At 43.3% G+C, this 121,896-nt stretch overlaps 1 protein-coding gene across 2 annotated transcripts; it reads right to left on the bottom strand.

Annotated features, from left to right (window-relative positions):
* Nucleotides 1–16,309: 16,309 nt before the first annotated feature.
* Nucleotides 16,310–102,447, bottom strand: PGPEP1 (pyroglutamyl-peptidase I). Of its 2 annotated transcripts, XM_040417614.1 has the most exons (5): nucleotides 102,314–102,447; nucleotides 69,795–69,847; nucleotides 66,400–66,516; nucleotides 38,187–38,419; nucleotides 16,310–18,775 (listed from the first exon to the last, which is right to left on the bottom strand). In XM_040417614.1, the coding sequence occupies exons 1-5, from the start codon at nucleotides 102,345–102,347 to the stop codon at nucleotides 18,589–18,591; spliced, it is 624 nt and encodes a 207-aa protein (XP_040273548.1). In that variant the 5' UTR covers nucleotides 102,348–102,447; the 3' UTR covers nucleotides 16,310–18,588. The 2 variants fall into 2 exon arrangements, with proteins under 2 accessions (XP_040273548.1, XP_040273549.1); XM_040417615.1 differs by lacking the exon at nucleotides 69,795–69,847 and having other exon boundaries at nucleotides 102,314–102,406.
* Nucleotides 102,448–121,896: the final 19,449 nt, after the last annotated feature.

Raw genomic sequence — 121,896 nt, 5'->3', positions numbered from 1 at the left:
TGTGGAGGGAGCTAAAGATCAGGGTGATGGCAAGAAGACCCTCCAACCTGAAAGATTTGGAGCTCATTGCTAAAGATGAATGGGCAAAAATATCTGTGGAGACATGCAAAAAGCTGGTCTGCAATTATAGGAAGCGTTTGATTGCTGTAATAGCCAATAAAGGCTTTTCTATTGATTATTGAGAAGGGTATGAATAATTTTCGACTGGACACTTTTTGCTTAAAGGGGTTGTCCGGGATCAAATATATATATATTTTTTAAGTGTACTCACTATTAACAGTTGATTAAAGTTCCCCCCATATGTGTTGAGGTATTTTCGCCACTTCTACATGGCTCCGATGGTCCCCCACGCATTGTTTACATATATGTTTATCTTTGCCTAACTTCCTGCCGCACTGCACTGTGGGTTCCAGCGCAGCGCGGCATCACGTGGTTACAGCCAACTATCATCTGCACCCCCTCATTAATATTCCGCCTCCATTCATTAGAAAGTGCCATGCCTGGTGACGTCACCGGACCGGAGGGGCGTGGCTTAGCGCAATGTCTTACAGCCTAGTCACCGCCCCTCCCTGCGATCTACACAATTACTGAGGCTGATGGTGACGTCACCGGGCTGGAGGGGCGTGGCTTAGCGCAATGTCTTCCAGCCTAGTTACAGCCCCTCCCTGCGACCTGAATAATTACAGAGGCTGTTGGTGACGTCACTGGGCTCCCTGGGAAGCGGAAGAAGAGGCTTCGCTCTGCAGCAAGGGACCCGGTACGTCACTGACTATGAGAAAATAGGCACTTCCGACTTAGAATTTGCTATATGAAAACGGGGCATCAGACATGTGTGGCAAAGTTAGGATAGTTATGTGTGTAATATTTGTTTTACTGTTGTACAATTAGAACAATGTCCCCAATACCGGACAACCCCTTTAAATGTAAATAAAAGCTGAGAATTTTTTTTTCCCCCCACAATAATGCCTCTTGTACATTGTCTTATTATATTTTGGGAGACACCTGTCATTTCCTGTCAAAAAATTACTTGCTGGTTGAATTAAAAGTAACTTTAAGTCAAAATTTGCCAGGGGTATGAATAATTATGGGCAGCACTGTATGTAATGACAGATCATGTGAAACTTAGATTGCACACAGGTAGACATCATTTCACTAATTACCGTATTTTTCGCCCTATAAGACGCACCAGCCCATAAGCACCTAGGTTTTTGAGGAGGAAAATAAGAAAAATATATATCCTAACCAAAAGGTGTGCTTTTGGTGGGTTTGAACTAATGGCGGTCTGTGCATGACACTATTATGGGGGATCTGTGGATGATGCACTGTTATGGGGTGGTGGATTTGTGGATGGCACTGTTATGGGGGGGAGCTGTGGATGGCATTATGATGGGGGGGGGTCTGTGGATGACATTAAGATGGTGGGGGGGGGGATCTGTGGATGGCACTGTTATGGGGTGGTGGATCTGTGGATGACAATGCTATGTGTCATCCACAGATCCTCCCCATAACAGTCCCATCCACAGATCCCCCCCCATCATAATGCCATCCACAGACCCCCCCCCCCCATCATTATCCCATCCACAGATTCCTAGGGAGGGGCTGGATAAGGCGGGGAGAGCGGCAGGCAGTGCAGGCACTGTACTCTGGCCCCACCGCTCAGTATGTACTGTATTCTACGTAGTGTTAATCATCATATCTAAACTGAGTAATGATATGCTCCCCATGTGTACCGTACTTACATGTCACGCTCCTGTAGTAAGCACTAGCAGCAGGCCGTAACTCACGGAGATCACATGCCTGCTCCGCCTGCTTCATTCATAAAGTTGGCGGAGCAGGCACGTGACCTCAGTGAGTTACGGCCGCCCGGCCTGCCTGCTAGTGCTTACTACAGGAGCGTGACATGTAAGTACGGTACACATGGGGAGCGCATCATTACTCAGTTTAGATATGATGATTAACACTACGTATAAAACAGTACATACTGAGCGGCGGGGCCAGAGCACAGGGCCTGCACTGCCCGCCGCTCTCCCCACCAACTTCAGTCCCTCCTCCCTAATATATCGCAGACTGAGATGTAAAATTGCCAGCATTCGCCCCATAAGACGCAGGGGCACTTTCCCCCCACTTTTGGGGGGAAAAAAAGTGCATCTTATGGGGGGAAAAATACGCTATGTAACTTCTGAAGGTAATTGGTTGCACTAGAGCTTTTTATGGGCTTCCTAACAAAGGGGGTGAATACATATGAACAAGACAATTTTCTGCTTTCTTTTTCTAAACAATAGTTTTATTTTTTTATATTTTATTAATTTTTTTTTTCTTTTTCTCATTTCAATTCACCAACTTAGACTATTGTGTTCTGATCCATCACATAAAATTCAGATATACAAAACATTAAAATTAAGGCTTTAATGTAACAAAATATGAAAAAAGTCAAGGGGGGGTGAATACTTTTGCAAGGCACTGTATAGAAGTTGATTTTTAGATGTTTTTTTTTTTGTATCTGCAGTAAATTTGTATACTGCAGTGTCAGCACAGATGCACCAAACGTCATCTTGCGTGCGTTCTGCAGCCCCGAGCACCAATAGAAACCATTTTTTTTACTAGTCGCTTTTGTGCGGTTTTCTTTCTTTTTTTGGGTGTAAAAAATACATTTAGTGTTAAATAGAAATCAATTTTAGGTAGTGTTAGTGTAGATTTTTGCACGCACATAATATCGGTGCGTGTGTGTCCTGCACCTGCTGAGCGCTGATCAGAAACATTCATTTTTCTGACCGGTCTGCTCATTATACTTTGCAGATTTTTTTTTCTTTCTTTGTGTAGTTAGTTATAACTATCTATCTATATATATATATAAATCTCCATATACATATATATATAGAAATCAATTTTAGTTAGGTAGCGTTAGTGTAGAATTTTGCACGAAGGCAACATCTTTGTGCGTGCATCGTGCACCTGTAATTAATTTTTTAACTTTTTTTTTCTACTCCTTTTTTCTGTATTTCAAATTTATTACAAGCCCCTTCATGTGTGAAAACCCAACATACACACCCCTCACACTAAAGGTTTACACATTTAACACCCCAATAAAAATGGCCTGTCCGTCCCAACGAGTATACTCAGCTGAAGAGGCATACTCATATCTTGCCTCTGATACGGAGTCTGCCAGTGAGGGAGAAGAGGATGCCACTTTTCTCTACCCCCTCATCATCATCATCCGCTGATGAGGGACCCTCTAAAAGGCACCCCAGAAAAACAGCTGAGGCAGCCCCCTAGAATGAGCCCATATGGACCCCACCCCCTGACGATTATCAGCCCCAAATTCCGTATTTTGAGGGCAGCACCGGAATACAGATAGACTGTGCGGGCTTCACTGAACTAGCTCTTTTCAAATTCTTCTTCTCTGAAGATTTTGTAAATTTAATGGTGGCCCAAACCAATTTTTACGCCCAACAGTTCATTGCTCAGAACCCTACATCAGCATATGCTACACCCCTAGGTTGGACCCCAGTAAGTGCAGAAGAGATGATGAGGTTTTGGGGACTCGTGCTGCATATGGGTGTTGTAAAGAAGCCAAAACGTTAGATAATATTGGAGTTCAGACATTTTCTACTAGACTCCAATTTACAGTAAGACCATAACCTGGAAGCGATTTGAGTAAATTCGGAAATTCCTACACTACAACGATAATGCACAGTGTCCACCCCAAAACGTCATTGACCACTTTAACACCAAGTTTGCTGAGGTGTACAACCCAGATATAAAAATGTCTGTGTAGATGAGTCCCTATTACTTTTCAAAGGGAGGATTAGATTCAGTCAGTATCTGCCTAGCAAACGGGCAAGGTATGGCATAAAGATTTACAATCTTTGTGAGAGTAGCTCCGGGTACACCTACAAGATTCCCAGATAGAACCCTCAGAATGCCCGCCCCCCCCCCCCCCCAATCCTAGGAGTTAGTGGGAAGATCGTGTTGGACTTTCTGCACCCACTGCTGGATAAGGGTTACCACCTCTATGTGGATAACTATTATACCAGCATACCCCTATTTATGTCCCTAACTGCCAGAGGTACTGTGGCTTGCGGCACAGTGCGCAAAAATCTAAGAGGCCTTCCTAGATCCCTGGTAGGGCAACCACTGAGAATGGGTGAAAGTAGGGCTCTTCTCCATGAGAAAGAACATGCTGGTGGTCCTTGTACAGACCACCATTCACACTAACACCAGCTCCCCTGCTGCTCTACGAGGTACCACAACCACTACCCCAAAACCAGTTCGTATCCTGGACTACTACAGGCACATGGGAGGGATGGATCTTTCAGATCAACTTCGGAAGCCCTACAGTGCCACATGAAAAACGAAAGTGTGGTACAAAAAGCTGTCCGTACACATTGCATAGATGGCAATATGCAATGCGTACATGCTATTTCAATCTGCATGCCACACAGGAACTTTCCTTCAGTTCCAAGAGGTGGTTGTTAAGGCCCTAATTTTTAAAAGCTAGGCCGGGGAGGGTCCCAGTACTTCAGGAAGTCATGATGCCTGTGTTGTACCAGGGCAATATTTTCCAGGTCAAGTCCCCTAGACAGCAAGCAAGGGAAGGACCCAAAAAATATGCAGGGTGTGTTCCAAAAGGCGGATAAGGAAAGACACCATTTACCACTGCAAAACCTGTCCTGAAAAACCTGGCCTGCGCATGCAGGAGTGTTTTAAAATCTACCACTCATCTATAAAGTATTCATTTAATTTCATCCTTGATGTACCCTGAAGTTTTACCACCTTATATCTCCGATTTAGTCCGCATAGCTTACAGATCCACTTTTCACCAACCACTACATATTAATTTCTGTGAAAAACCTGTTAGGTCAAAAGTGCCCTTTCCACCCCTTAAAATGTTTGTACAGGGGTGCACTTTCCAAAATGGGGTAACTTCTTGAGGTTTTAATTTGAGGACCTCGGGAATTTTTTTTTAAATGTGACATGGCACCTAAAATCCATGTCTGCCAATTCAGGCCAGCAAAGTCCATATTTTGCTGTTTGACTCTAGAGCCCTGCTGTGCGCCCATACATCATTTTTTGAGCACATATGGGGTGATGCCGTATTCGGGGGAAATGGGGAACAAAATGTGGGGTGCATTTTGTCCTGTTATCCCTTTGGGAAAGTGAAAAATGTGGGTGTAAAGCAATTTCTCGAAAAAAATGCAATGTTTCATTTTCACTGCCAAGTGTTTCCTAATTCTAGGAAACACCTTTAAGGTCAAAGTGCTCACTACACACCTTGAAAGATTCCTTGAGGGGTGTAGTTTCCAAAATGGGGTCACTTTTTGGGGGGTTTCCACTGTAGGGCCACCTCAGGGTGTCATCATATGCGACATAGCTCCCAATTACCATTCCAGCTAAATCGGCTCTCCTTCCACTCTGAGCACATATGGGGTGTTTCTGTAAACTCCAGAATCAGGGTAATAGATTTTGAGTTTTGTTTGGCTGTTAACCCTGTTTTCTGTGTTGCAGAGAAATGGATTAAAATTTTAAATCTGCTAAAAAAAAAAAAAAAAAAGTGAAATTTTGAAATTTAATTCCTATTTTCCTTTAACTCTAGTGGGGCATCTAAAGGGTTAACAAAGTTAGTAAAAACAGTTTTGGATAGCCTGAGGGGTGTAGGTTCTAAAAAGGGGTGGTTTCTAATATGCAAGCACCACAAAGGGACTTCATAACTGAACTGGTCCTTAAAAAATTGGGTAATGGGTAAGATTTGCTTCTAAACTTCTAACATCCCAAAAAAAATAAAATGTAATTTTCAAAACATGATCCAAACATGAAGTAGACATATGGGGAATGTAAAGTAATAACTATTTTTGGAGATATTACTATGTATTTTAAAAAGAGAGAAATTGAAATTTGCAAATTTTCCAATTAAATTTGGTATTTTTTAAAAAAATATGTGACGAGAAAACAATCTCAGAATGGCCTGGATAAGTGAAAGCATTTTAAAAAGTTATCACCACAAAGTGACACCGCTGGGACCCGCACCTACAATGGGAACTGAGCAGGGAAATGAATGCAGGGTGCACTGCGCATGCGCAGCCGCCCTCCATTCATTTCTATGGGGCCGCCGAAAATAGCCAGGCGCTGGCTTGGCTATTGCAATCTGCTCCATAGAAATGAATGAGAGCAAGGGGCGTGCATGCACGGTGCACTCCCATTCACCTCTATGGGAGCAGCGCTTGGTGGTGGTCAGACCCCAGAAAATCCGGGGTCCTCCAGCCACAGCGTTCCCTGATTCATTCTCTTTGTAAGTGCGGGTCCCAGCGGTGTCTGAGATGGGAATACCCCTTTAAGGTGAAAAATGGCAGAGCCCCGAAGGGGTTATTTAAGAACTGCTGAACATCAGAATGTGGAAAGTCATATTTCTGCTATACCTGGAAGATGGTAGTTCAGCTCACACATGCTAGGGGAGAAGGGGCATAGGGAGCACAGTTAGATGCTGCAATTAAATACTGAATGCTAGCTACCATTGTGTCTTGAATAAAAACTTTCATCTGCTTGGCATCGCTGGTTCCAGGTTTACGTGGGTCCATGGGTAATAGAATACGATAACTTTGGAGCTTCTTATGCCTCAACTTCAATATTGTTTGCAGTGTTTTGTATTTTGAGAAATACACATTGGGTATTTTAACATATCCTAAAATGCCAAGAGGTACACACATGCTGCAAATGTTGTAATTCAGGGAGCCTCAACCTGCGACCCTCCAGCTGTTGTAAAACTACAACTCCCACCATGCCGTGCTGTAGGATGTCCAGGCATGCTGGAAGTTTTGCAACAGCTGGAGGGCCGCAGGTTGAGCATCCCTGATTGAATCCTTTATTAAACACTATGAGCCTTTGTTCTAATTTTTTTTGTTTTCAGGAAGAGAGCACTGTTTCTTTTCAAAATCATGGACACCTCCATGAGTCACTCAAAAAATATTTATCATTTATCAATGCATTAGTATATTATATGATGAAACAATGAAACCCAAATTCCTTAAAATAGTTTTTAAAATAAATCAATCCTACTGAACAAATTTGGGAAAAGCCTGCAGGAAAAGGCTACAGCAAGTGTGAAAGTACACACATACAAACGGGGGGGATTTATTAGACCTGGCGCGACTGAAATTTTGCTTTAAAAAAGTTGCAAAATTAGACTTCGTGACTGTTTTAGCTTACCTGCACAAAAAGTTGGCAACATTTTGTCTTTTTAGCCCACTCACTCCAGTTTTGACAATTGAGTGCGTAAGTGGAGGTGGTTTACCCGGTCTAGCTGATTTAAGTCAGATTTATCAACTGCTACTTAAAGTCTTAATACTGTTGCAATCTTTCTTCAGTAAAAGGGTGGCATATAAAGTGGAATAACATCTTAAGGGTACTTTCACACTAGTGTTTTTCTTTTCCAGCGCTGAGTTCCGTCCTAGGGGCTCAAATCCGGAAAAGAACTGATCAGTTTTATCCTAATGCATTCTGAATGGAGAGTAATCCGTTCAGGATGCATCAGGATGTCTTCAGTTCAATCTTTTTGACTGATCAGGCTTTTCAGAAAACCGTAGCATGTTGTATTTTTCCCTCCGGCCAAAAATCCTGAACACTTTGACTGAACGCCGGATCCGGCCTTTTTCCCATTGACTTGCATTAACACCGGATCCGGCGCCGTGTGTTCCGTCAAACCGGATCCGGCTTTTGCATGTTAAACCTGAAAAATGTGAAAAAAAGATCCGTTTTTTTCCAATGCATTTTTTTCATTGTGATCAAAATCCTGATCAGGATTCAAATGTAATGCGTTTTCACACGTTTTTCCGGATCCGGCGGGCAGTTCCGGTGTCGGAATTGAACGCCGGAGTCAAACAACGCTAGTGTGAAAGTAGCCTAAGATAGAAATGTGACATCCATAAATTTGGTGCCTGTGGCAGCTGCTGCTTTGCTCAGCAGTCAATGGCTGGCCTCCTTAGGGTACTTTAAGCATCTTCTCCTATGGGAGGGTGCATGAACAATAATAGGTTCTAGTCCACTAGTGCCCTGAAAAAGTGTCCTCTTATACATTTATCAACATGCACAGCCTGTTTATTGGAATTGACCCTTCTCTGCCTGACCTCCATACTGACCCTGAGCTGCCCATCTCGACTTTGGACTGTTTATTGGATTGTACATGCTCTGACTGCCCCTGACCTCAGCCTGTTCATGACTACAGTTGGTCTTACCCTTCAATGTTCCACACTGATGTCTCTTGACCCCTGTTAATCAGTTGTCAAACAGACTACTCCAGGAGATAGTGGTCTGGTTGTTCACCAGCAGCAAAATCCAGATAAAGGGGTTAAGTAAAGGAAACCAGGGACTTCCAGGATAACATCCTTAGGGCTCTTTCACCCGAGCGGATCCAGTGTGTGGAATTCACTGCGTGAAAGAGTGCCAAGCCCCGGTCTGGACAGCAAAGGCACGGCACATTAACATAATTCATAATGCTCTTTGCCTCTCTGTGACCCTTTTACTACAAAATAACGGTGACCACTTTATCTCACTGTGATTTTGTAGTAAAAAGGTCACCGAGAGGCACGGAGCATTATCATGTTAATTATGTACCATGTGATTGGAGCATGTGATCTGACGTCACCAAAGGTCCTTTAGCCCATAGTTCATCTTTTTAAAGAACTAAAGACCGGGAGAACTACGCGAACAAGAGGACAAGGTGAGTTAATTTTTATTTTTTTTTAACCCTCAATTGATCACCTACTATGCATTCTGTATTCAGAATGCTATTATTTTCCCTTATAACCATGTTATAAGGGAAAATAATAACATCTACACAACACCGAACCCAAACCTGAACTTCAGTAAAGAAGTTCGGGTCTGGGTACCACAGTCGGTTTTTTATCACGCGCGTGCAAAACACATTGCACACGCGCGATAAAAACTGAACATCGGAACGCAATCGCAGTCAAAACTGACTGCAATTGCATTCCTACTCGCGCGGGTTTGCCGCAACACACCGGGACGCATCCGGAACTAATCCGGACACGCTCGTGTGAACGCAGCCTAAGTCAAATCAGTTTGGTGGTTCCACACCCATTGCCTGACAAGGTATACTAGAATTCTACTTAAAAATAAATCATGCACTGAGCTGTATATTAATTTTGAAAATATTTCAAGACCGATGAAGAAACTGCGGTCACACATTTTGATTGCACCTTTCAATGACAAACAAGCAAATTCAATAAATCAAGTCAAATACCTACATTAACATCCTGTGTGCATGCCATGAATCACCCAAAGTAGAAAAGCAGCTTTAGCACTTCTAGGGGCAAAATACACATGGCATCCAATGCTCCAATTTTTTTTCTGTAAAGTCCGACAGGAAAAGACTCACGGTATGACAGTGGATGTATTTATCTCTATGACAACCCTGGTGCACAAGCTCTTAAAAACTTATTAATTTCTTCTTTTTTCATTTAGAAATGAAAATTAACACAGAAACACATGGCTCATCTTGTTGAAATGACACATTTTTATTCAACTGAAAAAAGTTACCAGAATGGACACAATAAAACGACAAAGACTTGGATAACAGCCCTTAAATTATGGTAAACATTTGGCATTGCAAGGCGCTGCAACTTGAGGCTAAACTGGTTTTATCCTCATGTTTAAATGAAATAATGTATAAGATAAGAACAATACCTGAGAAGTTCATACTTTCTTGTTCATAGGAGTATAAAGATATTTTGAAAGATAATTACTGTATAATATAAAGATACATACTAAAAATGTCCATTAGAAAAATGGCTTATTGCCCATAGCACCCAAAGTTTAGCTTCTCCAGAGACCTTTAAAAGACTTAGGACTGAATCATACAAATGTAATTTACATCTGTTTGTACAACAGACATCACATAGACCCATAAAAGCGAAGGGTGCTATTTTGTCAATTTTTTTCAGATCTGTGTGGAAAAACACATGGCATGGGTGTCAGCAGGCCAGTGAGGGTGTCAGCTGGCCCATATGCCCACATAGTGTACTATGCAGACATATATAGACTTACTTGCATACTGAAAATCATCTGTGTATTGCAGTCACAAGATGGACAATTCTTAATAATCGGGCTTGAATGAAGCCTTAGAACCGGTTAGCAAGTTTTCAATATTAAAGAGGTTGGCCGGTGGGATAAATTACATTGACAATGGAGTAAAAAAAAACAAAAAAAAAAAAAAACACACACACACTACTCATCTCACCGATTCCCTGCTGTGTTCTTTCCAACACCTACTGGACCTCCGCTTTAAGGTCCAGATTTGACACACAGGAAATAAACAGGAGATGCACACACAGCCAGTTATTGGCCTCAGCAATGTCCCAACTAAGGCCTCATTTACACATACGTGGATTTTCACGGACCGTGGTCTGAGAAAACCCGGCCTGCCGCGCGCACAGCGTCATAGCAACCAATGACGCTGTGCGCGCGTGCACTTAGCAGGACAGTACAGCCTGTGTGTCAAGCCTGATCCAGAAAGAAGAGACTAGCAATAACCTGGTAAACATTGGAACAGCAGTGGGGGGAGAGGGGTGTCGGTATGGAGAGCATTTTAAACCATTTTACCCATTATCTAAACATCAACTTTAAACTATCGGCATGCTACATATGTGCTTGTAAATACCTTTGCAGAGATGACCTTGTTGAAATCACTGGTTTTAGTAGGAGGGAGAAACTAAAGTTATGAAGCAGAAAGTGTCTCTGGATCAGCAGATCACTATTGGACAGTAGTACACTGATTTTATAACTTCACTTTCTCTCAGGCCAGAGATTTCAACAGGCCATCTACAAAAGTATTTGAGCACACCATGGCAGTAGGTTAATATCAAACTCTGCTGACAGGTACCCTTTAAGCTGAGCTCTGGTTGCTATTGGCAATAAGGAAACATTGTACTTAAAAGGGATATGACATTAGAAAGTTTCTTTTCACATAAGCATTGCCATTCTTGTCAGGCTATATTGCAGAAACAGAACCTATTTCTTATCTCATACAAACCCTTTAAGATTTATCTGTCCAAAACACAGAGTAACTATGGGAGATAAAGTGTAAATCATTCAGATCTTACAAACCTAATTGTTTTAGATGAGGTTCGGCAGATGTGCCAAATACAAATGGTGGTCAAATTTAGAGAATTGTAGTATATCAAAGTTGAGTCTGAGTAATGCCGGGTTGTATGCCCTGGGAAGTCAGGTCTATTGAGCCAAGAGTTGGAGAAATTATAAAAATCTGTGTTCACAAACCAACAGTGTACCACAAAGATAAGAATTTGGCCTAACCAGGTAGAATTTTTATATTAGTCTGGAATCTCCTATAAAAAGGTATTACATTTCAGATTCAAAGATGACAGTTGGTCATACAAGGGTACTGTGTTGGATACACTACAAAAGGCACTTGTGCTATAAGAGCCCCTTTTAAATCTTTTACATGGATTCTACTGCCTCAGCAATTGTATAAAAAAGCACCCACATGAATTATTTGCAACAGCGTCTATTCTTTTCAGAGGTTTTTATCAAACCCTTTGTTATGTAATAAAAATATCTTGTGCACAAAACATGCAAAGGACTTCTGTGTAGAACTAACAAACAGCATGAAGAGTGCATTCAACATTCTTATCTAAATCATTCATACTAGCCTAAAACTGCAGGTCCTGGGAGCCAATGTGAAATTGGTATACAGTGGACATGAAGCAGAATCCAAAATGGCAAATCCGGTTGTGTGGCACATTTAAGTAAACACAGCACAAGGTCAGTAAAGTAACAAGTCAAAAAGAGAGCCCAAGCATTAGGCCTCATTTAGACGGCCGTATGCAGTCCACAAAAATGCGGATCAGTTTTTTTGCAGACTGTTCAGCATGTCCGCAAAAACGGATTGCATTCCGCATTTTTTGCAGATCCATAGACTTCAATGGGGCCATGTCCTGATTTTCACTGATAAGTACTGTATAGGACATGTTTTATTGGTTTTGCGGAGCCATAGAACGGAAATAAAGGGCCCCATAGAAGTGAATAGGTCTGAATCTAATCTGGAAAAAAATTGATCCGCATTTTTGCTAAAAAGCATACGGACATCTGAATGAGCCCTCCGTATGTAGGCTTTTACATGGGCCGATGATCAGGAATGAGCAACACTTCTGCCTGATCATTGCCTGTGTAAGCATTCCACCGATGACATGACAAATGGGTGATTGCACCAAAAATCATTATTTGTTAGCAGCACATTGACCCGTGTATTACCGATTGTTCATCCCCATATTCCCAATGACAGCCGCATGTAATTGGCCAAACAAAAGTGCCAAACACTCATTAAAGACATTATCCAAAACTAATAAAGACCTCCCAGAGGGGCCGACCCTTGATAGTGATCATACTTACTTGGTCCCCGCCACTGGGTTCAGGCTCTTCCTCTCCCTGCAGCTCTTAAATCAACATCCATTGATGAGGCTGCAGCGGTAAACTGTTCCCCTTGAGTCACGTGACCAGTTGTGACGCAAGTGGAGCAGGTCACTACTGCAGCCTATAATTAGCTGCAGCGGTCACATCCAAATCCCCACCAGTCAACTGATGTTAAGTGCTGCAGGGAGAGGAAGAGTCGGCCCAAGAGTGACAGATTGATCCCAGTGGTGGGGCCAGGTAAGTATGATCTCCACCATGGGACGTCTGTATTGAAATTGGTTGGCCCATTTTATACATTGGGGGCATATCGCTAGGATAGGTGGGCCTGCAAAGTGAAGAAGAGGGGACCGCACACACACGGTTGTCGTCCATTCATTTGTATGGGAGTGCAGAAAACAGACTGACAGGAACAGGATTTTATCCCCACCGAAACATTTCCCATATCTTTTCACTGCTTTGTTCTGAAAAGATCCCAAGCTGTTCATGGCACAAAATATACAGTTCTCATATGGAGCTCAATTATGGCCATTTGAAAACGGGCTAAGACCTCATGCATACTACCTTATTACAGCTCTGAACAACATCTACGTTTAAGCTGTGACAAAGCACCGATTCAGGTCTGTAGGCCTTCTATTTCATGTTGAAAAGAAAAAGTACCACGTTCCATCGGAGGCCTTATAACGGAGGTCTTCTGTGGAGAACAAACACGGTGCGGTACAGAGGCACCAAACAGCAGCACAAGGAGGGACTATGATTGTGAAATGAAATTAAAGCCACTACATGTGCTAACATTCAGCTTCTGACATGTGCACAAGGCCTAAGTCTTTTTTTTATTTTTTTACAGAGCACAAAGAATGTGGCACCAACAAGACAAATCAAATGAGTCATATTTTTAAGACAATTTTTATGATGCACCTTTGACGAGTATAATCACCATTGGTATATATATATATATATATATATATATATATATATATACATACACACACACACACACCAGAACCTATGATAATCAGTATATGTATCAGTGTATAGTAGGTAGGTTAATATAGCCCTGATAATTGCAGAAAAACTACAATAAGGAATGTAAGTAGTACAGAGGTAGAAGTGCATTCATGGCTATTATATCTTGCCATGTAGTTGAACCAATCAACAATTGTCTTAAGGATACAGGTCATTTTGTAAGACAAGGCATTAAGCTTTGTATACTCAATAATTTTGATACTTTTGTGCCAGAAATGTTGCAAGGTTTTATAAAGGCACCGTCCGAGAAAAGTTCAAGTACACAAGCTGCAGAGGTAGTCTGACAAATTTGTACAAAAAGTTTTCCTAATACTAGAGGCTAAGCAAACTGTCTGTTACAGAAAATATTTAAAAGTAATATTAAGGCTGTGCATGCTGAGACTGGACATGTGCTGGAAATGCATGCCCTGTTATTTCTTAGCTCAGGGATGCCCAACCTGCGGCTCTCACAATCGGTCCAAAACGGATCAGTTTTGCCCCAATGCCTTCTGAATGGAAAAGGTTCCGCTCAGAATGCATCAGTTTGCCTCCGTTCAGTCACCATTCCGCTCTGGAGGTGGACACCAAAATGCTGCCTGCACACAATGCAAGTCAATGGGGACGGATCCGTTTTCTCTGATACAATCTGGCATAACAGAAAACGGATCCGTCCCCCATTAACTTTCAATGGTGTTCAAGACGGATCCATCATGACTATAGAAGACATAATACAACCGGATCAGTTCATGACGGATACATGCAGTTGTATTATTGTAACGGAAGCGCTTTTGCAAATCCATGACGGATCCGAAAAAAACACTAGTGTGAAAGTAGCCTAAGTTAACACAGCAAAATCAGCGGTAGAAAAATCTGTAGCAGATTAGTAGCTGGTCACTCTTGGCGGCAGATTTCTCACTTGCTGGAGGTTTTTGCAGCAGTATTAGAAGAGTATTTGGTTGAGAGGTTTTTGCTTTCCCATTGACTTCTACGGAATCCACAATCAAATCTGCTTCCAAGAAGTAACATGCCACTTTTGAAGCGTTTTTCAAATCAGCTACTGAAAACCCTTCTACCAATTTACACTGCACACATGGTGGAGTTTTTAACATTAAAATAAATGGAGAAACTGTTGGCGAGTATTGCTTTCCACTGCTGAATTAGGGGCAGATTTTCGCCATGTGAACATACCCTCAGACATCTGGTCCCTAATTGCTGGCCTCATCATACTCCATCCTTGTGTAGGAAAAGGCCTATGTACAAACGTGTACATAGCTTTAATGCTTTTATTAGAAGACTTACTGGTCGTGAATTATGAGGCAGCAATAATTGTTATCATAGTCAAGAGTTATATAGAACCCACCCAGTTATGAAATGTTTAGATCCTTATTGGAGCTCTCAAAACGAGAAGTTCTTAGAGGGCTCGTCTCCTCTGGACAACCCTTTTTAGAAACCCTATTAGGACGTATGGAACTTGCAGTGGGGGATTCCCTGCTTATTTGAATGGCTGGCATTTAATAATACATTTCCCTTGCAGCAGCATTTCAGGAGAAATGAGTAGCAGATGGCAACTTCTCAGTAGTCATAGTAATAAGTGGATCATCATGGCAGCTCTAAATTTCCAAGCACCGTACAGCATCTCGTGAGAAGAACTGTCCATGTGCCAAAATGCTGGTACAATGCACATGATCGAGATTACGAGGCCAGACGACAGCAGAATTCAAATGCCTAGCTCTGTCAATCAACATGGGAAAGGAGGGGATTAATCTGCTGCACCGAGGGGAATGGACCTGCCCTGGAACTGTACGTCTAATTTGTAAATTAGAACAAAGTGCTTTTTCTAGAAAAAGCAGCAACGGATTGCCCTAAAGCCCCTTTCACATGGGCGAGTATTCCGCGCGGATGAGATGCGTGAGTTGAACGCATTGCACCCGCACTGAATACTGACCCATTCATTTCTATGGGGCTGTTCACATGAGCGGGGATTTTCACGCATCACTTGTGCGTTGCGTGAAAATCGCAGCATGCTCTATATTCTGCGTTTTTCACGCAACGCATGCCCCATAGAAGTGAATGGGGTTGCGTGAAAATCGCAAGCATCCGCAAGCAAGTGCGGATGCAGTGCGATTTTCACGCACGGTTGCTAGGAGACGATCGGGATGTAGACCCGATCATTATTATTTTCTCTTATAACATGGTTATAAGGGAAAATAATAGCATTCTGAATACAGAATGCATAGTAAAATAGCGCTGGATGGGTTAAAAAAAAAAATAAAAAATTTAACTCCCCTTAAACCACTTGCTCGCGCTGCCGGCATCTCGTCTGTCTCCTTCTTTGCTGAACAGGACCTGTGATGAGCATTCATTGCAGCAACAGGACCTGTGGTGACGTCACTCCGGTCATCACATGATCTTTTAACATGGTGATGGACCATGTGATGACCGGAGTGACATCACCACAGGTCCTGTTCCTGGAATGAATGCTCACCACAGGTCCTGTTCAGCAAAGAAGGAGACAGACGAGATGCTGGCAGCGCGAGCAAGTGGATTAAGGGGAGTTAATTTTTATTTTTATTTTTTTTAACCCCTCCAGCGCTATTTTACTATGCATTCTGTATTCAGAATGCTATTATCTTCCCTTATAACCATGTTATAAGGGAAAATAATACAATCTACACAACCCCGATCCCAAGCCCGAACTTCTGTGAAGAAGTTCGGGTTTGGGTACCAAACATGCGTGATTTTTCCCACGTACGTGCGTGCGTGCGTGCAAAACGCATTACAATGTTTTGCACTCGCGCGGAAAAATCGCGCGTGTTCCCGCGACGCACCCGCACATTTTCCCGCAACGCCCGTCTGAAAGAGGCCTAAGAAAGATACTGATTTAATTGCGTCTTCAAGCCCTAATAACTGCTATGCTTAGTTTGGTAGGCAAATACAGTGTGACAGATTCCTTTCAAGATTTTGGGTTCATTTTAGGCCTTGTTCAAACATTGCAGCTTTGGAATGCATTTAGTTTTTTCTTATTCTTTTCAAGCTGAATCAGGAGTGATTCTAAACCGTACAAAAGTACAGTCTACAATGTATGGATCACATTTCATAAAAGCCAATCATACAAATGTAACATTTTCAAACTTAGTATTTAGGTATTTTGCAGTGGGTCTTCCTGTGCATAGTTTTAGATTTTCACGCCTAATGGTGAAATCAATTTGCGTCTCGCCACCGGGATCAACATTGACCCCAAGAACAAGTAAGCAGTTACTCTTCATTATAGTCTATGGGAGATCCTGCAACAGTAAAGTTCATTGACTTGTTTCTGTATCTCCCTTACCCTATAACACAGCCATTTATCTAATGGGAATGGGTGACCAGACACCCTGTTCTAAAGATTAGGGCGGTTCTAGAAGATCAAACTTTTTAAGCACACGCCTTACATATCTTTCATGTGAAGACCTTAAAAGGGGATGTCTCACTTCAGCAAATGGCATTTATCATGTAGAGAAAGTTAATACAAGGCACTTAACTAATGTATTGTAATTAGCCATATTGCCTCCTTTGCTGGCTTGATTCATTTTTCCATCACATTATACACTGCTTGTTTCCAAGGGTTATGACCACTGCTGCACTGTAGATAAGAGGTGGCCAGAACAGGAACTGCTGTGCATGCATGACTGTTTGCTCAGACAGTCCCAACCACCAGAGAAGCCAATGTTTTTTTCCTATATAGTGTGCAAGCACGGCCACCGCTGCTGGACATAACCATGGAAGCAAGCAGTGTATAATGTAATGAAAAACTGAATCCAGCCAGCAAAGGAGGCAATATGGACAATCACAATACATTAGTAAGTACCTTGTATTAGCTTTCTCTACATGATAAAATCCATACAAAATCTGTGAATACAAACAAGACACTGTAGCCCTCGGATCGAAAAAAAAACAGCAACATACTTGCATACACTGTTTTCCTATCTACACCAAATAAAGTATATAATTGTTTTACCCTGGTTAAAGGATACTTTTGTCCAATTTGGTATATTTAGTAATGGCATATGTTCTTCGTATATCCTACTCTTACAGTTAAGACGTTCTGTAAAAAATCTCACAATCAGAAATAGCCAATGAAAGAATTAGGACATACAAAACAAAATAAATTAACACAATTCCAAGACATGGTGTGTGGAAATTATCATTCCCCCACACAACTTTTCTGGTGTAAAAAAGTCTCAAACATGATGTTTGTGACTTCTTAAACGCCACTGTGACAAAATTAGGCAGCACCGGTATATGGTAAATTCATTCTTCAAAAAAATTATAGTCATGGTAGGCTTTTATAATCTATTTTACATTCTTCCCTCCAAAAAGGATTGTCCAGGATCAGGAATACATGGTTACTTCCAAAAACAGCACCACAGCTATCCACAGGCTGTGTGTGTATTAATGTCAGCCCCATTCACTTCAACACCAGACAAACAGTGGACAGGTTTTTTTGTTTAAGGCAGCCATGCTCTTTTTAACCATGGAAACCCCTTTAAAGAGGACCTATCACCCCAAAATTCAGTGCAATTTGCAGGCAGCATGTTATAGAGCAGGAGAAGCTGAGCAGATTGATAGTGTTATGGGAACATTTTCAGTAAAACTTGTAATTTAAATTAGATCAATCTGCTCTATAACATGCTGCCTGTATACTGTACTGCATTTAATGGGGACAGGTAATACTATTTTCGGGTAATGAATTCATGTAAGTTATTCAACTGAAATATAAAGACTCTGAACGTAATTATACTGCATAACCCCATGGTAATAACTGGAAACCATATGAAATGATGATACTAACTTCCTATTCCCTCTTTTATTCCCATTAAAACTTCTAATTTATTGAATAACAATTTTTAAAAATCCGCTAGACACATTATCCTAATATAATAAAATACACTATCATTTCCACTCCTATAGTCCCTTCACTCCTCATTATATGAGCTTCAGACAACATTAATCACATTTGGCAAGGACAGTGGACATTGCGCACTCGCAAATTCACAATCATTCAGATAGGACAAAATAATCTTCGCCAGAAAAAAAAACCAAACACACGGCAGGGTTACACTCCTCATATACAGAAATGATGAGATAAACCGATAATCTGTCTCATTGTCAGTGATCGCCGTTGATCTGGTCTTCGGATTGCTCCACCATGTCCAGGATCACTTGTAGGATGGTCTGCAGTGCTCTTCCCAGCTGTGCTGCTGTGTATGGCTTCCCTAAAGGAGGCACATGGATGAACACAGATTTCCCGTGGCTTTCATACAGAGAAGTATAGTAAGTGAAGTCACACAGATACCTGTAAGATAAAAGACAATCTATTAAAATACAGTGCATCCATACATGCTTTAAAGACTGAGTACTTTTGACAAAAGGAAGCAGGATCTTGCCTTGCCCAGTTGATCAAAGAGCAGACTGTATGGTCTGTCCATTATATTTCCAGGTCAAATTTTTCTAAAGCTGCCCATACACATTAAATGTCTGTCGTCCGACAGCTATCTCTCCCAACTCCCTCATACACATACATTAGCACGTTGGCCGAACCGGTCGTTCTCGGTGGGTTTGGCTGACATAAGACTAAGGGCTCATGCACACGAACGTATTTTCTTTCCGCTTCCATTCCATTTTTTTTTGCGGACCGTATGCCGAACCATTCACTTTAATGGGTCCGCAAAAACAACGGAAGGTACTCAGTGTGCATTCCGTATTTCCGTTCAGCAAAAAAGTAGTGCATGTCCTATAGTCTGAAAATCACGGTCCAAGTCCCCATTCAAGTCAATGGGTCCGCAAAATGGGTCAGTATTTTGCGGATCCATACTGTAGAAATGCTATGCCCAGCCCATATTGCTTATGTGTTTGGTGATTAATAAGTTACTGTTTACGATCCGCAAAAAACGGATCGCATACGGAAACCATACGGATATAACGGAACGGAAGAGGACTTAGAGGAAAAAAATACCTCAGATACGGAACAAAGGATCCGTGAAAAACGGACCGCAAAACAACGGTCGTGTGCGTGAGCCCTAATGCATATGGCAAGCTTTACTCTAACATCCCTACAATGGATTTCCAAATACTATACATAGGACAGAGATATAAATTTTCCTCAACAAACTTACATAGTTAAAATTTTACAAATGCTGTTTTAGGAAGCATTCACACCACTGTATTTGGGATCTGCTTTTTTTGTGGTTTGGATACCTTTCCCATTCATTTCTATGGAATCCGCAATAAAACAGATAGCACATAGATGTGATCCGTGTGCGGTCTGCATCCGGATGTTCATTCATCAATTCATAGAACAAGTCCTATTCATGGCTGCAACGGTCATGTGAAGGCACTCCTATATAGCCAATTTTAAATTGAATTCTCCAGACCAGCAGCATGTCAAGGAGGAGGAAAACAGGAATGGCATAATGAAAAGGTCTTAAGAAAAATAATAAAAAACAATGGCTGGCTCACATGAATTTGCACACAATTACACTATTTAATATTCTAATTCACTGAAAATACACCTATATAAAAATAAACACATAATTCCACAAAACCACATAAAATACAATTCATCTCATCTTTTTCATGAACCAAGTCCCTTTGATGCAGAGCTCACGCATGTATTACAATATAAAAGTAAAAATAGGAATAAAAAATTTGATTAATATAAGACAGTTTCCTCATTAGTCGTTATGCTCCAGATGTGTGATTAATAGTTTAAGTTATTTGATAGTATAGTCACATCCACACAGTTCACTAGGTTGGATAATGCTCTGTAGTGCTTCGTATATATCAATGGTAACCTGAGCCACATACTGCCCTGCATTAAATGACTCGTTCCTCATGTAGATATAAAGCCATAATGTGAAGCTTTCAACGCACAGTTTGTTTATCCGGCATGTGGTATAACTGTTAGGGCTCATGCACACGACCGTATGCCCTCCGAGACATATGGTCTGTGAGCGGCCCATATGTCCCCGCCACCAGACGCGTTTCGGAACACGTAGTTCCTTCCTCAGTGGTAAAGAGGCAATAGATGGCTGCTGGGATCGAACAGCCAACTTAAACCATTTGTGGTACATGTTAACCACTTAAGGACCACAGGTTTATACCCCCCCTAGTGACCAGGCCCTTTTTTACAAATCGGCACTCCACAACTTTAGCGGTTTATTGCTCGGTCATGCAACTTACCACCCAAATGAATTTTACCTCCTTTTCTTCTCACTAATAGAGCTTTCATTTGGTGGTATTTCATTGCTGCTGACATTTTTACATTTTTTGTTATTAATCGAAATTTAAAGATTTTTTTGCAAAAAAATGAAATTTTTCACTTTCAGTTGTAAAATTTTGCAAAAAAATAACGACATCCATATATAAATTTTTCTCTAAATTTATTGTTCTACATGTCTTTGATAAAAAAAAAAAAATGTTTGGGTAAAAAAAGAAATAGTTTGGGTAAAAGTTATAGCGTTTACAAACTATGGTACAAAAATGTGAATTTCCGCTTTTTGAAGCAGCTCTGACTTTCTGAGCACCTGTCATGTTTCCTGAGGTCCTACAATGCCCAGACAGTACAAACGCCCCACAAATGACCCCATTTCGGAAAGTAGACACCCTAAGGTATTCGCTGATGGGCATAGTGAGTTCATAGAACTTTTTATTTTTTGTCACAAGTTAGCGGAAAATTATGATTTTTAATTTTTTTTATTTCTTACAAAGTCTCATATTCCACTAACTTGTGACAAAAAATAAAAACTTCCATGAACTCACTATGCCCATCATGAAATACCTTGGGGTATCTTCTTTCCAAAATGGGGTCACTTGTGGGGTAGTTATACTGCCCTGTCATTTTAGGGGCCCAAATGCGTGCGAAGTAGTTTGAAATCAAAATCTGTAAAAAATGGCCAGTGAAATCCGAAAGGTGCTCTTTGGAATGTGGGCCCCTTTGCCCACCTAGGCTGCAAAAAAGTGTCACACATGTGGTATCTCCGTACTCAGGAGAAGTTGGGAAATGTGTTTTGGGGTGTCATTTTACATATACCCATGCTGGGTGAGATAAATATCTTGGTCAAATGCCAACTTTGTATAAAAAAAAAAAGGGAAAAGTTGTCTTTTGCCAAGATATTTCTCTCACTCAGCATGGGTATATGTAAAAAGACACCCCGAAACACATTGCCCAACTTCTCCTGAGTACGGGGATACCAGATGTGTGACACTTTTTTGCAGCCTAGGTGGGCAAAGGGGCAAACATTCCAAAGAGCACCTTTCAGATTTCACCGGCCATTTTTTTACAGATTTTGATTTCAAACCACTTCTCACGCATTCGGCCCCCAAAATGCCAGGGCAGTATAACTACCCCACAAGTGACCCCATTTTGGAAAGAAGACACCCCCAGGTATTTCGTGATGGGCATAGTGAGTTCATGGAAGTTTTTATTTTTTGTCACAAGTTAGTGGAATATGAGACTTTGTAAGAAAAAAAAAAAATCATCATTTTCCACTAACTTGTGACAAAAAATAAAAAAATTCTAGGAACTCGCCATGCCCCTCACGGAATACCTTGGGGTGTCTTCTTTCCAAAATGGGGTCACTTGTGGGGTAGTTATACTGCCCTGGCATTCTAGGGGCCCTAATGTGTGGTAAGTAGGTAAATTACCTGTGAAATCCGAAAGGTGCTCTTTGGAATGTGCACCCCTTTGCCCACCTAGGCTGCAAAAAAGTGTCACACATCTGCTATCCCCGTACTCAGGAGAAGTTGGGCAATGTGTTTTGGGGTGTCTTTTTACATATACACATGCTGGGTGAGAGAAATATCTTGGCAAAAGACAACTTTTCCCATTTTTTTATACAAAAGTTGGCATTTGACCAAGATATTTATCTCACCCAGCATGGGTATATGTAAAATGACACCCCAAAACACATTGCCCAACTTCTCCTGAGTACGGCGATACCAGATGTGCGACACTTTTTTGCAGCCTAGATGCGCAAAAGGGGCCCACATTCCTTTTATGAGGGCATTTTTAGACATTTGGATCCCAGACTTCTTCTCACGCTTTAGGGCCCCTAAAATGCCAGGGCAGTATAAATACCCCACATGTGACCCCATTTTGGAAAGAAGACACCCCAAGGTATTCAATGAGGGGCATGGCGAGTTCATAGAAATTTTTATTTTTTGGCACAAGTTAGCGGAAATTGATTATTTTTTTTTTTTTTTCTCACAAAGTCTCCCTTTCCGCTAACTTGGGACAAAAATTTCAATCTTTCATGGACTCAATATGCCCCTCAGCGAATACCTTGGGGTGTCTTCTTTCCAAAATGGGGTCACATGTGGGGTATTTATACTGCCCTGGCATTCTAGGGGCCCTAAAGCGTGAGAAGAAGTCTGAAAATTTTTTACGCAATTGGATTCTGTGAGGGGTATGGTGAGTTCATGTGAGATTTTATTTTTTGATACAAGTTAGTGGAATATGAGACTTTGTAAGAAAAAAAAAAAAAATTCCGCTAACTTGGGCCAAAAAAATGTCTGAATGGAGCCTTACAGGGGGGTGATCAATGACAGGGGGGTGATCAGGGAGTCTATATGGGGTGATCACCCCCCTGTCATTGATCACCCCCCTATAAGGCTCCATTCAGATGTCCGTATGTGTTTTGCGGATCCGATCCATGTATCCGTGAATCCGTAAAAATCATACGGACGTCTGAATGGAGCCTTACAAGGGGGTGATCAATGACAGGGGGGTGATCAGGGAGTATATATGGGGTGATCACCCCCCTGTAAGGCTCCATTCAGACGTCTGTATGTGTTTTGCGGATCCGATCCATGTATCCGTGGATCCGTAAAAAACATACAGACATCTGAATGCAGCCTTACAGGGGGGTGATCAATGACAGGGGGGTGATCAGGGAGTCTATATGGGGTGATCAGGGGTGAATAAGGGGTTAATAAGTGACGGGGGGGGGGTGTAGTGTAGTGTGGTGCTTGGTGCTACTTATTACTGAGCTACCTGTGTCCTCTGGTGGTCGATCCAAACAAAAGGGACCACCAGAGGACCAGATAGCAGGTATATTAGACGCTGTTATCAAAACAGCGTCTAATATACCTGTTAGGGGTTAAAAAAAAAAAATCACATCTCCAGCCTGCCAGCGAACGATCGCCGCTGGCAGGCTGGAGATCCACTCGCTTACCTTCCGCTCACGCGAGATGACGCCAATCGGCGTTAGTGTAGCCTGGGAGAGCCGCCGCGATGACGCCTTTCGGCGTTAGGCGTGCGGCAAGTGGTTAATGGACTGGATCATGCTAAATCCATCTTAATTCATTTGTTAAATGTCACTGAATACTATCATTTCATGAATTGTCTACATTGATATTCATATAAAATAAGGATGGAAATAGGAAATGAAAAATAGAATAATAGTAATCATGTTAGTGTACGTTAAATAGTCAGGTCCATAAATATTGGGACATCGACAATTCTAAAATTTTTGGCTCTATACACAACCACAATGGATTTGAAACGAAACAAACAAGATGTGCTTTAACTGCAGACTGTCAGCTTTAATTTGAGGGTATTTACATCCAAATTAGGTGAACAGTGTAGTTATTACAACAGTTTGCATATGTGCCTCCCACTTGTTAAGGTACCAAAAGTAATGGGACAATTGGCTTCTCAGCTGTTCCATGGCCAGGTGTTTTATACCCTCATTATCCCAATTACAATGAGCAGATAAAAGGTCCAGAATTAATTTCAAGTGTGCTATTTGCATTTGGAATCTGTTGCCGTCAACTCTCAAGATGAGATCTAAAGAGCTGTCACTATCAGTGATGCAAGCCATCATTAGGCTGAAAAAACAAAACAAACCCATCAGAGAGATAGCAAAAACATTAAAACGTGGCCAAAACAACTGTTTGGAACATTCTTAAAAAGAAGGAACGCACCTTTGGTGTTGCTGAGGTGAGCTCAGCAACACCAAAAGACCCGGAAGACCACGGAAAACAACTGTGGTGGATGACCAAAGAATTATTTTCCTGTTGAAGAAAACACCCTTCACAACAGTTGGCCAGATCAAGAACACTCTCCAGGAGGTAGGTGTATGTGTGTCAAAGTCAACAATCAAGAGAAGACATCACCAGAGTGAATAATAGAAGGTTCACCACAAGATGTAAACGATTGGTGAGCCTCAAAAACAGGAAGGACAGATTAGAGTTTGCCAAACGGCATCTAAAAAAGCCTTCACAGTTCTGGAACAACATCCTATGGACAGATGAGACCAAGATCAACTTGTACCAGAGTGATGGGAAGAGAAGAGTATGGAGAAGGAAAGGAACTGCTCATGATCCTAAGCATACCACCTCATCAGTGAGGCATGGTGGTGGTAGTGTGATGGCGTGGGCATGTATGGCTGCCAATGGAACTGGATCTCTTGTATTTATTGATGATGTGACTACTGACAAAAGCAGCAGGATGAATTCTGAAGTGTTTCGGGCAATATTATCTGCTCATTTTCAGCCAAATGCTTCAGAACTCATTAGACGGCGCTTCACAGTGCAGATGGACAATGACCCAAAGCATACTGCAAAAGCAACCAAAGAGTTTTTTTAAGGGAAAGAAGTGGAATGTTATGCAATGGCCAAGTCAATCACCTGACCTGAATCCTATTGAGCATGCATTTCCCTTGCTGAAGACAAAACTGAAGGGGAAATGCCCCAAGAACAAGCAGGTACTGAAGACAGTTGCAGTAGAGGCCTGGCAAAGCTTTACCAGGGATGAAATCCAGCGTCTGGTGATGTCTATGGGTTCCAGACTTCAGGCTGGAATTGACTGCAAAGGGTTTGCAACCAAGTATTAAAAAGTGAAAGTTTGATTTATGATTAGTATTATGTCCCATTACTTTTGGGCCCTTAACAAGTGGGAGGCACATAGTTAAACTGTTGCAATTCCTACACCGTTCACCTGATTTGGATGTAAATACCCTCAAATTAAAGCCGATAGTCTGCAGTTAAAGCACATCTTGTTCGTTTCATTTTAAATCCATTGTGGTGGTGTATAGAGCCAAAAATGTTAGAATTGTGTTGATGTCCCAATATTTATGGACCTGACTGTAGATATCACCTCCTTTCATCATGGACATATGTAGCCATATATGACACTGTGCACAGAGGCCAATACTTCCAACATCGTCTACTAGTGTATTGTATATCTATATGGATACCTATATTGTTTCTTGGTGTATACATGTTCTTTTATAATGTCTAAAACATCTTTTCATTCATACATATCGGTACACATTATTGAATGAAATAATACGGACAATGAAATAAAAATAGTAATAAAAGTAAAAATAAAGATAAAAATGAAAAGAATAAAAATAGAAATAAATACGAAAACAAAAGTAAAACAACAGATAGGTGAAAGGGGTGACGGGAAGGCCGCAGGGTGCGTGAACGCACTGGTATGCAGCCTGGCGTCGACACATTGTGCGTCTCCCCCCCCCCCCCCCAACCCGTCTATATGAACCCGAAGACTTCCAGCTCTGTATTGAGCCCCCTCGGAAAAAAGGATCCAAATTCGTAGATTTTCTTTGATTCACATCTTGACATCCGGGAAATAAAATCAACACCTCTCCAATTTTCTCTCACAGATTCTAATGCAACATGTCATACCCATAGGTTTACACTCATGTGTCCTCAAATGGTTTGATAGTGTGCGTTTCTCATAACCCTTTTTGATATTGTTTATATGTTCACTAATCCTTGCTTTAAGGGTTTTTTTTGTTCGTCCCACATTGTTTTTGACACGGGCATTGAATTAAGTAAATAACTAATTTGCTGTTGCATGTTAGGGTTTCCTTTATATCCCACTTACACTGGTTTGTTGTTGATTGTACTGTTATTGTTTTTCCTTTGACAGTTTGCAAATTATTATTATTTTTTTTTTAATCAATAGTTTTTTATTCAAGTTTTTCAGGAAAACATTTACATACATTGACACTAGTGAAGTATCCGTGTACATTACATTGCATTTCCTTAGTCAGTTTAACAAAACTGTACATATAGATGAAGGGAAAAGGAGGGGGAGAGAGGTGAAGGTAAGAAGGAATGAGGATGTGAGGTGAAAAACAAAATTAGCACATAGGAGAACATACATGCTGTCATATATATATATATATATATATATATACAGTTAGGTACTTACATAGCCGTTTGTTATGCACAATTATTATTTGTTCGACAATAATAAGAGTTACTGTATATAGTGGAAGCTCGATGTCTCAAGACAGGTCAGGTTAGTTGGAGCTTTGTTCTATATTCTCCCCAACTGCTCCATGCTTTGTCAAACTTCATAGAGGGTGAAAAGTTATATGACAGTTTGCAATTTTGACACAAGGAACACCTGTAAAAACCCTTTAGGTTTAACAAGTTCCCCAAGGTTGTTCTCTTATTATTATTTTTGATGGTCGGTGCTATTTGTAAGCCCAAATTGGGCGCCGAGTAGGAATTATGGACCCCAAAATTTTGTCTTTTAGAATGATTTTAGTCACTTTTTTTATACTTTTTTTTATACTTCGTATTAAATAGCAGTACTATCTTACAAGAGTCTATCAGTTTTTCTTTTCCATTTGAGTCCAGTGATTTGTCAAGTAATTCTAATGGGTATAATTTTTCCAAAATTATACCCAGCTTCTTTCTCAAATTGCTGGGTTTGAGTACAGTTCCTTTTTAAATGTCGGATTTGACTTTTTGGGGCGTTTAAAAGCCATCTCGGTAGATGGCAGCTTGTGTTCTAAGTGAAACTGTTCTAAGCTACTTCCTTTTGGTATGTACTACAAACAAATTATTTGTCTTGCATTTCAATTTTTAAATCTAGAAATTCTATCATCCTAGAATTAATGTTAGGGGTGAACTTAAAATGTAATTGATTATTATTAATCCCATTTATAAATTCTGTCAATGCTTGATGTGAATCGCCCCATATGATCAAGATGTCATTTATATATCATCTTCGCCAGAGCACCGGGCTCGTCCCCAGCTTGGGATTGATGTATTCTTGCTCCCATGCTGCCATAAACAAATTGGCATAGCTGGGGGTGAACCTGGTGCCCTGTTGTCTGCAAATAATAATTGGAATAAAAATAAAAATGATAAAAAGGACAAAATTAATCCCTTCTAATATAAATTCAATCTGTTCCTGTTTTAATTTTCCTGCTTGGACCAAAATTTTAGATATGGCATCTATTCCCCGTTTGTGGCCGATGCAGGTGTATAATGAACTAATATCCAATGTCGTCAGAATCCAATGAGGTTGACAAACCATTTTTCCAACACATTAATTATAGTATCCTTCAAATGTGATGGAGTATCCCCGACATAGGACTACAATATTCGATCCAAATATTGGGACAAATTTTTAAGTAATAGACCCAAAGTCTGAGACAATCGGCCTACCCGGGGGATTCAAAGGATACTTGTGGACCTTGGGGATGCAATAAAAAACTGGAAGCCTTTTCGGGGTGCCTGAAATGAAATCAAACAATGATTTGTTCAATGTATTTCCCTTTAATACGCTTTTTCACATAATCCAACTAATTCTTTATAATAGTCTTCCATTGGATCTTTCTGTAATCTCCTATAAGTATTAGCATCTAATAATTGTTTTCTGCATTCCTCATATATTATAGTATCTAAAATCACTATGGCACCCCCCTTATTGGCCGGTATTATTGTGATATCGTAGTTCTGTTGCAATTCTTTAATCGCCTTAACTACTTCGTCAGATAAATTTCTCTTACTATTATGACCAACTCCTATCTTTCTAATGTCTTCTTCCACTGCACCTCTAAAGGCAGCTATCTCTCTGCCTATTTCCTGCCTTGGATATAGTTTTGATCTCAGCTTTACATCTACATAGTTGGATACTTTATTACTATCATTTATGGGATTTTTTTAGAAAATATTTCTTACAACATAACTTTTTAATGTACTTTTTTTATGCCGATATATGTATCGAATTTGTTTAATGGTGCACTGGGAACAAATTTTAAAACCTTAATCTCTTGTGATTTTCAGTTAATATCATAGAACTCAAATTTATTATATTGTCCCCTGTGACTTTCACAACTGTTTTGGGCCTTCGTTTTTATATAGGTGTATTTTCAATGAATTAAAATATTAACTAGTGTAATTATGTGAAAATTCATATGAGCCAGCCATTGTTGTTTATTATTTTGATTTGGTTTCGCTGAGAGGTGGTCAGCGGGCTGTGCCCCATAGATACCAGTGAGCGTCCTCAAACATTTTTGTGTTGTTCTTAAAAAAACAAAAACAAAAAAAAAAACGCTTCTCCAGCATTGCTAGTTAATGTATGGGAGATGTATCAAAATAGATACATCAGGAGACCTTGGAGGTCCTCTTTAATCCTATAATGATCATATGCCATCATTTTTACAGCAGCTATTAAGAGACTTTTCTAGAGAACTGTTAAGATGGTGCTGTAAAATGACAAAGCTGATAAATCTATCCAGACCCTGCAAAAGGTCTGATATGACCACTCCAGTTACATATAAAATATGTAGTGTAAAATTAATAAAATAAAGACCCTAATGAATCCCTCACCAACTGTGTCTGAACCCCTAGGCAATGTTCATACGGTGGCTTTTTTTGCACAGAAACTGCCTCCCATTGTTGCAAGTGGGATTTCAAGCTTATGTTTGTGCAGCTGCAGATTATTTCTGCATAGATGTCAGCACACAAATTAATACCAATGAATAGGGCTAAAACCACCAGAGGAGCTGTGGCAAGTAAAATCACTGCAGAAAGCTGAAGGTCAGCCTTAGGCCTCATGCAAATTACCGTTGTGTGCATCCGTGTCCGTTGTTCCGTTTTCCGTGATTTTCTGCGAACCCATTAACTTTCAATGGGTCCGTTGAAAACTCTGAAAATGCACCGTTGTACATCCGCGTCTGTGATCAGTGTTTCCTGTCTGTCAAAAAAATATGACCTGTCCTATTTTTTTGACGGACAACGGTTCACGGACCCATTCAAGTCAATGGGTCCGTGAAAAAACACGGATGCACACAAGATTGTCATCCGCGTCCATCATCCGTGTCCGTAGGCTACTTTCACACAGACGGATCCGCTGATCCGTCTGCATAAAAGCTTTTGAGATCTGAGTTTAAATTCATTGGTGGCCAGTGCGGCCTCCCTCCCTCCCCAGTATTATATTCCTTGGTGGCCAGTGCGGCCTCCCCTCTCCCCCCTAATTAAAATCACCTTTCCCTATCATTGGTGGCCAGTGCGGCCTCCCCTCCCCCCCTAATTAAAATCACCTTCCCCCATCATTGGTGGCCAGTGCGCTATAAGTAATGCGCCGCACAGACCTGTGACTTACCAGTAGGAGGAGCGCCCGGCCGGTCACAGACATCGCAGGTAAGTATAATGCTTCTATTGCTAAGTAACCATGGCAGCCAGGACTGCAGTAGCGTCTTGGCTGCCATGGTAACTGATCGGAGCCCCAGCGATTAAACTGGGACTCCGATCGAAACTCTCCGCTGCCACCAATGATGGGGGAAGGTGATTTTAATTAGGGGAAGGGGGGGGGGAGAGGGGAGGCCGCACTGGCCACCAATGATGGGGGAAGGTGATTTTAATTAGGGAGGGGGGGGGGGGGAAGGCTGCACTGGCCACCAAGGAATATAATACTGGGGAGGGAGGGGGACCGCACTGGCCACCAATGAACTTAAAACTGGGGAGGTGTGGCACCTGAGGGGTTAATTGTGCGGATCACAGCCCCCTGTAAGAGATCGGGTGCTGCCAGGCAGCAGGGGGCAGTTATTACACAGTTCTCAGTATAGTCTAATTTGAAGCGTCCCCATCACTATGGGAACACCTCTGTGTTAGAATATACTGTCGGATCTGAGTTTCACGATCTAACTCAAATCCGATGGTATATTCTAACATAGAGGCGTTCCCATGGTGATGGGGACGCTTCAAGTTAAAATATACCATCGGATTGGAGAAAACTCAGATCTGATGGTATATTAATAGGGACTACTGACTTTACATTGAAAGTCAATGGGGGACGGATCCGTTTGCAATTGCACCATATTGTGTCAACGTCAAACGAATCCGTCCCCATTGACTTGCATTGTAACTCAGGACGGATCTGTTTGGCTCTGCACGGCCAGGAGGACACCAAAATGACTTTTTCCTTCATGTCCGTGGATCCTCCAAAAATCAAGGAAGACCCATTGAAGAAAAAACAGTCACGGATCACGGAAAAACGGAAATCAGTTTTGCGGACCGCAAAAAAAACAAAACGGTCGTGTGCATGAGGCCTTAGGCTACTTTCACACTGGCGTTTTGGTTTCAGTTTGTGATATCCGTTCAGGGCTCCCACAAGCGGTTCAAATCAGATCAGCTTTGCCCTTAATGCATTCTGAATGGATAAGGATCTACTCAGAATGCATCAGTTTGGCTCTGTTCAGTCACCATTCCACTTTGCTTGCAGCGTTTTGGTGTCCGTCTGACGAAACTGAGCCAAACGGATCCGTCCTGACACACAATGTATGTCAATGGGGACGGATCCGTTTTCACTGACATAATATGGCACAATAGAAAATGGATCCGTCCCCCATTGACTTTCAATGGTATTCAAGATGGATCCGTTTTGGCTATGTTAAAGATAATACAAACTGATCCGTTCTGAATGGATGCAGATGGATGTATTATGTGAACGGATGAGTTTGTGCAGATCAATGACGGATCCGCACCAAAAGAGTGTGTGAAAGTAGCCTTAGATTTCTGTTGCAGTCTCAGTAGCGTATATATTTTGGTGAAAAAAATCCACCATGTGAACATACCCTTTGCCAAGCTACTGCTCCATTAACTAGGCAATATCAAATATAAAAATAAACAGTACACAATACCAAGCACAAATATAAATTATATACATTAGGGTAATTCTATGGGTTTACAAAACAAATGGCTTGAAAATTCCCTAAAAAGCATCTGGTCTTTAACTTCTTCAGTACCCTGCCATTTTTCACCTTAACCCCTTAAGGACTCAGCCCTATTTCACCTTAAGGACTTGGCCATTTTTTGCAAATCTGACCAGTGTCACTTTAAGTGGTGATAACTTTAAAACGCTTTGACTTATCCAGGCCATTCTGAGATTGTTTTTTCGTCACACATTGTACTTCATGACACTGGTAAAATGAAGTAACAAAAAATCATTTTTATTTATGAAAAAAGACAAAAAATTTACCAAAAATTTGTAAAAAATTGCAAATTTCCAAGTTTAAATTTCTCTACTTCTATAATACATAGTAATACCTCCAAAAATAGTTATTACTTTACATTCCCCATATGTCTACTTCATGTTTGGATCATTTTGGGAATGATTTTTATTTTTGGGGGACGTTACAAGGCTTAGAAGTTTAGAAGAAAATCTTGAAATTTTTCAGAAATTTTCAAAAACCCACTTTTTAGGGACCAGTTCAGGTCTGAAGTCACTTTGTGAGGCTTACATAATAGAAACCACCCAAAAATGGCCCTATTCTAGAAACTACACCCCTCAAGGTATTCAAAACTGATTTTACAAACTTTGTTAACCCTTTAGGTGTTGCACAAGAGTTATTGGCAAATGGAGATGAAATTTTCCATTTTGATCCATTTTTTCCAGTAACAAAGCAAGGGTTAACAGCCAAACAAAATGCTATATTTATTGCCCCGATTCTGTAGTTTGCAGAAACACCCCATATGTGGCCGTAAACTACTGTACGGGCACACAGTAGGGCGTAGAGAGAAAGGTGCGCCGTATGGTTTTTGGAAGGCAGATTTTGCTGGACTGTTTTTTTTGACACCATGTCCCATTTGAAGCCCCCCTGATGCACCCCTAGAGTAGAAACTCCATAAAAGTGACCCCATATAAGAAACTACACCCCTCAAGGTATTCAAAACTGATTTTACAAACTTTGTTAACCCTTTAGGTGTTGCACAAGATTTCATGGAAAATAGAGATACAATTTCAGAATTTAACTTTTTGGGCAGATTTTCCATTTTAATATTTTTTTTCCAGTTACAAAGCAAGGGTTAACAGCCAAACCAAACTCCAATATTTATGGCCCTGATTCTGTAGTTTACAGAAACACCCTATATGTGGTCATAAACTGCTGTACGGGAACACAGCAGGGGGCAGAAGGAAAGGAATGCCATACGGTTTTTGGAAGGTAGATTTTGCTGGACTGGTTTTTTTGACACCATGTCCCATTTGAAGCCCCCCTGATGCACCCCTAGAGTAGAAACTCCAAAAAAAGACACCATTTTGGAAACTATGGGATAAGGTGGCAATTTTGTTGGTACTATTTTAGGGTACATATGACTTTTGGTTGCTCTATATAACACTTTTTGTGAGGCAAGGTAACCAAAAAAAAAAAATAGATGTTTTGGCACCGTTTTTTTAGTTTTTTTTTAAATTTCAAATGTTCATCTGACAGGTTAGATCATGCGGTATTTTTATAGAGCAGGTTGTTACGGACGCGACAATATCAAATATGACTACTTGTTTGGGTTGTTTCAGTTTTACATAAGCATTTTTTTTAAAAAACGATTTTTTAGTGTCTCCATATTCTGAAAGCCATCGTTTTTTTAATTTTTGGGGTGACTATCTTATGTAGGGGCTCATTTCTTTTGGTATGAGATGACTGTTTGATTGGTACTATTTTAGGGTGCATATGACTTCGTTCGCTTGGTATTCCACTTTTTGTGATGTAGGGTGACAAAAAAAAAAAAAAGGATTTTTTACACAGTTTTAATTTTTTTTTACGGTGTTCACCTGAGAGGTTAGGTCACGTGGTATTTTTTATAGAGCAGGATGTTATGGATGCGACCTAATGTGTACTCTTATTTTTTTTTTACATTTAACACAATAAAAGCATTTTTGAAATAAATAAATAAATAAATTGCTTTAGGCCTATTGCACACGGACGTTTTTTTTTCCCGTTTACTGGACGTTTTTTGCGTTCCGTATACGGTCCGTATACGGAACCATTCATTTCAATGGGTCCACAAAAAAAACGGAATGTACTCCGTATGCATTCCGTTTCCGTATTTCCGTTTTTCCGTTCCGTTTTAACATAGAACATGTCCTATTATTGCCCGCAAATCACAGTCCGTGGCTCCATTCAAGTCAATGGGTCCACAAAAAAACGGAACACATACGGAAATGCATCCGTATGTCTTCCGTTTTCGTTCCGTTTTTTGCTGAACCATCTATTGAAAATGTTATGCCCAGCCCAATTTTATCTATGTAATTACTGTATACTGTATATGCCATACGGAAAAACGGAACGGAAAAACGGAACAGAAACGGAACCACAACGGAAACAAAAAACGGAACAACGGATCCGTGAAAAACGGATCGCAAAACACTGAAAAAGCCATACGGTCGTGTGCAATAGGCCTTAGTGTCTCCATAGTCTGAGAGCCATAGTTTTTTTTTATTTTTTGGGTAATTGTCTTAGGTAGGGGCTTATTTTTTGCATGATGAGGTGACTGTTAGATTGGTACTATTTGGGGGGGGGGGGGGGGGGGGAGGCATACGCCTTTTTCATCGCTTGGTGTTGCACTTTTAGTGATGTAAGGTGACAAAAAATGCTTTAATTTAGCAGAGTTTTTATTTAATTTTTTTGGCGGTGTTCATCTGAGGGGTTAGGTCATGTGATATTTTTATAGAGCTGGTCGATACAAATGCTGTGATACCCAATAGGTCTAGTTTTCTTTTTTTCCCTACTTTTTACAATTTTTTTTTTACTTTATTATGAGGAAAACGCTTTTTTTTTTTTTTTAACTTAAAACATTTCATTTTTTTGCAAAACTTTATTAAAAAAAAATAAATAAAAATTTGTCCCACTCTGGGACTTCAACTTTTGGGGGTCTGATCTAGGGATCGACCGATTATCGGTTTGGCCGATATTATCGGCCGATATTGAGGATTTTGAACGTTATCGGTATCGGCATCTATTTTGCCGATATTCCGATAACGTATGGGGAACACAGAACGCGCTGCTCTCAGCGCGTTCTGTGTTCCCTCCGCAGCACAGGGGAGAAGGAAGCCGTGTCTCCTCCCCCTGTGCTGCTGCCGCCAATGACAGAAGAGAAGACAAGAGGAGGGGAGGGGCTGTGGCCGCTGCGCCACCAATGAAGATAAGCCTTTCATTCATTCATATACAGGAGGCGGGAGCTGGCTGCAGAATCACATAGCCGGCTCCCGGCCTCTATGAGCGATAGCTGCGATCCACGGTAGTTAACTCCTCAGGTGCCGCGGATCGCAGCTACCGCTCAGAGGTCGGGAGCCGGCTATGTGATTCTGCAGCCAGCTCCCGCCTCCTGTATATGAATGATTGAGAGACTTATCTTCATTGGTGGCGCAGTGTCAGCAGATTTGCGTAGGAATTTTTTTTTTTTTCTCAAAAATGAAAATTCCCAGAATATCGGTATAAATTATCGGCTATCGGCCTGAAAGTTCACAAATTATCGGTATCGGCCCTAAAAAATCAATATCGGTCGATCCCTAGTCTGATCCCCTTTACAATGCATCACAATACTTCTGTACTGTGATGCATTGGCTGCAAGTGTATTACACATTGTAATACACTTCAGCCTGCTTCCTGTGAGATCCAGGGGGCTGGATCTCACAGGCTGTCATGGAAGGCAGCCACGATGCCTAAGGAAGGCATCGGGCTGCCTTTCCTGCCATCGGGTCCCAGTCACAGCAGCACAGGGACCCAATGGCCACCCGACATGATCCCGCACGTGCCGCGGTCAGCGCTGACAGCGGCAGTGCGAGGGTTAATGCGCCGGCATCGGTGTTATTTTCCATATACCATAGCTCCTAACAATGGTGCTTTAATTCTGCGAAAGCTGTCAATACAAACGGTCAGTGCTTTGTACACTGGCTGTGATGGTCTCTGATGGTACCAGAGAGAGGAGCTAATGTAGTACAGGGATTCTCAATCTTTTTCTACCGGGGCCACACCAGCCAGAACATGGTCATGTCTACCCATTGGTCGTAGTGTAAGCCAGAAGTTAGAGGTTTTCTGAGATTTTGATACTGAATACCTATCCTCAGGATAGGTCATCAGTATCGGATTGTTGGGAATGCGACACCTGGGACTCCTGGCGATCACTCTGTGAGCGCTGTGACCTTCTCACAGCTTACCAAGCACAGTGCTATACATTGCATAGCGGCTGTGTTTGGTATCGCGCTCAGCTCCATAGAAGTGAAAAGGTTTGAGCACGATACCAAGCACAGCCGCCATATAACGTATGGCGCTGTGCTTGGTAAAAACGGAGAAGGCCGCAGTGCTCACAGGAGCGCCGCTGCCTTCTCAAACAGCTGATCAGTGGGGGTCCCGGGTGTCGAACCCACACCCATCAGATACTGATGACCTATTCTGAGGATAGGTCATCAGTATCAAAATCTCAGAAAACCTCTTTAAAAGAATTCTCAATTTATCTTAAAAATGTCTCAGCAGAATAATAAAAGAAGCATAAACAGGTTTTAACATGGCTTAAAAATAAACTAAATTATAATATACTTTACCTGGTAATCCTTGGTTGTTCTACTATGCCCCTGTACCTGCCTGCCCTAGTCATCCTCATTTACCTTTCTTACATTATGAGCTGTCCACAAGATGAGATGTCAAGTAATAGCGTCAGGGAGGACCCAGGGAAAAGATGTCAGGCATAGTGGAGTGCCACATTGCTGCTACTATCATGTGACAATGTCACGGACGTCACAATACTGCATACAGACAAAGGACCGGGGAGTTGTGATTCACAACCTTTTACATAGGGCTGGGGCTAACAGCCTGCCTTTAAAATGAATTTGGAAGATCCGCTCTCTATTTTTTTTTCATCTAAAATGGGAAGAGATCCTAGTACAAAAAAGAAAATAAACTTTTCCAAACATTTCTTAATTTAGTATAAAAGAAAAGAAATTACATTTGGGAGAGGGGATTGTAACAATGCACCATCAGGAGGTGAACTGAGTGTTAAAGGGCTATTCCCATTGCTAGGATATTCACTAGAGGTAGGGGTTAGAGCTCAGTGGTAGAGAATTTGATTGCAGGATATGTCATCAATTTATGATCAGTGGTGGTCCAACTTCTGGGAAAAAGGGCATCTGCGCAGTTTCATTGTATTCAAGCGCGGAGGCCAGTTGCAGTTTCCTTCATAGCTTAGCAGCGGGGGGCATTTCTGTGCAGGGTAAAGCAGTAAATGGGCCACAGTGCCGAATCATTAGAACTCTCAGAATTGGTGAGGCTCCTAGAGTTCAGACCTACACCAACCATATATTTTTGGAGTCAATCAATTTTGCTGTTGTTAATACCAGGGCTGTGGAGTCGGAGTCGAGGAGTCGGGGGAAATTTTGGGTACCTGGAGTCTGAGTCGGAGTCGGCAAACAATGCACCGACTCAGACTCCTACTAAATTTAGATTGGAATAAAAAAAAAAAAAAAAAAAAAACAAGTTTAAATGTCCCAATTCACAAAAAGTTATAATTAATGACTTCTCTACTGTAAGAATAAAGACCAATGCATGCAGTGCCTCACGTAACCACAAAACGAACACGTTAAGTGACCGTGAAGAAGCATGCTTTTCATGTGCTTCACTATATGGCACGCAACGCACAGTTGGGAGCTGCAATACTTATACTTTCCATAGTGTTGTGTTCTGCTTTTACAGGGAACGCAGCGTCCATGTGTAACCTAGCCTCTCACTGATAAGGCATTAAATAAATATGTTTTTTGCAGGACTAGAGAGTGAGACACTTGTATAAGTGAAGGGAATGGATAGCCAATAGTTCAAGACTGAAGCTGTAAACCATTGGAAAAACTGCTGTCATTCAGCTAAGGCTATAAAAACTTGTAAACTCAGATTGTTAGCTTAAACTTTAAACATGACTATGGGATTCTCCTAGGAAAATCATGTTTTAGAATAAATGCCCCTTCCTGGATCCTCCCACTGCCCGATCTTCAGCAGAAGATCAGCACACAAAGGAGAAAAGCCTGCTGCTATCCAGCCACTTGATTGTTTTCATTGTGTTTGTCTTTTGCTTAAACTGTGCAATACAGTAGACTGTTGGCTTCCCAGCCAGTAGTCCTGTGGTAGGTAGCGTTTCTTTCCCTCAAGGAATGTATAAAATACATTTGCATATTAATACAGAGGAGTCGGAGTCGAAACATTTATCTACCGACTCCACAGCCCTGGTTAATACACTTCCATTAATAATACAATACAATAATATATAAACACATTTACATAAATAAAAAAATCCCCTATAGAAATGAAAGACAGAATTCTGTGATTAATACAACCCAAACTGCTTAACGTACAGACTCTGTTCAAACTTGGTTTCGAAGCGGAGAGGTGTGCCATGTATTTTTGGAGTCGATTTGCAGTCCATATTGCAGTTATTATAATTTTGTAGTTTTCTTGCTGGTAGGACGTAGCTGTGCTGTTTATAAGACATATCTAGGAAGGATAGGTCATATACAAAGTACAGTGTACAGTACATCCAAGTACAGTTATAAATGTGCCTCTCAGATATCAGTTTCATGGAAATAAATCTGACCACATTTGAAAAGGACTTCAGGGAAAGACTAGCTCAATAACAATCAACCACGTTTTTTTTATGTATGAAAAATAAAATGTAAGTACCTGCCCGCATCTGTAGACACTGTAAACTGAACATCTAGCCCAGCCGCTGACGCTCTCTTGCAAACAACATCCATGTCAATAGAAGACTGCAAGCATTCGGGGCCTCCTTCCACACAGCACTGTGTATCTGGGCAAAACTGGCGGTTGTCCAGACCTAGATAACCTTTGTTGTGGCCACACTTTTCCAGTGTTATAGCTGTGGCCATTCCAGAAACTCCAACATGTACTATGAGCTAAAAACAAAAATAAGTTACATCAAAATGTAGTCCACCAACAAGTCATATGCAACAAAATGCAATCAACGTTATTCCTTTTTAAAGGCTTCATTATTAACATTTTACATAGATACACAGAGGCAAAATCACTATAAGCAAGAAATATTCTGTACAATTTTACTGTCAAACTTAAAGAGGACCAGTCACTTCTCCTGACATGTCAGTTTTAGAAACCACTTGCATTCCCCATGTAATAAAATTCTGAAGCATCTTTTCATAACCGTTTGTGGTTCATCTACTAGAAGTTTCTGAATGATTGCATGCTGCTGACAATTCAAGGTCAAATTCTGTATAACCAGTTGGGGGTGTGTGTCCCTGCACACGGACACTGGCAGCACTGATTAAAGTCAAATTGTGCATGGATACGCCCCCAACTGGTAACACCCAGATGGACCCATATTGTAGACTGCTACCAATTTAGTTATATGCTTCTAGTAGGAATAATAGAAGAATGGCATAAAATAGATTTGAGGTTCAATAAGTTGTTACATGAGGAATTCTAGTAGTTACTCAAACAGACATGTCAGAAGCAGGGGCAGGTCCTATTTAGGGACACTAACAAACAAAAAAGACACACAGTACCATTACTTCACTGCCCATCTCCAATTTGCTGTACTCCTACAGATGTGCAGTGATGCAAAAGGATAGACCTACATTATTCAGTTTATTGGAGGAAATTGTTAAAGTTAAAAAGCGGACATGTTGATTCAAGGGGTTCTGCAGTTTTTTTAAACTGATGATCTAACCTCTGGATAGATCATCAGCATCTGATCGGCTGGGGGTCAGACACCGGGGACTCCTGCCGATCAGCTGTTTGAGAAGGCAGCAGTGCTGGCAGTAGCGCCGCGGCCTTCTCGCTGTTTACCGCAAGCCCAGTGACGTCGCGACTAGTATCACTGGCCTGGGCACGGCTAAGCTCCATTCAAGTAAATAGAGCTTAGCTGTGCCCAGGCAATTGATACTAGTCCTGACATCACTGGGCCTGCGGTAAACAGTGAGAAGGCCGCGGCGCTGCTGCCAGCGCCACTGCCTTCTCAAACAGCTGATCGGCAGGAGTCCCCGGTGTCGGACCCCCAGCCGATCAGATGTTGATGATCTATCCAGAGGATAGATCATCAGTTTAAAAAAACTGCAGAACCCCTTTAAGTATACTGGTGAGCACAAAATGCTACACTTGAGTACACACCAGCTTGAACTGAATTACAGAAAGTGTGGCACCTCCATAAGCCTATCAAAATCAATTTATTGCATTAAAAATTACACAAGTGTGCAAACAGGTAATATCAAAAACATTTCAAGATGCATATCAAGTGAACCATGGTCCTGACTTGTGCTTAGTTCAGAGACCACCACATGGATACAGCAGGAGCAAAACAGAGCAAAAGCCTGTACAAATAAATAGATGATTGCCAGACAAAGCAACCTTTCCCGCAACACCATGTGTGTGTGGAGACTCCATGCGTACTGCCATTGGAACGGCTTTAGCAGGGACTTGGTCAACAAACAGGTCTGCCTGCATTTAAAATGAAATCTAAACAAAAGTACAGTGTCTGCTAGTGTTGAGCGAAGCGAGCTTCAGATGCTTCATCCGAAGTCACTTTGTTCAAAACTTCTGAATAATACTGTAAGGAAATCAGTCTCCGCACAGTATTAGAATGCATGGGCTCCGATGAGCTGAAGTAAGTTAGTTATTCATGAAGTCGCACGTGACTTTGTTGAATAACTTCGGTAATTGATTTTTAAAGTGGAAAATCACTAGTACCTCGGAACCAAAGCAGAGTTCGGTGTCAAGTTTTAAAGTGGTTTCCCACTTTAAAAATCAACCACTAAAGTTATTTAAAGAAGTCACGAGCGACTTCGCAAATAACTCACTCCGGCTCATTGGAGCCCATACATTCTAATACTGTACGGAGATGGATCTCCGTACAGTATTATTCCGAAGTTTTGAACGAAGTGACTTCGGATGAAGCATCCAATGCTTGCTTCGTTCAACACTAGTGTCTGCGTCTGTTTTTAGCCATAAAATGCTGTTTTAGGCTGACTTTTATTTATCATTTAGATTTTGGACTAATTCAGAGGTTTTCTAACTTTTGCGCCTATTTTCCGACCTATTTATGTAGGAGTGCCTTATTTTGCCCCTGATTTAGTCGTAAAAACAATCTAATTGCTACTCCACTCTAGGACTAGTGTACTTTTCTGCATCTTTTGAGTGGTGAGTTGCACCACATTCTGTTTACTTTCCTAATTTTAGCTCACTTGTGCCACAATTGCATGCGCATACTAATTAGACCAGTCTGAATTTGAACCTGTCGTACTGATAAAGAACCACTAGAGGTCAGACTAATGCCAATATGTCTAGTCTCATTTATGAAGTGCTTGATAAAGAAAGCAAATACACCTGTCTAATTGTACACCTAAAAACGAGCAAGCTTGATAAATGTGCCCCAATAAGGGCTCATTCCGATGACTATGTGTTTTGCAATCCGCAAAACACGGTAACCGGGCGTGTGCGTTCCGCATTTTGTGGAACGGAATGGCCAGCCCTGTGATAGCAATGCCTATTCTTGTCCGCAATGGCAGACAAGAATAGGCATTTCTATATTTTTTTGCAGGGCCGTGTAATGGAAGTACAGATGTGGACACAACACTGTGTCCGCATCTGTACAACGCTGTCTGGCCCCATTGAAATACCAAAATTGCGGAATGAATGCAGACTCCAATATACGGTCGTGTTTAATGAAACATAGTAAAATTTGAATTCCTGCAATGCTGTCTAGAAAAGTGTCCTGATCCATCCCTGTGAATATGCAGATGCAACTGTGGAAATGCATGCAACTAAGAGTCCATTCACACGTCCGTAGTGCATTGCGGATCCGCAATATACCCGGCCGGCACCCCCATAGAAATGCCTATTCTTGTCCGCAATTGCGGACAAGAATACGACATGCTCTATTTTTTTCTGGAGCCGTGGATTGGAAGATCGGTGGCACACTCCAGAAATGCGGATGCGGACAGCACACTGTGTGCCATCAGGTAATGATCAGCCGGCACTCTGTTCAGGTGGCGTGGTGCACGCGTCCGAGATAGCAATCTCACATGTATTGAAGAAAAGACTGGCACTCACTATATCTTCTGCGAACTCAAGCTTTTAATGGTCACAATAGTATTACCTGTTTGAGAAAGGCTCGTATTGTGAGCCGAAACGTGCGTCACAGAACTGTATTCTACATGTGACCATTAAAAGCTTGAGTTCGCAGAAGATATAGTGAGTGCCGGTCTTTTCTTCCAGCACACTGTGTGCTGTCTGCATCCATTCTGTCCCCATAGAGAATGAATGGGTCCACAATTGTGCGGAACAGATGCGGACCACAATTGCGGACGTGTGAATGGAGCCTAAATGCAGGAAGAATATACCAGCACCGTGCCACACACTTACAAAAGCCAGCAGCTCTATTGTATAAACCAGCACTTGTGTTACAATAAAGAAATACCGGGGGTCAATTACTAACCCCCTAAGCCAGAAACTGGTGTAAAAAAGTTGCAAACCCCCAGTTTGCGACTTTTTAAATACCATTGTGGCTAAATGTAGGCACAACTGGCATTTCTATGCACTTTCTGAAAAGGAGAGATTGACAGGGAAAGGTTGCAAGGCCATAGGTCCCAGCAAAGGCACATTCTTTTATGCCAGTTTACTGGTATAAATAAAAATCAAATGGTAGCTGTGTGGACTGCCAGAGGGTGCACCTAATTTATGACCTGCACCTCATCATAAATTAAACACATCCTCCAGCAGCGCAAGGGGATATCAAAGACCAGCGTAAAATGCCAGTCTTTGATGAATGTCCACCACTGAAATTTCAAATGATGTAACATCCCTGCCTATTAAATCCTAAGGCCTCTTTCAGATGAGCAATACAGATTGTGTCAAGATCTGTTTAGGGAAAAACTGATAGTTCTGCACGCAAGTTCAATACATTTTTTCAGGAATTGCGTTCAGCGTGTCTTTTTTCCATCCATATCGTACCGTTTTGATGTGTGTGAAGAAAAACTGAAGAACAATCTACATCTCCTAGCAACCAACAGCGAAAAATGCATTGCATCCGGATGCCGTCCGTTTTTCACGCAAGCCCCATTCACTTCTATGAAGCCAGGGCTGTGTGAAAAACGCAGAACATGCTACGATTTTTCCTGAACGCAAAGATTATGCCTGAAAGACATGTACATAGACCCACTGATGAATGGGTGAGGATTCAGTCCGGATGCTATGTGTTTGCTACACGCATCACATCCGGATGGAAATCTCACTCGTGTGAAAGAACTAAATAAACACAAGAATGTGAAAAAAATAATACCAAAACTATAGAATAAAATATGGAACATGTAATGTACAATAAAAAGGAGGTACAGTATATCAATTTAACCAATCAGCCAATGTACAGATTGTGTCCCTAATTTGAAAAAAAAAAAAATATATATATATATATATATATATATATATATATATACACATACATACATACATACATACACACACACCTATATACACACACTGCTCAAAAAAATAAAAGGGAACACTTAAACACATTGTAACTCCAAGTCAATCACACTTCTGTGACATCAAACTGTCCACTTAGGAAGCAACACTGAGTGACAATCAATTTCACATGCTGTTGTGCAAATGGGATAGACAACAGGTGGAAATTATAGGCAATTAGCAAGACACCCCCAATAAAGGAGTGGTTCTGCAGGTGGTGACCACAGATCACTTCTCAGTTCCTATGCTTCCTGGCTGATGTTTTGGTCACTTTTGAATGCTGGCGGTGCTTTCACTCTAGTGGTAGCATGAGATGGAGTCAACAAGCCACACAAGTGGCTCAGGTAGTGCAGCTTATCCAGGATGGCACATCAATGCGAGCTGTGGCAAGAAGGTTTGCTGTGTCTGTCAGCATAGTGTCCAGAGCATGGAGGCGCTACCAGGAGAGAGGTGTCATGGTCTTACCTTCTTGCTGTTCTCCTTCGTTTGACATGTGCTGGCGGCCATCTTGGTTTCTGGGTTTCTTGTAGCCTTCCACCCTGCGGCTCCTCCTTCCCACTGGGAGGAGCTGGATGCCTAGCTCATATATATATAGGAGGTCTGTGGCTTCAGTTCCTTGCTTGGTCCCCCTGTGTTCACATGCTTCTAAGACTGCTGCTGCTTCTGGTTCCTGATCCTGGCTTCGTCTGACTACCCTGCTGGTTCCTGATCCTGGCTTCGTCTGACTACCCTGCTGGTTCCTGATCCTGGCTTCGTCTGACTACCCTGCTGGTTCCTGATCCTGGCTTCGTCTGACTACCCTTCTGGTTCCTGATCTCTGGCCTCTCAAGGACTCTGCTTCGGTTTCACCATTCGTTTGGACTTTTGCTTTACAGCTTTATTTTCAATAAAGCCTTCTTATTTTCACTTATCTCTTGTTGTACGTCTGGTTCATGGTTCCGTGACAAGAGGCCAGTACATCAGGAGACGTGGAGGAGGCCGTAGGAGGGCAACAACCCAGCAGCAGGACCGCTACCTGCGCCTTTGTGCAAGGAGGAACAGGAGGAGCACTGCCAGAGCCCTGCAAAATGACCTCCATCAGGCCACGAATGTGCATGTGTCTGCTCAAACGGTCAGAAACAGACTCCATGAGGGTGATATGAGGGCCCGACGTCCACAGGTGGGGGTTGTGCTTACAGCCCAACACCGTGCAGGACGTTTGGCATTTTCCAGAGAACACCAAGATTGGCAAATTCGCCACTGGCGCCCTGTGCTCTTCACAGATGAAAGCAGGTTCACACTGAGCACATGTGACAGACGTGACAGAGTCTTGAGACGCCGTGGAGAACGTTCTGCTGCCTGCAACATCCTCCAGCATGACCGGTTTGGCATTGGGTCAGTAATGGTGTGGGGTGGCATTTCTTTGGAGGGCCGCACAGCCCTTCATGTGCTCGCCAGAGGTAACCTGACTGCCATTAGGTACCGAGATGAGATCCTCAGACCCCTTGTGAGACCATATGCTGGTGCGGTTGGCCCTGGGTTCCTCCTAATGCAAGACAATGCTAGACCTCATGTGGCTGGAGTGTGTCAGCAGTTCCTGCAAGACGAAGGCATTGATGCTATGGACTGGCCCGCCCGTTCCCCAGACCTGAATCCAATTGAGCACATCTGGGACATCATGTCTCGCTCTATCAACCAACGTCACGTTGCACCACAGACTGTCCAGGAGTTGGCAGATGCTTTAGTCCAGGTCTGGGAAGAGATCCCTCAGGAGACCGTCCACCACCTCATCAGGAGCATGCACAGGCGTTGTAGGGAGGTCATACAGGCACGTGGAGGCCACACACACTACTGAGCCTCATTTTGACTTGTTTTAAGGACATTACATCAAAGTTGGATCAGCCTGTAGTGTGTTTTTCCACTTTAATTTTGAGGGTGACTCCAAATCCAGACCTCCATGGGTTGAAAAATTTGATTTCCAATTTTTTATTTTTGTGTGATTTTGTTGTCAGGACATTCAACTATGTAAAGAACAAAGTATTTCAAAAGAATATTTAATTAATTCAGATCTAGGATGTGTTATTTTTATGTTCCCTTTATTTTTTTGAGCAGTGTGTATATATATATATATATATATATATATATATATATATATATATATATATATATATATATATATATATATATATATATATATATATACACACTGCTCAAAAAAATAAAGGGAACACAAAAATAAGACATCCTAGATCTGAATTGATTAAATATTCTTCTGAAATACTTTGTTCTTTACATAGTTGAATGTGCTGACAACAAAATCACACAAAAATAAAAAAATGGAAATCAAATTTTTTAACCCATGGAGATCTGGATTTGGAGTAACACTCAAAATTAAAGTGGAAAAACACACTACAGGCTGATCCAACTTTGATGTAATGTCCTTAAAACAAGTCAAAATGAGGCTCAGTAGTGTGTGTGGCCTCCACGTGCCTGTATGACCTCCCTACAACGCCTGTGCATGCTCCTGATGAGGTGGCAGACGGTCTCCTGAGGGATCTCCTCCCAAACCTGGACTAAAGCATCTGCCAACTCCTGGACAGTCTGTGGTGCAACGTGGCGTTGGTGGATAGAGCGAGACATGATGTCCCAGATGTGCTCAATTGGATTCAGGTCTGGGGAACGGGCGGGCCAGTCCATAGCATCAATGCCTTCGTCTTGCAGGAACTGCTTACACACTCCAGCCACATGAGGTCTAGCATTGTCTTGCATTAGGAGGAACCCAGGGCCAACCGCACCAGCATATGGTCTCACAAGGGGTCTGAGAATCTCATCTCGGTACCTAATGGCAGTCAGGCTACCTCTGGCAAGCACATGGAGGGCTGTGCGGCCCCCCAAAGAAATGCCACCCCACACCATTACTGACCCAATGCCAAACCGGTCATGCTGGAGGATGTTGCAGGCAGCAGAACGTTCTCCACGGCGTCTCCAGACTCTGTCACATCTGCTCAGTGTGAACCTGCTTTCATCTGTGAAGAGCACAGGGAGCCAGTGGCGAATTTGCCAATCTTTGTGTTCTCTGGCAAATGCCAAACGTCCTGCACGGTGTTGGGCTGTAAGCACAACCCCCACCTGTGGACGTCGGGCCCTCATATCACCCTCATGGAGTCTGTTTCTGACCGTTTGAGCAGACACATGCACATTTGTGGCCTGCTGGAGGTCATTTTGCAGGGCTCTGGCAGTGCTCCTCCTGTTCCTCCTTGCACAAAGGCAGAGGTAGCGGTCCTGCTGCTGGGTTGTTGCCCTCCTACCGCCTCCTGATGTACTGGCCTGTCTCCTGGTAGCGCCTCCATGCTCTGGACACTACGCTGACAGACGCAGCAAACCTTCTTGCCACAGCTCGCATTGATGTGCCATCCTGGATAAGCTGCACTACCTGAGCCACTTGTGTGGGTTGTAGACTCCGTCTCATGCTACCACTAGAGTGAAAGCACCGCCAGCATTCAAAAGTGACCAAAACATCAGCCAGGAAGCATAGGAACTGAGAAGTGGTCTGTGGTTACCACCTGCAGAACCACTCCTTTATTGGGGGTGTCTTGCTAATTGCCTATAATTTCCACCTGTTGTCTGTCCCATTTTCTCAACAGCATGTGAAATTGATTGTCACTCAGTGTTGCTTCCTAAGTGGACAGTTTGATTTCACAGAAGTGTGATTGACTTGGAGTTACATTGTGTTGTTTAAGTGTTCCCTTTATTTTTTTGAGCAGTGTATATGTGTGTATATATATATATATATGAGTATTACACTCACCGGTAATCCGGTTTCCTGGAAGTCTCCATGACAGCACAAACTGAGATTGCCTTCCTCTGATAGGACAGGAAAAAGCACACAGAGAGGTTAAAACCCCACCCCCACCCCTCATCGCCAGTGTATTATAACAGGACTAGGACAAGGGGTAGAACATAAAGCTAGCCAAATAGTCTATTGACAGAGAAAAAAACAAGGGCGGGACAAAGTTGTGCTGTCATGGAGACTTCCAGGAAACCGGATTACCGGTGAGTGTAATACTCATTTCCCCAGTCGTCTCCATGACAGCACAAACTGAGAACTAACAAAGTAACTTAGGGGGGGGACTACAGCACCTAGGACTTTACGTCCAAAGGCCAAGTCCTCGTCAGCAAACACATCCACCCTATAATGCTTGGTGAAGGTGTGGGCCCTCTTCCAGGTAGCTGCCCTGCAGATCTGTTCTAACGAAGCAGAGGCTCTCTCAGCCCAAGAAGTGGAGACCGATCTAACCGAGTGGGCTCTAAGGGATGTAGGAGCCTCCTTGCCAGAAGCTCTATAGGCCTCAGAAATTGTGCATCTAATCCAGCGGGATATAGAGCTCTTAGCTGCCTTCTTACCCTTATTTGGACCTGCAAATTGGATAAATAAATTTTTATCGATACGCCATTCCTCCGTGGCGTGCAAATAATGAAGAACTGAACGCCTAACGTCTAAATTGTGGAATCTAGATTCCTGCTCGTCTTTAGGGTTAGGAAAAAAGGACGGGATAACTATATCTTGCGACCTATGAAAGGAGGAGACCACCTTAGGGAGAAAACAGGGGTCTAATTTGAAAATGAGCTTGTCGTCTAGCACCTTGAGGAAGGGTTCCTGTATGGACAGGGCCTGGAGCTCGCAAACCCTCCTTGCGGAGGATATGGCCACTAGGAAGATGGTTTTCAGAGTGAGCCACTTAATAGATAGGGAGAGCAGAGGCTCAAACGGAACATCTGACAGCCCTAAAAGGACAGTGTTGAGGTTCCATGGTGCGACCATATTCCTGACTCTGGGTTTTAGTCGATCTGCCGCTTTCAGGAATCTTGCTACCCAGGGGACCTCATAGAGGCTGGTATTATAGAGGGCCCCCAAGGCAGACACCTGAACTCGCAATGTGTTAGGAGCAAGACCCAAATCCAGCCCATCCTGGAGGAATTCCAGGATAAGCGGGATATTAGGGGTGGACTGGTTGAACCTGACTCCTCCCCAGGAGGCGAACTTCCTCCAAACCTTGAGGTACGCTTTGGAGGTGTTAGACTTCCTACTGAGTAAGAGGGTCTTAACTACTCTCTCAGAGAGCCCTAGCCCTAGCAAGAGGGATTGCTCAGAATCCAAGCGGACAGCTTGAGGAGGTTGGTATTGGGGTGCGGTATGGGACCCTGGGTTAGAAGACCCTCCTCCGGCCGGAAACGAATGGGATCTTCCGGGCTGAGGGACCTGAGGAGCCCGAACCAGCTTCTCCTGGGCCAGAATGGGACCACCAGAATCAGTCTGCACCTTTCGGACTGAAACTTTTGGAGCACTCTTGGGATTACTGGTATCGGGGGAAAAGCGTAGACAAGGCCAGTCGTCCAGCTCTGGGTAAAAGCGTCTATTGCCACACATGGGTCTCTCCGATTGAGGGAGAAGAAATTCTGAACCTTGCGATTCTTTGCTGATGCGAACAGGTCTAGGATGGGATTCCCCCAACGGTCCCGAATTTGTTGGAAAGCGATCTGGGACAAAGACCACTCGCCTGGATCCAGACTTTGCCGACTGAGGTAATCCGCCTGGAGATTCAGGGATCCCTTTAGATGTACTGCCGCAAGGGATTGTAGATTCTTTTCTGCCCAAAGGAAGATTCGGTCTGAGAGCCTCTGGAGATGACCGTGTCTTGTTCCTCCTTGGTGCTGGATAAAAGCCACCGCTGTAGAATTGTCAGAATGGACCAGAACGTGGCGATTTTTGGCCTGTATTTGGATGGACCTGAGGCCTTCCCACACCGCACGGAGCTCTCTGTAGTTGGAGGACATCTCTCTCTGGTCCTCGGACCAAATCCCCTGGAAAGTCTCTGAAGCCGTGAGGGCCCCCCAGCCCCAAGAGCTGGCGTCCGTCGTGAGGGAAAACACACTTTCCTGCCTCCATGGAACTCCCGATTCCAGGTTCTTTGCCTTGAGCCACCAGCCCAGTGAAGCCTTTACCTCCCGGGACACTGACAGCCCCTGGTCCAGGGATGATCGATACCCATTCCATTGCTTTAGAACCAGCTTCTGTAAAGGCCTCGTATGGAATTGGGCCCAGGCTACCGCGGGGATGCAGGAGGTGAGATGGCCCAGCATTTCCATGCCCTGCCTTATTGAGCAACGGGACTGTTTGGTGAAGTGGAGGACCCTTGACCTCAGCTTCTGTACCTTTAGCGGAGGGAGAAAAGATTTTTGAAGAACTGAATCCAAGAGAATACCCAGGAATACCTTCCGATGGTCTGGGAACATGTCGGACTTCTCCCGGTTGATCAACCAGCCCAAGTTCTGGAGGCGCGAGAGAACCACCTGGATGTGTCTGTGAAGGAGATCTGAGGATTCTGCTACTATTAGCAGGTCGTCTAGGTAAGGGACGATTATTATCCCCTCCTTGCTTAGGGAGGCTACGACCTCCGCCATCACTTTGGTGAATATGCGGGGTGCCGATGATATGCCGAACGGGAGGCACTTGAACTGAAAGTGGCAAAGCGTCCCGCCTTGCTCCACCGTGAACCTCAGATATCTTCTGGAACGGACCTGTATTGGGATGTGGAAGTATGCGTCGGAGAGGTCTATTGTAGCCATCATAGACCCTCTCTTGATGAGCTTCACCGCTGACTTGACTGTCTCCATCCTGAACTTGTGGTAGGTGATGTGTTTGTTCAGGGGTTTCAAATTTATGATGGTCCGAAAATTGCCATTCGATTTCCGGACCAGGAATAAGGGGGGAATAGTGACCCTTCCCCAAATCTCTGGCGGGTACCTTTTCTACTGCCCCCAGGCGTAATAAGTTTCTTACGCCCTCGGATAAGGGAGACTCGAGGCCCCTGGTGAGCTTGGTCAGGACGAACCTCTGCGGAGGAAGGGAATCCAGTTCTATAGTGTAGCCATGTTCTACGATGCCTAATATATATGGATCCGTGATGGTTTGCTCCCAAACCCCTAGAAAGGAGCTGAGCCTTCCTCCGACCGGGATGATGTCATTGTTTTGATGAAGAGGGAGAGGGATCTCCCCTGTTGGGATTAAGGAAAAAACCTTTTCCTCTCCCGCCTCTCGTAAATCCGCGACCCTCGCGGCTCCTCCTATCGGCCCTGGGATCCTGCTGGGGCCTCCGAAAAAACTGTCTCCTGGACTTGGATTTGTCCTCTGGAAAGCCCTTCTTACGGTCCGTGGCATTCTCAAGGATTTTGTCCAGGTCGGACCCGAACACGTACTGACCGTGAAAGGGTAGGGATATCAGCCTGTTTTTCGATACGGAGTCGCCCGACCAGGCTTTAAGCCATAGTACCCGTCTGGTGGTATTGGACAGAACCGCCGTGCGGGCAGAAAGCCTAACCGATTCTGCAGCGGCATCGGCAAGGAAGAAAGTAGCCTTCTTCAGAAGAGGAATACTATCCAGGATCTCCTCCCGAGGGGCCTTATTCGCTAAATGGTGCTCTAGTTTTTCAAGCCACACCGCGAGTGTACGAGCCACACATGTCGCTGCTACCCCCGGTTTTAGGAGAGCTGCTGTAGCTTCCCAGGTTCTCTTGAGCAGACTCTCGGCTTTCCTATCTAGGGGGTCCTTGAGCTGCGCTGCGTCCTCAAACGGAAGGACCGTACGTTTCGCTACCTTAGCGACGGGAGCATCCACCCTGGGAATGGTCTCCCAGTCGGCACAGTCCGCTTCGTCGAAGGGGTATCGCCTTTTGAGGCCCCGTGGGATAAAGGAATCCTTCTCTGGCTTCTCCCATTCTGCCCGTATCATCTTCTGGATATTGTCCGGGACCGGGAACACTGATTTGTGCCTCTCCCCTAAACCCCCGAAAATCTCCTCCTGGACTGACTTGGACCTCTTAGGGACCTCCATCTTAATAGTAGCCCTGATGGTTCGGATCAATTCTTCTATATCCTCTGGGTTAAAGAGGAATCTCCTGTACTCACTACTTTCCTCCAATTCCTGAGATCTAGCCGAAGTCCCCGCATCTGACAAAACAGAGTCGGCCGAGTCCAGATCACTCCCGGAGTAGTCCAGGCCTCTGGAGGAGGGTGGTCTGTGGCCCTGACAGGGCTGGGGTATAGGGGAGGCAGGGGGGTCCCTAGCGGCCAACGCTGATTGGACCTCCGTTCTGACCAGAGTCTTGATCTCCTCCATAAAACTAGAGGACTCTGCCTTCACCACGGTAGAGGTGCAGTCCTTACACAGTAACTTGGACCCTGAGGAAGGAAGGCGCTTAGAACAGACGCCGCACTTCCTGGGTTTGGATTTAACAGAGGAGGTAGACTCCTTTTCTCCCTGCAACACACAAGGGAGGAAAGGGTCAGCCACTGCAGGGAAAATATGCAATAAGAAAAGGTGCCAGCAGGCTACTCACACCGCCCAGAGTGGTAGGGGGCTCAGGACCCGAGCCAGTGGTGGTAGGGGCGCTCATCCTCTCAGCTCCCGTCCACTTACGATGCTGTCAGCAGGTAGGGTGAATCGTAGAGGCCTCAGAGCGGTCCGAATCGGTGTCCCTTTTTGAATTTGGCGCCGGCTGCGGCCTCCGTGACGTCACGACGCTGGCCACGCCTCCCGGCGTCCGACGTCATCACCTGGCGACTGGAGGGAAGCGCGTCATAGCGTCGCTCCAGCCGCCCTACCGCACTGCTTCAAGCCCGCCTGGGCCGCCGCAGAGGGAATTTCGCCGGGGTCACCATGAATGAGGGTGACCCGGGCATAGACCGCACCTGGAGGAGGGAAGAGCCGGACCCCGGAACCGACCTCCGGTCTAACGGATGACCCCCTGCCGTAGCAGGGCGAGAAGAAAAAAGGTAAAAACCGAAGAAAAAAAGGACTAGGGAACCCAGAAGAGCTCCCAGCACCTCTCTGGCATTCCTTCCTTGTCAGGACAGGAAAAAACACTGGCGATGAGGGGTGGGGGTGGGGTTTTAACCTCTCTGTGTGCTTTTTCCTGTCCTATCAGAGGAAGGCAATCTCAGTTTGTGCTGTCATGGAGACGACTGGGGAAATATATATATATATATATATATATATATATATATATATATTTATTTTATACATTTAAAAAGTGAGAAATAACACAGCAAAGTTAGGAAAATCTCAGTATACCAATACTACAATAAATAAAATTATGAAAAAGCCCACAAAAAATAACTATAAAGATATAATGTCAAACAATCAATAAATCAATGTGTATTGTGATGCTAATATACAGTAAAAATTACCAAAATGGATACATCATGGTACAATGAAAGTAAAAGGATCATAAACTAAAAAAGTATTGTACTGTACATCACTAAGCGCAGTAAGTTAATGCTAAGCGAAAATAGAAATAAACAAAACAAAGTCATCAAATCCTATGGCCTTAGGGTACTTTCACACTAGCGTTATTCTTTTCCGGCATTGAGTTACGTCACAGAGGCTCAATACCGGAAAAGAACTGATCAGTTTTATCCTAATGCATTCTGAATGGAGAGCAATCCGTTCAGGATGTCTTCAGTTCAGTCTTTTTACCTTTTCAGGACGGAGATAATACCGCAGCATGCTGCGGTTTTATCTCTGTCCAGAATTCCGGAACACTTGCCGGAATGCATTAATGCTGGATCCGGCCCCGAGTGTTCCGGCAAAACGGATCAGTTTTTGCTGTCTGCACATGCTCAGCCGGAAAAAAAAATGTGAAAAAGGGGGGGCGTGGCTTCAGCATGGCGGCGTGAAGATGCATGTAACAAGAGCTCCGTGACTAAGAGCAGGAGAGCTGCAGAAAACACCACCCTTACAGACTCCAAGAGGCCATGACCAGAGGGAGACGATCCAGGAGCCAGCTGGTGGTCCCCCCTGATTAATCAATCGGAAGATTCCTCCGTTCTGGACCTCTGGGAACGACTGACACAGAATCACCAGCAATGGCGGCCGCAACAACGCTGCGCTCCTCAGCACAGCCGTTTACCCCGACAAGGGCGCGCAGCGGGCTTGCGCCAGAAAACACCACAGCGGGCTCACACTTACCTACCCACTGCGCCGCCGTCTGGGGAGGTCCACAGAGCAGTGGAAAAACCCACAAGTTCGCCAGCAATGACGGCAGTAACGGCGGAACCACATCCCTCTGGGCAGTCAGGTAAGTCAATAAGGGTGCGCACTGGGTCTACTTCAGATGAAGACACGGTCGCCCATACACCTTTACATCCCCACCCTGTCTCATCACACAGAGTCCCACCAGAATAAATGGGGAAGGGATGAACTGCCTACAAGACAGCATAATCCTGGCCACATAGAAGACACTCAAGGAGAGTCCGGACCCAGGATACAGCATATACAAGTACCGGCCTCCCCCTTAACTGTGACTGAGACACCATCTTTCAGCCAGAGCATGCCGGCGTTATTTTAAACTCCCTCACAACCACCTGAGGGCACGCAGGGGGAAAATCGCTCCCACCTGCCACTCTAGATCGCACACTAGCGGAACTCTGGGTGGTGAGGGCCTTACCTACAAGATCAGACCTGGAGGCCCAGGTGGCCCGCATAGAAACCAAACAAGCCCAAGCCCTACAAGCAAATGTTCAATCATCCTTGGATGACAGGGTAACTTCACTTGAACAATACGCCGACACCACTTCCAAGATATCCTCTCTTTCCACTAACCTAGACTCCCATACCGCTCAGTTGAAGGACTTTTCACCTCGATGTGGAAAACAGAGGCCGCCGTAACAATCTCAAAATCCGCAATATCCCGGAAAACAATTCTCAGTGACCAATTGTATACAACAGTAGTAACCGTATTTAACAAAATTCTGGACAATCCGCCAAGAACAGAGATTGAGTTGGACATAGTCCATAGAACAACCGGTCCGAGGAACCGCAACCCTGACAGACCATGTGATGTAATCTGCCGGGTTCATTTTTATAAAGTGAAAGACGACATCCTTCGCAAAGCCTTGGAGAAGAAATAACTTTTCTTTGACAGCACCCCAATCACAGTCTTGCCAGATGTCTCCCGCCTAACTCTTAACATGCGGAGACTAGTCAGACCTCTACTGGAAGTTGTAAAAGAAGCAGGAGCGTCATATCGCTGGGGCCACCCATTTCACATCATATTGCGCAACAAAGGTGGACAGTCCATGCTGATCCACTCTCCAGAAGACCTGCCGGAAGCTTTCAGATTTCTGGACATTCATCCGGTCCCAGTCCCTGACTGGACACTACCTCCGCCACTCCAGTCCCCAACTCTGAGAAATGAGCAACCGTGGAGATATCCACCACCTCTCTCTCAACGAGCACTGAATGGCCACCCAGGCAGCAACCGGGGACGTACACAACGAGCACAATACCCTCCAAGATGGCAACCAACCTCACCTCGCTGAAACAGCACCATGATCTCTACTTCTGAAGAAACTTCCATCCTTACCGAAGAGATCTCTGGGGACTCTCATATTGTTCTACCCGCCTCAGAGAATCCCATCAAAATACCAACCCATCTTAACCACAGGAGATGGTGACTGACTCGTGACTCAGCCTTTGTTGTCACTACCTGTCTACGCACCACATGTCCACTCCCCAATGCGTGGTCACCCACTTACAATCTTTCTTTGCTAAAAGTTAATGTTTCACCTCTATTATTGGTCAATGGCTGCTCTTCGCAGTTTTCTTTTTTCTTCTTGTTCGACCATCTGTTCCACTTTCCCCCACTAGGGTACTGTGGCCATTGGTCCAGAACGGACAATACACAGTTAAGTTAGCATCATAGCTATCTGCTAGATTCACAGAAGTGACTTAGTCATACCTCAACCCTAGATCCCTTTATTTTCCTACCTCTCCACCTCCCCCCTCTACTTCCCCGCCCCCCACCCCCCTTTTTTTTTTCTCCTCCCTTCTTCTCTTTGTGTGCGCTATAATCTCCTATAGTTCTCACATTACCTTATTTTACCTCCGTCGATAAACCCTTCACTATGTCTGATATTTTACTGATCTCTCTCAACTCGGAAAAAGGATCCTCCCTCCTCAGACTCCTATGGAAGAAAAGAGCACATGTCGCGTTCATACAGGAAACACATTTTTGCTCAGACAAAATCCAATCCCTCTGACAGGCGATTCCCTCATGTGTACCACAGTACCTCTCCGGACTCAAAGACAAAAGGAGTATCTATCCTCCTCTCCAACGCTGTCTCTTGGAAGTTGATTGATTCTCTTACTGATGGAGCCGGCAGGTATCTATTTGTTAAGGGTAGGCTTGCGAGCACGATCACTACACTAGCAACAGTATATGCTCCTAACACAGGACAAACCAGATTTCTAGACAAAACACTCACAGCCCTAGAAGAATTTATTGAGGGCATCCCGATATTGGGGGGTGATTTCAACCTTACTAACGACCCAAGCATTGACTCTTCCAAGGGTCAATCATATTTACCTCGCTCTACACAATCCAGACTACGGGAACTCTTCTTTACACACCAACTGATAGACACATGGCATGCAACCAGGAACTATACATTTGACTCTAATCCACACAATTCATATTCTAGACTAGACTACTTTTTCATACAACACTCCAAAATGGAACATCTAACAGGGGCCCAGATCTATTCCATCACTTTCTCTGACCACGCTCTGATATCAATGACACTTTCACATCCGAATTTCCGGGCCAGAGCCTGGCATTGGCAATTAAAGGGGTTGTCCGGGTTCAGAGCTGAACCCGGACATCCCTCCATTTTCACCCCCCTGACATGAGCATCGGAGCAGTTCACGCTCCAATGCTCTCCTTTGCCCTGCGCTAAATTGAGCAGGGCAAAGGCATTTTTAGGAGTTCCGGTGACGTACCAGGGCTCTTCATGGGGCTGACAGGAACCCCGGTGACGTAACCGGCACTGATGGGCGGGATTTAGCTCTGCCCTAGCCAGTAAAACGGCTAGGGCAGAGCTAAAGCCCGCCCCTCAGAGCCGGTGACGTTACCGAACACACTGCCGGGCGGAAGTTACCGCCCGGCAGTGTGTTATTGAAAACAAAAGAGCCCGTGCCCTGCGCGATTTAGCGCAGGGCACGGGAGCGCATCGGAGCAGGAGATACTCCGATGCTAGGCTCAGGGATGCTGCCGGGGTGAAAATAAAGGTATGTCCGGGTTCAGCTCTGAACCCGGACAACCCCTTTAAACAACTCTCTCATACAAGACCTACAGGTTCTCACAGAGGTCCGGAAAGACCTAGCGGAATATTTCTAAATTAATACCACCTCCGAGAGCTATCCCCTCACCATATGGGAAGCACAAGTGTTTTATCAGGGGTACCCTCATTAAAATGGGGACACAACTGAAAAAAAAAAAAAAAAAAGAAGGGCAACAACAATCGACTTCTAACCAGAATATATACCATAGAACAACAACACAAGAATACCCTGGACATGCAAATAGGAGTGGAACTTTCACAATTAAGAGACCAAGTTCGATCCCTCTGCCTATCCAAAGCAAAAGCGACCATGGTTAAATGTCGAAGACACTACTACGAACATTGGAACAAAACTGGTAGGATCCTAGCAAAGGCACTGCACAAAACTAGAATACGCTCATACGTACAATTTATAATGGACAATACCGGACAACGGGTAACGTTACCCCAAAAATAGCTGAAACCTTTAAAACATACTATCATTCACTATACAATATGTGCGAATCCCCAATGCAGAACCCTGAGGAAAATTGAACCATACATATCTCACGACCTCAGGTCTAAATAGTCTCCCACCGGAGTCCCCCATATCGGCAGCTGAATTTATGTCGGTGGTCAAAGATTCCCAAACAGGGAAAGCTCCTAGCACAGATGGCCTTCCCCTGTCATATTACAAAACCTTCATGGACATACTCTCCCCACAATTTTTAGCCGCCTTTAACTCCTTAGACTTAATTCATAACCTCCCCTCAGACACACTTAGAGCTCACATTACGGTCATCCCCAAAGAAGGGAAGGGCTCATCCCAATGCCAGAATTACCAACCCATTTCGCTAATAAACGTGGACCTAAAAATTGTTCTCCAAAATCCTAGCCACACGTCTCATCCCATACATACAAAACATTATCCATCTTGACCAGACCGGTTTCCTCCCCCTGAGGGAGGCCCGAGACAACACTACTAGGGCCATAAACATGATAAATCACGCAATAACTTCCAAATTACCCATGTTTCTCCTCTCAACTAACGCCGATAAGGCGTTTGACAGAGTAAACTGGACATTTATGTTTGAAACCCTGAAACACATTGGATTGGGCGAGACGATGGCCTGTATCCACAATTTATACTCAAACCCCACAGCCTTGATCAAAGTGAATGGCCAATTCTCAACATGTATTTCCATCAAGAACGGAACAAGACAGTGATGCCCACTCTCTCCTCTAATATTTGTACTCTGTTTAGAACCACTTAGGCCACATAAGAGCGAATCCTGACGTATCAGGGTTGAAAATTCAGGGAACCACACAAAATTGCAGCCTATGCAGATGACCTACTCTTTCCTCACCAATCCTAGGATATCACTACCAAATCTGCAACGAGAACTTAAAGCTTCTGCCCAATTTTCAAATTTTAAGATAAACTACCAAAAGTCTGAAGCCCTAAACGTCACACTCCCCACCAAAACACTTTTAGAATTATCAGCTAACTTCCCATTTAAATGGGTAAGATCGCCCCTGAAATACTTGGGAATACACCTAACCCCCATTGTTTCCGATCTACACCCGACAAACTACCCTCCTCTCCTTCGAACTATAAAAGCGGACATAGACCATTGGCACGAGAGTACATTTTCGTGGTTTGGTTGGATCTCCATTTTCAAAATGAACATCTTACTCAGAATACTGTATTTCTTTCAAGCCATGCCAATACATATTCCTAGACTATTCTTCCATACCTTACTAAAAATACTCACACACTTCATATGGGCTGGGAAAACGCCTAGAATAGCCCGAAATGTCCTATTCCGTCCCAAACTTAATGGAGGTCTGGGCTTACCAGACTTCATAGCCTATCATAGGGCGTCCCACCTTCTGAGAATAGTCGACTGGTGTCGACATCAGACACAAACAATGGATTGCGATTGAGCAATCCTTCCTATCCACTCCTTTAACACCAACGCCGTGGCTGGGGACTTACACACCATTAACGGCACGTCTTCACCCGACAATAGGTCCTACCCTGAAAATCTTTTCCTCAATCAAGGACAATCTGGAGGTCTCTCCGTCACCCTCGCCAATGTACCCGATTTTGGGGAATCCTCAGTTCCCCCCTGGGCTCGAACACGGAATGTTTCGGAGTCTACTATTAAATAATAAATACAGGGCGCACCATTTTATCACGCCGGACTCTTGGCTCCTCCCTCAACACAACATTAACTCGGAAAATACTTCTAACTTAACGCCCTGGCAATCTCAACAACTACAACACTTTCTTGCTACACTTCCCTCGGCAGCAACTTACAAAAGGGACAAAACAGTCTTTTAACAACTCTGCAAACAAAGAGGCATATCCCGACATGTTCTTTCTCAAATGTATAATCTACTGATCTCACCTTCTGACCAGTCACCTCCCAATTACATACACAACGGGCAACAAGACTTGGGTCTTAATTTTTCTCCAGAACAGAAAAACAGATTATTTATCTGTACACAAATCCTCCATAGCTAGTAACATACAAGAAGCAGGGTTTAAAATCCTCTCTAGATGGTACAGAGTCCCTACAAAACTACATTTTATTTTCCCTACAGTTTCCCGCTTTGCTGGCGATGTGGGGGAGCTAGGGGAACAATATTACATATTTTCTGGGAATGCCCAGTTCTTGCCAGTTTTTGGGAGAAGGTATGGCGTACAACATCTAGACTCACTTCCTATGTGCTACCCAAGACGCCAGCCTTTTTTCTACTTCATCAGTGCGAGATTCCTATCACTACCTATAATAAATCGGTGGCACGACATTTGGTCAATGCAGCGAGAGCGTGTATCCTTTGTATGTGGAGACAAGTCTCTGTTAATCCACATTGCGATTGTGGGGGCAAAGTGTAGGAGACCATGAGGATGGAGGATCTAACCGCATCACTGAGAAACACAGAAAAAAACCTGGAAAGATTGAATTAACTTTCATAACTCCCAAGCATGCAGACTATTACCATCATCGCAATGAGAGGGAGATAACTAACTCTCAAACTCTAAAGAAACTAAGGTGGTTATTATAATAATAATAATAATAATAATAATAATAATAATAATAATGACTATTCTACTATACCCCCCCCCCTTTTTTTTTTCTTCCTCCCCCTCCCCCTCCCATTTTTCCCTTTGTCTCTATTCCATACCCATTCACCTGTCCTGATTCACATGTTGGGATCTATGCTGTGACTCCATTACCTTGCACTAACAACATAGACCTACCTAACCAGGAATGTGCTATACCAGGGCTTGACAAATTTCCTTGGAATCTAGGAGCCAGCTATAAAAAGTTAGGAGCAGTTTTTTTTTTGTTTTTTTTTACCTTATAAAGCCTTGTTTTCAGCGACAAAAATAACACCTCCTAAATTAACATATAAAGAAGTCTAGAACCAAACAACATGGGCATTAACAACATATACAGCGGCAGTGTACAGAATCGCAAACACATATACAGTGGCAGTGTACACACATCCGCACGGTCAGTCGCCCTGGGGCACATGATGCGAACCCACTGAGTCCTACCTACCTCCTCCGCTCCCCCGATGCCACCCTGTCCACCCCGCGGGTCACACTGCCCCCTCCTGGCCTGAGCCACGAGCAGCATCCAGTGAGCGGGTGGAGCGGATCCAGGTAACTCCTTCCCTCCTTCCCTGCCAAAGTGTCCGAGAAGTCCACGTAGAGGCGGCAGAGTGCCGGGAGCGCCCCGGATTACTGGGGACCAGCCATGTGAGGGCAAATACCCAGGTGCCAGGACATAATTCCTGATCGCCATGGCGACCTGGGATTTGTCGAGCCCTGTGCTATACAACATTTTGTACCATTTTCTCTTTAAAATTTTAGAGATAATCTTTTGAGGACTATTCTCATTATGTTTTACTTGATAATGTGTCCATGACACTTGTTGGGCTGCGCCCCACACTTAAAGGGCTTCTGTCACCCCACTAAAGTTTTTTTTGGTTACTTATAATCCCTATACTGCGATTTATGCATACATACTGTAATTAAACATTTTGGTTCAGCAGATTCTGTTAAAAACTTACTTTTAAAATATGCAAATTACCTTGCTACCAGCAAGTAGGGCGGCTACTTGCTGGTAGCAGCCGCATCCTCCTATCCTAAAGACGCCCCCTCCGCATGTTGATTGACAGGGCCAGCAAACGGGATCTTTCTCTGCTGGCCCTCGCTCGGCCGCTCCTTCCTCAATGCGCCTGCGCCGGATGTAGATGTGACGTCATCGGCGCAGGCGCATTGAGGATGGAGCGGCCGAGCGAGCGTCCGCCTCTCAGTGCGCCTGCGCCGACTCAAGACAGGTACGGCGCAGGCGCCAGATTTTGAATGCAAACAGGGCCAGCAGAGAAAGATCCCGTTTGCTAGCCCTGTCAAACGTGCGGAGGGGGTGTCTTTAGGATAGGAGGATGCTGCTGCTATCAGCAAGTAGCCGCCCTACTTGCTGGTAGCAAGGTAATTTGCATACTTTAAAAGTACGTTTTTAACAATCTGCTGAACCAAAATAATTAATTACAGTATGTATGCATAAATCGCAGTATAGGGATTATAAGTATCCAAAAAAAAAAAAAACTGTTTAGTGGGGTGACAGAAGCCCTTTAATTCGTCTGCTTATTCATAAAAATGCGAAACTTAAAGAATTTACAAAAAATAAAAAAAAGGGAAAAAAATTAATATCCAATTATTGAACCTGGGACTGAGCTGTGCCTAGGTCATATGACCGATGAACATGACCTCACTGGCCTAGGCGTACAGAGGAATTGAATTGTTTTCTTCACACTGGCATCCATATTTTTTTAAGTATACAATATAAATTGGAGTGCCAGTGTGAAGAAAACAATGCAATTCCTCTGCATTAATGCAGTCGTTTCACGCAAAAAATAAAATAATGCTATATGACCCCTCCGTGTCGAAGTTTCTGACAATATAACAATTCTGAAAAATAGTTGCATAAAAATTTTTTAAAAAATTGTCCTGCTTAAAACAAGCCCTCATACAGCAATGTTGACTGAAAAATGTATGGTATTTGAACCTTGGGATAGGCCATGAATATCTGGTGGGCGATTAACTGTTCTGCAGTATCTTCAGTGCAGGTACTTCACAGCTCCATCCATTCTGTTGTAGATGGAGCTAGTTACTGCAGCACTGCTCCCACTCACTAACCAGCTCCATCTATTGGGATATGTATCATTCAGGGCAAATATTGCTTACCACAAAATACACATAAGCATCGCGTTCAAGACAATCTAATCAAGGAGCGATTTATCTGGGCAAATGCCTAGCGCTAAACAAGTAGGGATTGATGATATATTCAGTTCATTTGTGTTAAAGACTCTGCACAGTGCCTCAGGGATAATGATAATAGGTTTGTTCCAAATACTCTTTGCGGTGATATGGGCAACTAAGCCAGTTTTGATATAGCAACCAATCAGATTCCACCTTTCATATTTCAGAGCTCTTTTGGAAAATGAAAGGTGGAATCTGATTGGTTGCTATGGGCCTCTCTCTCTCTCTCTCTTTCTCTCTCTCTGCTACGAGACCCTGGTGTATTTAAATTTCATTTAGCCAGGTCTTTCAGAAAAGTTTCTCCTGGGATTCGAACTCGCGACCTTTCACATCAGAGGCAAGACATTTACCCACACAGCTATGAGAGCTGTATAGCCAGTTACAAAAAAAATATAAGGCTTCTACTGTAGATAACTGATACCTAGTGTACATACACATGACAGCTGCCTCAGCACACTGTGTATGGATGTAGCAGAGCTGGATGTGTTGGGGCAACTGTCACGTGTATGGTTGTACACTAGGTATCAAAGTTATCTACAGTAGAAGTCTTATATTTATTTATTTTTTTAAGTAACTGGCTATACAGCTCTCATGGCTGTGTGGGAAAGTGCTTTGCCTCTGATACAAAAGGTCATGGGTTTGAATCCCAGGAGAAACTTTTCTGAAAGACAGGCTAAATAAGAACACAAGCACCAAATGTTCAACACTAGAGGCTGGTGGGAGCACAGACCAGAAGAGGCCTGCATCACATCGCTGACATGGAGGCAAGTATAAAAGTGTTTGATTTGTTTTTGTTTTTTAAATACCAGACTTTACTGCCACGGGGGGAGGGGGGGCTATTGGCGCCATGATACTGGCACATGGAGGGGGGAGGAGAGAGGCACTTGATACTGGCACATTAGGGGGCAGGGGGAGAGGATGGCACTATGATATTGGCACATGCGGGGGGGACGACGCAAGAAATGAACATGAATCATGAGGGGCAGAAATGTGAAATGATGGGGGGGGGGGGGGGGGAGAAATGTAGATTCTTTTGTGTTGACAAAAATCCTTGCACCGCCCTGCATACAACCCATGACTGTTGCACCTTTGCTTATTTGGGGCTCTGTGTGCCGATGCATTATACTTTCTACCAATATCCACTTTTGTGTACAAGAAATGTAATATTTTGAATTTCTAATGAATATAAGTACACATTTTTTTCAAGCTTCCCACTGCGCTGTATGCAATATTAAATGGTGCCATTAAAAAAAAAAAAAAAATTGTCCCATAAAAAACAAGCCATCATAGGCTATGTGAACGGAAAAGTTATGGCTCCGGAAAGGAAGGGATTGAAAAACGCAAAAAGGAAAAAAAAAATCGCCTGGAGATACATGGTTTGCAAGTTCAAAGTTAAAGGGGTTCTCCGGGAATTAAGAAAAAGAAAATACTTAAAATATTACTTTATAATAAATATATTTCCAAATACCTTTCATTATTTATTATGGCTCGTTTTGTCGGGGGAGCAATTATCAGGATGAAACAAAATGACTACCATCCTACCAGTACACACAGAACCTGTCACAACATGCTGAAGGTTTCAATGCAAGAAATCCAGTTGTGTACCTCTGCTGACCCACAAGTGCAAGAAAAGTCAGCTCCAATATGCTCAAAAAAATATAAACAAACAGAACTTTTGGGATTTTGCTCTGTGGAGCAATGAAACTAAACTTTTTGGACCTAAGAACCAGCGATATGTCTGGAGGATGAAAACTGAAGCATATCTGTAAAGAAAACCCTGCCTACACCGTGCAATGAAGCATAGTGGTGGCTCAGTGATGCTCTGAGGATGCTATCCTTCCTTTGGCGCTGGAGATCTGCAGCCTATGGTGAGCAAGATGGATTCTGGGCAGCAGATCGCGCTGTGTAGATACATACAGTGGAGAGGATTGCTGCATGTAAATGCAGTTCTTTACCTCCACTGACAAGCAGGCGTTTATCATGAAAAAAACTGTTCCTTCCCAATAGTTGCCTGCTCAGGTACTGTAAATCTGCCTTTACATAGTTCATGAAGTAATAAAAAAATTTAATAAATAAAAAAAAAGACATAGGTTCATCAAATATATTATTTAATTTATTAATGATATTGAGGACGAGATTAATAGCACCATGTCTATTTTTGCAGGTGACACTAAGCTGTGTAGAACTGTAAAGTCTATGGAATATGTCCTTAAACTACAAGCTGACTCCAACACTGAGTAATTGGGCATCAACTTGGCAAATGAGGTTCAATGTGGAAAAATGTAAAGTTATGCATCTTGGTAGTAATAATCTCTGTGCTTCGTATGTCCTGATGTAACACTGGGAGAGTCACTTAGAGAAGGATTTGGGTGTCCTTGTAGATGGTAGATTAAAGGGAACCGGTCACCGGGATTTTGTGTATAGAGCTGTGGACATGGCTTGCTAGATGGCCGCTAGCACATCCGCAATACCCAGTCCCCATAGCTCTGTGTGCTTTTATTGTGTATAAAAAGATTTGATACATATGCAAATTACCTGAGATGAGACAGAGCTTGAAAATATGACTCTGCTCTGGTCACACAAGATATGACTCTTATGTTAATTTGCATATGTATCAAATCGTTGTTTTTTTTACACAATAAAAGCACAGAGAGATATGGGGACTGGGAATTGCGGATGTGCTAGCGGCCATCTAGCAACCCATGTCCTCACCTCTATATCCAAAATCCCGGTGACAGGTTCCCTTTAAATAACAGCATACAATGTCAACCAGCTGCTTCTAAGGCCACCAGGATATTGTCATGCATTAATTGAGGCATGGACTCGCGGGGCACGGATGTAATATTACTAGTTTACAAAAGCATTGGTGCGGCCTCATCTGGAATATGCAGTTCAGTTCTGGGCACCAGTCCATAGAAAGAACGCTCTGCAGCTGGAAACAGTACAGAGGAGAGCGACCAAACTGATAAGGGGAATGGAGGTCTTCGCTATGAAGAAAGAATAAAATAATTGAATTTATTTAGTCTTCAGAAGAGACATGATTAACCTATACAAATATATAAATGGGCCATACAAAACATACAGTGAAAAACTGTTCCATCTAAAATGCACTCAAAAGACAAGGGGGCACCGCGTCAAAGCTTCTTTACTGTAAGATCTGTGGAATAGACTTCCTCAGGACGTGGTCACAGCAGGAACAGTGGACCGTTTCAAAAAGGGTTTAGACGAATTCTTAAACGTAAACAACATTAATGTTTATGAAAACGTGTAGAAACCCGAGTCTCACTTCCTTCTGGGATTCGCGTCCCCACCTATCCCCTAGTTGAACTTGAAGGACTTATGTATTTTTTCAACCGTATTAACTATGTAACTATGTAAATTCAACCCATAATCTGACTGTTCATCCAGAAGGCGGCAAAAATTAGATGGTTGCTGATTACTTTGGCTGTTTTCATGTAATGATTTCTCACTCCACCTTTTTAGATGGAGTATTTAGTAAATGATAAGATAGCAGTCTTAGGCTAGTTTCAGACTAGTGCTAGAGATCCCGCAGGTAGTTGATTCTCGGAGACACTTACAAGCTTCTGGAAATGCTGGCAAAGAAATCTGGCAGGCTGTTCCCTGTCGTAACAGTCTGCCAGATCTCTAACATGATCTGAAACTAGAATGTTTTCACAAAGTTTTAAAGGCGCTTTTTTGCACCTATTGTTTTTGGTGCTTTTTTTGCAGTATAAAAAAACTGGCTCCAGATGTTAGATGCAAGTCTATGGAAAATACTAAATGCAGGACACAGGCATATTTTTGCTACTAGAATTTTAGTTAGGTGGCATATTTGTGGGTCTCTTTAGTGAGCAAAAAACACCAGAACAAATTTGGGTGTGAAATCGCCCTTACACTCTTAGGCCTCTTTCAGACGGGCGTTGCCGGAAAAGGTGCGGGTACGTTGCGGGAACATGCGCAATTTTTCCGCACGAGTGCAAAACATTATAATGCGATTTGCACGCGCGTGAGAAAAATCGCGCATGTTTGGTACCCAAACCCGAACTTCTTCACAGAAGTTCGGGCTTGGGATCGGTGTTCTGTAGATTGTATTATAACATGGTTATAAGGGAAAATAATAGCATTCTGAATACAGAATGCATAGTAAAATAGCGCTGGAGGGATTAAAAAAATAAATAAATTTAACTCACCTTAATCCACTTGATCGCGCAGCCGGCATCGCTTCGGTCTTCTTTCTTTGCTGTGTGCAAAAACAGGACCTGTGGTGACGTCACTCCGGTCATCACATGATCCATCACCATGGTAAAAGATCATGTGATGGATCATGTGATGACCAGAGTGACGTCACCACAGGTCCTGTTCCTGCACACAGCAAAGAAAGAAGACAGAAGCAATGCCGGCTGCGCGATCAAGTGGATTAAGGCGAGTTCAAAAAAAATGTATCCCCTCCAGCGCTATTTTACTATGAGGTCTGTATTCAGAATGCTATTATTTTCCCTAATAACCATGTTATAAGGGAAAATAATAATGATCGGGTCTCCATCCCGATCGTCTCCTAGCAACCGTGCGTGAAAATCGCACCGCATCTGCACTTGCATGCGGATGCTTGCGATTTTCACGCAACCCCATTCATTTCTATGGGGCCTGCGTTACGTTAAAAACGCACAAAATACAGCATGCTGCGATTTTCACGCAACGCACAAGTGATGCGTGAAAATCACCGCTCATGTGAACAGTCCCATAGAAATGAATGGGTCGGGATTCAATGCGGGTGCAATGCGTTCAACTCACACATCGCATCCGCGCGGAATACTCGCCCGTGTGAAAGGGGCCTTAGGGATGCAGGAATAAACTGCATAATTTATTTTAGTGAGGGCAAAAAGACAAATGAATAATTGACTAGGTGAATAATTGCATGAGTTTACCTGAGGTTTGTACTTTATCCATAAATCTGGGATTAACCTTTGCACAGTTTGATATTCAACTGGAACTTCGTAGACATGTAGATCAACCCTGTCACCAAGGCCTAACTTTTCCAGTTCCTGCAACAAAAACAAGGGAATTATTTACTCATTACAGCAAGTAATGTTACAGAATCTTAAAGGGAACACGTTAGAGAGCAGCTGAACAGATTGATATTGACTGATATACTGATAGTTTTGTGGGAAAAGGTGGCTCAGTGGTGCCTTGCAGCGCTGGGGTCCTAGGTTCAAATCCGACCAAGGACAACATTTGCATGGAGTTTGTATGTTCACCCTGTGTTTGTGTGGGTTTCCTCAGTGTTCTCTGATTTCCTCCCACACTCCAAAAACTTACTGATAGGGAGCCTAGATTGTGAGTAAAATAAAAAAATAAATAAAATAAATAGGAAACAAAAAAAATGTATGGCAGCACAACATTACACATACAAACAATGAAACTGGGGAGTAGGGATTATTCTGAATTAAAGTGGTATTATAACTACTATATATGATAAAAATAGAAGCTCTTTGCGCCCATTTTTGATCAAATGTGTGTCGGGCCCATCTACCAGGCGTCAAGGTGGCTTCTGCAGATGGGTACCTAACACTAACAGAACTGCCTCTCCTAGGCTTGTCTTAAGGCCTCTTGCACTCGAACGTATTTTCATTCCGTTTCCGTTCTGGGTTTTTTTGCGGACCGTATATGGAACCATTCATTTCAATGGGTCCGAAAAAAAGAAGCCCCAGGCAGATGGGCAGGGAATGCTCAATCTAAAGAAGGCAGCTACCCTCAATACATACAATATATATAGTAGTAAAAATAAATACTGTAGGGCCAGGTTCCCGTCATCTCACCTGGATTAAAAGTAGTTTTCCACAATGAATCACTAAATCCTGCACATTCTGGGTTAAGAAGTTCAGTGAGTTGTCCTATCAGTGACAGACAGCCTTTCTTGTATGAATGAGTATATAGAGATTGCTGTCTACCCATTACAACTTCTGCTAAAACTTTTCCTACAAAACTATGTATGTACAGATGTACTCAGCTCTTCCTGCTCTTTACCATGCGGCCAATAGATCAGACGCCGCGTTCAACATAAGAGGTTACGGTTAAGTCTTATGCACAGGAGTACATTTGGGATCGCAATAAACTGAATATGGCCACCATGAATCTCAAGAGGCCATGAATCCCACCATATAAAACATATGGCAGCACATGTGAAGTTATATGGCCTGTAATTTTTTTCACTTTTGTCACTGTTTTGCAGCTCAAAATGCATATGCTCATGAAGCTTTTACCCTTTCAGCCCTGGAGATTTTCTTCTTTTTTCACTCCCTGCCCTTCTGGGTCCATAACTTTTATATTTTTCTGTTCACATAGCCGTATAATGGCTTGTTTTTTGCGGGACAAGTTGTACTTTATAATCGCACCATTTAATATTGTATCCGATGTAGTGGGAAGCTGGAGAAAAATTCCAAATGGGGTGAAATTGGAAAAAAACAAAACAGCAATTCTGCAACAATTTTATGGATTTTGTTTTTACGGTGTTCCGTATGCTGTAAAACTGGTCCATTAATTCCTTACTCCAGGTTAGTATGATTACGGTGATGCCACATATGTATAATTATTCTTGTGTTTTAACACTGGGGGGGAAAAAAAAACGTTGAAACAAAATTAGTTTTCGTCATCATATTCTGACTCCAACGTTTTTGTAGTTATGTGTATGGAGCTGCGCGGGTGATCTGTACTTTTCATTAATATCATTTTGGGGTGTCTATGGCTTTTTGATCAATTTTTGTTCCATTTTCCGTGGGAGATGAAGCTACCCAAAAAAATGGCGATTCGGCCATTTACCATATAGGATAAATCTTTTTATATTTTAATAGTATGGTCGTTTTTGCACGCATCAATGCAGAGGCATCTCAGTGACGTCAGGGCTTAATATAAAATATAATATTTTGGCACAAAAAATAAATAAAAATAATAATATAAAATAACAAAAGGTGACATTGTTGGTAATGATAGGAAACATTTTAATCTTAGGGGCGGAACTCAGCAAGGGAAAGGATTGGGCAAGCACTTTGGAGCAGTTAGGCTCCATTCACACGTCCGTTGTTTCTTTCCTGTTCTGTTCCGTTTTTTGCTGAACAGATCTGGACCCATTCATTTTCAATGGGTCCTGAAAAAAAAAAATCAGACATTGAGCTGTTCGTTTTTTTTCAGGACCCATTGAAAATGAATGGGTCCAGATCTGTTCAGCAAAAGACGGAACAGATCAGGAAAGAAACAACGGACGTGTGAATAAGGCCTTAGCCAGAGGATTGAAACTACTTTTTCCAGAAGAGTAAAAGATATGTCTAGAATGTATTTCCAACAATCTGCTGGCCAGTACAAGTGGTTTAATAGATAAAAATTAGGTGACAGACTCCCTAAATCTTTCTATAGTCGCCACATCTTAAAGGGGCATACATACACACATTCTATTGTTTGTACGTTAAAAGATGTAATGTCTTTGTTGCATGAAGAGAAGCTACTGATATATCTCTAGCATTTGGATGTGGAATATATGATGAATGTTTCTTAGGGCTCATGCATACAAACGTATTTTCTTTCTGCTTCCGTTCCGGGTTTTTTTGCGGACCGCATGTGGAACCATTCACTTCAATAGGTCCGCAAAATCAACGGAAGGTACTCAGTGTGCGATCCGTTTCCGTATTTCCGTTCTGCAATATTATTGTTCGCAGATCACGGTCCAAGGCCCCATTCAAGTGAATGGGTCCACAAAAAATACGGAAAGCACAAGTATTTTGCGGATCCATACTGTAGAAATGCTATGCCCAGCCCATATTGCTCATGTGTTTGGTGCTTACAAAGTTACTGTTTACGATCCGCAAAAACGGATCAAATCCAGAAACAATACGGATATGTTTTGTGCAATGCAATGGAAGAGGACTTAAATCAGTGAAAAAAACAAAAAAAACAAACTCAGATACGGAACAGATCTGTGAAAAACGGACCGCAAATCAACAACGGTCGTGTTCATGAGTCCTTAACATGTGTTTTTATTTTATTTTTTACGTGCATCCGAAATACTGCAAGTGGCAGGTAGTACACATAGTTAAATATATTGCATGAGCATATGCACTATGCATGCTTTATATCAAATTCCTTTTGGTTTGTAGTAGACTGGAATTAAAGTAAAATCAGAAAAGTGGAATGCTGCCTCTTTTCTCCATATACTATAGATAGTAATAGTGTAAATATATATCTATTTATGTTACAGGAAGAAAATTGCTTTTTTTTGATTTGGTTCACATTGTCTGAAAACCTAAGCCAAACTAAGGAAATGTCCGTTTACCTGTACAGCCACCCAGCTTGCATTTACAGCATGTTCCCCAAATGGACCAAACCCTGCAAAGACAAAATAGAGCATAATCCACAAACTAGAAAAAACTAAGGTGTTAAATGTGTAGCAATCAATCACCTTTCTGGAAGATACTCATAGTTTCACAAACAGATTCATTTCAGAGGAACATTTCAATGGTTAGAAGCATTTCAAGGAACAGTGCAGGAAAAACCTACTGTATGCAGGGATTTACGCTTCGTGTCCAGCCTGAGTAGTGCCAGGCCATTGTCCCCACAGTCCTACACTAGTTTTCTCTTTAACCCCTTAAGGACCCTGGGATTTTCCATTTTTCACTCACTGCCTTCCCATAGTCCTAACTTACTTTTCTATTCACATAGCCTTATGAGGGCTTATTTTTTTGCGGGGCAAGTTGTACTTTCTAATGGCACCATTTATGGTTGCATACCATGTAGTAGGATGCGGGAAAAATAATCCAAATGGGGTGGAATTGGGGAAAAACGCAATTCTGATAAAGGTTTTTATTTTATTTTTTACACTGTACACTATGCGGTAAAATTAATATCTGTTATCTTAATTCTCCAGGTCAGTCTGACAAATGCATTGAAATACCGGATCCGTCTGACAAATGCATTGAAATACCGGATCCGTCTGACAAATGCATTGAAATACCGGATCCGTCTGACAAATGCATTGAAATACCGGATCCGTCTGACAAATGCATTGAAATACCGCATCCGTCTGACAAATGCATTGAAATACCGCATCCGTCTGACAAATGCATTGAAATACCGCATCCGTCTGACAAATGCATTGAAATACCGCATCCGTCTGACAAATGCATTGAAATACCGCATCCGTCTCTCCGGCATCATCCGGAAAAACGGATCCAGTATTTTTTTTCCCACAGATTTAAAGGTCTGCGTATGCACGGACCGGAATAACGGATCCGTCAATGCAGCAATTTTAATGCCAGATTACATTTTAATGGAAATGAATGCCAGATCCAGCATGTGTTCAGGATGCTGCAGTATTTTCTCCGGCCACAAAACGTATGCACCCTGATGCATACTGAACGGATTGGTCTCCATTCAAAATGCATCAGAATAAAACTGATCTGTTTTTTTCCGGTATTGAGCTACTGTGACGGAACTCAATACCAGAAAAGAAAAATGCTAGTGTGAAAGTACCCTTAGGCCCTTTTCACACGGGCGTTGCGGGAAATGTGCGGGTGCGTTGCAGGAACACCCGCGATTGTTCAGCGTGAATGCAAAACATTGTAAAGGGTTTTGCACTCGCGTGAGAAAAATCACGCATGTTTGGTACCCAAACCCGAACTTCTTCACAGAAGTTCGGGCTTGGGTTAGGTGTTGTGTAGATGTTATTATTTTCCCTTATAACATGGTTATAAGGGAAAATAATAGCATTCTGAATACAGAATGCATAGTACAATAGCGCTGGAGGGGTTAAAAAAAATAAAAATATTAACTCACCTTCTCCTCTTGTTCGCGTAGTTCCCAGTCTCTTTACTTCTTTAATCATGAGCTGTGGGCTAAAGGACCTTTGGTGACGTCAGATCACATGCTCTAATCACTTGGTCCATCACCATGGTGATGGACCATGTGATTGGAGCATGTGATCTGACGTCACCACAGGTCCTAGCCAGTAGCTCATCATTAAAGTAGTAAGGCAATTATGGCAAAAGAGAAAAGGGAGAGGCGCTCATAGGGTAATAAGCGATGATACGCAGATAACGTGATGGATAGAATGTGCTCACCTTTGGGTGTTGTGCAGGTGTAAGCGCACAACAGGTTTAGACACACAATAGGTTGGGAGGGTGAGGGAGGTCCGTGCTGCCGGTACCCGTTCAGTCCCTTTGGATGGAGTTGCCAAAAACTCCTAGGGATTGTTAGGGGTGAGAAGAGTTATTTGTGTCCGAAAACACACTATAGGGTACCTCTTTGGCGCACAGGGACGACCACAGTTTCAGGTTTTTAGGTAAAGATATTATTTATTGTTCAGTTGACAACGCGTTGCGGAGTTTATAACTCCTTGGGGGCGCCAACAGCAAGGGGCAACAGGCAGAAGGTGGCCGGGTGGCTGGGGACTCCTTCTGATGTGTGCTGCTGCTGTATCTGGCGTCGCTCCAGATACAGCAGCAGCACACATCAGAAGGAGTCCCCAGCCACCCGGCCACCTTCAGCCTGTTGCCCCTTGCTGTTGGCGCCCCCAAGGAGTTATAAACTCTGCAACGCGTTGTCAACTGAACAATAAATAATATCTTTACCTAAAAACCTGAAACTGTGGTCGTCCCTGTGCGCCAAAGAGGTACCCTATCGTGTGTTTTCGGACACAAATCACTCTTCTCACCCCATTAAAGAAGTAAAGAAGAGACCGGGAACTATGCGAACAAGAGGAGAAGGTGAGTTAATATTTTTTTATTTTTTTTAACCCCTCCAGCGCTATTGTACTATGCATTCTGTATTCAGAATGCTATTATTTTCCCTTATAACCATGTTATAAGGGAAAATAATACAGTGAATAGACTGTCACCTAGCAACCATGCGTGAAAATCGCACCGCATCCGCACTTGCTTGCGGATGCTTGCGATTTTCACACAACCCCATTCACTTCTATGGGGCCTGCGTTGCGTGAAAAACGCAGAATATAGAGCATGCTGCGATTTTCACGCAACGCACAAGTGAAGTGTGAAAATCACCGCTCATGTGAACAGCCCCATAGAAATGAATGGGTCGGTATTCAGTGCGGGTGCAATGCGTTCACCTCACGCATCGCATCCGCGCGGAATACTCGCCCGTGTGAAAGGGGCCTAAGCCTTCCCATTCACTTCAAATGGACGGCTCCTTCTGAAGTGAATAGGACGACTTAAGGTGTAATTCTACCTGCTCACTGCTTCAATGTCAACAGCAAGCAGGTAAACAATAAAGGGAAGGCAGCGCTGCCTTCTCTTCAAACAGCTAATTGGTGGGGGTGCCGGGTGTTGATACTGATCACCTATCCCGAGGATAGGTCATCAAAATAAAAAACCTTTAAAGGCAGATAGTGATACTATATAAAACCGTCATTACTTTACATTCCACATATGTCTAATTTATGTTGCCATCATTTTGTAAATGTCATTTTATTTTTAGACAGCTTAGAATTTTAGATGCAATTTTTAAAAATTTCAAGAAAATGTCCAAAACCTATTTTGTTAAGGATCAATTCAGTTATGAAGTCATTTTGTGCGATTTACATAATAGAAGGCACCAATAAATTACCCTATTTTAGAAACTACACCCCTCAGGTTATTCAAAACTAATTTTGCAAACTTTGTTAACCCTTAAGTTGCTGCACAAAAATAAGGCTACTTTTACACTTGCGTTCAAAGCGGGTCCGTCTGCTGTCTGCACAGACGGATCCGCTCCTATAATGCAGACGTTTGGATCCGTTCAGAACGGATCCGTCTGCATTATAGTTTAGAAAAAATTCTAAGTGTGAAAGTAGTTCAGACGGATCCGTCCAGACTTTACAAAGTCAATGGGGGACGGATCCGTTTGAAAATTGAGCCATATTGTGTCAACTTCAAACGGATCCGTCCCCATTGACTTACATTGTAAGTCTGGATGGATCCGTTTGCCTCCGCACGGCCAGGCGGACACCCGAACGCTGCAAGCAGCGTTCGGGTGTCCGCTTGCTGAACGCTGCCAGACTGATGCATTCTGAGCGGAGCCGCATCCACTCAGAATGCATTGGGGCAGTACGGATGCGTTCGGGGCCGCTTGTGAGACCCTTCAAATGGAGCTCACAAGCGGAGTCCCAAACGCTAGTGTGAAAGTAGCTTTAAAGTGAAACAGATGAGTAATTTCAAAATGTCTTTTTTGCATACCGTATTTTTCGCCCTATAAGACGCAACTAGGTTTTAGAGGAGGAAAATAAGAAAAAATATATTTTGAACCAAAAGTGTGTTAAAATAATATTGACACATTATGGGGAAATCTGCTTCTGACACAATATTATGGGGGATCTGCTGATGACACCCTGTTATTAGGAGTGAGGTCACTTTATTAGGAGTAGGGCCTTTTTTTTGACACGGAAGTCTGCTCTGCCCCTCTTTCTGCCTGCTCCTGCGCTGAGCGCTCCAACTTTCCTCCTCCTCCCTCCTCCATAGCAGCGCTTCAGGCCGGCTGGTCCCTACACCCAGCAGATGCTGAGGCTGGCCAGTCCCCACCACAGACAGCCCGCAGAGCCGACCAGCCCCTGCATCACCATACGCAGCCCAGCCGGTCCCAGCCCAGGAACAGCCGCAGTGTGTCCGGCTCCTACCAAGCACCACAAGCGCGGCCGGATTGCAGCGGCCGTTTGATCGCATCACAGCACAGCAGGTATAGTGACTTCATAAGCGCCGGACATGCACTTATGTGCGTCTTATAGGGCGTAAAATACGGTATTTTCCCATTTAATCCATTTTACTGCAACACAGCAAGGGTTGACAACCAAACAAAACCAATATTTATTACCCTAATTCTGCAGTTTACAGAAACAACCCATAAGTGGTCGTAAACTGTTTTATTAGCGCACCACATGGCTCAGAAAGGAAGTAGTACCATATGGATTTTTTTTTGGAGGGCAGGTTTCACCGGAATAATTTTCAAGTGCCATGTCACATTTGAAAATCCCCTGATACACCCCTATATTATAAACCCCTCAATATTGACCCAATTTTGAAAACTAAACTCCCAAAGGAATATTTTAAGGGGTGTAGTGAGCACTTTGGCCAACCAGCGTTTCACAGAATGTTAATGAGGAAAATGGTGCTTTAGGCCAAGGTTTTTCAATTTCACAAGGGTTACCAGGAGAAAATCCACACCACAATTTTCTCCTGAATATGGCAACACCCTATGCCCGCTTCAGACGAGCGTATTGAAATCGGTCAGTATTCTGGCTCAGGATCCCCAGTATTGTCATCAGGATTTACATGCGTATTTCTTCCTCCCTTCATTATTTACGCACTGCACAGACTGTAATGTGCGTATTTGGAAACAAATCCACACAAAACTCGGACATGCTGCGGAATTCAAATACTGATGGAAATTATAAGCCCGTGTGAACAGCTCTATTCATTAACCCTTTCACCCCCGGAGTTGTTTTTTTTGTGTTTTCGTTTTGCGCTCCCTGCCTTCCCAAAGCCAAAACTTTATTTGTCTGTTCACATAGCCATATGAGGGCTTGTTTTTTGCAGGACAAATTGTACTTTCCAACGCCACCATTTAATATTGCACATGATGTAGTGGGAAGCGGGAAAAAAATCCCAAATGGGGTGAAATTGCAAAAAATAAATAAAAAAAATTACACCAAAGTTTTAAGTGTTTATTTACGACGCTCGATGTGAGAAAAAAAACTGACCAGTTAATTTTATTCTACAGGTCAGTACGAATCCGGTGATATCTTATATGTATAGTTTTTCTTACGTTTAGATTTGTCTCCCTATTTTGACACCTATAATTTTTTTTATTACAGTATGTGTACAGAGCTGTGTTGGGGCTCATTCTTTGCGGGGCGATCTGAACTTTCATTGATATCATTCTGGGGTGTGTATGACTTTTTGATCACTTTTTATATATTTTTTTTGTAGAAAATGAAGCGACCAAAAACGCAACGACCATTTGGACGCATTTTCCGTTTTGCTGTTTGCCGTATGGGGAATATATTTTTATACCATTGGGCGTTTTTGCACATCACGACACCCATGATGTGTATTTTTTAAAATTTTTAAATTTTTTATTTTGGGAAAAGGGGGGCGATTTGAATTTTTATGTTTTTATTATTTATTTATGTTTAGGGAACTATAACAATCAATCATCTGATTGCTATTATCATAGACTCCAATGCACTAGAATTGGAATCTATGGTGATTTTACTAGTTTCCTATGGAGCCCTATTACAGACAAGGGCTCCATAGGAAATACTATGTAGCAGCCTCCTGTCATTCACAAAGACAGGGGCTGCTGCACACACGCTCTGGCTCCTCCGATCGCCGTTCGGGGGAGCCGGAGCAGCACCGGAAGCACGAGCTTCCGGTGTTTCACACGCTCAGATGCTGTGGTCGGGATTGACCACGGCATCTGAGGGGTTAAATGTTTGCGATCGGCATTACTGCCGGTTGCGGACATGAGCCGCGGGTGTCTGCTATAAGAAGCAGACGGCCACCCGCAACTAAGTCGCCCGCTCCGCTCAGGAGCAGGTGCCATCTTTAAAAGACCCAGCCAGCGCCGTACTATTACGGCACTGGGGGTTAACATTAGCAGCAGATTCCGAAACACAAAATCCAGACTATATATGCATTGCAAATACGTTTGTCTGAGAGCGGCCTATATGTGCTTTTATTCTGCTGTATGAGTGCACAGCAGGGCTCAGAAGGCAAAACGCAATATATGGATTTTGCAGGCCAGAATTTGCAGACATGGATTTTAACTGCCATGTCGCATTTAAAAAACATCCTGAGGTCCTCAGACCAGAGAAAACCCCAAGAAGTGACCCCATTTTGGAAACTACACCCCAGTAGGAACATTTTAAGGTGAAATGGACACTTTTGACCAAACAGGTGTTTCATAAAATGCAGAAACACTTGTCAAAGAATATAAAAGCACACTGCTGTGAAAAATAAAAAATTACACATTTATAAGAAAATATCACTTTAGGTCCAGATTTTTCAGTTTCACAAGGGGTAACAGGAGAAAATGAACCCCATGATGTGTTGCCCATTTTTTCCCTTGAATATGGTAGCACCCTATATGTGCTTGTAGCCTGCTGTGTGGGTGCACAGAAGGGCTCTGGAGGCAAACTGCAGAATCTGGATTTTGTAGGCCAGAATTTGCAGACATGGATTTTAGGTGCCATGTCACATGTGAGGTCTCCAGACAGTTAAAAAAAAAAATAAAAAAAAAATGACATTTTGGAAACTACAGCCCTCAAGGAATTATTTAAGGGGTGGGGTGTGGTTTGTAAAAAGTGAGTATGTAAGCCGTACGGAATATAATACGTAGTCTAATAAGGTGATAAAATTACAGGGTACGTAAAAGGATATAATTAATACTCCATGGATGTGTGGTAGAATCCTTTATGCAGAGACTAGGTTTTTCAGGGCAGGTTTCACAATGATAAATGGTATCCTTTCTTATCTATCCCCCTTTTGGAACACACCCTGCATCTTTTTCTGGGTCCTTCTCTTCCTTGCTGTCTGGGGTACTTCACCAGGGAAATGTTACTATGGTACAACACGGGCACCGAAACTTACAGAAGCACTGGGGCCCTCCCCTTGCTGGTTTTGAAAAATAAGGGCCTTGATCACTACCTCTTAAAAATGAAGAAATGTTCCTGTCTGGCCTGTAGGTCTAAATAACATGTACGCACTGTACAGTGCTGTCTGTACAATATGCGCAGCCAGCTTTTTGATCACACCTTTGTTTTTCACGTGGTACTGTATGGTTTTAGAACCCTTCCCATGTGCTTGTTGTAGTCTAGAATGCAGTCTGGTTTAGGAGGGTAGTAGCTGTGTTTAGCTCGTACAGGGGCAGGGGAGGTGGGATTCTCATGAATTGTGGTTAGAACAAGGACATCCCTCTTGTACTTAACCCCTTAGGGACGCATGACGTACCGGTACGGCATGTTTCCCGAGTCCTTAAGGACCCATGACATACCGGTACGTCATGGGTTTAAAACGCGATTGCGGCGCAGCGGGGATTAATCGGAACAGGATGCCCGCTGAAATCATTCAGCGGGCATCCTGTCACAACGCCGGGGGGCGTATTGGCGACCGCCGCAAACCGCAGGTCAATTTAGACCTGCGGTTGCGGCGGTGCAATCGGGTCCCCATGCGGCTGTAGGGGGAACCCGATGGCATGGAAGGAAGCCATGGGCAGAGGAAGGGGGGGGGGGGGACGGATCCCCCCCAGGAAATAATGCGGGGGGGGGACAGGTATGGTCAAATCCCCCCCAGCGGCAGCGGGGCAATGTGTGCGGCGGCGGCGAAGCAGGCACTGAAATGAGCGCTTCCATTGTGGAAGGACAGTAATACAAACAGAAGGCTGTGCGGAGGAGCAGGGCAGGGAGGTGTGTCCCTTTCCTGTTCCTCTGATAGGCTGCCGGCACTACTAGGCCGGCAGCCTACCAGAGGCCGGTGAAGGCGGCGCGATGATGTCATCGCACCGCCTGAGCCGTACAGCGCTGGAGTCAGGACACAGTGACAGGCCGGAAGAGGCCTGCATCGCATCGCTCCAAAGAGGTAAGTATTAGTGTTAATTTTTTTTTTTTTTTATATATATACACAATAGTTTCTTTTACTGGCACTTGATTGGGGGGCTATTACTGGCACATGATTGGGGGGGGCTGTTATTACTGGCACATGATGGGGGGGGCTGTTATTACTGGCACATGATGGGGGGGGCTGTTATTACTGGCACATGATGGGGGGGGCTGTTATTACTGGCACATGATGGGGGGGGCTGTTATTACTGGCACATGATGGGGGGGCTGTTATTACTGGCACATGATGGGGGGGGCTGTTATTACTGGCACATGATGGGGGGGGCTGTTATTACTGGCACATGATGGGGGGGGCTGTTATTACTGGCACATGATGGGGGGGGCTGTTATTACTGGCACATGATGGGGGGGCTGTTATTACTGGCACATGATGGGGGGGGCTGTTATTACTGGCACATGATGGGGGGGGCTGTTATTACTGGCACATGATGGGGGGGGCTGTTATTACTGGCACATGATGGGGGGGGCTGTTATTACTGGCACATGATGGGGGGGTCTGTTATTACTGGCACATGATGGGGGGGCTGTTATTACTGGCACATGATGGGGGGGCTGTTATTACTGGCACATGATGGGGGGGCTGTTATTACTGGCACATGATTGGGGGGGCTGTTATTACTGGCTGATGAGAGGCACTGGGGGGCTTATCTGAGGTCTGATTGGGGGTCATTCATATTGGGGTCTGAGCTGAGGTATGATCTGAGGTCTTATTAACATTGGGGATCTCATTGTTGGGGCTGTTAGCTGAGGTCTGATTAACATTGGGGGTCTGATTGGTGGTCTGACCTGAGGTGTAATGAAAAATATTTTTTTCTTATTGTGCCCACTTCCAGCCCGGAGCCCAGCTGCCCAGAGCACTGATCCGGAGCAGCTTGGAGAAAAAGGCCTCACAGTCTCCCACACTCCTTCTGCCCGGCCAAGCCAGCCAGCACCCCTGAGTCTTCAGAAATGTAATTGTGTGTGTGGAAGGGGGGGAGGGGGGGGAAGGTTCACACACACACACACACACACACACACTTAAAATGTAACGATATAAACAACTCGCAGTTTACTGAATAAGAATATACCCGGCAACCAAAAATGCTGTCCCCCCCAGATTTTTGGGGGTTCCTACACCCATGAAGGCAGCGCGATGTCTAAGGAAGGCATCGCGCTGCCTTCCGGTTAAGAGCCTGTGAGATCCAGCCCCCTGGATCTCACAGGCCCCGGAAGCTGTATGAGGAATACACACAGTATTACTCATACAGCCAATGCATTTCAATACAGAAGTATTGGAATGCATTGTAAAAGGAATATACCCCCCAAAGTTCAAGTCCCAAAGTGGGACAAAAAAATAAAGTGAAAAAAATAAAGTTTTCCCCCCAAAAAATTAAAAGTTTCAAGTAAAAATAAACAAAAACATCATTTTCCCCAAATAAAGTAAAAAAAAAAAAAAAATAGGGAAAAAATAAAAAAAAAAATAAAAAAAAAATATACATATTAGGTATCGCCGCGTCCGTATCGACCGCCTCTGTAAACATATCACATGACCTAACCCCTCAGATGAACACCGTAAAAAATAAAAATGGTGCTAAACAAACAATTTGTTTGTCATCTTACATCACAAAAAGTACAACAGCAAGCGATCAAAAAGGCGTTTGCCCACCAAAATAGTACCAATCTAACCGTCACCTCGTCCCGCAAAAAATGAGCCCCTAGCTGAGACAATTGCCCAAAAACGGAAAAAACTATGGCTCAGCATATGGAGACACTATAACATAATTTTTTTTGTTTGATAAAAGCTGTTATTGTGTAAAACTTACATTAAAAAAAAAAAAAGTATACATATTTGGTATCGCCGCGTTCATATCGACCGGCTCTATAAAAATATCACATGACCTAACCTCTCAGATGAACACTGTAAAAAATAAAAACTGTGCTAAATAAACAATTTTTTGTCACCTTACATCACAAAAAGTGTAATAGCAAGCGATCAAAAAGTCATATGCACCCCAAAATAGTGCCAAACAGTCATCTCATCCCGCAAAAAATTAGACCCTACCTAAGATAAATCGCCCAAAAACTGAAAATTATGGCTCGCAGACTATGGAAACACAAAAACATGATGAAAATCAGTGTAAAAATTACATAAATAATAAAAAAAAAAAAGTATACATTTTAGGTATCGCCGCATCCATGACAACCTGGTCTATAAAAATATCACATGATCTAACCTGTCAGATGAATGTTGTAAATAACAAAAAATAAAAATGGTGCCAAAACAGCTATTTCTTGTTATCTTGCCTCACAAAAAGTGTAATATAGAGCAACCAAAAATCATATGTACCCTAAACTAGTACCAACAATACTGCCACCCTATCCCGTAGTTGCCACTTTTTTTTGAGTTTCTACTCTAGGGGTGCATCAGGGGGGCTTCAAATGGGACATGGTGTCCAAAAAACCTTCTGCGCCCTGCCGTGTGCCCGTACAGCGGTTTACGACCACATATGGGGTGTTTCTGTAAACTACAGAATCAGGGCCATAAATATTGGAGTTTAGTTTGGCTGTTAACCCTTGCTTTGTAACTGGAAAATAAAATTATTAAAATGGAAAATCTGCCAAAAAAAAATTGTATCTCTATTTTCCATTAATTCTTGTGGAACACCTAAAGGGTTAACAAAGTGTGTAAAATCAGTTTTGAATACCTTGAGGGGTGTAGTTTATAGAATGGGGTCATTTTTGGGTGGTTTCTATTATGTAAGCCTCGCAAAGTGACTTCAGACCTGAACTGGTCCCTAAAAATTGGGTTTTTGAAAATTTCTGAAAAATTTAAAGATTTGCTTCTAAACTTCTAAGCCTTGTAACATCCCCAAAAATAAAATATCATTCCCAAAATGATCCAAACATGAAGTAGACATATGGGGAATGTAAAGTAATAACTATTTTTGGAGGTATTACTATGTATTATAGAAGTAGAGAAATTGAAACTTAGAAATTTGCAATTTTTTACAAATTTTTGGTAAATTTGGTATTTTTTTATAAATAAAAATGATTTTTTTTTTACTTCATTTTACCAGTGTCATGAAATACAATATGTGACGGAAAAAAAATCTCAATGGCCTGGATAAGTCAAAGCGTTTTAAAGTTAATCAGTACTTAAAGTGACACTGGTCAGATTTGCAAAAAATGGCCAAGTCCTTAAGGTGAAATAGGGCCGAGTCCTTAAGGGGTTAAAAGTGTTGTCCGGGATCAAACTTATTTTTTTTTAAAACAGCTTACTCACTGTTACTAGCCGAGTCTATGTTCCCCAGAGGTTTTTTTAATTAATGATTTGTTAACCCTTTAGGTGCTTAACAAGAATTAGAGGAAAATGGAGATTAAATTTAAAAATTTCACTTTTTTGGCAGATTTTCAATTTTTTTCTTTAACACATTGAAGGTTAACAGCCAAACAAAACTCAATATTTAATACACTGATTCTGCAGTTTACATAAACACCCCACATCTGGTCGTAAACTGCTGTATGGGCACACGGCAGGGCGCAGAAGAAAAGGAACGCCATATGGTTTTTGGAAGGCAGATTTTGCTGGACTGGTTTTTAGATGCCATGTCCCATTTGTAGCCACCCTGATGCACCCTTACAGTAGAAACTCCCAAAAAGTGACCCCATTTCAGAAGCTAGGGGATAAGGTTACAGTTTTATTGGTACTATTTTGGGTTACATATGATTTTTAATTGCTCTATTTTAAGTTTTTTGTGAGGCAAGGTAACCAAAAAACAGTTTTTATTTTTAACAAGATTCATCTGACAGGGTAGATCGTGTGCTATTTTTATAGAGCAGGTTGTTACGGACGCAATGATATCAAATAGGTCTACTTTCTTTCTTTGTTTTTTACATAATAAAGCTTTTTATTTATTATGTTTTTGTGTCTCCTTCTCTGAACGCCCAATTTTTATTTATTTTTCTGCTGATAGTCTTGTGCAGGGGCTCGTTTTTTGCAGAAAAGAGTTGAGGTTTTTATGGGTACCATTTTTGGGTACATAGGATTTTTTGATCATTCATTATTACACTTTATGGGGCAAGGTGACCAAACAATTGGTTGTTTTGGAACAGTTTATTTAGCTTTACAGCATTCACCTGAGGGGTTAGATCATGTGACATTTTTATAGAACAGATAGTTACGGACGTGGAAATACCTAATATGTATACTTTCTTATTTATTTAAGTTTTACACAATAATAGCATATCTGAAACAAAAAAAGATATTTTAGTGTCTCAATAGTCTGAGAGCCATAGCTTTTTTATTTTTTGACCGATTGTCTTAGCTAGAGTCTAATTTATGGCGGAATGAGGTGACGGTTTGATTGGTACTATTTTGGGGGGCATATGCCTTTTTGATCGCTTGGTATTGCACTTTTTGTGATTTAAGGTGCCAAAAATGGCTTTTTTTCACAGTTTTTTTTTTTTTTTTTACGGTGTTCACCTAAGGGGTTAGGTCATGTGATATTTCTATACAGCAGGTTGTTACAGACGCGGCGAAACCTAATATGTATACTTTTTTTATTTATTTCACTTTAACACAATAGCATATTTGAAATTAAAAAAAAAAATTGTGTTTTAGTGTCTCCATGTCCTGAGAGCTATATTTTTTTTTTTGAGCGATTTTCTTATGTAGGATCTCATTTTTTGTGGGATGAGGCAACGGCTTTATTGGTACCATTTTGTTCGCCTTACGCCTTTATGATCGCTTGGTGTTGCACTTTTTGTGATGTAAGGTGACAAATTGCATATTTTTTTTTTACACCGTTTTTATTTCTATTTTTTTATGGTGTTTATCGGACAGGGTGGATAATGTGATATTTATAGAGCTGGTCATTACAGACGCAGTGATACCTAATATGTCTATTTTTATTTTATTCATTTTTTTATAGGAAAAGGAAATTTTATTTTTAATTTACTTTTTTTTTTACTTATTATTTTCACATATTTTTTTTAATCGAGTCTCACTTGGATCTTGAAGATCCAGTTGGCCTGATGGCTGTACTATACTTTGCAATGTTCTTGAATAACAGCAAAGTATAGTACTATTAGGTAGATGGCAACACAGGACGCCTTTGCAAGGCCATGGCAACCATCGGCCGCCGCAGAGCGGCAGCCCCGATGGTTAAGAGAGGGAGCCCCCTCACTCTATTAACCCCATGGATGCCACTGCCGCGGCATCTAAGGGGTTACAGCTGACACTCGCTGCTGATGGCGGCGGCTCAGGAATGGAACCGCCGCCATCAAATACAGCAGGGGGACCGCATCGGGGGCAGGAGGCACAGATGGGGGCAGGGCCAGAAAGGAGGGGGTACGAATGGGACGGATGCCGGGACAGAGCGCATGGCAGGCGAATAGGTTGGAGGCAGGGTGTACGGGGGTTGGGGGGGGGGGGAAATAAATAAATAAATTAAATAAATAGATGGACAGATGATGCAAGGGGCACAGATCGGGGGGCATGGAGCACACACTACCTGATTTCAGGCTCAGATCTGCAAAATGCAGATCAGAGCCTGAAACAGGCACTTTTACACTGCGGCGATCCGATTGGTTAGTCTGCACAGACTAACCAATCAGGTTGATCTCCGGCAAGGGACCACTCCGATTGGTCTCTTGCCAGCATTACTGGACTGTATGCTGTCCGTGACAGCAGCAGTGCAGGGACAGAAGCTTTAATTCAAGCGTTTTGCAGCGCTTGCATTAAGGAGCTGCCATGACGTCTATACATGTGCTAGCTGCACGGTGTATGTGCAAAGGCCCATATGCAGCCCGAGCCCCCAAAAGATTTTTAATCTCTGCTGCATTTACTGAAGTCCAACCTAGGGGTCTAGTGTATGGCGATATGGGGTTCTGGGTAATAAATTGTTGGGCATATGAATTGGTTTGGACCACCATAAAATTTACAAAATTATGAGAGAAAAAGATATTGAAAAGATCTATTTCTGCGAGGCCCACACAGTCAATCTGTATTCCGGAGCTGCCCACAAACTCTGGAATTTGGTGCTGATATTCTTCAGGGGGTGGGGTCCATACGGGCTCAATCTGGGGAGCTTCCTCAGCTGTTGTCCTAAGGTGCCATCTAGAGGGTCCCTCCACTGGATGAGGAGGATGAGAAGGAGGAGGAGGTAGAAGAATGTGGCATCCCCTTCCCCCTCGCTGGCAGACTCAGTATCATAGGCAATGACAGCTAACACTGGGTTCAGACCTGAGTGTATTTGATATGCGCGTTTTTGTGCACGTTTTTGTCCATAGTCAACGCGCGTATTACGCGCGTTTGTGTGATTGACAGCAGTGTCCTATGGCCGCAAACGCGCGACAAAACGCCCCAAAGAAGCTCAAGAACTTGTTTATGCGTCGGGCGTTTTTCAGCGCGTTCGAACGCGCTGTAAAACGCGAAAATGTGAACCAGTCCCATAGGGAAGCATTGGTTTGCATCGGTTATGCGTTTTACAGCGCATTCGAACGCGCTGTAAAACGCGCAAGTGTGAACTTAGGGTTATACCTCTTCGGCTAAATACATTCTCTGGAATGAATAGGACATTTTTATTAGGGTGTGTAAGGTGTATGATTTTATTTATTCAGAGGGGAATGTATGTAGTGATTTTACAAGTAAAGAAGCTTGACTCTGTATATGCCAATTTAAAGGCTATGTACACCTTTGGGGGCATATTTATTATTGCATTATACTTATTTTTAGCTAAAAATCAGTTTTTCAATTGGTCTTTATTAACAATATGGAATCCTTTTTTCTGTACAGAGCCGAGATGCTCTACTAGCTGCCTGTGGATTTTTTTTGTCTTTTCAGTCATCTGAGGTGCAGACAGACTTCTTATCTCTGCTCTCTCACATCATAAACATTCATTACAGCTCAATCCCTATTTTACTGATAAGAATGTCGCTTAAATAAGTGTTTATGACCTCTCAGTAGCTTAGAGATAAGGGTAATTAGATGACCAGCACAAACTGAAAGTGAAAGTACCAGTCACACAGTTAGGCTACTTTCACACTAGCTGAACGGACCTCCGCCAGGCTGTTCCGTCGGGTGAACAGCCTGTCGGATCCGTCCTGCCGCTAGCGAATGTGTACCCCCCCGGACTGCCGCTCCGTCCCCATTGACTATAATGGGCGGGGGCGAAGTTCCAGCAGAGGCACGGCAGCGCACAGCGAGAGGCTGCCAGAAAAAAACTACGACATGTCTGATATTTATTTCGGCAGCCTCTCGCCGTGCCTCCGTCCCGCCCCCATTATAGTCAATGGGGACGGAGTGGCAGTCCGGGGGCACATGTTCACTAGCGGCAGGACGGATCAGACAGGCTGTTCACCCAACGGAACATCCCGGTGGAGGTCGGTGCCGCTAGTGTAAAAGTATATAAAAAATAAATACAATCATACAAATTTTTTACTCCAAAAAGGTGTACAGTACATAGCCTTTAAAATTTGCCTGTCATGAAAGGTACTAATGTAATGTAAGGGATCATCTCTTTTCAGGGGGTCACACTCGGATATCTTCGCAGACAACGATTATAATGTCCAAACTCTTGCTTTATTTCAGACACTTTAGCAAAACACAGGTTAAGAAGTCGCAGCTTCAACTTATCACGTGTGACATCCACACAAAAAAACAAACCCTTGCCCGGCTAGGCTCTAACTAAACACATAAGCGTATCCCTGACTCACCTAGAGAGCCCTGTTCACACATGGAACACAAATGCGGCTTTCCTCAGCCATTCAGTCCAGCAACCTCCAGGCTGTGACACTTCAATACCTTTTGGGGGATTGTGGCCCAGTAGTCCTCCCGACTCTGGCCTCGTGATCCTTGTTTCACAGGCGTCACCGCGTCCCCCAAAGTTCAGGCTATCGCCTAGCCTCGTGGCCCCTAAGCCCACCTGGCTGAGACCACTCACACAGAGCCTCACAAGACACTCCAGAGTGAGACACACCCAAGATCCAGTAGCAGGATTAAATCGGATCCCTGGACATGAGCATGCCTCAAGTCCTGGACTGGAACCTGGGGAAACAACACCTCGTTCACATTGCCACACTAAGGATGCCCCCGGGAGTAATTACAATTTTTTGCTTTTTTAATTTAAGATATATGGCCTCTTTCATACGAGCGATTAGATCCGGATGCGTTCAGTGAAACTTGCACCATATTGCAAGCAAGTTCAGTCAGTTTTGAGTGCAATTGCGTTCAGTTTTTTCCACGCGGGTGCAATGCGTTTTGATGCGTTTTTCACGCACATGATAAAAAACTGAAGGTTTGCAAACAACATCTCTTAGCAACCATCAGTGAAAAAAAAATAAAAAAATCCCACTGCATCCACACTTGCTTCCGGATGCAATGCATTTTTCACTGAAGCCCCATTCACTTCTATGGGGCCAGGAACATGCTGCGTTTTTCACGCAATGCAGAACTGATGCGTGAAAAAACGCACATGTACACAGACCCATTAAAATTAATAGGTCAGGATTCAGTGCGGGTGCTAGGCGTTCACGTCACGCATTGCACCAGCGCGGAAAACTCTCGTGTGAAAGGGGCCTGAAACCCCTTTAACACGAGCGTGACGTATTAGGTCCCGGTGCGTACAGGAAAACTCGCACCATTTCGCAAGCAAGTTCAGTCAGTTTTGTTTGCGATTGCGTTTAGTTTTTATTGGGTGAGTGAAATGGGCATTTGTGCTAGAAAACTGAATGTTTACAAACAACATTTCTTAGCAACCATCAGTGAAAAACGCATCGCATCCGCACTTTCTTTTGGACGCGATGAGTTTTTCACGCAGCCCCATTCACTTCCATGGGGTCAGCATTGCGTGAAAAACGCAGAATATAGAACATGCTGCTGTTTTCAAGCAACGCACAAGTGATGCGTGAAAAACAGCACTCATGTGCACCGACCCATTGAAATGAATGGGTCCGGATTCAGTGCGGGCGCAATGCATTCGCATCACGCATTGCACCCGCGCAGAAAACTCGCTCGTCTGAAAGGGGCCTAATGGTGATCAATACCTGCTGGAAGGAAACATCACATCATCCCCTCCATGCTGTCTGTGCCATCACAACTTTACATAGCACAGGACCAAGGTATTTTTTGGCCGATGTGTGTGTGTGTGTGTGTGTGTGTGTGTGTGTGTGTGTGTGTGTGTGTGTGTGTGTGTGTGTTTACTGGTCCTTCTCGGCACACAGCATATCACCTCTCAGTCAATGGTGGACATGGGTCACCAAGGTGGACAATGATTGGCTGAGTGGTCTTTTCCTGGGTGTTCAGAGGTTCCAGGCAAGTGCTGGAACGGGAGTGACTGCAACTTGGTGAGGTATCTCATTATTTTATACTATGTCCAGTCTTGGAGCTTACATCTCTTTTGGTCTGAACCTGTGCCACTAAAGCCTCTGAACATAAAAAAGAAGACTAAACTCCTGCTGCTCAGTTCCTGGCCGCTTCTTGTCCCTACAGGACCAGGAAGCCACTAGGTCCCATGACTGCTGTGTCCAATCACAGGCCTTAGCCATCACTGAGGCTTGAAGGGTACATCATTGCTTGTACATAGCGTTAAAGCCGCTGTGACCACTGAGGCTTGTGATCAGATGCAGAAGTTATGGGACCCAGATGCTCCCTGGTCCTGCAGCATGTTGCTTGAAAACAGCAGCATGTTCTATATTCTGTGTTTTTCACGCAACGCTGGCCCCATGGAAGTGAATGGGGCTGCGTGAAAAACTCATCGCGTCCGAAAGAAAGTGGCCGAGAATGGAGCAACCAGCTGACAGGCAGGGGTGTCGTACCACGCTGATCTGATATTGATGACCTATCCTTTGAATAGGTCATCAATATTAAAATCCCAGAAAACCCCTTTACGTTCTGTTGCTGTGACTGCGACCATGTGATGCCTTCTGGCCAATGAGACTGCAGAAGTAGCAAGCAGCTGCAATACAGATTTTTGCGACTCTAACGCTAATGCGACAATATATTGTTGCAAGTTGCATTTTTACGCCGTCCTTGCCATTTGGGAGTTGCGGGGGCCGAGTCCTGGCACATTCACTTATATTTACATCAGTTTTAGGCATAAACTCAGGAAGCGGAGTAGATTATCGGAAATACGCCTAATTTATAAAGAGGCACACACATCATTAATTCGGAGCATCCTCTGGCGGCGCAAGGTGGAATCAGTGCCGATCTATGTAAATGACCCAAGTATTTCCAACTAAAAGTCTACTTCTAGTGTGCAGTTCTTATTGGCTGGCCTGCACAAAAGCAGGAATCCCACCATTGCCTGTGTAAAAGAGGATCTACAGTCGTGGCCAAAAGTTTTGAGAATGACAAAAATTAGTTTTCACAAAGTTTGCTGCTAAACTGCTTTTAGATCTTTGTTTCAGTGGTTTCTGTGATGTAATGAAATATAATTACACGCACTTCATACGTTTCAAAGGCTTTTATCGACAATTACATGACATTTATGCAAAGAGTCAGTATTTGCAGTGTTGGCCCTTCTTTTTCAGGACCTCTGCAATTCGACTGGGCATGCTCTCAATCAACTTCTGGGCCAATTCCTGACTGATAGCAACCCATTCTTTCATAATCACTTCTTGGAGTTTGTCAGAATTAGTGGGTTTTTGTTTGTCCACCCGCCTCTTGAGGATTGACCACAAGTTCTCAATGGGATTAAGATCTGGGGAGTTTCCAGGCCATGGACCCAAAATGTCAAAGTTTTGGTCCCCGAGCCACTTAGTTATCACTTTTGCCTTATGGCACGGTGCTCCATCGTGCTGGAAAATGCATTGTTCTTCACCAAACTGTTGTTGGCTTGTTGGAAGAAGTTGCTGTTGGAGGGTGTTTTGGTACCATTCTTTATTTATGGCTGTGTTTTTGGGCAAAATTGTGAGTGAGCCCACTCCCTTGGATGAGAAGCAACCCCACACATGAATGGTCTCAGGATGCTTTACTGTTGGCATGACACAGGATTGTAGCGCTCACCTTTTCTTCTCCGGACAAGCCTTTTTCCAGATGCCCCAAAAAATCGGAAAGAGGCTTCATCGGAGAATATGACTTTGCCCCAGTCCTCAGCAGTCCATTCACCATACTTTCTGCAGAAGATCAATCTGTCCCTGATGTTTTTTTTGGAGAGAAGTGGCTTCTTTGCTGGCCTTCTTGACACCAAGCCATCTTCCAAAAGTCTTCGCCTCACTGTGCGTGCAGATGCGCTCACACCTGCCTGCTGCCATTCCTGAGAAAGCTCTGCACTGGTGGCACTCCGATCCCGCAGCCGAATCCTCTTTATGAGACGATCCTGGCGCTTGCTGGACTTTCTTGGATGCCCTGAAGCCTTCTTAACAAGAATTGAACCTCTTTCCTTGAAGTTCTTGATGATCCTATAAATTGTTGATTGAGGTGCAATCTTAGTAGCCACAATATCATTGCCTGTGAAGCCATTTTTATGCAATGCAATGATGGCTGCACGCGTTTCTTTGCAGGTCACCATGGTTAACAATGGAAAAACAATGATTTCAAGCATCACCCTCCTTTTAACATGTCAAGTCTGCCATTTTAACCCAATCAGCCTGACATAATGATCTCCAGCCTTGTGCTCGTCAACATTCTCACCTGAGTTAACAAGACGATTACTGAAATGATCTCAGCAGGTCCTTTAATGACAGCAATGAAATACAGTGGAAACGTTTTTTTGGGATTAAGTTAATTTTCATGGCAAAGAAGGACTATGCAATTCATCTGATCACTCTTCATAACATTCTGGAGTATATGCAAATTGCTATTATAAAAACTTAAAGGGCTTCTGTCAGCCCACTAAACAGTTTAATAATAATCCCTACACTGCGATCTCTGCATACATAAGTAAAATAATAATTTTAGTTCAGTAGAATTTGATAAAACGCTATTTTTATAATATGTAAATTACCTTGCTACCAGCAAGTAGGGCGGCTACTTGCTGGTAGCAGCCGCATCCTCCGATCCTAATGACGCCCCCTCCGCATTGTGATTGACAGGGACAGGGAACGGAATCGTTCTCTGCTGGCCCTGCCTGTTTTCATTTAATATCTGGCGCCTGCGCCGCGGCCGTACCCATCTTCAATCTGCGCAGGCGCACTGAGAGGCGGCCGCTCGCTCCTCAATGCGCCTGCGCCGGGTGTAGATGTGACGTCATCGGCGCAGGCGCATTGAGGATGGAGCGGCCAAGTGAGTGGCCGCCTCTCAGTGCGCCTGCGCAGATTGAAGATTGGCGCCGCGGCCGTACCTATCTTAAATCTGCGCAGGCGCACTGAGAGGCGGCCACTCACTCGGCCGCTCCATCCTCAATGCGCCTGCGCCGATGACGTCACATCTACACCCGGCGCAGGCGCATTGAGGAGCGAGCGGCCGCCTCTCAGTGCGCCTGCGCAGATTGAAGATAGGCACGGCCGCGGCGCAGGCGCCAGATATTAAATGAAAACAGGCAGGGCCAGCAGAGAATGATTCCGTTCCCTGTCAATCACAATGCGGAGGGGGCGTCATTAGGATCGGAGGATGCGGCTGCTACCAGCAAGTAGCCGCCCTACTTGCTGGTAGCAAGGTAATTTACATATTATAAAAATAGCGTTTTATCAAATTCTACTGAACGAAAATTATTATTTTACTTATGTATGCAGAGATCGCAGTGTAGGGATTATTATTAAACAAAAGCCTTTTAAGCAGCAACTTTTCCCATTTCCAATATTTATGTAATTTACAAAACTTTTGGCCACGACTGTAGATGGTAGGACTAAGCTACTAAGCATGTGTGATGTGTACAGCAATATCGAGACAGGAGCACTTTTTTAATGATTCCAATAAAACATTCCTGGTTACATAATCTATCAGAGAAATGTAATATTTGATTGTTAGGCCAACAATAAAATATTAAGTTTCATTGTTAGATCAGATCAGGGGTGGACTGGGAACTTAAAGTGGTCCTGGAAAAAAAAACTTAAAGGCTATGTACACCTCTGGGGGCAATTTCTTTTTATTAATGGATTGTACTTATTTTGAGCTGAAAATCATTTTTTCAATGGTCATTATTAACAATATGGAGCCCTTTTTTCTGTACAGAGCAGACATGCTGTGGTAGCACCCTTTGGATTATCTGTCTTTTTCATCAGACCAGGGGCAGACGCACTCCTTATCTCTGCTCTCTGACCTTATGAACACTCATTAAATCCCAGTCCTTACTGATAAGAATGTGGCTTAACCCCTTAAGGATCCCTCCATATTTCACCTTAAGGACCCGGCCATTTTTTGCAAATCTGACATGTGTCACTTTATGTGGTGATAACTTTAAAACTCTTTAAGGGTGGGTTCACACTAGCGTTTGAGTCCGTTATGGCTTTCAGTTATAACGGAACATAACGGAATCCATAAGACGGAAGGACGGATCCGTTTTGCTGCCCATAGATTTGCATTATGACGGAATGCAAAACGGACGCCTTTAAAAGGCATTCCGTTTGCTCTCCGTCCTAATAGAAGTCTATGGGAATCAAAACGGATCCGTCTGGTTCCCGTTATGCAAGACAGAAAACAAAGTCCTGTCGACAGGACTTTGTTTTCCGTCTTGCATAACGGGACCCAGACGGATCCGTTATGTTTTCCCATAGACTTCCATTAGGACGGAGCAAAACGGAATGCCTCTTAACCACTTAAGGACCACAGGTTTATACCCCCCTAGTGACCAGGCCCTTTTTTACAAATCGGCACTTCACAACTTTAACGGTTTATTGCTTGGTCATGCAACTTGGCACCCAAATGAATTTTACCTCCTTTTCTTCTCAAAAATACAGCTTTCTTTTGGTGGTATTTGATTGCTGCTGACATTTTTCGTTTTTCTGATATTCATCAAAATAGACCGCAATTTTCTCAAAAAAAGTGTATTTTTAAATTTTTCTGGTAAAATTGTTCAAATATAATTACATTTCTATACAAGTTTGTGTCAGAATTTATTGTGCTACATGTCTTTGATTAAAAAAAAAAAATCCAATAAGTGTATATTTATTGGTTTGCGCAAAAGTTATAGCGTTTACAAACTATGGTACAAAAATGTGAATTTCCGCATTTTGAAGCAGCTCTGACTTTCTGAGCACCTGTCATGTTTCTTGAGGTGCTAGAATGCCAGAATAGTATAAATACCCCCCAAATGACCCCATTTTAGAAAGAAGACACCCCAAAGTATTCACGGAGGGGCATGGTGAGTTCATGCATGATAAAATGAAATAAAAAAATCACAAGTTAGCGGAAAATGACACTGAGGAAATAATAATAATAATAATAATAATATTATTAACAACAACATTTCCCTTTCTGCTAACTTCTGGCAAAAAATAAATAAATCTCCCACGGACTCACTATGCCCCTCAGAGAATACCTTGGGTTGTCTACTTTCCGAAATGGGGTCATTTGTGGGGTGTATTTACTGTTCTGGCATTTTGGACGGGGCTAAATTGTGAGCAACCCTGTAAAGCCTAAAGGTACTCGTTGGACTTTCGGCCCCTTTACGCACCTAGGCTGCAAAAAAGTGTCACACATGTGGTATCGCCGTACTCAGAAGAAGTAGGGCAATGTGTTTTGGGGTGTATTTTTACATATACCTATGCTGGGTGAGAGAAATATCTCTGTAAATTGACAACTTTGTATAAATTATTTTTAAAAGTCGTCATTTACAGAGATATTTCTCTCACCCAGCATAGGTATATGTAAAAATACACCCCAAAACACATTGCCCTACTTCTTCTGAGTACGGCGATACCACATGTGTGACACTTTTTTGCAGCCTAGGTGCGCAAAGAGGCCCAAATTCCAATGAGTATCTTTAGGTTTTCACAGGGCATTTTTACACATTTGGATTCCAAACTACTTCTCACGCTTTAGGGCCCCTAAAATGCCAGGGCAGTATAAATACCCCACAAGTGACCCCATTTTGGAAAGAAGACACCCCAAGGTATTCCGTGAGGGGCATGGCGAGTTTATTGAAGATTTTTTTTTTTGGCACAAGTTAGCGGAAATTGATTTTTTAAATTTTTTTTCTCACAAAGTCTCCCTTTCCGCTAACTTGTGACAAAAAGTTCAATCTTTCATGGACTCAATATGCCCCTCAGCGAATACCTTGGGGTGTCTTCTTTCCAAAATGGGGTCATTTGTGGGGTGTTTGTACTGCCCTGGCATTTGAGGGTCTCCGCAATCATTACATGTATGGCCAGCATTAGGAGTTTCTGCTATTCTCCTTAGGCCTCATGCACACGACCGTTGTTTGGGTCCGCATCCGAGCCGCCGTTTTGGCGGCTCGGATGCGGACCCATTCATTTCAATGGGGCCGCAAAAGATGCGGACAGCACTCCGTGTGCTGTCCACATTCGTGGCTCCGTTCCGCTGCCCCGCTAAAAAAATATAACATGTCCTATTCTTGTCCGCGCTTTGCGGACAAGAATAGGCATTTATATTGCTGGCGCCCGTTCCGTTAATTGCAGGAGTCAACACGGACGCCTTCCGTTTTTTGCGGATCCGCGGTTTGCGGACCGCAAAAAATAGCACGGTCGTGTGCTTGAGGCCTTATATTGAGCATACGGGTAATGAGATTTTTTTTTTCCGTTCAGCCTCTGGGCTGAAAGAAAAAATGAACGGCACAGATTTCTTCATTCGCATCGATCAATGTGGATGAAAAAAGCTCTGCCAAAAAAAGTGCAAAAAAAATAAATAAAGATGCTGCGATTGCTAATAAAAAAGCCCAAAAGTGATCTTTATAGCGCCGCAGAGATTTTACGATGTTTTTGCAGTGATCAGAAAAAAAAAGATTCGGTCACTGCGGTGGGGCGGACTGAACGCAGGTGTGCGCACAAGATCAGGCCTGATCAGGCGAACACTGCGTTTTTTGTAGAGCCTAAGGTGACCCTAATGTACTGATATAGATCTGATTGCGATCAGTCTTGATCACTTACAGATACTATATAGCAGGGGTCTCCAAACTTTTCAACAGGAGGGCCACATTGAAGATTTTACAAGTATTCGGGGGCCGGAAAAAAAAATCAGTTATGTATTAAATTAAATGTATATATTTTACATGGATCGTTTTTGTAATCAGCATGATATGACTGAGAACAAAAGAGAAAAAACTTTAGCAAAACAACGCAAAGACACCCGTGTCCCCATCAGCACAGCAATGTCCCCATCAGCACAGCAATGTCCCCATCAGCACAGCAATGTCCCCATCAGCACAGCAATGTCCCCATCAGCACAGCAATGTCCCCATCAGCACAGCAATGTCCCCATCAGCACAGCAATGTCCCCATCAGCACAGCAATGTCCCCATCAGCACAGCAATGTCCCCATCAGCACAGCAATGTCCCCATCAGCACAGCAATGTCCCCATCAGCACAGCAATGTCCCCATCAGCACAGCAATGTCCCCATCAGCACAGCAATGTCCCCATCAGCACAGCAATGTCCCCATCAGCACAGCAATGTCCCCATCAGCACAGCAATGTCCCCATCAGCACAGCAATGTCCGCATCAGCACAGCAATGTCAGCATCAGCACAGCAATGTCAGCATCAGCACAGCAATGTCAGCATCAGCACAGCAATGTCCCCATCAGCACAGCAATGTCCCCATCAGCACAGCAATGTCCCCATCAGCACAGCAATGTCCCCATCAGCACAGCAATGTCCCCATCAGCACAGCAATGTCAGCATCAGCACAGCAATGTCCCCATCAGCACAGCAATGTCAGCATCAGCACAACAATGTCAGCATCAGCACAACAATGTCAGCATCAGCACAACAATGTCCCCATCAGCACAGCAATGTCAGCATCAGCACAGCAATGTCAGCATCAGCACAGCAATGTCCCCATCAGCCGTGTCACCCTTAAGCACAGCAATGTCCCCATCAACGATGTCCCCATCAGAACAGCAATGTCCCCATCAGCGGAGTCCCCATTAGCAGCTGATAGGGGCCACCACTGATGGGGACACTGCTGTTGGGGACACCATTGATGGGGACACCCGTGTCCCTATCAGCGGTGTCCCCATCAGAACAGCAATGGCCAAATCAGAACAGCAATGTCCCCATCAGAAAAGCAATATATTACCATAAAAAAAAAAATATTCCCATCAAAAAAACAATATTCCCATCAGAAAAACAATATTCCCATCATGGGGACACCCACTGATGGGGACGCTGCTGTTGGGGACATTGCTGTGCTGATGGGGACACCACTGATGGGGACGCTGCTGTTGGGGACGCTGCTGTGCTGATGGGGACACCACTGATGGGGACACCCGTGTCCCTATCAGCGTTGTCCCCATCAGCACAGCAATGTCCCCATCAGCGGTGTCCCCATCAGCACAGCAATGTCCCCATCAGCGGTGTCCCCATCAGCACAGCAATGTCCCCATCAGCGGTGTCCCCATCAGCACAGCAATGTCCCCATCAGAACAGCAATGTCAGCAAACTCAGAATACATTTTATTTTGCCCCCTCTCACTCAGAATACATTTTATTTTGCCCCCTCTCACTCAGAATACATTTTATTTTGCCCCCTCTCACTCAGAATACATTTTATTTTGCCCCCTCTCACTCAGAATACATTTTATTTTGCCCCCTCTCACTCACAATACATTTTATTTTGCCCCCTCTCACTCAGAATATATTTTTATTTTGCCCCCTCTCACTCAGAATATATACAATGTGAGAGGGGGCAAAATAAGATATATACAATTTTGCTCCACAGGTGGGGAAAGTGGAATATCGATAAAGAGGGGAAAATGGAATATATACAGAGGGGGCAAAATGGATATAAATAGAGGGGCCCTGTATATATCCATTTTGCCCCCTCTGTATATATTCCATAATCATTTATCCCCTGTGTGTATATATTGCATTTTTGCCCCCTCTGTTATCTGTTTAATTTTTTTTCCATTTTTTTTGCCTTTTTTTCTTATTGAAATATATTTTTGTTCCCCATTGGTCCCCTGTGGAGGATTTCTTGCCTGACATTTAGTTCCATGCCAGGTGCCCCCCTGTGAGTTATAGCCAGGCAGTGGTGGTGTGCACATTTAAAAAAAAAATACTTACCTCGTCAGACTGCTCCGCTCCCGCCTTCTTGCTCTTGCTTGCAGCCCACAATCCTGTCTTCCAGCGTGCGTTGTGTGATCCCGCGAGACCTGGCTGGCGCGATATCACAGCGCCACCAGGCCTGAATGGGTGGAGGCGGAGCCCGAATGGATGGAGGCAGGGCTGGGGTTGGTGGGGCGGCGCAACTACTCACAGAGGCCGGGGGCCCAAGCGACCAGCCATTTACATAAAAATGTTAAAATTACTTGCGATGGGGCGACGGAGCTGCGGGCCCCCCCCACCGCCGGGCCCGGTCGCGGTCGCATCCTCTGCGACCGCGATCGTTACGCCCCTGGGCGGTTGTGCGGATTTGGTTCCTGCAACCTGCCAGCTGCGGGCGGGCCGGATCGAACGCACAATCGGGCCGGATGTGGCCCGCGGGCCGGGGTTTGGAGACCCCTGCTATATAGTACTAGTGCTGATTAGCGACAGCGATGACGCTAATCAGCGACTAATCAGTGACTGCGGTGCGGTGGGCTGGGCGCTAACTACCTAACAAGTAGCTAACTAACTGGCGGTAATAAGGGACCCTTAGACCCCATTCACACGTCCGCAATTCTGTTCCGCATTTTGCAAAACGGAATTGAGGACCCATTCATTTCTATGGGGACAGACTTTGTCCCGCTCGGATCCGGAATTGCGGATCTGCACTTCTGGGTCCGCACTTCCGTTCCGCAAAAATATAGAACATGTCCTATTCTTGTCCGCAATTGCGGACAAGAAAAGGCATTTTCTATATAGTTCTGGCAATGTGCGGATCCGCAAAACACATACGGACGTCTGAATGGATCCTTACAGAGGGGTGATCAGGCAGTCTATATGGGGTGATCAGGGGTTAATAAGTGACGGGGGGGGGGGGGGTGTAGTGTAGTGTGGTGCTACTTACAGAGCTGCCTGTGTCCTCTGGTGGTCGATCCAAGCAAAAGGGACCACGAGAGGACCAGGTATCAGGTATATCAGATGCTGTTAACAAAACAGCGTCTAATATACCTTTCTGATGTTAAAAAAAACAAAACGCATCTACAGCCTGCCAGCGAATGATCGCTGCTGGCGGGCTGTAGAACAACTTGTTTACCTCGCGATCCTGTGAGTGCGCGTTCACAGGAAATCTCGGGTCTCACGAGATGACGCCAATTGGCGTTAGTGTGACGGCAAGCGGTTAAAGGCTTCTGTTGCATTCCATCCTATGAATTCTGTTGTTCTGTTATAACCCTGTTAGAACGGAAAGCCATAACAAACTCCATAACGCTAGTGTGAACCCACCCTTAGGTAGGGGCTCATTTTTTGCGTGATGAGGTGATGGTTAGATTGGCACTATTTTGGGGGGCATACGCCTTTTTGATCGCTTGGTGTTGCACTTTTAGTGATGTAAGGTGACAATGTAAGTGTTCATCTGAGGGGTTAGGTCATGTGATATGTTTATAGAGCCGGTCCATACGGATGCGGCAATACCTAATATGTCTACTATTCTTTTTTTTCTTTAAATTTTTTTACTTTATTTGGGGAAAATGATGGGTTTTTTTTTTTACTTGAAACTTAATTTTTTGGGGGGAAAACTTTATTTTTTCAACTTTTATTTCACTTTATTTTTTGTCCCACTTTGGGACTTCAACTTTTGGGGGTCTGATCCCCTTTGTAATGGATTGGCTGTAAGTGTAATACAGTGTGTATTACACATACAGCTTCTTGCCTGTGAGATCCAGGGGGCTGGATCTCACAGGCTCTCCCCAGAAAAAAGCCCCGATGCCTAAGGAAGGCATCGGGGCTGCCTTCCCTGCTATCGGGTCCCTATCACAGCAGCACGGGGACCCGATGGCAGCTCCGATCGCCGCCCAACATCGCACATGCCGCAATCAGTGCTGACCGCGGCACATCAAGGGTTAATGCGCCGGCAACGGTGATTTCACCTATGCCGGAGCATGCAGCAGGGGTCCGGCTATCAGTGACTGCCGGACCGCTGGCGCTGATTCGGCGGGCGCAGCTCTTGCACCCGCCCGATCACCATGAAGTACATATACATTATGGGTCTTTAAGTCCCGGACAGAAATGACGCACATGTACGTCATGGGTCCTTAAGGGGTTAAATAAGTGAAAGTACCAGTCACACAGTTAGAAAAATAGTTAACCCTTTGTGACAGAATGGCTCAATATTCTTAAGAGACCAATTAAAAATATGATTTTAGCCAAAAAGAATAAAAAATGCAATCATAAACAAAAATTGCCTCCAAAAGGTGTATATAGCCTTTAAAGTGGCCCCAATGTTTTATGTGGGTACAAATTGACAGAAGACGGGGCAACACAAGTATATGGGGAAAATACAAGCTGGTAGGGTCAGTAATACCACAGGGCAGCACAGAATAGCATCCTACATAACCAAATACCACAATGCAGCACAAAATACCTCCCCAGAAGCTGTACCTCTGTGGTGGCCATCAATAGCTGCCGCGTTCTGTCCTCCTCCTCCCGTTGTCTCTAATATGGATATAAAGCAGGGGGCTTAGGAGTGGACATGTGGGCCACAGCACCAGGCCAGCCCTACCTTCAGGATGCTCTTTGGACTTCCCTTAGTAATGACCCCTGTAGTATGTACCTGGCCAGCACAGTGAAGAAGGCTCGGGTGGCCCTATAGGAATTGGCCAACAATCCCTGTAGGGTCTATGGCCAGCCTGCCCCTGGATCATATTCTGCAGATGCAAATTGTACCTTCAGCCAAGTTCACTGTAACTAGAATTTATAGTTCTAAGGGCTGTTTCACACGAGCGAGTCCATTGCGGGAATCACGCTCCGTGTGTGAGTGTGATCCTCTGCTCTGGACTTGCAGGAGCGCACGGCATTATCATGATTTATAATGCTATTGGCCTCGGCTTGACCTTACTTCTACAGAATCATACTGACATAAAGCTGCTAGTATGATTCTGTAGATGTAAGGTAAAGCAGAGACACAGTATAAGGCCTCATGCACACAACCGTTGTTTTATTCCGTGTCCGTTGTTCCGTTTTTCTGCGGACCCATTGACTTTTAATGGGTCCGTTGAAAGCTCGGCTAATGCACCGTTTGTCATCCCCGTCCGTGATCTGTGTTTCCAGTTCGTCAAAAAAATATGAAAAAACACGGAGGCACACAAGATTGTCATCCGCGTCCGCGTCTGTTTTTTTCCTATCATTTGCATGGCAAACTTGACTTAGATTTTTTCCCACTTTCCTTCATGTCTGGTGATCCTCCAAAAATCAAGGAAGACACACGGAAACAAAAACGGATCACGGAACAATGGAACCCCGTTTTGCGGACCGTGAAAAAATACTGTCGTGTGCATGAGGCCTAAATCAGTAGAACGCCATGCGCTCCTGCCAGTCCAGAACGGAGGATCACACTCACACACGTGATTCCTGCAATGGTCTCGCCCATGTGAAAGAGCCCTAAGGCCCCTTGCAGACGAGCGTGTGCGGATTAGGTCCGGATGAGTTGCTGATGCGGTCAGTGAAAAATGCGCGATTTTGCAAGCAAGTCCATTCAGTTTTTTTTTTTTAAATCAAGATAGTTTTTATTGAAAAAGTAAAACACAGTGTACGACATATACACATACTGTATAAGTCAGCATCCAATGGCATGTATAATAAAAGAAATTTGTGCCCCTTTTTAAATATAAATACAATGTTGTTGTGTCAGCTTATTATTTCCAGGGAGTACACATTAATCACAATGTATCCAAAGTCCATACAGTTTTGTTTGCGATCGCGTTCAGTTTTTTACGCACAGGTGCAATGCGATTTAATGTGTTTTGCACGCGCGTTATAAAAAACAGAATGTTTAGAAACAACATTACCAACCATCCGTGAAAAACGCATTGCATCCACACTTGCTTGGGGATGTAATGCGATTTTCATGCAGCTCCATTCACTTCTATGGGGCCAGCGTTGCGTGAAAATCGCAGCATATAGAAAATGCTGCGATTTTCACTCAACGCACAAGTGATGCTTGAAAACCAACGCTCATGTACACAGACCCATTGAAATGAAATGGTCCGAATTCTGTGCAAGTGCAATGCGTTTGCATCACGCATTGCACCCCCGCGGAATACTCGCTCGTGTGCAAGGGGCTTAAGTGTTTTCTCACAAGAGACTTTTAAGGCATCTCAGTCAAATATACCATAAATGTCAGTGGGGGTCCCCCACTAATCCCAAGAACACACTCCGTTTGCCTCTCTGCCACAGACGGTGGAATTAAATTGGATTAGTGGGTGTTCCAGTGACACCACCAGTATGCTCGTCACTGTTCTGGAATGTCCAGGAGGCTCCCAGAAAAGAAAGAACATCTCTCTCATGGCTGCCGGAATAAATGTTGGACATGTCGTAGTTTTATTCCCGCAGCCTCTCGCTGTGCGCTGCCGTGCCTCCGCCAGAACTCCGCCCCCACCCCCATTGTAGTCAATGGGAATGGAGCAGCAGTCCAGGGGCACACGTTGACTAGCGGCAGGACGGATCCGGCAGGCTGTTCACCCGACTGAACAGCCTGCCGCAGGTCCGTGCCGCTAGTGTGAAAGTAGCCTTAGGCTACTTTCACACTGGAGTTTTTGCTGGATCCGGCAGGGTCCAGCAAAAACAGCTTCCGTTACTGATAATACAACCGTCTGCATCTGTTATGAACGGATCCAGTTGTATTCTCTTTAACATACCCAGGACGGATCAGTCATGACCACCACTGAAAGTCAATGGGGAACGTTTTGTTCCGCATCCCATGACGGAAAGAAAACTGCAGCATGCTGCGGTTTGCTCTCCGGTATGGCAATGCAGCCAAACGGAACGGAATGCATTTTGGAGCTTTCCGTTCTGTTTTGTCCCCATTGAAAATAAATGGGGAAGTGTTTTTTTCTCCGGTATTGAGATGACGGATCTCAATACGGGAAAATAGAAACGCTAGTGTGAAAGTAGCCTAAGCCGATTCTGGTCAGCGGTGGATGTGTGACAGTGCCAAGAGGTGTGCATGTGGATGGCACGTCATACCTCCAGACCAGAAGGGAACAGAAGTGATGAACATTGGAGCTCAGCGCTGGACTGAGCTCGTGCTTGTGGCAGGTATTTCCCCCACCCCCAGCACCTGCTAGATGGCCGCTAGCACATCCGCAATACCCAGTCCCTATTGCTCTGTGTGCTTTTATTGTGTAAAAAAAACCCGATTTAATACATATGCAAATTAAACTTAGATGAGTCCTGCCCCGGAGAGGAGTCCAGCGTGAAGGAGCGCAGCACTGCCCCGCATCCTCAGAATCTCCTCCTTGCTCCCCGACGTCAGAAAGCTAGAGCCGTAATCTCACGATGCGCGAGCTAGCGCATGTGCAGTTCGTTACCTGAGGCTGATGCCAGCACAGGGAAGGAACCCTATGCAGACACTACGCATGCACTAGCTCACGCATCGAAACATTACGGCGCTCTAGCTTTGTGACGTCGGGGAGCAAGGATGAGATTCTGAGGATGCGGGGCGGTGCTGGGCTCCTTCACGCTGGACTCATCTCACGTACAGGACACATCTCTGGTTAATTTGCATATGTATTAAATTTTTTTTTTTTTTTTTACACAATAAAAGCACACAGAGCTATGGGGACTGGGTATTGTGGATGTGCTAGCAGCCATCTAGCAACCCATGTCCTTAGCTCTATGCACAAAATCCCGGTGACCGGTTCCCTTTAAGTGCCACATGTTGGGGAATGTCCAGTATAATATATATATAAATATATAAATGGGATGCTGCTTTGTATTCCTCTCTTTAGGATTCCCCTGATGGACCTTCTGAAAATAAGCCATTTGGGGCATGCCATACTGAGAGAAAGCACTTGTAATGGGAACTGTCCAGTGTGACTTACTAGGAGATGTAACAGGCACATATCCCAATAGGGATACATGGTCTGTAGCGAAGGCTGGCAGCTACAGCATCATGCTGACTGCCTCCTCTTCACTGCTCACTGATACAATAAAGGCACAAAGACTATTGTCAGTCTCAGCCCGACTACGTTCCGTTGTTTCACTCCGCCTGCTATCACAACACGGCTTTTACTCACCAGTTACAACCACACATTTGCTTTGCCTCTCCATTCCCGTCTGGACCGTTCAGCTCGGTGGCATGCACCACCCTGTCACCTGCTGCCACCGCCTCCTACTACGTGAAGTCGTGAACTCCGCTCAGCTGATAGCTGCCGACACCCTCACGTCACGTGACCGCTAAAAGACGACTTCCCAGGGCCTGCGTTTCAAGCCTCGTTCAGGCAGGACAACCCAGCATGTAACAAATCTGACCAATCGCGGATAGAGGCGGAGTCTCAGCTTTCTATTTAAGCGTCGGCCATTTTACTTTGCGCTCAGTCACATACATACTCATAGCGTAGCCGTATATAATATAGGTAGTGTTGCAGCGGTTATTAGCGCGGAGTGGCCGGCACGCTATTTGAATTCGGTGTTCTAGACAATGGAACATATTTTGTGCTTGAAAATGTGTTAAATAATTTAAATGGGGAAAACCACAGGCTTAGAAACTATGGTTGAAGGCCCGGCTCCATTGCACGTGTGTGGTTAAAGCATGTGGCGTCTGTTGCACAGTCAGGCCCCATGTTCACAAGCCATGCACGTTTTTTACATGGCTCACAGAACGGGATTTAAGGTGCTTTTGGTGTCTTATTTCAGAAATATTGTAACTTTTGCAGTGACAATGCCAGCCCCAGTGGTTATGGGAAATATGAAGCCCAGGTCACACAAGGGTTTCAGCTACTGGCATTTTTAATGCTGTTTTTTAGACTTAGGCTACTTTCACACTAGCGTTCGGGGCTCCGCTTGTGAGTTCCGTTTGAAGGGTCTCACAAGCGGCCCCGAACGGATCCGTCCAGCCCTAATGCATTCTAAGTGGATGCGGATCCGCTCAGAATGCATCAGTCTGGCTCCGTTTGTCCTCCGCTCCGCTCAGCAGGCGGACACCTGAACGCAGCTTGCAGCGTTCAGGTGTCCGCCTGGCCGTGCGGAGGCAAACGGATCCGTCCAGACTTACAATGTTAGGCTACTTTCACACTAGCGTCGGAGACATCAGACGGATCCGCTCCGATAATGCAGATGTTTGCATCCGTTCAGAACGGATCCGTCTGCATTATTACTTAGAAAATTTTCTAAGTCTGAAAGTAGCCTGAGCGGATCCGTTCAGACTTTACATTGAAAGTCAATGGGGAACGGATCCGCTTGAAGATTGAGCCATATAGTGTCATCTTCAAGCGGATCCGTCCCCATTGACTTACGCGGAGCGGAGGCTGAACGCTGGCAGGCGGATGCATTCTCAGTGGATCCGCCTCCACTGAGAATGCATTGGGGCCAGACGGATGCGTTCGGGGCCGCTCGTGAGCCCCTTCAAACGGTGCGCACGAGCGGACACCCGAACGCTAGTGTGAAAGTAGCCTAAGTCAATGGGGACGGATCCGTTTGAAGTTGACACAGTATGGCTCAATTTTCAAACGGATCCTTCTCCCATTCACTTTCAATGTAAAGTCAAAACGGATCCGTTTGCATTATCATGAACAAAAAAAAAAAAATTTTTTTTTTTTTTTGTTCATGGTAATGCAAACGGATCCGTTCTGAACGGATCTAAGCGTTTGCATTATAGGTGCGGATCCGTCTGGGCACATACCAGACGGATCCGACCTAAACGCAGGTGTGAAAGTAGCCTTATTTTGAAATGCTTGTTGTGGCATTTCAACATCTTTAGAGGGTAAAACTGGCACAAAAAGTACTAATCGGACAAAATAAAAAAACGCATGCATTTTTTTTGTAGTAAAAATAAATAAATACTATACTTGTGTGTAAGGAGCATTAGGCTACCTACACATGATGTGAATGATGCACGGAAAAATGCTGCATAATGCGCAGTAACATCTAAGTGATTTGAGATCTGACATCTCATGTACATTATATTATCCATGTGGATTTTGAATTCTGCAGATTCTTAGTGCAGATTACACCCTTTGTCAGGCAAGGTTGAGATCAGAAAAAACTGCAGCAAATTGGTTGGTCTCTGCAGACTAACCAACTGGAGCGCTTCAGTAAGAAAATGGCGTTTTCAGGCTCTGATCACGAGTTCAGAGCCTGAAATGAGCCATGGACCCCAATCCATCCATGGGGTTAATAGAGGGAGGGAGCTATGGCAACCAGATGCTTAGTGTAAGGCCCCTTTCACACGAGCGAGTTTTCCCGCGTGGGTTCAATGCGTGAATGCATAGCACCCGCAATGAATCCTGACCCATTCATTTCAATGGGTTTGTGTACATCAGTGTTTATTTTCATGCCACAGTTCTGCATTGCGTTAAAAAACGCAGCATGTTCTATATTCCCCATAATAGTGAATAGGGTTCAGTGAAAAACGCATAGCATCTGGAAACAAGTGCGGATGCAATGCGTTTTTTCCTGATGGTTGCTACGAGATGTTTGTAAACCTTCAGTTTATCATGCGCGTGAATAATGCATCAAACGCATTGCACTCGCACGGAAAAAACAACTTGCTTGCAAAATGGTGCGAGTTTCACTGAACACACCCTGAACGTATCCGGACCTAATCCGTCACGCTCGTGTGAAAGCGGCCAATTACTTGACAGTACATTCAATAGTATCGCAGTGCACTGTACAGAATGCAGGCCCACTGGATCTTCAAGATCGAAGTGTGATTTGATAAAAAGTGTAACAATAACAGTGAAAAAATAAAAACAAAAATAATTTAAACATCAAACCCCTTCTACCCCGGGCCAGTTTTCACCTTCCTGGCCAGGCCATTTCTTGCAAATCTGACCAGTGTCACTTTATGTAGTAATAACTTTAAAACGCTTTTACTTCTACAGGCCATTCTGAGATTGTTTTCTCGTCACATATCGTACTTCATGACAGTGGTAAAAATTATAAAAAAAAAAAATAATTTTTCTTTATAAAAAAATACCAAAAATTATTTATAATTTTTTTTAAAATTAGCAAATTTCCAATTTCTCTACTTTTATAATAGATAGTGATACCTCCAAAAATAGTAATTACTTTACATTCCCCATATGTCTACTTCATGTTAGGATCATTTTGAAAATAACATTTTATTTTTTGGGACGTTAGAAGGCTTAGGCCTCTCTCACACGAGCGTGACAGATTAGGTCCGGATGCGCTCAGGGTGCGTTCACTGAAACTCGCACTATTTTGCAAGCAAGTTCAGTCAGTTTTGTCTGCGATTGCGTTCAGTTGTTCAGTTTTTTCCGCGCGGGTGCAATGCGTTTTGATGCGTTTTTCACGCGCGTGATAAAAAACTGAAGGTTTACAAACAACATCTCTTAGCAACCATCAGTGAAAAACGCATCGCACCCGCACTTGCTTGCGGATGCAATGCGTTTTTCACGCAACCCCATTCACTTCTATGGAGCCAGGGCTGCGTGAAAAACGCAGAATATAGAACATGCTGCGATTTTCACGCAACGCAGAACTGATGCGTGAAAAACAACGCTCATGTACACAGACCCATTGAAATGAATGGGTCAGGATTCAGTCCGGGTGCTATGCGTTCACGTCACGCATTGCACCCGCGCGGAAAACTCGCCCGTGTGAAAGGGGCCTTAGAAGTGTAGAAGCAAATCTTAAAATTTTTAACAATATTTCCAAAACCCAAATTTTTCAGGACCAGGTCAGTTATAAAGTCACTTTCTGGGGCTTACATATTAGAAACCACACATAAATCACCCTATTTTAGAAACTACACCCCTCAAGGTATTCAAAAATGATTTTACAAACTTTGTTAACCCTTTAGGTGCCCCGTGAGATTAAAGGAAAATGGGAAAGAAATTTCAAAATGTCACTTTTTTTTTTTTTTGCAGATTTTAAATTTGAATCTATTTTTTCTTCCAACACATTAAGGGTTAACAGCCAAACAAAACTCAAAATCTAGAATTCAAAAGGATTGGAATATGGGAAATAGCTCACCCTCTCACAGCCACAGAGAGGTGCTCTAGTCTAAAATGATTCACCCTTCACAAATGCAAGAAAATATGTAGTACTAGAAGACTGGCACTCTCAACACATGGGACCATATGGTTTAGTGCAGATCACAAGGTTTATTAATAGGTACATAAAAGAATAAAAGGATAAAAAATATATTTATAAACAATTAAATATAGGCCTCCTGCACAAGACAGTATTTTTTTAACGTCCCGCAAAACGTGGTTCCGTTGTTCCGTGATCCGTTACCGTTTTTGCTTCCGTTGTGCTTCCGTGTGTCCGTGTTCCCGTTTTTTTTTTGCGGCCCGCCAGAATTCCATTGCATGGTGAAAAAAATGTAATTTTAATAACTCCACCCAGGATACTGGTATAAATGAGGGTCACCTGAGTATGCATTTGTGGCCATTTTCTGTAGTCTTCACAGAGTACAGAAATTCATTTGGCTGCTTCTCTTTGCTGTTTCACCATGTCTGATTCAGAGGAAGAGTTCTTACTGCATTGGCTTGTTTCCGGGCAATGTGGTCCACGCAGTACTTTGTTGACTGAGGAACCGAGTAGAAGGCGTCCATCCGTTAGTTTCCCAACGGTACCGGAAAGGACGCTTTCATTCCCTCTACGAAGATCTGCGCCTGCATCCTGCAAAGTTCTATTCCTTCTGTCGGATGACAGTGCCTACATTTGATCGCTTGCTGTCGTCTCTACGTACTGTCCTTACCTTCATGGACACCAATATGAGGCGCAGCATTTCTCCTGAGGAAAGGCTCATCGTCACGTTGAGGTAAGCAGGATAGTACTTTTATAGTTTAAACAGTAATGTGCTCTAAAATGGCTGCTGTTAGACATGTGCTAATGTTTCCCGAAGTAACGTTTCTTTACCATTTTTTGGTTTTTAATTCATTCGGTTGGTGTTGTTTTTTTATCCCCTTAATCCCTGGCACCTATTATCCCAGTATTGTTTATTTTTAACTTGCTTTTGTGCAAGTTTCAAACTTCAGTTCAGTTACCGGCCTCCAGACAATCCATGAATCCCCTGCACTCGCCAGTAGTTTGTTTCTAAAGTTGTTGGATTCAGTCAGTCAGCCATGTTACTGCAGTCTGTAACCTGCCTGTCTGAGTGACTAATTTTTCATTTTTCTGGGATTACTGGCGAGTGCAGGGGATTATTGTTGGTTTGGAAAAAATTTTGGCCCTCTGTCAGGATCTCTATCTGCGTGCACCACCCTGTTAGAAGGCTGTATACCGGTCTGTACCCTATTTCGTAGGATTGTGCTGGTGCCAACCCCTGCGATTTCCATCAAACGTCCTCATCATGGCTAATGTTGTCAATATTTCGAACGTGCACAACACTCTCAGCATTTTAAAGGGGCTAAACACAGATGATGTAACTTAGTTGTGTTAGTACTGCCCACACCCCAATAGCTGGTAGTGTTTAGGTCAGATACACCTTTTTTTTTGGGCCAGTTTAATCAACCAAGGACATAGGGCAGTGTTGTGGAGACGTTATCAGACAGAGTTGGCAATGTTGTAGCCAGATCCGTAGCATTTTTTACAAAATGTCAACCCAGCAATTTGGCATGAATACTGTACTAGAATATAGTTTGTTGTAATTGCATTTTAGCATTTTGCGCAAATTTCTGGCTTCAATCCAGTGCTGCCAGTAGATTTCATAGTGTGCCCTGTGCTGATGAATGCTTGGGAAACTCATGGGTGTATATTTGTAAACCATAGTCTTTTCAATGGGTGTGGGTGCCCACAGAGTGGGCCTTGAGTGCCGCCTCTGGCACCCGTCCCATAGGTGCCACACCTTTAGACATAGGGTGCTTTCAAGCATGGAGTGTATACCACATTATACTTGAATCTTGAATCTGTTCTTCCCTTAGATTTTCAGTTGACTGTTTGTATTTTTTTTTTTCTCTACAGATTCCTTGCAACTGGGAACTCTTTTGCATCCCTGCATTTTGAGTTTCTTTTAGGAACCTCGACGATCTCGAGTATTGTACGACACACTTGCCATGTCATCTGGCAGCAACTCCGAGAGACGGTGATGCCGCAACCCAAGGTGGACGATTGGGTTCGGATCGCTGAGGGCTTCCAAAATTCTGCGCAGTTTCCAAACTGCATCGGGGCAATGGATGGCAAGCACATTCGTGTAAAGAAACCGCCACACTCAGGGAGCCGTTTCTTCAATTATAAACAGTATTTTTCGGTAGTGCTGATGGCAGTTGCTGACAGTTATTACCGGTTTATAATGGTTGATATCGGGGCCTATAGAAGCACTGCGGATGCTCGCATCTTTAGTGCTTCTAGAATGGGTGAGCGGCTTCGTGCCAACCAGCTTGCCCTGCCGGAGTCCAGAAGACTGCCCGGATATGCAGGTCCGCCGGCTCCATTTGTCATCATGGCGGATGAAGGGTTTGCATTGACTCCACATGTTATGCGGCCCTTTCCAAAGCGTGGTTTGGATGTCAGAAGGCGTATATTCAACTACCGGTTGACTCGTGCCCGTCGGTATGTTGAGTGCGCTTTCGGGATACTCTCTAGCAAGTGGAGGGTGTTTTTGTCATCCATACAGATTGCTCCGGAGAATGCTACCCTGGTGATTAAAGCATGTGTTGCTCTACACAACTTCACCAGGATTCACGAGGCTTCCTCTTCTGTTGACATGGAAGAGCTTCCTATGTCTTCAGATTTGGGTTTGGAAAGGACCCTGCATAAACGACCTGGGACTGCAGGCATTGCAGTTCGGGAACTCTATGCAGACTACTTTTACAGCTCAGAGGGGTCAGTGCCATGGCAGAGGGACGCTATTCGTTGCAGTTTTTGAAATCTTCTGGGCTCTTTAGTTTTTTATTTTATTTTCTAGATAGAATACTAAAAAATTATTGTGGTAGTTGAGTGTAGGGACTCGCAAGATAATGAGGACCCTTGACGTGGGCTTGCGGGCTGAGATTTTTTGGACAACAAAAATTGAAATTGGCATATAAAGTAATATAAATGATGATTTGGTCCAAATGTAATTTGACTTAATCATCTTTTTTTTTTTTTTGAACGTTCCAAAAATTTTTCTAATACCTCATCATGACAGTATCCCAAAATAAACATATTGATCATCTAAATAAAGTGTGGCTTTGTCAGTTAAAGTGTGTGTGTTTTTTTTTACAATTTGAAATTTGTCATGGAAATGTTCGGTGGAGTGTGCCTACTTTTTGGCCTAAACAACATTTATGTGGAATATTGTTATTACCGTAATCCAAAGGTAAACAATGGGACAAACATTAAGGTAAAACCAGATAAAGTGCTCAATACAAAAACGAAAAACAAGATTACAAATTAAGAAGGTCCTGAGTGAAGGAACCCGGTGTAAAGGAGGACCGTGGCCTTACATGGGCCTGTGGAGGTGCCACAGATGAGAAACTGCCCGGGTAAAGGGGCTGACCCACTTGTTGCATTGGGCCCTGGTTGGTGTGGTCCATACTGGGGTTGCTGGTGATAAGAAGGCCCTTGAAATGTTTGTGGCGCTACCTCAAAGGCTTCTGCCCTTTGCTGCTGTCCCGCATTTTCAATTTCCACTTTCATGGCATTAATCTTTGCCAGAATGTCCCCATGGTTGGGGAGAGCAAACATTTTGATTACGACCGCTAATGAAGCAAGGCACTCATGATGCTCCAAAGGAGTGATGTGCTTCATTAGCGGCCCTAAGCCCCGTATAATTTTTTCCTCCACACCATCACTCCTCCTCTGGGCAAGAAACTCGATGAGCCCGGCGTTAATAAGTTCCCGGCTCTCTTGCCCAGCTGGGGCTGCACAATCCGGAATGGACTGGCCAGTGGTAGGGGGGCCTCGGCCAGTGTTGAGTCCTCTGGGTCCTCAGCCGGCGTTGGAGCAGGACTTTCTTGGGGGGAGAAAACCGCAGGGGTTTCCCTCCCCGACGTGTCAGAATCTGGGGACGGATCCAGACTGTCCACAGTACTGTATTTGAAATAAAAACAATAAACCATTAGCTAATTTGATTGAAACATTTAAAAAAATACATCGAGTATATTATTGTAAAACAGCCGTGTGAATAAAATATATATACGGAGTGGCAGCATACATCAGAGATTTGCTTTTACACAAAGAATACCAGCTTCTATGTGAAATTGTGAAATCACATTTGGATTGCATTTAAAATCTATCGATGGGATAAGTCTTGGAAAGGCCGAATGTTACTGTAATGGCAAAACAGTGTTTGCTGTTTGGAGCTTTCCAGCCTCAGAAGAGGATTCCTCATTCAAGGACCAAAACCAGTGCTGAAATTCAGTCCAGGTCGTCTGTATGTGGCCTGCTACCACCCTCCGAAGTTAGAAGATGTAATTTGTACGTAGTATAACATCATCTACAGAGAAACAACATGTACCAAGCCACACTTGACCAGGGTGAGAGTAGTAGTTTGAATCCTGCTGGTCAAGCGTAGTTTGAACTTCATTATTATCCATTTTCATAGGAGCTGGTTTTGGACATTTTATATGACCAATGTAAGTAATCCATGTTGGGTTTGGTGCACTAACATTTAAGGTATATAACTAACATTGGAAATACCTATAGGGTAACCATTTCTTAAACATCAAAAAGTTAGATAATAGGTCTCAATGGTCCAAATCTCACGTTGCCCCAACAATTACATAAAAAAAACACTAGTCAGGGCTTCCATTAAAATGTGTGGATTTCTGAAAGCTTTTAAAACTATTGCTGTGTGACTAGGAGCCGCAAAACCCGATGATCTACTGTATGAGGAAAAAATGCATGCAGTGCGCAAGTGTCATCTCCATTCTCTTTTCTGGTTTCAATTGCAAACATCTATGTTCCAGGAGGGACAATAAATTGCTTCTACACGTCCAAAACAGAGAGGGGAGGCGACATCTGCACACTACACGTGTCGTCTCATCATACACAGCTCAAAACCGGTGGCCCCTGGTTTGACTCCACCACAAAACTGATGTAGACAACCAACACCAGGCATGTACAAACTGTTGCCCACCAGCTGATGCCCAACTACAACTCCAAGCAGGACTGGGTAGCTTACAGCTATTCTGGCATGCTGGGAGTTTCAGTTGGAAAAGAGCTGAATGTAGTCAGTTAGGACATGGCTGCCCTACCGAAAGTATAGGTCTTCAATACAAGAACACAACTGTATCCATTAGTTTATTGGCCACTTTTGCAAGTCCAAATTCAAAGGTAAGTGAGAAAATTGTAAACATTTTGAAGAATACATTAAAAATACTTACGGCCTCAATTCCATTACTGGCCGCAGAAACTGCAACTGGGCCGTATAAATGTAGGCCCGTTTCCGGGAGGTTCCCTCACCACTCCGGCCTTTGTTGGTCATCTCCCGCCGGAATTGGTCCCGGCAACTCGCCCAGCGGGTTTTGGTTTGTTTGACTGTTTGGAAATGACATAATAGACATTTGTGAGCTCCAAAAATTAGAAAGGGGAAAAAAAGATGTCTGTTTAAAAAACCATGTACAGGCCATTATGCCCAACGAGGCTGGACCACAAAATAAATACTATTGTCACCTCAGGGAAATTAAAACTACATCTTTTGGCCACACAGGGGGCAAGGACAGCACAACTACATTACTATCACTTACCTAATTGGGCCCGGACTCGGCTATCCGCTTTGGACCATTCGCTTCGGCGCATGCTCCGTGCCACTTGCTCCCACGAAGCATCCTTTTTTAAGCGGTCACTGTATGCATCTTGCCTGGTATCCCATAGCTCGGGCCTCTCTTGGACCAGGGTTATTAGTTTTTCTACATTCCATCGCGGCATGGGGGATGAAATTTTAACCTGATGAAATGGCACCCTCACCACACACAAGCTGTTTACCACAGATGGCTAGAAATTAGCATATCCTGTGACCTTCAACTTCCTGATTTTTTCTTTTTTTTTTCAATTTATTGCCACAAGTTTTGCCAGACAATTTGGCCATGCCAGAAGATGAAATAAAACGGACGCGGCCGCCAAACGGGTGTGCAACCGCGTTTTTCACGGCCCCATTGACTTGAATGGGGCCGCGAACCGTTAGCCGTGAAAAAAATAGGACAGGTTATATTTTTTGACGGACGGGAAAGACGGGTCACGGGGGCGGGTGACAAAACGGTGCAGTAGCCGAGTTTTCTACGGACCCATTGAAAGTCAATAGGACCGCAGAAAAACACGTTCAACGGGCCAACGGCCACGGGTGCACACAACGGTCGTGTGCAGGAGGCCATACACTAACACTGGATAGCTATTAAAAGGGTTTCACACAGTATTGTGCTGAAAATAGGATGACGTCATAAATCGTATATTTTGACACCCTGTATCATATATTAATCCTTATGTTGTTCTAATGGTCGCTACAGGAGAAAACACAAATGTTCGCAAATGAATTCCTGTAGAAGGGAAAAAATAGAAAGAAGAAAAAGAAAGTCCTCCTTGTTCTTATCCTTGATAAAGGAAAACAATGCGAAATAATGTCCGCTAGGATAAAGTCAATGTTCCAGCTATAGTTGACTTCAGACGTAATTATTTCTTTCTTATGCAAGTTTTGCTTAGCAGTTGGCAGTTTGAATGTGCCTAGTAATCACCCACTGTGTGGGCTTACCTTTCCTTGGTGCCGGTCAGTCAGTCAAATTGTTCGGGGCTCGCTGGATGCCGGCTTGCTATTTTCAGCACAATACTGTGTGAAACCCTTTTAATAGCTATCCAGTGTTAGTGTATATTTAATTGTTTATAAATATATTTTTTATCCTTTTATTCTTTTATGTACCTATTAATAAACCTTGTGATCTGCACTAAACCATATGGTCCCATGTGTTGAGAGTGCCAGTCTTCTAGTACTACAAAACTCAAAATCTATTACCCTGAATCTGGAGTTTACAGAAACACCCCATGTGTGCTCAAAAACTGATGCATGGGCACACAGCAGGCTTCAGAGTGGAAGAAGCACCATATGGCTTTTGGACAGCGGATTTAGTTGGAATGGTAATTGGGAGCTATGACGCATATGAAGACACCCTGAGTTGGCCCTACAATGGAAACCCCCAAAAAGTGACCCCATTCTGAAAACTATACCCCGCAAGGAATATTTCAAGGTGTGTAGTGAGCACTTTGACCCATCGGGCGTTTCACAGAATGAAGAAACGCTTGGCTGTGAAAATGAAAAATTACAATATTTTCCAGAAAAAGTTGCTTTACACCCACATTTTTCACTTTCACAAGGGGTAACAGGACATAATGCACCCCACATTTTGTTCCCCATGTCCTTCCGAATGCGCCAACACCCAATATGTGCTCAAAAAAAGATGTATGGGTGCATGGCAGGGTCCAAAAGGGAAGTAGCGCCATATGGCTTTTGGAGAACAGATTTTGCAGGATTGGCTTTTGGGAGCTATGTCGCATATAAAGACACCCTGAGGTACCCCTATAGTGGAAATCCCCAATAAGTTACCCCATACTGGAAACTACACCTCTCAAGGAATATTGTAGTGAGAACTTTGTCCTCAAAGGTAAATCATGGAATTGGCTGTGAAAATGAAAAATTACAATTGTTTCCCGAAAAATGGACTTTAGGCCCATATTGTTCATTTTCAAAAGGGGGAATTGGAGAAAATGTACCACCAATTTATTGCCCATTTTCTCCTGATTACAGCAATACCCCATATGTGCTTGTATACTGCTATATGGGCGTACCACAGGGGTCAGAAGGAAAGGAGCACCAAATGGCTTCTGGAAGGCAGATTTCACTGGAATAATTCACAGGCACCATCTTGCAATTGAACACACCCTGAGGTAAACCTAGAGTGGAAACCCCCAAAAAGTGACCCCATTCTGGAAACTACACCCTGCAAGGAATATTGCAGGGTGTGTAGTGAGCACTTTGACCCATTGAGCATTTCACAGAATTAGGAAACTCTTGGCTGTGAAAATAAAAAATTAAAATTAATAGGTAGAAAGGGTACTTTTTGGCAAACAGGTGTCTCACTAAAGACAGAAATACTTGAGAAAGCATTTCAAATCAAACATTTGTAAAAACGAAAAATTATTAGCAGACCCATTTTTCACTTTCATATGGGGTTAAAAGAGAAAATGCACCCCAGTATATGTTCCCCATTTTCTCCCCTTTATGCAAACACCCCCTATGTGCTTGTAACCTGCTGTATTGGCGCACAGCAGTCCTCTAGAGGCAAAGTGCAAAAACTGTTTTTTGAAGGCCTGAATAAACTGACATGGATTTTAACTGCCATGTCGCATTAAATAAATTTCCTGAGGTTACCCCATTTTGGAAAGAGCATCCCCGTACGAACATTTTAAGTGGTAGAAAGGGTACTTTTGGGGAAACAGGTGTCTCACAAAAGACAGAAATACTTGAGAAAGCATTTCAAATCACACATTTGTGAAAAAAAATAATTACTAGCAGACCCTAATTTTTTTTTTTCCACAAGGGGTTAACCCCTTAAGGACCCTGCCATTTTTCACCTTAAGGACCTGGCCATCTTTTGCAAATCTGACGTGTCACTTTATATGGTAATAACTTTGGAACGCTTTTACTTATCCAAGCCATTCTGAGATTGTTATCTCGTCACACATTGTACTTCATGACAGTGGTAAATTTGAGTCAAAATATTTCATTTTTATTTATAAAAAAATACCAAATTTACCAAAAATTGAGAAAAATTCATAATTTTCTAATTTTCTATTTCTCTGCTTTTAAAACAGATAGTAATACCTCCTAAGATAGTTTACTTTACATTTCCCATATGTCTACTTCATGTTTGGATAATTCTGTAAATGACATTTACTGGTCACACAGCTCCCCAAACATAGCACTAAGGAAGGGCTATGGATGTGTGAGGAGTACTGAAGGGGTTAACTCTACAGCTGAGGAGGAAGGGCAGGCTAATCCACAGCTTTGATCTCCTCAGCACTAGAGAAGGAGAATTACAAGCAGCTAAGTTCTTATCAACTGTGTGTTTACTCACAGTGACAGTTTTACTGCAGGACGAAATTGTTCGTCCTAGTGCGTTAAGTACCTGCAAGTTAGGACGAGCATTCTCGTCCAAGGTTGAACGTGTAAGGCTACGTCTACACGACGACATTTGTCGCACGACAATTTTTATAATGGCAGTCTATGGTGTCGCACTGCAACATGTTGCTACTGTGACAGTCGCAGAAAATCCATTCGAGATGTATTTTTCTGCGACTTGCGTCGCAGTCGCAGAATGTGGGGCGACACCATAGACTGCCATTATAAAAATTGTCTCGCGACATTAGTGCAACAAAATGTTGCGCTACAAATGTTGCAGTGTAGTTGTGCTCTATCTGTCACGCGACTTATTGTCATCGTGTAGACGTAGCCTTAAAGGAGAAAATGCACCCCAGGTTGTGTTCCCCATTTTCTCCACATTCAGGAAACACCCCATATGTGCTTGCAGCCTGCTGTATGGGCGCACAGCAAGCAAATGGCAAAATATTAATTTTGCTGACAGGCCTGAATTGGCAGACATGGCTTTCAGGTGCCATGTCGCATTAAATAAATTTCCTGAGGTCCCCAGAAATGAAAAACCAAAAGAAGTGACCCTATTTTGGAAAGAGCATCCCCGTACAAACATTTTAAGTGGTAGAAAGGGTACTTTTAAGCAAATAGGTGTTTCACAGAAGGCAGAAATACTAGAGAGAGGATTTCAAAGCACACATTTGTAAAAATGAAAAATTACTAGCAGACTCCAATTTTTCACTTTCACAAAGGGTTAAAGGAGAAAATGCACCCCAGTATATGTTCCCCATTTTCTCCCCTTTTTGCAAACACCCCATATGTGCTTGTAGCCTTCTGTAAGGGCGCACAGCAGGGCTCCAAAGGCAAGGATCAAAATATGGATTTTAGGTGCCATGTCGCATTAAAAAAATTCCAGAGGTCCCCAGAAATGAAAAACCCCAAGAAGTGACCGCATTTTGGAAATAGCACCCCTGTACAAACATTTTAGGTAGTGGTAAGGGTACTTTTAAGCAAACAGGTATTTCACAGAAGGCAGAAATACTAGAGAAAAGATTTCAAAGCACACATTTGTAAAAATGAAAAATTGCTAGCAGACCCCAATTTTTCCCTTTCACAAGGGGTTAAAGGAGAAAATGCACCCCAGTATATGTTCCCCATTTTCTCCCCTTTTTGAAAACATCCCATATGTGCTTGTAGCCTGCTGTAAGGGCGCACAGCAATGCTCTAGAGGCAAGGAGCAAAATATGGATTTTGCAGGCCTGAATAAACAGACATGGATTTTAGGTGCCATGTCGCATTTAAAAAATTTCTGAGGTCCCCAGAAATTACAAAACCCCAAGAAGTGACCCCATTTTGGAAAGAGCACCCCCGTACGAACATTTTAAAAGGTAGAAAGGGTAATTTTCGCCAAACAGGTGTTTCACAAAAGACAAATACTTGAGAAAGGATTTTAAATTACACATTTGTGAAAAAATATTACTAGCAGACCCCAATTTTTTTCCCACAAGGGGTTAAAGGAGAAAATGCACCCCAGGTTGTGTTCCCCATTTTCTCCCCATTTAGGAAACACCCCATATGTGCTTGTAGCCTGCTGTATGGGCGCACAGCAAGCAAACGGCAAAATATGAATTATGCTGACAGGCCTGAATTGGCAGACATGGATTTTAGGTGCTATGTCGCATTAAATAAATTTCCTGAGGTCCCCAGAAATGAAAAACCCCAAGAAGTGACCCTATTTTGGAAAGAGTACCCCGTACGAACATTTTAAGTGGTGGAAAGGGTACTTTTTTTTTTTTTAAATATAATCTTTATTAACTTTTATAATTTTTCATTCCAAAAGCATGTTACAATGGTATGAGAAATTGACAAGGTTTGACATAAAGATAAAATATATCTGCCACATACTGAACAATTTCTTACATGAATAAAGCTGATCCCCAGCTGTCATTCCTTTCACATTATTTATTGGCTGCTCGATCAGCATTCTGATCTTCAAAGCTAGTCAACTAACCCCTAACTGAAGGTAACCCCTTGCCCCCCCTCCCTTTCCCCTCTCCCTTTCCCCTCTCCCCTCTCCCTTTCCCCTCTCCCTTTCCCCTCTCCCAAACTTTTTCCTCCAGTATACCGGATCTAGATACACTTTATACTTTAATCGGACAATAATCTCCCTAAGGTCCCAGCAATTTTTCGTTTCAAATACCACTCCGAGGATAGAAATGGTGTCATCAAGCTCTTCAACTCCAAATCTGAATATACTATTATCATAAAATCTTCCCAACGTTTGAAAATTTTTTCAATACTTTTTCCCCTAACGGAATTCGCATCTGTTCTCTTCATATCAAAGCATTTTTTGACATGTTCTAATACCTCGTTCATTGAAGGTACCTGGGGTCGAAGCCAGCTGTTTAGTAGACACCGTTTAGCTGCCAGAATAATGATATGAACGATTGGTTGTATGTGCTTATGCTCTGGGAGATTATGAAAAAGAATACACTCAGGAGTATTGGGGATGGTGACATCCAGATGTCTTTTAATTTGTTGTTTCACCAGTTGCCAGAATTTTGTCGTAATTGGACATGACCAAATCCCGTGTAGCATATTCGATCCGTTTAGGTGACATTTTGGACAGCATGTCAGTCTATCTTGTCTTTGAGATTGAGGAGAGAAGCGAAAACCATAAATTGCTTTGTGGATTAGGCGAAACTGTGTTTCCCTCCAACCCTCGTAAAAAACTATCTTTCTAATCTTTTCCCAACCCTGTTGTATTATCTGTTGAATATCAACCTCGGGGAAATCTTTCTTCCAGGATGAAAAGAGTGTTTCTGCAAGGGGTTTATGTCTGGTTTCACTGATTCCCTGATATAATTCAGATAGTGATTTTTTATTTGATCCCTGTCCTATTATACTGTCAAAACCATTCACAGAAAACACTGATCTAGGGTCCTGAATCCTAGCATGTAAAAAGCTTTTGACTTGATGTTGTGGATGTCTTAAGAGAAATTTCTCTTTTAGTTCTAAATATGTATAGAAACGCTGGTCTTGTGGAGGCCACAATTCTGAGGCTTTTGTGATGCCCGCTGCCTTCCAGGCCTTAAAGTGTTTAAGTTGTATACCCGCCGGAAATTCTGGATGACCCCATAAAGGCATAAGTTTAGAAAGGGAAAAGGGCAATTTGAAAATTTTACGGATTTCTTTCCATGCTGCAATGGTATCCTTTATTACTAGACTTGTTCTTATCATTGAGGGTTGAGCCGAGTACTTGGTGTGTAAAAGGGCCTTCAAACACCAAGGTTGCACAAGTTGGGATTCTAATGGTCTATTAGTGTAAAAATTGGTATCAAACAACTAGTCAATACAGTGACGCATGAGGCTCGCCAGGTTGTATAACCGCAAATTCGGGAACGCCATACCTCCCTTCAACTTGGGCAGCTGCAATTTGGAAATGCTATTCTAGGTCTCTTCCCCGCCCATAGAAAGCTAGTAAAAGTTCTTTCCAATAATTTGACGTCTATGTGTTTGAGAAGGAGTGGAATTGTCTGTATGGGATATAAAAGTTTTGGGATGGCAATCATTTTTAATAATTGGCATCTTCCTCCCAGGGACAGGGGGAGATTCATCCACCTCTCTATGTCTGAGAGAATCTTTTTAAATAGTGGAGGGTAATTTAAGTGATATAGAGACTCCGGCTGCTTACCGATATGGATTCCTAAATATTTAATGGATATTGGGGCTATTTGGATAGGTACACCTAGTTGTTGAGGGCTTCTCTTGCTATGTTTATTTCCTAAGAAGAGGATTTCAGATTTAGTAGCATTTACTTTGTAACCTGATACTACTCCAAGGAAAGGGTACTTTTAAGCAAACAGGTGTTTCACAGAAGGCAGAAATACTAGAGAAATGATTCCAAAGCACACATTTGTAAAAATTACTAGCAGACCCCAATTTTTCACTTTCACAAAGGGTTAAAGGAGAAAATACACCCCAGTATATGTTCCCCATTTTCTCCCCTTTTTGCAAACACCCCGTATGTGCTTGCAGCCTGCTGTATGGGCGCACAGCAAGGCTCTAGAGGCAAGGAGCAAAATATGGATTTTAGGTGCCATGTCGCATTAAAAAAATTCCAGAGGTCCCCAGAAATGAAAAACCCCAAGAAATGACCCCATTTTGGAAAGAGAACCCCCTTACGAACATTTTAGGTAGTGGAAAGGGTGGTTTTAAGCAAATAGGTGTTTCACAGAAGGCAGAAATACTAGAGAAAGGATTTCAAAGCACACATTTGTAAAAATTACTAGCAGACCCCAATTTTTCACTTTCACAAAGGGTTAAAGGAGAAAATACACCCCAGTATATGTTCCCCATTTTCTCCCCTTTTTGCAAACACACCATATGTGCTTGCAGCCTGCTGTATGGGCGCACAGCAAGCAAACGACAAAATATGAATTTTGCTGACCGGCCTGAATTGGCAGACATGGATTTTAGGTGCCATGTCGCATTAAATAAATTTCCTGAGGTCCCCAGAAATGAGAAACCCCAAAAAGTGACTCTATTTTGGAAAGAGCACCCCCGTACGAACATTTTAAGTGGTGGAAAGGGTACTTCTAAGCAAACAGGTGTTTCACATAAGGCAGAAATACTAGAGAAATGATTCCAAAGCACACATTTGTAAAAATGAAAAATTATTAGCAGACCCCAATTTTTCACTTTCACAAGGGATAAAGGAGAAAATGCACCCCAGTATGTGTTCCCCATTTTTGCCCTTTTTGCAAACACCCCGTATGTGCTTGTAGCCTGCTGTAAGGGCGCACAGCAAGGCTCTAGAAGCAAGGAGCAAAATATGGATTTTAGGTGCCATGTCGCATTAAAAAAATTCCTGAGGTCCCCGGAAATGAAAAACCCCAAGAAGTGACCCCATTTTGGAAAGAGCACCCCCGTACAAACATTTTAGGTAGTGGAAAGGGTGGTTTTAAGCAAATAGGTGTTTCACAGAAGGCAGAAATACTAGAGAAAAGATTTCAAAGCACACATTTGTAAAAATGAAAAATTATTAGCAGACCTCTATTTTTCACTTTCACAAGTGATTAAAGGAGAAAATGCACCCCAGTATATGTTCCCCATTTTCTCCCCTTTTTGCAAACACCCCGTATGTGCTTGTAGCCTGTTGTATGGGCGCACAGCAAGGCTTTAGAGGCAAAGTGCAAAAACTGTTTTCTGCAGGCCTGAATAAACCAAAAATTGATTTTAGCTGCCATGTCGCAATAAAAAAATTTCCTGAGGTCCTCAGAAATAAAAAAAACAAAAACAAGAAGTGACCCCATTTTGGAAAGAGCACCACCGTATGAACATTTTAAATAGTGGAAAGGGTACTTGTAAGCAAACAGGTGTTTCACAGAAGGCAGAAATAATAGAGAAAGGATTTCAAAGCACACATTTGTAAAAATGAAAAATTACTAGCAGACCCCAATTTTTCACTTTCACAAGTGGTTAAAGGAGAAAATGCACCCCAGTATATGTTCCCCATTTTCTCCCCTTTTTGCAAACACCCCATATGTGCTTGTAGCCTGCTGTAAGGGCGCACAGCAAGGCTCTAGAGGCAAGGAGCAAAATATGGATTTTGCAGGCCTGAATAAACAGAAATGGATTTTAGCTGCCATGTCTCATTAAAAAAATTCCTGAGGTCCCCAGAAATTACAAAACCCCAAGAAGTGACCCCATTTTGGAAATTGTACCCCTGTACGAACATTTTAAGTGGTGGAAAGTGCACTTTTGACCTAACAGAAAAGAATATGTAGTGGTTGTTGGAACGTGGTTATGCAAGCGAGGTGGACTAAATCAGAGATATTTAAATATTACAGGGAACATAAAGGGTAAAATTAATAATCCATGGATGAGTGGTAAGTTCGGAAACAATCCTTTAGGCCTCATGCACACGACAGTTTTTTTTTTTCAGTCCGCAAAATGGGGTTCCGTTGTTCCGTGATCCGTTTCCGTTTTTTTTCGTGTCATCCTTTTTTTTGCGGACCGCAAAAAAAAAAGGAATGTTACAAAAATGTAAACAAAAAAAAGGTATATTTAAATATCCACACCCAGGATACAGGTATATATGCTGGTCACCTGAGGTTTGTTTGGTGGCCATCTTCTGTAGTCTTTACAGGGTACAGAGGTGCGTTTGGTTGCTTGGCTTTGCTGTTCTTGGTTTTTTCCTTGTTGCGTCTTGGTTTCACCATGGCGGATGACTGAGGAAGAAGTTGTACTGCACTGGTTAGTTTCTCGGCGATGGGGACAGCGCTCACTTTTGTTGGACGAGGAACCGACTAGAAGGCGGCAATTTTGGGTTCATCCGATTGTTTCCCAACGCTACCGTTACTGATACTTTCATACCCTCTACCAAGATCTTCGGCAGCATCCTGAGAAGTTTTTGGCGTTCTGTCGGATGTCAGTGTCTACATTTGATTGCTTGCTGTTGTCTCTACGTACTGTCCTTACCTTCATGGACACCAATATGAGGCGCAGCATTACTCCTGAGGAAAGGCTCATTGTGACGTTGAGGTAAGCTGTATGTTTTTTTTATAGTTCAAACAGTAATGTGCATGTCATCAGTAACATGTTTCTGGAAATGGCTGGTTTTAGATGTGC

The sequence above is a fragment of the Bufo bufo genome, chromosome 2, assembly GCF_905171765.1.
Source record: "Bufo bufo chromosome 2, aBufBuf1.1, whole genome shotgun sequence".
NCBI lineage: Eukaryota > Metazoa > Chordata > Amphibia > Anura > Bufonidae > Bufo > Bufo bufo.
Note: the sequence above shows the minus strand (reverse complement) of the source record. Positions and strands in the feature narration are given on the sequence as shown.

Excerpts from the sequence above, each read along its gene's own strand:
- PGPEP1 (XM_040417614.1), bottom strand. The coding sequence starts at position 102,347 with ATGGAGAGGCAAAGCAAATGTGTGGTTGTAACTG. Across the intron at positions 69,848-102,313 it reads CAAATGTGTGGTTGTAACTG|GGTTTGGTCCATTTGGGGAA; the intron begins GTGAGTAAAAGC and ends TTGTCTTTGCAG. Across the intron at positions 66,517-69,794 it reads CAAGCTGGGTGGCTGTACAG|GAACTGGAAAAGTTAGGCCT; the intron begins GTAAACGGACAT and ends TTTTTGTTGCAG.